We start from the raw sequence: 140,162 nt of genomic DNA on the forward strand, positions 1-140,162 counted from the left end.
CTTTATCTTACCTTATACGGATATCTTTATCTTAACTTATATAGATATCTTTATCTTAGCTTATGCGGATATTATAATATTAATTATATCTATTAAATATAAGGTAGAGACTTAATTCCTAAATACATACGTAATAGTAGAGAGGTAAAAGCTACTATTTTATTACTCTAAACCCGTAATAACAGTCAACCCGCAGTAACAGCCAACCGGCATCTACTTAAATTCTATATTAAGTAACCCGGCGTTATATATAAGTGCTATAATACTACGCCTTATAAACGTAAGCTTATCCTTTATCTTACTTAAAGAATCTTTAAGCTTACTTAACTGGCGATCTATAGCCCAAACATCTTTCGCTATCTTAGTTACTTATTTACAAACTATATTAACACGTACGGAAATAGTAATTACCGAATATACCCTAACATTTTCCGTGCTAGTGGGAGCGGTAGTAGTACCAGAAGTAACACCAGGCGTACTAGGAATTAGTAAAAGAGTAGGAGAAGCGGCGGCGGAACGGGTGCCCCTATAGCTACGCATATTACTATAAGTAAAAGTCTTAGGGGAAGGAGAGGTCTCCGGAGGGGGGATAGTGCGGGTACAAAGCTATGCGGATATTAGTAATATCCGTATTATTAAAATGCAAATATTATACCTTCTTAGTAGGCATTCTAGCTGGACTACTAGTAGAAGCTAATTGCGCATATTTTTTGCACTAAGGTATAACCGGCTCCAGTCTTAGCGAACTATCCTATATGCGTATTACCTTTTCGCACAACCTACTACTTAAGTAATATCTTAAGCACGTACCTCTAAAATATAACCTAGAGTTCTGCTTATAAACGCAACATTTATAGTCTTACTTAATGTATAAAGCGTATAGCGGATTACGCAGCATACTAAAGCTACCCTTAATATTCTAGACGTGGGTATATATCCGCTAGCGAGCTTCCTTTATATTCTCCCAAGCACCAGCTTTTAGGGTATACCATTTATTTACTAACGGCACTTAAATAAAAAGGCGCTTGTTTGTGTTAATATCCAACGTTATAACTTAGGCTATTTACGTACTACGGAGCTTATAAGAGCTGCGGAGATTATAAGAGGATAGAGGAGGGCTTTTAGGAGAGTCAGCGTCATTAAGGTTATTCTCTTTATCATTATCTAAAATCTCCAACATTTCTATTAGGTTACTATAAGAGGTAAATTAGTAGACAAGACACTAAAAGAGTATAGTTAACATATACGATTTAAAGGCTATCTTATACTAAACATTTTACACAGCAATCCTATTAGTCTACCTCTTAAGAGAAGTAGAAGCATAATAAGGATTAAACTTTTTAAAAGTAGCAGGCAACAAAGAAACAAGCGGCTTAAAAGTAGGCGGCGAAGAGGTAAGCGGTAAAAAGGTAGGCGGCAAAGAGGCAGGCAGTAAAGAGGTAGGCAGATTTCTAGCGGATTTTATAATAACCTTATTATAGTACTCTGCTAGATCCGACAAAGAGTGCTTTAGTATATATTTCCTAAAATTATATTAGCTATAGGCATAATTTAGTATTAGAAAGCTTACTCTCTAGGTAGAGATTCTAAAGGATTAGTGAAAGAAAAAGCGTCCTTAAAAGCGTCCTTAATTATTTTATCATTAACGTCGCGCGTATTAAGTTCCTCAACTAAATAGCTATTAAACGTATTTAGAGGTATAAAGGAAGGCATTATAGATAGTAGTATGCTAATAAATAGTAGATAAAACAATAATAATAAAGTTTATGGTGCGATGCTGTGAGGTAAAAGGTGCGGAGGTTAATTAAAGGTAAATATCCGCGCTGCAGATTTTATCGAATTAGCTTACTAATAAATAATCACTATTATAGTGACTCACCTTAGTAAATATTAACTACCTCTTATATAACACTTAAACTAAATAGCTAATATAATATAGGTTCTATAGGTTTCAGGAGCTTTAGGTATAAACTTTAATATCTTTCTAAATAAAAATCTAATAGACTATTTAAATGCGCATGCGGAGATTAACACTTAATACTTAAATATTAATTAGAGCTCTACCTAAGTCTTAGTTAAGTCAATAAATAAGTAAAATACTAAGGAATATTAAATACTAACCTGCTAAAGCTGCGTTATATCTAAAACCAAGGGCGGAGATTAAGCACTAGGCTATAGGTTCTAAGCTACGCTTAGTTTAAAAAGCAGAGATTAAATATTAGACTGTAAATTCTAAGCTACACCTAATTTAAAAGGCGGGGATTAAGCATTAGCACGCGAATTCTAAACTACGCCTAGTTTAAAGGGCGGAGATTAAGCATTAGCTTGCAAACCCTAAGCCTTAGAGTTTCCTAGGAGCGGAGATCTAGTATCACAACTCAAATCCTAAGCCTTAGGATTTTCTAGGAGCGGAGGTCTAATACTGCGTTACAAATTCTAAATTTCCGGATTTCCTACTACCTAGGAACTAGTGCTACGCCGCGGATATTAAACTTTAAAATTTTTCGTAATCGGAGATCTAATGCTATATTGCGAATATTAAACCTTAGGCTTGTCTAAAAGTTAAGACTTAGTAGTGCACTATAAGCTCTAACACTTAGGCTGCCCTAAGGATTTAAATTTAATACTACGCTATAAGCTTTAATATCTAGATTACTCTAAGGGCTAAGACCTAATACTGCGCTATAAGCTCTAATATCCGGCGTTTTGGCCGCGGCCTATTTACACTTATATTACCACTAATATTAGCAAATAGACATCTCTACGTCTTTTTTAAGGTCATACTACTAGCTAGTACAGTTCTAAAGGGGAGGATTAGCTAAAGAGACTGGCTTAGAGTTATATTAGCACTAGCTATATAAGTAGAGGTAGTACTTCTTACTTAAGCAAAGCGGCGGTAAGTGCTAGATTTACCTCTAGTTAATTCTACCCGCTAAAAGGGAGCTAACTCTATAGTGGTTAATATATTAGCCTATAAGTCTGCGCGTTAAAATAAGCTTCCTAACTATACTAATAAGCTACTAGGCGAAGCATGTGGTTATTAAGCACTAGTATACGGTTGGTTAAACAAACTATTTAAAAGCCACTATAAGCGATAAGCCTAGGTTAATAGATAAGCTACCAAACCACTATACTAACCCTATAGATATCCGTCCACACCCGCTATATAAGCTAATTCCCTTCTAGTATCCTACTACTAAGTTGCTATAGAGGGTGCCGTAATACGGCAGTTTGCCATTGCCGTTAACACTAAATTACTATAGATTGCTGCCGATAACGGACTATTACCAGCAGGATTATTAACAAGGCCACGTTAATTCGCAATAACCGCACGCGGAGATCGCTGCGGAAATTAAACACCACGCTATAAACTAGCGCCACCTATATTCGAGCTAATAATACTATTAAACCTCTGCTGCGAAGCTTAAGGGCTATACCACGGACTAATACCTAGGTTATTCTAAGATATAAACTAAGGTAGTAGAAAATTATAAGGATTATACAGAGCTATATTAAGAAGCTGTTAGGAATAATAAAGGCGCTATAGGGAGTTATTAGGATGCTAAAGGTTAAGTTAAGGGTTCTGCGGATATATACTAGACGATTTTTAAGCAGGTAGCCGTGTATCTAGAGTATACGGATATTAAATATCTAGCTATTAAGATGACTGCGATAGAGTAATATATATAGTCTAGAACCAGTTCGCCTATAAGTCTTAGGTTAATGCAAGCTAAGTTCTTTAAGACTTAGTTATATCCGTTTACGAGCTAGATACTAATAATAGCTATAAGGGCGGTAATACTTTGGTTTGCAACGGTTAATTAAGGCCAGCACTCTTTATAGTTAATGCACTAATAGGTCCCCATTAACCCACTAATAGTAAAGGCGTCTATAATAAGCTTCTAGATACAGTAACACGTCTACTAGATTGCGACGCAGCCTATAAGACGCTAGTACTAGAGTATTGCGTTTCTTCTTTATAAATAAAGCGGATAAGCGCGTCTACTTTATCTCCTAGGAAGCTGTAATCCCATTCGGGTAATATCCGCTTAAGGCCCTTATAAGTTAGTGGAGGTTGGATACAAAGCATGTGGATTTAATCGTCGGATATAATATAACTGGAAATTAGACTCTAAACTATATCCTAGTATATCGTATTAAGCCATCCTTTAATCCACTTCTTAATACTTATAAATAGATCCTTTAAGTACTTGCTCTTCGCAATATTCCTAGTATATAGTGCGACAATATTATACTCCTTATAAGCCTGCAATAAATTATCGCAATTAGAGTAATAGCGTGAACCTCTAAATAACGGACTCGTCTCCTTATACGGCTTAAGTAGAATATTGCGTAGACATCTAGTAGCTTTATTCGCGAGCTTGTATAATATATCTGGAAGTACCGCTCGTTTCTCTATATTAGTCTTCACCCTCTTCTATTTTTCTATATACTCAATTAGTAGGGCTAATAATGTTATATTCTTATTAAGTATTTAATCCTTCTCCTCCCAAGTAGATACCTGCGAGATAATATTACTATTAATTATAACGAATAAAGCCAGATCGCTGGCGAAATCCGCTACCCTATCCTCCTATATTACCATCCTAGCAGTAATAAAGTCACGGCCGAGTCGGGTAGACAGAGGGGCTATAGGTTTTTAAGACTTTCGCTTTAGCAGTGCAATATCTATAAGAGCGCCCTTATACTAGTCTTTAATAAGGATAATTGCATATCCGGTAATACTATTACGTTAAACAGCCCGTCTAAATCACTACAGTATTATGTTTAGGCTTTTGTTGGAATAATAACCGTATATAATAGAACGGATAATATCTAAAATATCCGCACTATAGGCTAGGGCATCCAACGTAATAAGAATGCGGGTAGGTAAGTCTTCTATATAGAAATTTCGATACTCCCTACTCTTATTATATTCGGATAATATCGCATAATAACTCCGCACTACTATTTTAGCCTACTTTATAGTATAGCCCTTAGTTATAAGCCATAAACAAATCATATTTAAACACCTATAGATATAATTTTTAGCATAAAGAAAGATAATTATCTTAGGAATTAATTCGGGGCTTAGAACCTTTTATCCCTTTAGCTATACAGTGCCTCCTGCTAGATTTTAGATCTGCCCAACTAGTTAATAAATAGAGGTAGCGGGTATTTAACTGGAAGATGCGGATATCCTACTAGGCGCTACAGGCGTTTGGCTGGATAATGCGGATATTTTACTAGACCCTACGGATATTTGGCCAAGGGTCGCGGATATATAATCCTCCTCTACTACCGCCTCCTTAAATGCCTCTTTAATAACAAAGAATAGTGCCTTATAATTATTCTTATCCCTCTTCTTAATATAGCCCCTAATAATGGATAGGTCAGGCCGATTAATATTTATTCATTTAAAATCCGTTATACTCTAATAAAACCCCACCAGCTTTATTACCTTCGCATACGTCTCCTTATTAAGTGTTACAGTATATATAAACCACGGCACTATTAGACTAAGCAGTGATTAAACCTTAAAGAGCTGTACATAATAGGGCCGGAAGCTCTTACCCTAGTTAGCAACTAGGTAACACTTATTAATTATAACTAAGAAAATATGCGAGCGAAAAGCAGGCTAAGTAAGGATATAGTGAAACCGTTTACTTAATAGCAACTCTAGCGATACTAGAATATACGTAAACTAACCCGCCTTAATATATTTTAGGATATCCGCATACACTTTTATCACCTCCACACATATAAATACGGGATTTGCTCCTAGGATAGCCCATATCTTTAACAGCTGCTCCTCTCCAATTATATTTAAAGGCAACACAATAATAGCAACAGAAGCTTAAATTAGTAATGGAATTGCCTATATTATTATACTCTTACCCTATAATGTCTTCGCCGCTAGAAACAAGTCCCTCCGCCCATATATTACCCGTCTTAACACCTTAATTTAACTAGGTCGTCCGCTATACGGATATAGAAGCTTAATAGCTCTATCTATCGCGCTTAACTATTCGTCTTTACTTGCCTTCCGTAAGGCCAAAAGCTCGTCTTATATGTCCCATAACCGCCTCTCTACTAGGGACGTAAGATCCTCCCGTATACGATTATCTAGCTTTTATAAGCTCTGCGAGACCTACTAGCGTTCCCGTTCAACTATAGGCTTCCGACCCTAACGTCTAGTGGGTTTCTTCAGAGCCATAGTAGGTTTTTTATGCGGATATAACGCCTAGCAGTAATAAAGGCACTCCGGGCCAAGGGAGGATATTTTTAAGGAAGGACCCAACTACAGCACCTACTAAGTATTGTAATGGCTTTAAGTAGTAGATATCTACATATCTATATAGTTTTATCAATATTAGCAGACTATTTAATAAGATAAATATATTCTTAGGTTTTTAATAACGCGTTTTTTAACTTTAACGAAATTAATATTAGGACTAAGCAATAGTCGTATTATAAAATTCATACCATTTAGAAGCCCTAAATCTTAAAAATAATATATAAACTTTTGGTAATAACAACGCGTTATATAAATAAATAAATTAGATATCCGCAATCTCCGTTTTACGGATTTTGTTTAAAATTTTAACAAAACTCACCAAACCCTCTCAGACGTGATTTTGCAATTCGGAAGACGGCGTAGGTTATTCCAACGCTAGCTAAAAAATCACGTCTGAGCTCGCTGAGGTAAGTACCAGACGACAACAACATAAGATGATTAATCTGTTATGTAAGCAGCTTATAATTGGTTGATCGTCTGGGACCGAGATAACGACTACGGTTCGTTACTCTGTTCGCGTCCTTCGACACCATCCTATGATTAATTCCACTAACTCATTGGTTTACAACCAACCCCTTTATTTACCACACCTATGTCGACGATGGAACGCCCTACGAAACGACTTCGGATGGCCATGCCAGACGACCGCGAAGGCATGTCTGAGCTTGAGCGCGACCGCCGATATAATGATCTTCGGCTCAAAGGTACATTTGAAGATATTTTCATGAAGTACGCGAAAGATTTCACTGATGTGGGGGACGAGATTGATCTTGAAACTGGCGAGATCGTCGTAAACAATGGCCATATCTCGCGGATGCGCGACGAGCAAGATATTGGGGATAGGGATGCTGGTCGGATGCTGAGGGTATTCACGGAGGACATGGTCAAGAACTTCAGCGATGGTGATGCCGACGAACTGGCAGATGAGGTCGGCCACTCAGACGGTACTATTACAAATGTATGTCCATAACTTTTCCTGTGATTTATGGTTATCTAACGCTGGTTAATATGTTTGTATATTTGTGCTCACATAGCCATAGGATACCAGTGAATTCGAGGCTTGTGAAGGTGATGTCGTCATTGGAAACATCACTAAAACCAATGTTAATGGCGACCTTAATATTATCGAGGACACTCATAAGTCACATGTCGGAACAAACATCAACTTGAATGAAATGAACGGGGGGCAACTGCGCCTGACTGACCCCACAAACAAACGTCTAGGAAGAAGACCTGATGCTGCTACTTTTGAAGCCTTAGGCCAAAGTATTGCATTGCAGATTGCACGGTTCATGGGTCAATGGCGTGAAGATGCATTTATCACCGATTCTGAATGGTCAGCCCCTCAATTGCCAGTTCGAACGCCTACCCGGCGCTTTTTACCCGAATCACGATCCGTCCCATTGGCACGTTCGCCGTATTCCCCGCCTGGGAGCATTTGGGCTCTACCAGAAGCGTCCACATCATTTCGGCCTGCACATCCGGCCGCTAGACAACTTCTCATGGATCATGGCGCGTCTTCAGCGATTACAGAAACCCCTCAGAAAGATAGCCGCGGCGTGGATGACAATTATGGTGACAACATATCAGAAAGCAACGCCGATGACGCCGATGCATCTAGTGAACAAATATTGCCGAGCCACCTGGATAGATCTCACCACACTTACCCCGCTAATACATCCGCTAAAAGGGTGGGAAGTGGTCGGAAGTCTCGGTTTACGTTTTCTGAGGCAGACGACAATCTTCTAATCAAGCTGAAAGAAGAACACCAATACACCTGGGCAACGATTTGTTCAAATTGGCCAGACATCCCTCCTTATACAGTCCAGTTTCATTACCATAAGCATTTGAAGAATAGAACCCGGCAAACACTAGAGTCTACTCATGACGATGTCAACATAGAGGAAAATCAATCGCACTACGAACCAAGCATTTCAAGAGAAAAATCGAATACACCTAAGTTTAGCTCTCCCAATCTTCACCATCAACGCTCGGAATTTAGTTTAACATCAAAGACTACGAGCTCTCCAATAAAAGCAGGATGTATTTTACCAACGAATAAGAGTAATCGAAGAGCAATCGGGACGTCTCAAATGAGCATCACTCCGCACTCAGCTGAACGGCCGAAAGCACGAAATCCCACTGCTTCCGTGGAAACTCCGGACATAAGAGAAAATAGTGCCGTACCGGAAATTCCGGACACATCAGAAACCAGACCCCTGCCCAAAATCATAGAGCTAATCGAACCTGGCTCTTTAACAAATGTTCAGAAGACAACAAAAGTAGGCCCTGTACCCAACTTTCGGAAGACAAAGGAGCCAAGTCCTTCACATGAGAGTGTGAAGACTGTGAATTCTGATCAAGAAAGCTTGCACTCTACGAAGTTCTTGAGTATAAGCGAGGTTATAGTCTCTCAAGCTCCCACACATCGAAACCGACGAACTTTAGGTCGCAAAAAAACAAACGGCGTGTTGAAGAATGGGTTACTCCGACATGAAACGACACTTCCGCCCCAGACACAATGCACACTGAGTAAACTTACACAAAAACGCAAGTTTCAAACAGATGAATCAGATTCCGGCGATGAACTAGCGCTCTGATGCTCTACGGGAGAATCGCTCACGGCTCAAGACACAATAGCTGGTAGCTATTTATTGCCCTCTCGCCCTTTTTGCCAAGCAATAAAACACATGAGATTCATAAAATCCCGTTCTAGCTTCAATCAGAAAGATCAACAAAGTCATTCAACTTTTAGATTCATATCAATTACTGTCGCTTTTTGATACTGTTGTGAAACGTGCGAGAATATATACATAAAAGTAGAAGCTTTTTAGATCGTGTCCCATAACGCGAAAATTTACAAAGGCTTTCCACCAATAAACGCACTCCAAGGGCGCACTTCGCTCGGGATTCCTTCTTTACGAGGTAATTTCTCACTCATACATTGAGCAAACAGCACCGCAGTCTGAAATTCAGTTAGAAAGATTCAATATGAACTATTCCTTTGACTTACCTTAGGCTCCATAAATAGGGGTACTCCGAAATCAACGGCGTTCCTCCGCATCACGTAATCCTCGTCAACTAGTGAGGAAGCCCTTGCTTTGGCTAGGTTGAAGACGCCGCGGATGTCATACTTTTTGAAAACCTCGCGCAACGCTCTCTTGTCTTCCTTAGGAAACTCTATAACTTCCACCTCCACACTCCCATCTTGGGATGCATCTTCTAAATATTTCTTGACTTCCTTGTTCGCGGCGTACATCCTATAGCCAAGTGGATTTAGGTAATCCACGATTTTGACTAATTCATTCCTTGAAGTATCGCCGCCAAAGAGAAGCCCCTCACCCGGCTGCGGAAGGCGGAAATTCATTGTTGACTGCATTGATGTCCAGTATGCTTCTACTAGGTCCTTGCCGAAACAAGCCATCTCTCCAGTACTCGCCATCTCCACGCCAAGGTAGGGGTCCGCCCCCGCGAGACGGGTCCACGAGAACTGCGGTACTTTCGTTGCAAGGTAGTCCCTTTTGACTGACATGAGATCAACTGGCTCTGGTACCTCTCTACCAACAAGGGCTTTGGTAGCAACGTCGATGAAGTTGGTTCCTAGAACCTTGCTGACAAAAGGGAAGGATCTTGAAGCGCGGAGATTGCACTCGATAACCTTCAGCTTTGGTTCTCCACCTTCAGGATCATCTACTTTGATAATTTGCATATTAAAAGGACCCGTTATGTTCCATGCGTTGGCGACCTTCTTGGCAATTTCCTTCACCCTCCCAATTGTTTGCTTGTCGAGATTTACGGGCGGCAGTACTAACGTCGCATCTCCAGAATGGACACCAGCGTTTTCAACGTGCTCGCTGACAGCGTGGACAAGCAGATTTCCGCAAGACGCCACAGCGTCTACATCGATTTCCTGGGCGCCTTCAATGTATTTCGTGATGACAACCGGATGGTCTGGTGAAACGTCACTCGCTGCGAGTAGCTTATCTTTGAGTTCGCTCTCTGTATATATAACGGTCATAGCAGCTCCAGATAGAACGTAGCTTGGTCGAACCAGTACAGGATATCCGACGGATCGAGCAAACTTCTCTGCTTCTTCAACAGATGTTAATTCTTTCCAAGCCGGTTGATCGACACCAATCGAGTCAAGGATCTGGGAGAATTTATGGCGGTCTTCAGCTTTGTCGATGTCGTTAGGATCTGTGCCAAGTACTTTTGCTTTGCCGGACTCCTGGAGCTTCAATGCAATGTTTTGGGGGAGCTGGCCCCCCACAGAAACAACCACCCCACTGGCAGACTCCAGTTCGTATATGTCCATAACTCTCTCATAGCTCAACTCTTCAAAGTAGAGTTTATCGGCCACGTCGAAATCAGTTGAGTACGTTTCTGGATTATAGTTGATCATCACAGTCTTTTTGCCGAGTTTATTTAATGAAAGCGTGGCGTTAACTGCACACCAGTCAAATTCCACCGAGCTACCTATACGGTAGACGCCACTTCCAAGGACAACAACTCCATGATCGTCAAACTTCACGTCGTGTGAAGAAGCGTTGTACGTCGTGTAGAGATAATTAGTGTCAGCTGGGAATTCTGCAGCTAGAGTGTCGATCTTCTTGACCCATGGCCTAATGCCAAAGCTCTTTCTCCGTGCCCGTACCTCGTCTTCAGTACTGTTCACTGCTTTTGCAATCTGCTTGTCGGAGAATCCTAACTTTTTGGCCTTCATAATTATTTCCTTCTTTAGTCCATACAGACTACCAATATCCTCGAGCTCGTGTGTACAGTCGACGATGTTTTGCAGCTTGTATAGGAACCACTTGTCGATCTTTGTTAAATCGTGTACTTTATCCACTGAATAACCTTCGTGCATCATAGCTTGGCCAATAGCGAGCCAGCGTCTATCTGTCGGGTTCTTCAGTGCGTCATCCAGGTCTTCAAATTTGCCACCTTGAAAGCCTAGAAACTTCGGATCAACTTGTCGACAGGCTTTTTGAAAAGATTCTTCAAACGTCCGACCAATCGCCATTACTTCACCGACAGACTTCATAGAGCTCCCAATGTCTCTCTTGACATTTTGGAACTTACCCAAGTCCCATCGAGGTATCTTAGTGACAATGTAATCTAAACTGGGCTCGAAGTTTGCCGTTGTAGTCTTCGTGACAGCGTTTGGAAGCTCAGGGAGAGTATGCCCAAGTCCAATCTTTGCGGCCGTATACGCAAGGGGGTAGCCAGTGGCTTTTGAAGCAAGCGCCGAAGACCTAGATAATCGAGCATTGACTTCGATCACCCTGTAGTCCAAACCGTCAGGTTGAAGAGCATACTGAACGTTACACTCGCCCACAACTCCTAAATGACGAACGATCTTAATTGAGGCCGAGCGAAGCATATGGTACTCCTCGTCGCTGAATGTTTGACTTGGGGATACAACAATGCTATCACCCGTGTGAACCCCAAGGGGATCGAAGTTTTCCATATTGCAGACCGTAACGCAATTGTCACTTGCATCCCGCACAACTTCATATTCAGCCTCCTTCCATCCCTTCAGCGATTTCTCAACCAATATCTGAGGCGAAAGAGTTAGGGACCTTGCAGACAAATCCCTGAGCTCATCTGGATTGTTTGCAAAACCTGATCCTAACCCACCCAAGGCATACGCAGCTCGGACGATAATTGGATAACCAATTTTGTCTGCAGCGTCGAGAGCTTCATCCACTGTGCCAACAGCAATGGATTTGGCGATAGGAATGTTGATTTCATCTAATGCCTTTGCAAATAGGTCACGGTCCTCACTTGTCTCCAAGGTTTTGATGCTTGTGCCCAGAACTTTTACGCCGTATTTCTCGAAAATGCCCTTTTTATTCATGTTCACTCCGAGATTGAGAGCGGTCTGACCACCAAAGCTGAGGAATATTCCATCAGGGCGCTCCTTCTGGATCACGTATTCCACATACTCGGGCGTGACGGGAAGATAGTATATTTCGTCTGCAAGAACGTGGGAAGTTTGGATGGTAGCAATGTTTGGGTTAACGAGAACCGATCGCACGCCCGCCTCTTTTAAGGCTTTAAGAGCTTGTGATCCTAGTGCGGGGCAAAAACACAGAAGTAAGCTTATAAATAATACACTGGGGAAAGGTAGCAGAACGGTAAATTACCAGAATAATCAAATTCTCCTGCTTGGCCGATGCTAAGACCTCCGCTCCCGATGACAAGCACCTTTGTCACATCAACTAGATTTCGTCCGCCTAGAATATGACCACTGTTCAAGTAGGCTTGAGCGTTTGGAGCCTCTTGACTCGCAATTCTGGAGGCAGCGACTTTCGAGAAAGTTCGTAGCTGACGATATGTTGTTGACTTATGCCCGTTCCGTACTGTGAGTAGCGGAAGTGAGGCACAGGTAGTAAGAGCGCGCGAGGGCGTCGAAGCAGCAGGAAAGCGGCATTGGCGAAGCAGGGCCGGCGTGCGGCGTGCCAGACGCCCGCAAGCGGCCATTGCAGATGTTTTACAGTAGAGTTTCAGGGCTTCAGAGCTTGTAGAGCTCAATTCAGCCTCGACAGTGTTGAGAAAGTTTGTCTGTAGAGGTCGACAGGCTTGTAGAAAATGTTAAGAATCGTGGACAGGTTAGCAGAGTGCAATTGAGGCGCTGGGGCCCAATTTGAAGCTTTGCACTTCTGTCGCGGGGCTTTATGAAGCTGGAGGAAATTTCTGCCGTGAGACTGCTTGCGACCGCACAGCTCGCTTCTGAGCGGTGATACGCTCTGAGTGCTTGGCACCACACGACAAAAGCCTTGCAGTTGAGCGTTGCAATTGAGGGGCACAAGCGAACGGGGAGCTGAGCGAGGGAGGGCGCCTGGGTGTTTAGGTGCCTAGTAGCAGAGCAGGCCGCGAGGAAATAGTTATCAGAGCAGAGGAGAGGCAAGGGCGAGACGTCGGGGCTTTGACGAGCCTTTGTGGGGAAGAAGGCAGAGCGCCCGGTCATCGGACATGATCTTCGAAATTTTTTTTGCATTTTGCATGGAATATTGCATCACTCACAACCTAGCCGGATTGGCAGTCTCTGCTTCTGCTCAGTTTCTGCTCAGTCACAAGGGCTCCCCAATTTGTCTGAGCTCTCCTAACCCACTGCCATCACCCTGCACGAGTCTTTTGCTCCTGTGGCCCATTTACCAAACCCTCCTACCGCTCCTGCTTCCACTACATATGTCTAATTTGCTTGCACAGTTTCACTGCTGCCTGCGTCAACGAGCCTTCTTCTTGCCCTCAGTTTCTAGACCCGTAGCAGCCATCCGCGTTTTATATTCCCTTGGGCTCTCAAGTTCCCTGCCCTTTTCTCCCCGTAACCGTGCCCATAGCGATGGTTGTGACCACATACCAACTCTATCGCTCTTAGCCTTCCTCTCAACTTGTCGATACCGCTTCTCAAAACCCCCGAATTCAGATCCGGTCTTAGCTTCATAAACTGTTGCCAATCCTTTCTTAAGCATTTCTAGACCCACATCCCGCTTGAACAGCCGTTTTCGGACGAAAACTATGGCTACAACGCGGTCATACTGGTCCCGTCTGTAGATGTAGGCACGCACACGGCGATGGAGGATATAATTGGAGAGCCATTTGTAGGCTTCCGCTGAAAATGGCTGTGCCGGGCGCCCAAAATGTGCTAATTCGGGTGCATCGACGCCAGCAATTCGAATATGAATCTGAGACACCATCTATTAGTGCCTGTTCAAATGAAGAACAATTTCCAGCCTTGATTTCTTTCCGAGCAGTGACCTACAGTTTTAGCAGCAAGATCTTCCTTCTTACTCGGTACTATCTTCCATGGTAACCAACCCCATCCCGCCAACCTTCCGCCTGGAGTATGAAATAACCGAAAATTATCTGCGTCACCAACACTCGTTACCTTTCCGAAAAGGCTTCGCCGTCGGAAAAGATCCGGTTTGATATGGTTGACACTCGGTATGCGTCGTAGGTAGGATTTGTAGACGCGGATGAGGGCGAGGGTGGCAACAGTAAGTAACAGCGACGGGACAACGGTACGTGCTTCGGCGTACTCCGACCAACCGGTCGCATCTAGGTTGTCAGACCATGGGAAGAGACGAGAATTTTCGTCGATGTCTTCCTTTTGAGACTCTTTTGTTGACCAAGGCCATCGCATCGTTAACGCTGCGTTGTGTGTTGTCGCTTTACCTCATCTGAGCAGGCCGAACGGGTACACCCGCCAGATCGAGCAGTCAAAGGAAAATCAAATGTGGCGTACACAAAATTATCGCCACCAGTATCCACTGAAGACAATAAAAATGAAGGACAAATCAGCTCGGCTACTCTATTTTCTGACATAATACTGAGGTGCTGAGAAGACCTTGTTTAACTTCATAGTCACAATCTCATTCGTCAGCAAACACCGCATGGGCTTAGCTGGAACTGAAGTACATATTTCTTCCTGGTTGCCTGGTACTTCCACTCTATCCGCTCCCTTGTAACACAAAACTGGAGGGTCTGTCATGCGTATCACTCCAAACCCGACTTCTCTCGCGAGTTTGTCAAGCGCACATCTAGATCGAGCCCCGCTCAAGTCTGCACCTTAAATGTACGGCCACTGGCAGTTTTCCGTTCTTTCTCATCACCCTCTGGTCTTGCTCTTCGCAGAACTATTCACATTGTTAGCTTCTACTTATATTGAGAAAGGGATTTCAGGACCTTGCAGGAAATCAGCTGTTCGCCTTCTCATCCTGGAGTGGATGTAGGCCTGCCATATTTTACGTTAGCAATAATTTTATATCACACTTAGAAATAACCCTCTGACCTTTGATGCTTTGATATGATAATGGAAGTAGTCCCGGAAAGTCTGAATATGAGATATGACCTCGTCTCGCTGCTGTCTTGTCAAATGTCGCGGAAATAATACTGAAAACGTTAGTACAGCTGCGCATAATATGGGTTGAATAGGCAAACCGAAGGTGATGTAACCAATCTCGCCAGCCCCGGAAGCGGAAAGGCCGGGAACATTTTGGAGCTCGAGTGGAGGGTCGTTACGAAAAAGTACTTGGGGGGCATTCTGAATAGCTCTCCTGCGAGCGTCCACAAATTCCTGTAAAAGCAGACAATCAGAGAAATACCACTAACGTTAACGTTTCCTAGAATGTAATGAAATACCTGGAGGAAAACTTTACCAAATATCCTGTCCGTCTCTTCCCGAAACACGGTGCTGAAGATCACCGTGACTCTATCATGACTAGCTTTGATGTATATGGCCTCTTCCTCCCGGTAATGTATGGCACGGACTTCGCCGCCCTCTCGAACTCCTTGAGGAGCCTGTTCGGAAGTGAATTTGGATGCTTGCTCCTGTAATTCAGTAAACTCGTCAAATGCTTGTTCAAATGGCGCTGCCATGGCGTTACGCTTGAGTAGGGAGATACGGCGGATTAAGTCATCTCGTGCGCCTGGAGGCACAGTAAGTAAGCAGTCGTATTACGCTTAGGTGAACGCACCAACCTTGATCTTCTGGGAGGTTTTCAAGGTCTACTTGAACAGAGAAATCGAAGCCTTGCTCCGCAGGTACTATATAAGGACCATACTCGCGTTCAAGCACTCCTCGAGCGCCATATTTGACCAATTCCTGATAACATTTGACTGATATGGAGACGAGTATCTTGGTCTTTGATTCCGGGGTAGAAATATGAAATGTCACACCGTCAAAGTCGGATACCACTTGATCAATTGATACGGGTGATGCTCTGTGCAACAGTTAGCTATTGAGGTTAGACTCAAGCAGGCAGCGGGGTAAAACATGCCCCGAAAAGCGGTCTCTCAGCAAAGACTCTATGAGCACGTTTTGGTAATCGAGGAGGAGCATGGCTAGGTCTCTAAGAGGAGATGTGGCTAGAGGGATTTGTGATGTGGCAGAAAAAGTAGAAGGGGAGCGCACAACGATATGCAGGACAATGCCCGCGGGTACTTCCAGGGTTCATCGAAGCAAGTTCGGTCAGACGCTGTGGCGTCCGTGGCTTGTACGTGGCTTGCCCGTGGGGTTCTTTACTCGACAAGGAAAAAAAAGTTTCGAGACACGGCCAACCTGCATCTCTACAGCCTGGCCATACAACCCACCCTATGAGCAGTCTCCTAAGGGCAAAATAACGACGCTCAAGTATACTCAGCCCGTCTGTTTGAGTTACACCTCTAAAAATTCAGAGAAGCTCGCTTGAAGTCTTTGAAAGCAAAAAATGGTCAAGTCCTACAGGTGATTCACGTATAATGATCATGGCCTAGAGCTAGCACTAACCTCGGTAGCAAGTATGAGCAATCACAAACATTCGCTGTTGTAAACTCAGCCTCTTCAAACCTAGTCTGGGCAACTAACGGCTTTATCCCAAACGCCTCAAAGCGCCCTTCAGGTGCCGGTCACGCCTATGTTGGCGCTAACGAAGAGGTCCTCTGTTGGGACGTAAAAAAAGGCGAGCTTCTGAGCAGGTGGCGCGATGCTGCTTGTAATGCTGAAGTTACTTCCGTTACTCGTAGCGGAGCAGATCCAGATATCTTTGCCGTTGGGTGGGTAACGCTTCAAACTGAACAGTACTAGGAGATACAACGCTTACCATGACATGTGCCGATCTAGTTATGGCGATGGCAGCATTCGAATTTGGGACTCCCAAATAGCAACCGTAATAATCAGCTTCAATGGTCACAGGTCCGCTATCACGACCTTGACCTTTAATGCCTCGGGCGTGCTTTTGGCAAGTGGTTCAAGAGACACGAACATCATCTTATGGGACTTGGTAGCTGAAATCGGCTTGTTTAAGCTTCGGGGACACAAGGCACAGATTACCGCTCTTCATTTCATAAATCTAGATAAAGTGGAAGGCGCCGAGACTCACGGTTCGAATACCATCCCTAAGGGCACAACTACCGACCAAGTCTATCTTATTTCCACGAGCAAAGATGCACTAATTAAGATATGGGATGTTACAGCGCAACATTGCATTGAAACTCACGTGGCACAAACGAACGGCGAATGCTGGGCCTTAGGGGTCTCCCCTGATGGGAGCGGATGCATCACTGCTGGAAATGACGGTGAACTGAGAGTCTGGTCCATCGATATCCGGGGCTTGCGGGAATCTGCGTCCCAAATAGGAGATGTCATCGAGCGCCGTTACTTGCGCGAACAAGGAACTCTATACCGCCGAGGCAAGGACAAGACTACTGATGTTATCTTCCACGATCGAGCAGATTATATCGCTGTCCACGGCTCAGAAAAGGCCATAGAAATATGGCGAATCCGAAGTGAAGGGGAGATTCAGAAAACTTTAACGCGGAAGCGCAAGAGAAGGAGAGAGAAAGCTGTCACTGCGACTAGAATCAAAGATGTGAACGCGGAGATACAGACTGACGACGTCGATGAGAAGAAAGGCCTAGGGGATGCAGAAGTTAGTGATGTGTTTGTGCCTTACGTGACTGTGCGTACTGGTGGGAAGGTAAGGGCAATGATGTGGGCATACATCAAAGGCCACAAGACGTTGCAACTGCTGGCAACTACCGGCAACAATATGATTGAGGTTTATGACATTCCTTACAAAGAGAAAGCGAAGATGGCCGAGATCGAAGAACCGCCAGAATATAACAAAGTATATTCTGTTGACCTACCAGGCCATAGAACAGATATCCGCGCCCTTGCCCTCAGCTCAGACGACCGGATGTTAGCATCTGTGTCTAGCGGGAGTCTCAAAGTCTGGAACGTTCGAACTCAAAGTTGCCTACGGACACTGGAGTGTGGTTATGCACTTTGCTGCTCCTTTCTACCTGGTGATAAAGTAGCTATTGTCGGTACCAAGGACGGCGAGATAGAGATATTCGATATTGCTTCATCTACACTGATTGACCGAATCAAAGCTCACGATGGCTCGATATGGACCCTGAATGTTCATCCCGACGGGCGCTCCGTAGCGACTGGGAGTGCCGACAAGTCTGTAAAATTTTGGAATTTCGAGATCGTACACGAAGATATCCCAGGCACGAAACGCACTACTCCACGCCTCAAGCTTGTTCACTCTCGAACTCTCAAAGTCGATGACGATGTTTTGAGCGTGTGCTTCTCTCCCGATTCCCGCCTGCTGGCCGTTTCAACTCTGGACAACACAGTCAAAGTGTTCTTTGTAGACTCTCTCAAACTATTCCTCAACCTATACGGGCACAAATTACCAGTACTCAATATGTCAGTATCATCCGATAGCTCTCTCATTGCAACATGCAGCGCGGATAAGAACATCCGCCTATGGGGCCTCGATTTCGGCGATTGCCACAAGGCGTTCTTTGCCCACAGCGATAGTATTATGCAAGTCTCATTCATACCACACCCGGTGTCAAAAGACGAAAGTCATCTGTTTTTCAGTGCTTCTAAGGACTGCACCATCAAAAGTTGGGATGGCGACAAGTTTGAGCAGATTCAAAAGCTTCAAGGTCACCATGGAGAAATATGGGCCATGGCAGTAAGCCGAATGGGCGATTTTATCGTGACTGCCTCTCATGACAAAAGTATCAGGATATGGTCGCAAACCGACGAGCCAATATTTTTAGAGGAAGAACGGGAGAGGGAACTGGAGGAATTATATGAATCGACCTTAACAACATCAATAGAAACTGGAATGGACCAACCGGAAGGGGAGCAGGATGAAGTCGTCGCGGCGTCTAAACAAACTATGTTGACTTTGACAGGGGGTGAAAGGATCACAGAGGCCTTGGAGCTAAGCATGGCAGACTTGGATCTCGTAAGAGCCTGGAGGTTGCAGAAGTCAATCGCACCAAATATAGCGCCACCTCAGCGAGAACCCCTCTTCATTGCACTTGGGAATATCAGTGCCGAGCGGCATGTGCTTAACACTCTGTCCAAAATCCCCGCAGCCCAGCTGCACGACACCCTCTTAGTGCTACCATTCTCAGCCTTGCCGGCTCTATTCACTTTTATCGCCATTTGGGTGCGCAACCGGTGGCATGTATCTCTAGCATGCCGGGTGTTGTTTTTCATGCTCAAAACACATCAGAAACAGATTGTAGCGAGCCGTGAACTCAAAAGCTTGCTGGAAACTATGCGAGTAGACCTAAGAGACACATTGGGAGGATTAAAGGACATCCTTGGCTTTAATCACGCTGCTCTTAGATTCCTGCATGACCAAGTTAGGGAGAATGGAACCACAAGGCTCGAAGAAGTGGAAATAGAAGAGGCAAAAGGGAAAAGGAAAAGAGTGTTCGTAGATGTTGCTTAAAGAAATATGATAGAAGGTTTTGGGTTTCATACCTATGAAGGGAACGTAGTCGAATTGTTCATATGGATTTTCTAATTGCCTATCTCAGCAGGCATGAGTAGTCCCACAAGTTATGCTACGTCACGGAGGTGAGAGTCATGTGGGATAATTGTAAGTAGTAATGTAAACCCAAAACTTTGGGCGAGGAACCAGGCTAAGGTAGCCGTCAAGGGGTCGAACCAAAGCATATTGCGCGGCTGGAATGTAGGACCAAATGCAGAAGTAACAGAAAACTGTAGAAAAACCGGCAGTATGATCCATGGAGTGACGATTGGCAAACTATTTTCAACTCCTCCCCGATTTGAAACGCCAGCGCCATCGCTGCACCACCCCAACACCACAGAAACCATAACCTAAAATAAGCTGACAAATGTCATGCAGCCAAGTGTGACATTAACACATCTTATTCAAGAAAATTTCCATCGGTTGCCACAATTGGTGCACTCGCAAAACGTCGTCATCGGCTCATCAGCACTCCTCGTTTGCGCTTGACTGTAGCTGACCTTCTTCTGGTGACACTTTCCGCAGGTCAAACTCGCGCTGATGCTCTTCTCCACTTGTGCTACCATAGCTTGATTCATATTCTCTTTCTCTAGTCGCGCATCCTCGGCTCGGCGCTCAGCCGACTTCAATTCTTCATGAGTCATTATGACAAACCTCTTGGGAGTGATTTCGCCAGAAAGGACTCGCCGCCGCAGTTTTGGGTTTGATTTGTTTTTTAGATTTTGGTACAAGGAACGCATTTTCGTTTTGTACTGGTCGGAGGTTTCGGACTGGTAGGTATTGTATGCGGCGAGCTCAACATCTCGAGCAATGCGAAGCACATCACCAGGAACTGTGCAGAAGCCACATTTAGCAGGTTAAAATCAAGCAGGGCCACGCCTATTTAATTGGGGGTCTTACGCTCTTCTGACATGTGCGCCAAACCGTTGTACATGAGCTTCACGCAGTTATCTCGAACGTCATTTTCAGTGACTTTCCAATTCACCTTATCGGTCTTGTCGTTGCGGCTTTCTGGCGGAACGTTATGCTTTGCCTTAGGCTTTAAAGGTGCCGGGGATGGGGCAGCAGCTGGCGCTGGCGATGCGGTGCCGTTAGAAGTCTTCGGTGTAGACGTTCCTGCGCCTGCCTTCCTAACGTCAGACCTCCACTTTATTACCAGCTCGTTTGCCTGGCTGGCGACTGCGGGGTCTTTGTGCTGGCGCAGCTTGTTCACTGTAACTCCAATGCGGGTCGAACGTAGCAAATCCTCTGTAGCACGCACTCCCTTGCGAAGCTCACTCAACAAGCCCTGAAGAACAGTGGAAGGCTCGCCGCCAGCGTAGGCCTTGGTAATGGCCTTGCCGCGAAGCTCAACCTCTTTGGCATCCATGGAAATATAGATTAGGGAAATGTAGGGAATTCAGAGAGAGATTGCAACGTAGAGAGCTGCACGATGATTGGTGAGCGTCACAAGCGGCGAGAGTTGTTGGGATCGAAAAGTATGGTGATTTTGATAATGAATGCGGTTGTGATAGAGTTGGTGTTGACTTGTCACGGAAGGCGGTGGCAGAATTGGCGCAGATCGTTGCATAGTTCGAGGCTCTGGAACAACCTCCACCACAGACGCATCCCCGACTTCCGTCAGCAGTCAGCACATACCAACACCCGACGCATTCCTGCTTCCGCATAAATGTCTGAGAATGCGCCTCCCGTAGGAAATGCGCCGAATGCTAGTCAAGATGCCTCGCGCGGCATGCCCTACTACGAGAAGCTTCGTCGCGACCTTCGAGAGACGCTCCAGAAGAAACGCTTATTAGACCAAAACATGGTTTGTGTACCATATGTCCAAATGGTCGGGGACCATGCGCTGATGTTCCAGGCTGGTCTCGAAGAGGCCATCTACAAAGTCGAGACTTCGTACTTAGAGGAGACAACCGCAGGGAATATTATAAAGGGTTTTGATAACTACATAAAGGGCTCAACGGGCACTGCTGCAACAGGAGGTTCTGGCCCAGGGACTTCGACACGTCGTAAAGCCGCTATCAGTGATGCCGATAGAATCTTCAGCAGGAGTTCGGCAAGTTTTATGCAGGTATGTCCCCAGTTTGCGCTCATCACATGTTCTTCTGGCTGCCTCTCTTGAAAACGCGCTAAAAGTGTTCCTTAATTTTTTTAATTCTTTTTGACAGGATTCCCCCACTCCAAATTCCACACAAACAACTCCGTCCCATGCACCTACACCAACTTCATCCTTCCCTAGCGCCCGCGAGAGCAGTCACCCGACACCCAGCAGCAGCACGACCAGCAAAGCTGTAGCAAGTAAAAAGAAGAAAGCTGCGGATAGGGAGGACGATGAAACTGATGGCAAGCCAGCAAAACGGGGAAAGATTACCTATGGCAGAGACTGAAATAGAATGCTTGTGCTTTTCTATTTCTGTTGAGATCCATGAACATTCCCTTCAACGCGTAAAGGAGCAGGCTCGATGAGTAGCCCCATAAGGAATATTGATACATTCTAAATACCCTGTATTAACAAGATAACGAGAACATGCATCCTATCGGCGGAGCTTGCGGCCACTCTTAGTTGGGTTGATCTCAAAGTTAACTCAGTCTGGTTTCCAGACAACAGTGGCCTGCTTTTGCAGGTTTGGACGTTCACGAGAATTGGCCAAGAGTTTATTACTGTATCCTGGTAATGTTTAGGGTTGCGGTTCCTTGCACAAACTTTACAACTTTCGTGGACCTAGAACAATCCTGCATATCATTTAGAATCTAGAAGCCCAAAAGCTCTGGGAATATAAGGAATCGTATGCGAGGCTTCAACAGAAGTATACTATACAGGAAATTAGTTGTGGAATGATAGTTATCCTAGGCAAACTCCGAAAAAATTTCAGAGGGAGAAATTGAGTGTATATTCGTCATCCACGTACTGGGTGCGATATGATTAAATATTTGTTCGTTCAGAAAGATAACCATACCCACTGTAAATCTAACCGTGAGGTAGATATTGTCATACGGGAATGCAGGTGTATGGCGGTGTGTGGACTCCATAAGGTGGAGTCGTCACGAAGAACAAATCTACAAGGGGGTGACATGAATGGGTCAGACGCCCCCGCTAGTACAGTACACAAAATAACCTGGTCCCGCTATGTCACTTTGGACTCGCTTGTTTCTTGACCTGTACTAGCAGGGGGGGCGTCTGGCGCATTGATGTTACCCCCTTGTATATACAAACGAGGCTATCACGTGATCGCAGGAAGCTCCTGTGAATGTCCGCCTACCTCCCCTACCAACAGATGTAATAGTCAGCAAGTAATCAAAAAGGTATTTCGTTATTGCAAACCCACCGGTGTGATCCCAGCAAGCTCATCCCCTGTTTTTTAACTAGCTACTCCAGCACATGCGGGTACGCACAGCTCACGCTTACTGCGCCGCTGTCAAACCTATCAGCGGCGAGCAAGGAGCGGAGAGGGAGTGAACTGCCCCTTTTCCGGAAGCAAAGAGCCACAACTTTAGATAGCTTCGCTCTGCCCTTTCCTCCAAGACCTCTCCTAGTGTTGGTCGGGTTAACAAGCCGCTCACCACTTTTCGCAGGCCGAACCGAAGCCGACTGGGCGCTGGGCGCTCCAATGTAACGTAAGGTAACGTTACACTGCCCCCTGCCCCCTGCCCCCCCTGCTCAGCGGATGAAGAGTAAATAAGAGCGGCGATCAGGGTCTGCGCTAGACAGGGCTTGCAGAGTGTGATGGCGTCGGTGGCTTTTTCTTTGGCTTATTGGCATTCCTTAGCTACGGTGCTTGTTGGCACCGTGGACACGACTTCACCTGAGACCTTCCATAGCCCATTACAGTCTCATGACGACGATGATGATATTGCACCAAAATGGGGCCGCATGCTGTGCTATACGTGATATGGACTCTATTTTTCCCAAAACGAATTCCAAGAACCTGTCCTCTATTTGTCAAACGAGTGACAGCTAATCTCCCCTCCCCTCACGCCTAATGCCTTTATGGCCTTGGTATCTAAAAAATCCGCCCCAAGCCAGCCTATTGTACAAAATGTGTGCACTCTCGCAAAAATACGATTAGGGCGCCAAAGAGAGTCTAAAACATTAAAAGGGTATAATGAATGAGCGTGCCCGGACCGATCAGCCGAAATTTGGCTGGTAACGTATGAGAAGACAACGCAACATCAGATGTTGGTACACGTAGAAAATATGAGAAAACGATAGCAGACCAACTCAAACGCCTTTTCCCACCCCAACTCCTTTCACCTCTAGTCGTAAGGTTATTGTGCCCAATAACCGAGGTAAGGGGTTGGGTAGCGACCGACATTAAGTCAAAAAGGCTCAGACGTGTTATTTTCGTCAATACCCATTCTAGCAAACCCAAGACAAACAGACCAGACTTGCGATACAACGGAAACGCAGAGGATATCTCAAAGCGAAATGGTAAGCATCGGAAATTTCCGGAACATCGGAACGGGTCTGCGATCTCAAATACAGATAGAAGTAGAACGGACGTATAGATTGCACAATTTCAATGTCGATTACGTATCTTCCGGGGAGGGGTGGTCATGATCGCGTTCGCCTTTATGCACTTTTCGATGTCTCCTCAGATTAGAAACTACTGAAAAGTGACGGCCGCAACCTTCTACCTCACAGGCAAACGCTAAAGAAAAATCGTCAGCTAAAAATATCAGCTTAGTCTCAAATGATTTTACTTACGCTTTTCACCAGTATGACTATACATATGCGTCTGCAGCGAACTAGGACGAGTGAACCGTTTGTCACAGATTTTGCACTTATGCTTCTTCTGCGAGCTAGACGAGACTTTTGAGCTGAACTGTCCCATCATCGACTGTGGTGCTGGCGGTAGGTTGGTCCCAATCAGGGCTGATGGGCGGGGAAGAGTCCGCGAGGTCATGGGCTCCACAGACTCGGATGCGGAACTATAATCGGTAACAGAAGAGTCGGCCACGGAGCTATTATAGTAGGACGGATAGGTGCTGGCTGAGGAGATAGATGAATGCGCAGAGTGGGTTGATGGGAAGCCGTAAGAATCGGAAGAGCTTCTGCTGGATCCCTGATTGCCATAGATATTCCTGGGAGTGATGTCCTGGCTCATCGCAACCATTCCTCTGCTTGCATCGAGAGCGTCACTGAAGCTGTTACGTTGCGACTGTTGTGAATTCATTCTGCTGAAGTCAACTAATGAACTCTGACGCTGCCTTTGAGATTCGGCTGGGTTTTCTAGGAATGCAGCGGAGGATACTGACGGGTGTGAAGAGCGTCGGGCTGTGTCTTGCTGGTATGCGTACGGGCTTCTGGTACTATTTGAGTAATCCATAGAATACTGTGGCGCCGACGTTGGAGCGTAGTTGTTTGTGTTTGGAGAGGCGGACGAAGAATATCCACTTGGATAGGTCCTCGACGGGTTGAGTAGATCTTGGGAAGCGCCAAGTAAGTTCTGTGACTCGTATGCTCCGTCTGAGAGACTAATACCTGATCCTAGGGGCGGCGCCGTGACAGGGAGGCCATGATACGGTATTGACAGACTGGTAGGCCTGGCGATGTGCTGCTGGCCGGCGTGGTCGAATTTGTCGAGTCCCGAAGCATTCGATGCCAGAGAAGTAGGATACAGTTGGGATGACGGGGCCGCAGGCGCCGAGACCCAGGGATTGGTAAAATGCGGCGCGGGATAACGCAGATGGTCGTAGCCCATGGTGTTCAGCTGGGGCTGCTGCCTGTTGTCGACTGCCATGGCCATTGCGAAAGACAAAGATTGAAGCTGAAGATAGAGAACACAAAGGTATCGTGAGAGACGTGAGAAACGTGAGAAGAGTGAGAAGCGCAAGTCTGATGGAGGATCTGAAGCTGAAACAGGGTCCAGGAAACGTGGGGACAGACGATCACTGGCACACAGTCGTGGGATCTGCGAACCTTTTGAACTTCTCGAAAACCTGTGCTGGGAACTCTCGTGCTGGCAGGTTACCAAATGCGAGCAGCGATGTACACGTAGGGAAGGACGATCGCTGGGCGATTCCGAGCAGTTTGAGCCGTGGCAATGAGCGAGCTGGGATTAAGTTTTATCGAAAAGATGACGGAGTAGCAGCGGTACCAAGCCAGTCGAGCGCTGCAACGGGCAACGGCGAGTGTGGAGAAGGCGCAGGCACGAAGAGCGTATTTCACCACCCACGTAGTGGTCTCAAGGGGCTGACGGCGAGGATGCGGCCAAGGACAAAAGCAAGTGATAGGAACGGACTTGGATTGAAGCAGCGAAGATTGTCAGACTGAGGGATACTAGTAGCGCAACGGCTTGGAGTTGATGAAGCATTTAGAGGTAGAAGGTGCTGATCAGTAGACCCTAGATGGGGGGCTGCCTGTAGATAAATTCGGCTCGCTGTGTGATGATGGAGGTGGTGTCCAGCCCGGAAGCTTTACGTCGTTGCGGCCATCATAGGCGGCCCAAGCGAGAAATGGGAGCAGATGGCTCGACGGCCTCAAAAGCCACTTGGGGGACTTGGGCTATCGCTGGCAGCAACCCTGGCTGCAGGAGGACGCCCGACCAGGATTAGGGCTGACCTTTTGTGTGGGGAGGAGGGCAGCAGAAAGGGCTTGCAATGGCTTGCCATGGCTGCCATGGCTGCCACCAGGTGCCATTAGAGCCAGAGGTGTCATTGGAGCCAGAGGTGCCATTGGAGCCAGAGGAGCCATTAGATCCCTCAGAGCCACCAGTTACTACCCCACTCCCACCCCCCAGAGCCCCTAGGGCCCCATCAAGTGCCGTGGCGGACAACAAAGAAACCCGGTTCGTCATATCAATCAGCTGGCCAACCGGGCCCCCGCTGCCTGCCCGCCGCCCGAAAGGAGGAGCCCACACCCGCTGCACCAAAGGGCAAATCAGCGCCAAGGGGTAGATGCTGGCGTCTCCTTTGCAGCATAGCGCTATCTCAAGATGCCTCTTTTGGGACGACATTCCTTGGCTAGCTTTCCGCAAAACTGCAAGTGCAGTGCCGCCAGAAATGCCAGCTAGCCTTTCTTGGTCGACAGAGGGGTGCTAGGCCGCCTCTTCTTAATTCTCCGCGCTGGTCAGATCAGAGGTCAGGGTACCAGGACAGTCTCCCGCGGAATGCCCTTTTCTCATCGGCGATGTAGGAACGCCCGCCGCGGCAGCAACTACCACAGCAGCACCAGCAGCACCGGCACCAGCGCCGGGACCCAGCACCAGCATCCGTCCCCCACCGCCCACTGTGAGTCTTCGCATCTCGCATCTCGCATCTCGCATTTGGCGGTTCACGCAGAGTAGATGAGCGGCGACCGTTGGCCGACGGTGGGAGCGCGCGTACGAGTCGGCGGGTAGCAAGAACCTATTTCACCGTCCGCCTCATCGCCCATTGCGTGTTGCTGCGGTGCGCACTTGCCAGGTGCATTTTCTTACTCTGCGACCTGGATGTCTGGGACATGACCGCTCAGAACAGCAGCAAATCCCGCGCCTTGATCGGGCGCATCGAACATCACGGCAGCCCAAATCTAATTAGCCCCCCTGATGGTCCCGCCAGCCTTCGTTTGGCGCACTCGGCAGCGTTTGATCGCCGTGCTTCGTGCCCCATGCAGGAATTCCTCTTTCTCAACGAAATTACCATCGTTCGTCGCACTGGTCACGAGCTGGCAAAAACGACTGTAATCTCAGCGTTGCAAGGGTGGCGCGTAACAATGGCCTTCTGGAATAACCCCCCTTCACACCCAATCGTCTGTCGCTGCGCCAACTGGGACGCAAGAACCCTTCAGAGAACCCTTCATGTCCTTTGCCTCGTCGAGAAGGTGGGCTGCCCTCGTACTGTACCTGCTTTCCAAACCGTTCCTGTGGCCTGTTGGTCTGTTAGCCTGTTTGCCTGTTAGCCTGTTGGTTTTTGCGGCCCGCCCTTGAACTCCGCCCTGGGCGGTGTGTGGTTAGCAAGTCCCGCCGGCCAATGGCATGCCTTGGCTCGACGAACAAGCAGGATTCCGTACTCTCCCCGAGGCGTAATTGCGCTGGTTATCTCTGCGTTTGCCCATGGCGGTCGCTGGGAGGGCAGCACGAGAAACGCGACGGCATCCGACGACGACGACTGGCATCGTGCGCGCCGTGTCCGTAGTCCGCACGAAAGCGGCCAGTCAGTGGAAGCATCTTGTCCCCAGATTGCTGACGAGCTTTAGCTCTGCAGCCTTAGGGCTCGAGATGATGGTGCCAAGCCGGCTCATGCTGACTCGGCGATATCGCTGCAACGGGACAGGTGCGATGCGGGTGCTCGAACCTGGGCGAATCACGGCCGCGAGCTGCAGGCGGTGTCCAGCGGTGAGAGGCGCAGAGTCGCCTTAGGGTACAAAGGGTACATTTGAGGGACGCCGGTTCGGAGGACGCTCTCCCGGCACACTACACCCTGAAAAACCAATGGCGTCATCCTGCATATTCTCAAATCCGGGAGAACGGTGCGCTCGTCAATCTTGTCTTTTGAGCTGTCAAGTGCGGCACGAACGCCCAAGCAGCAGCGCTGTCTGCCAATGCCTGCTGAATGCCTGCCAGCTACCTGCCAATGCTTGCCAAATACCCTGACAATGCCATCCAATGCCATCCAGTGCCCTGCAATGCCCTGCGGCCTTTTGACGGCTCGCAGGGAAGCTGCGCCAAGCACGGAGTCGGCTGGCCTGCCCGATGGGGGCCTCTACGGGCTCCATTTCGTCATTTCACGGAGTTGGCCTCCTCTTTTTGACGCAGGGCAGCTTTCGAGGGCCTGTCAGGCTGGCAGGCGCGCAAGCTCGCAGGCCGGCAGTACATGTATGTCAGTGTGTCGGGCTCGCATATTGCCACCGCCTCTCAGAACACCACCAATACACCATCACGGCTATCGCAGGCTGAGAGCCCTGCCAATGGCCGGGTTTTGTGCGATGTGCGAGCGTTCTGCCTGCTACTCGGCGGTCATTCCTGAGCCTTGGCCGGCACCCATTTTTGAGCCTTGGCCGGCACCTATGGCGTCAACGCGGTCGTTTTTAAGTCTTCCTTAGCGTGATCAAGCGTGCGACTAAGGCGGCGTCGTAAGCCCTGCGATGAAAAAATGTGGCCGCTTGAGACGGGATGGCTGCGTCCAACCAGGGCTTATTCTGAGCCTAGGGAAGCCACTCGCATTTGCTGTGGACCCTGCGTCCCGCCCGCGGAGGTGCAGATGAAGGTACGTAGTCGAACCATTGCTTTTTGCGCCCTCGCACTATTTTGCGCCCACACCTTGACAACCGCCTCTGCAAGCCTGAGCAAGGCGGGGGAGGGAGGGAGAGCGATAAGCTCCGCTGGACCCTTATTCCCGAGTCATTAGCGCCGCTGCACGGGAGACGCTCCGACTGTGCACCTGTGTCTCCTCTACCTCTGCCTTTGCCTCTCAACCACCTGCGCCTGTGGCTCACGTTGACTGGCCGCGAATGTCATGTGAGCGGCCTATCCCGAGGCAGCAGCACACCCGGGCACCGGGTTTCCTGCCAGGCATCAAGCAATCAATCAATAATCAGTCACTCACTTAGTTGCCGAGCCTATAGCCGGCCATGTTTCGGTACACGAGCCCGCATTGTTCCCGAGATAATTGCTTCCCCTCTTCTTCTGTCGCCCCCTGGTTGGCCTCCCCCTCCGCTTGGCACCCTTCGTCACCGCAATTTACCTTTCGATTTTTCTGCATAGGTGCCAACTGCAAAGCCTGCCGTCATGTGATAGATCTGCAGCTATCGAGTGTGAATACCACCACCGTAAGTCGTGTCTCTATTGCACCGCCGCATGGGCATTCCCATCAATATTTTCTATGTGATGTTGCATTTACGGCGCTCCCCCACGTGTTGCATGGGATGCTACCTGGTACTTAGGTACTGTCCGCACGACCCGCTTTTGGGCCTAGACATTGGATTTTTGCCGCTTTAGGAACACTCCTGTCCGCTTTCGTAAAAATAACAGACTAGGAATTACTCGACATCTCCTTGGCCGATCGATCCCCAATAGTGTCCTGCACTATCATCACGACATTGTGAATATTGTCGACTGTCTCCACGAAATTAGGATTAATACTCGCTGTGTCTCTCTTCCCCGCTCGCACTATTTGCTCTTCCTATGTTACATTATTGAGTATTTTCATGGTTGCCTCGTCGTATTTAGTCCAAGCAAAGTCTACAAGCACATACAACACAAACAGCCAAGCAAAAATTTGAATTCCTGCATCTAGGTTGCGTTGCATGCACCGAAAATCAGCACTCCTTCTTCCATTCCTGTTTGATACATCCACTCCATGCTACCTGTCGCCCGAAACGCCTTACCCGCCCTATAAGCCACCTGAATTGTGAGCCTCCCCACCACAAGGCCAGAAATTCCTAGCATCACATCATATCGTTGTACTCATGGCCTTCAATCTAGACCCGTTCATCGATCATGTTCATTGTTTTTGGCGTGATTATTCTCTCACTATCGTATGCTCTTTTGTTTTTCATTGAGGGTCGTGACAAGAATAATCTCTTCTTAATTTTACTTTCGCTCCTAAAGTGAGCGATAGGGTTATGACGGTCGGCACGGTTTTGACGGTTTGGAACATCAAAACTACACACAGACGAAATTGGTCACAACTATACCAACCGTCATAACCCTATCGCTCACATTACTTCGAGATTAATTTGCGACATCAGAACCCATCTCAGGCTCTCTGGCCTTTCTCTCTTGGTAAAGATTTGCTCGGCCACGAGTTTGCTGATGTTGCCCCACGTAAGGGCATGCGTTGGCACTACTTGCCTCTCAGCAAGCTCTACGCTCTCGCGACATCCAGCTCGACGAGCTTGCATGTTTTCACCCGACCAAACCAACATATCATTACGAAAGCTAGACGTTTTCCTTTCCGCTTTAATCCGTCGCAGAATACCGTCACCGTCACCTTCAGACGATTGTAGTAACGCCGCGATTCTTTCAAACCCGACTTGACCGAGCTGAATGGTAAACGACTAGGGACGGGAAATTGATGAGGATTCCTTCGGCGCCGCTGTTTCAGGATAGATAGGCAATGGGTTAGAGTATTGTGTATGATGGGTCTTAGGGAAGATCGTGCCGTGATGCTTCCTCGACGACAAAGATTCGGCTTGCAGATCATCTTTTTGAGCGAACTCCCGTTTAGGTTTGCCTTCAATGGCACATTTGACCAGCATCTTCTCCAACAATTCTCCTCTGGCTGGCTTGGTAAGGTATTCTATCCCGGCTCTTTGGCAATTTTGTCGGTGTCCCTGAATTGCGGACGCGGTCATTGCGACAATGGGAGTATTTCGTATCCACGCCAAGTTTTCGAACCGCTCATGAGTCCTAATCGTACGCGTTGCGTGGTAGCCGTTTCATCACAGACATCTAGACGTCCATTAGGATTATATCAGGTCGTGAATGCTCAGTAGAAGGCTCCTCGAGTAGATAATCCAAAGACTCTTGCCCGTTCCACACCGCGCCTGCGGAGAAATGGAGTTTGCCGACATTTTTGAGTGCGATTTGCTTGTTTATTGCACTAGAACTTGTGCCTAGCATATGTTAGCTTCCCAAGGTAGCATGTCACGTGCACAAGTGCTTGGACGAACTTTCCTCCGGTGACCAGCGCCCAAGGGTTCCCGCGTTTGGAGCGGTGCAGCATTGACATAACAGCCTTTTCTCAAGCCGCCACCGAACTACAACATAACCCGGACGTGGCACTTCAACAATATGGCGGTAAGCCTTCTAGTCTTCTCGAGCGTGCAGGCGTGACTGATGACTTTTCTCCCCCAGCCCAGAGAAACCATAATCATAGATCCACCATCCTACTCATCTTCGGGCTACGGCGCCATCGAAGTACACCATCATCATCACGTAGCGCCTGAGTGCAGGAGTGCAAGGCGCACATCTCCATGCTGTAGAGCAACACTCCTTGCCTTCCTTTTCCTCTTCTTTATCGGCTGCTTTGGTGTGTTGGGTTTTGTGGCTTGGAACTTCTACAATTTATCTGAGTGCGAGAAGAAGCGTATGCCGTGGGAACCGCCATGCAAGGACTGGCTAGGCCGTGATAGCCATCAATAGAAGTTCACTTTCTACTTTGTTATAGAGTAATGGCGCTTCGGGACCTGGCAAACATGATTATATTATATTACTAAGGAAGCCTTAGATTAGTAGGCTGGTGTACAATGAATAACGTGTTTTACCACTCAACGCCGCACCCCGCTTTCTGTGGCTTTTTATTAACTTGGAAATTAATTCTTTTAAAAGGCCTGCTTTACAGTAAGTATTTTAGCCTCTTTTTAAAATAATCGAGCGTTTGGTGTTGATGTTATAATTACTTTTATACGAACACTTGGTGGGGCGGCGTTGAGTGGTAAAACATAAATATAGGATAATACTCTAATACTCTCCGCGCATAGTAAACAAATTTATACCTCGATATATTTACCTATATAGTACTCTCTCTAAAAAAAGTATCCCTTCGCCTGGTAAAATATATCCTACGGTTATTATTAATAGGATTAAGGCTTCATAATTAAATCCAGGACTCCATGAAATCGACCTCTGCACCTCCACGCGGTGGAGCCCGGGAACCTGACAGTTATCTATCGATATCCCATCAGGACTGCCGCAGTAGACTGCCAGATCAAACGCAAACATGCGTACGGCTGCGCAGCGCCGGCGCTGCGGCGTGGTGGCGTGAAGAATTTTCACCCAAAGCTATACCCTTTGCTTATCCGTCTTCTACAATGAGAACATGGAATTTTCTCAATCGGCTTCTGACAAGGTTAGGTGATGTTCTGGGATCGCCCGTTTTGTGGTCGGGATGTGTTCTGGAACACCTCCGAGCATTCACCTCCCTGTTACTCTTATGTAGAGGGGGAGTAAGAGGTGGATTGACACAACCATCAGAGTTGCCGTGTGAAACTGACACATCTGGCTACAGCTGTACGGGAATTGGTGCAGGGTTAATCATGAAGGAACCGTCGTCTTAGTATTAGGCCTTGTGAAAGGGTATCCAGAAAGATACCTCAGTTCCTTGCCCAAGACCAATACCGCCACACATAAACTGAACCAACTATCACGTAGCTAGTCCTACTTACACTATATCACGGTATGAAACTATTTGAATCACGTTCCTACTAATTGTTAACCCCAGTCCAGTGCTGCCGAATCGGCGTGCCGTAGACGAGTCCGCTTAAAAGGTTTAAACAACCTCTTGCGTACCTCCTCCTCGATCCCAATTCCGGTGTCTTCGACAACGAATTGTATAGTGTTGAACGGACGATCAGGAATGAGAACTCTGTCTATTAAAGAGGGCTCTAGAAGCTCTTTATATACATTAGGTAGGTCTAGACAACTGAGTCAAAATAGGTAAGAGAAATAGGTAATGAGACATTCGGTGAGACATTTAGTCATAAGTTGAGAGACAACTAAGACATAGTTCGATCTAGGTCTTCAGACGGTAGTACGATGGTGGTAAGGGAACTCGATTCAGGTCGACATATAGTAACGGTTTCACCAGGTGCCTCAAGCCTCACGTAACCTTCTGAGGTGAATTTGATGCTGTTAGTTAAAATGTTAGTCAAAATCTGTCGCTGTCGACCAGGATCGCCTATGACTCTTAGATGTTGGCCTATTCCCTGCTCTATGTCGCTTTGATATGTAATGTTCTTCCTCTGGGCAGCAAAAGACATCACTTTTGGACGTCGCAAATGAAAACTGAAAGGCCGAACTGAACTTTTTCAGCGTCAAGCCTTCCGGATTCAACCTCGGAAATATCGAGAATATCATTAATGATCGTGAGAAGGCCATTCGCCGATAATTTGGATGTTCTCGGTGCAGTCTCGCTGCCCTTCGTTGAGATCGGTGTCGAGAAGCAGTTCGCTCATGCCAATGACACTAGCAATTGGCGTACGGATCTCGTGGGACATCTGTATAAGGTTAATAAAAGATATTGAAAAGCTGGTTGGCACCCACGTTATCTAGGAATTGGCTCTTCAGCCGACTGGCTTCTTTCGCAGCAACAGCATTGCTGCATTAGCCAGCAGTCTTGGATTCTCTTTCTCCTGATTCTTAAGTTCCTGATCACGCTCACGCAGCTATTAGCAACCGTGCCAGCCGGCACTTTCATTTCCTCTGAGCACCATGCATGCCTGTAACATGCATGCTCACACCTATAACTTCATCAACAAATGATTGTTTGGGAAACCGAAATACCACGACAAACCAAACTTTCACAAAAGACGAAACGGACTAAGCAGGCATCTTCAAGGATTCCGACAGCATTCTGCTTTTCTACGTAGTAGCGGATCGCGCGGATACACAGCTGTAAAAATGCACAGGAGAATCTGCGCTTAGAAGATAGATGAATATATTCACCGTATCCCTCGCTTACTTCAACATATTGCCTCATACCATTGTCGGCTGTTGACTGGCCCTTGAGTTTGGGCACTCCGGTGTCTTTGGTCATTTTGATGGCGCTAGACTTTAACCAGGTAGGTTTGAATGGGGCTTCTAGAGACTTGTGATTTCTTTTGGGAAAGTACGCGGATCCGGGCTCATAACCTGTTGGAGCTTCACGGCAGCATTATCGCAGGACTCGTTTTTTATTCTGAGTGAGAACTATTTAAGCTACATGTACTGCATCGCGAGTATCCTTCTGGAAGGTGCTGGCACCTTCTTTTTGATGGCGATTATTGCTAATTGTCATGTACTTGTACCTTGGTTACGGCAGTGGCTGGTCTTCATGTTGTAGTTCCTTGAGGCAACAAGATTGTATTTCCCCCAACATGTAAAACTGATCACACTATACGCACATCAACCCTTTCTCTCGATACATAGTTTGCATGGATCATACCAACCCCGATTCTTTCGTACTCATCTCCCATAATTCTCGGCTTGACGACCAGTATGTAATACTCTCCACGCCTCCTTCCAACAACAACATACCGGTGGAAATGAATATCTGCGCCACCCTCCACATCATATTGTAACGATCCTATTTTAGTTCCCTCGGAGTCTAAGATGGCACATTGTGTCGCCTTCTGTTTCATTCTACAATCCCAAAACCGACCTACTTCAGTAACCAATGCATTTTTTCGCATTTCATCAAATCGGAGGTGTTTTATCCATCCAGCCGTAAAGAAAGGAATGTCCACGAACTTCAATCCTCCATTATATGCCATCCATGACCACGACAGCACATCCTGAATTTTGTAATCAATCCGCTCCATTTTTTCCTTACCAGGGGACTGCCATAGGAGGGTTTGGTGAAGGAAGCGCTCAAAAATACCATATCTTTTTTCACATTTTAAGGTCCTCGCAATACGGGCTTCCAACGCAGATATTGCAACAACTTTGTCAGTCTTGTAAGTAAGGTCACGCTTTGAATAGTGCTCAAAAAGAAAGTGAATGAAGTCGACAGTACGTCGATAACCTGATTGAAGGAGACGGTCCGGAAATTCGGGATCCAGGAGAAAATACCGCTTATACCCTAAGCTGGGACTTGAGATATTTAAGTTAGAAAATAAATAACCCTACAAAAATCTTGACCTAGGCCTCACCTTTCCAGCCTAGTAAGGTTTTCACAGTGCACGCCTTCACCACATTCCCAATATGTCTGGTTCTTGCTGAGGTGGATAGTCCGGCGTGATAAGACTCGTTCTTGTAATACCCATCCGCGCGTTTTAAGCACAGCATTCTCCACATCATTATCAAAATCCTCCACATCTTCGCAGACATATAGCATTCTGCCAGGGCCATCTTGAACCTGGATAAACCGACTCTCTGAATGCCGTTCAAGAAATCCTCCAGAAGAATTAGTAGCTGAAGTTGCAGCCATTGTGCAGTAAGCCGAAGCGAAGACGTCTTCCATGCGCGGGACTTCGGGTTCCCAATCTTTCTTGTCTTTATCTTGAAGTATGCAGAGTGAGTCAATCCAGAGGAATTGCACACCAAGATTTTGGGTTACTCGGACGGCATCCTGTAAAGTTTTCGGTAACTCCTTGATACTAAAACTTTTCAGTCGGTGGTGAAGGTTTTGTGAATTTGTGCAAAATCTGTTCTCGGCTCCTGACTCAAGGTTTCCCCAACAGTAGGAGAGAGCAATGTAGCGTCTATCGGATGAGGCATCCAATTCTGCCGAACAAAGAAGAACCAAAATGTCTGGATTTGGATCTCCAACGTAGATGACCCTCGTTGGTAATGTTGTGTTGGTCCCTTCCTTACACTTGCTGCAATTATGGGACTGGTCACACCGACCCAACCACGCGCCGAGTAATTCGAAATATGATGAACTTGCCATTTGAGGTAATACCGGTAATCCAGGCTGAATATTGTCGCTGTCGTCATCATCGTCGTTATCGCGATTATCATCTGAAGCTCCTAGACCAGAACATAACCTAAGGATGCGAAGTCTGTCCTTTATCTGCAAGGCTGATCCTCTCCTGACAATATCGATTTCCTCTTGATCACTTTTGTAGCATTATCCAATCTTGTGAAGTAGAAGTTCGCACAGCTGATAATCGGTTGCATTACTGCGTAATTCAGGAAGACTGACTCGGTCACCGAAGTGCAACATATCTTCATATGCGACACAACACTGGCAGGAGACAAGCTGCTCCGATGCTTCGTTCCAAGTCGAGGTTTTAAACAAATTCTTAACAAAATCGTTGTCAAAGGTATACTTCCATTCGTCAATTAGCAAATCATCATGTCCAAGAAGAGTTCTAAAATCGTCGAAATCAGAAAATCCAATTCCAAAAGGAGACGAGCGATGAATAAAATATGGTTGGTGATGGTCACCAGTCCTTAACACTACATAGACCCACTAACACGAAATTCAGTAAATCCAGACGAAGTCTATAGCGACGAATAAGATATAGTTAGTAGCAGTTGCACATCCTTAGCATTATGTAGGCCCACTAACCCTAACTTCGGAAAGATATTCCTTTTCAAAGTCATTGTCTTCCCAGAAGTCCTGTCTTGTCGGAATAGACACGCGATTTCCTTGGTATGTCTCAGGAGCTTCTGTTTGTCGCTTTCTTTTTCGGTCCAGCGGATCGGTCGGCATTTTGTATAAAGTCGTACATAAGCTAAATATGTTTCAGGATTTGAGACCACTTGACGTTTGGAAAGAATGGTAATCTAGAACTACGGCGGACGACGTCGCACATCTGGTCCTGGCGGCGCGGTGGTTATACTGTATCTGCGGGTATGCCTAATAATCTATGCGCAGAGAGAGTGGAGGATTGACTAAAAAGCTGCTAGGAAACCAATGTGGGGTTGAGAAGAGCCTTAGTCATTGCTACATAGTTGCTTATGTGGGTGAAGGAGGAGCGAGGGAAAGTGTATGCTTTTTTGACATAGCCATTACTAAGTCCATCCATGTAGGTCATTCAGGCCCATGTAGAAGCGTAATTTATGTTTACGCAGGGTTCCACACATCTGGACGTGTTGGATGCGTTTCTCAATAGAGAGCAGAGGTTTTGAGCGTAAGGCCGATTTCAGGGAAAGCGCCTGATCACGTGATGCAGCCTGGAGACCGTGGAAGCAAGCTGGCCCTTTTGGCCTTCACTTTCGTATCTTAATAACATAACCTTCGCTCGACCGTCTACGACTCGCAATACCTCATACAACCGTCATTACGCCATATCCCTCTCATCATGGTTTTCTTCGGTCTCGGTGGTCTCGTCTATGGTAATTCTATCTCATTGTTCGTCTTAATTTCAGCTAACAATCATTCCTCTAGTGTCTGTCCTCCTCGTAAATGCTATTGCCATACTTTCTGAAGATCGCTTCCTCGCCAGAAGTAAGACCGCTCTTACTCGTGCTCTGGTTGTCGAGTAGCTCGCTAATTTGTTCGCTCTATAGTCGGGTGGACGAATTCCTCTGATCCAGGTTTTGGAGGCGTGCAGGATAACGGTAGTGTCAAGGCCAAAATGGTCAATCTGGTGGCCTCGGTACGAACCTTGATGAGGAGTAAGTCGCTTTGGCCCGCTCGCTGTTGCTCTTATAGGCTGTATTGTGCTAACCGACGTATACTGCTGCAGTTCCCTTAATTGCAATAAACACCCTCATTATATTCTACGAATTGATCCTAGGATGACACATCTTTATGATTCAAGCAAATACTATCCTTGAATCCATGCACAATACCCGACGCAGGGCCAGTATACGATTTCTAAGCTCATGTCGGGAATATGGATATTTGAGGAGAAATTGTGAGAGAGTGGTCAGTCACTTTAATATATTCGGTTTGATGAATGATGGTCATGTTCTGCATAACGAGCAGGATACCATCGGAGTGGGCCAGAGTGGATACAATGGTTAAACACAGTGCACTTAGCAGTTGAGGAAAAGCAGCAGTCCCAACTACCTCAGTTGCAGACCTGCTCTACCACCTCTGCACGCGTGTGAAGTTTGACCTAGACTTGGTTGGGGATCTTTCAAAGCTGATAGTACAAGCTTGGAGACGGAGAAGATAAGTTGCACTTGACAAACACGTACTCAGTAATGCAGAATGATTTGTAGACACCATTATTAAAAACTTTCCGGGAGGAATGCCAAAGCGTTATGTATTTTGAAACAGCGTGGCAAAGTTCTAAGTGATTCGTCAGAAGACAAACCTCCCAAGGAGCGCGCAGACATAAGTGATAACTGCTCCAGCACCACTTTAGAGCTTTGGCGCCAATGACCTACTAAAATCGGATTTCCTTCCTTTCTCAAATAGAGAATGCCTTTTGAAGGAATTTAGATTAAACATATATCACCAGGACAATATACAATGTAGGATGATTTGCCTCACACCCCCTTCAGAGCCTGTTAAAGATGTTGAAAGAGGTTCTAGTGTAGCATGCTAGACTTCTTTCGGCCCAAACTGAACCGATTCTTGCCTTTCTCTGGTTTGTCAGATGTGTTCAATGGTGCCGTGTTATTACTATCAGCTTCGATGGAGGGTGTCACTGTCGGATTTTGGATATTCGTTGCATCCTTTAGCTCTTGCTCGTGCTTCTCCTTTGCTGGCCAGAACTTCGGCTTGTGTCTTAGACTCATGTTGCTGTGCCTGAAACGGTTGAGGCCCCCACTCATGATCCCGTGTCCGTTCTCCCTGTCCTTCCCACCAGCATTCTCATCCCCTGAGTTGCCCATACGTTTATCCTCCTCGGCTTTCGTCGTCTTGCTCAAGGCAAGCGCTGCTTTGAGGTCATCCTCTTGTTTCTTGTAATCCTCGCGACGTTTAGTCTCCATTTCTTTGCGCTTTTGCTTCGCTTGCTTCTCCAGTTCCTTCTCTGCTGCCTTCTTCTCCTTCTCCTCCTTTGCTCGTTCTTTCTTTGACTGTAAATTGCTCTTCTTCGAGTTCAGGGTTGGAAGACTCGGAGATGTTATATTGTTTTCAAGTGGACGATGTTCCGGAAAATGCGGTAATAGAGGTACCGTCGCAGCATGGTCGAGGTTGACAAACTGCTCGATGTCTTCCGTTACTGGCGCGTTGGCTTGGTAGAGGGGGTGTTGCCCATTGTGTATATTTCCGTTCTGCTTTGTCACCACTCCTAGAGCTTCCTTTTCGCTTTCAAACGCCCTCTTCGCTGCTGCCAACCCTTCTGCTTCTTGCTCTTTCTGCATGGCTTCTAGCGTTGTTTCCTGATAGAAGAGCACATAGGCACAGGCGAGAACGTTCTCCCCGCCAAAGAAATTGCGTACGTAGCTTTTGTCAACTGGCTCGACCATTTCATCGTCAAATAATAGCCACCCTCGATCCTGAGTTTTAATAATGGATACGTAATGCCCATGATAAGGCCCGCCACCAATATGAACAACAACAGCATAAAGCTCGTATAGCCGATCTGGATCTTCCGCATCGTCTGTAGTATTAAACAGTCGAAGATAATATGGATATACCACTCGATGGAAAAGCTTTTGCAATCGCTGTAAATCCTCTGTGTACTTGAATCTCTTCAAGTGCAGAGCGAGTATCCGTGGTAGCCTTTTGATTTTCATCCTCTTCTCAGCCTCCTGTAGCCCCCCGCATTTGTCGCAATGAAACTTGTTCCGCTCACAAAGCATCTCTTCTTCAGAAAACTTTCGAAGGCAGGAAGTGACAGAGGAGTGTTGCTCGAGGTCGACAGACAGATCAAGAAAGGCTTCATCTCGCTGGGAAGTGTTTTCACAGGTCAAACATCGTGTTTCTGATGTGAGGGTGCCTTCAAAAAGCTCGTGAACCCAGCCGGTATTGGTCGCAGAGGCGTTGGGCGCAACAGTGGCGGAAACCACAGAAGAAAGAGCATTGTTTAAGCCTGCATCCGACCTACTATTTAAACCTTCCGATTTTGAACCTAGCTGCTTGGAAAACTGCTCAACATTCTCGACCACCTCGTTGAGCAGCAGATTTAAAAATTCATGCGCATCTTGATGCATAGCTGTGCGAAACATCTCATTCTCTCTCCGAAGTATTTCAAGGAATTTGTTCGGGCTTACTACGCCAATGCGAGACCGGTGGGCGATGACGGCTTCGAAGATGTCCTTCAACGAAGTGAATAAAGACTCCGCCATGCCGTAGCTGTGGGAGTTTTCATAGTCCATATTTAAGACTGGCCCCGCAGCCAGTGCCAGCTTCTTCTTATATTCCGGAGAGTCCTTATTATCCTCTGGCCTGGTTCCAGGCGAGTTGGTAGTACCACCGGGAGTTGTTACTGGTTTGCGGGGCGAAGGCTGGTTCGGACTCGAGATCGAAGTCCTTGCTTTTAATGGAGACATGGCTGCGCTCTGGCCATTCGCATCCAAGGCCAGATCGGTATTTATTCGTGGCAAGGATGTTGATAATATGTTGAGTGTTTCTTGAGGTGACCGTGCTGGGAAGTTGATGACCTGTTCCCGGAAGGGTACAGAATAGTAGAGACATTGTATTATGGAATTGCAGTAACTAATAGATACTATTAGTTCCTTGTAACAGCTGAATTGTCATAGTGTCTGTACCAAGTGCTTCCAAACTACGGACCACTCTTAGTTAGCCATCACGTGCGCTCTTGTTAGTTAAAAAGAGAGACATACGTTCTCAAACCCAAAGAACTTGTCGCTCCCATCTGCTCTTATCGGCCCTGCATCCGCCAGCAGCTTTTCAAGAGGAGTGGGCAACGGCGCGTGGGGATCCTTCTTGGTTGGAGTGTTGCCGGAAGCTGGGCTTGATGGACCCTGAGTAAATCGCCGGATTAGCTATTGCATGATGTAGTTTGCGGAGTAAGGCACAACTGCCACTGACTGTGTTGGGTTTGAATCTCCCAAAGAAGGAGGACATGTTGCTGTTGAGCGACTTGCGAATACCAAAGTGTGGACGGCGGAGACGTCTGAGAGCAATAGTAGGCTACCCAGATGAAGCCGGCGAGATTGGGAAAGCGACGGTGTGCGCTGGGCCACTCCCCGAGAATTGCGACTTGGTATGGCAGAACATGGAGGTGAGGTTAGATGGAGGAGTCGCAGAGGATGCAGAGGCTTGCTAATAATACAGCGGTTGCGGCGCAGACCTTACCGAGAGGACGGCGTGGCTAACAGCTGGAAGGGCAGGTCATGCAGAGCAACCCAAAGCTGGATGACGGGCATCGCGCTTGACCACAAACACGCCAACCACACGTGCGTCCAACTACCGCTGCCATGGTCCGCTAGCCCACTCAGCCGTAATGCGGGTTTGTTTGGGTGAGTTCCTGGATTTGGGGAGCTTCGGCGGTTTCTTGGGCGGGCTTGTGTGATGCCCCACAGAATGCCGACCCGCTGATCTCAGAGCATAAAGACCAGCGCCTTAAAGACTAGCGACTTAGGGACTAGCAGCGCCTTTGGCTGCCCCGGACGAAGGCAGCTGGACTAGATGGATTTAATGGCTAAATGCAGCCGCCGTTCGGGCATACCCAGATCAGGTCAATTTAGGCCGAGCGCCCGCATCAAGTTCAACGATTTCTCCCGAACGGAGCATCGCTCAACTGGTAATAGTGCCATCTTGTGACCGTAAGGTGCGCGCTGGACACGTTGGGCATGGTGAACATGCTCTACGCTGGGAACCATGTTGCCTAAATTCTCTGGCAATTCGACAGCCGCCGAAGAGCGACTACCACCTTCTGGAACGAAGACAAACTGCTGCACCCTTACATGTAAATCGCCCAGAGAGCTTACCTCGCCAGAAATGCAGACAAATACGCAATACAGTACCCCACTCCATGTTTGACCACACAAATAGATATCTCTATGCTAGTGTACAGCCGCCAACGCCGGCCCAAACACCGACAGGATCACGATGTTATTTTCCGCATTCTTCTCCCGCCTCCGTACTCAATGGCCGTTCTGCCAGTGAACATTCCGCCATTGCTTCCTGGCGGGGGTTTGTTTTGAATGTACTCTTGTCTGATCCTCGCGGCCTCACGGTCCCAGTTTGCAACCCTCTCTTTGAACTCAGCCGTACTAGCAGCTGTCATCTCCCTGGCATTCTGCGTTTGAGTGAGATATGGTTCCTTGATTTCAGCGCTTGCATTCCGCCACATCTGGCCTAGCGCTGTTCGGATCTCTGTTTTCGACGCTCTTGCATTGAGATCACCAGTTGCTCTTTTGCGGGCCTTGTCGCATTCCGCTTTGCATGTATGCCAAAAATCTTTAGTATATAAGAGGAACGGGTTGACACCGGCTCGGCCAGGCTTGATGGGACGTTCACCAATCTCAGTAAGGATTGCTCCGATGACCGAAGCCTCGTAATCTTCATTTCGGACTTGTCGAACGTTTCTTGCTTGTTGCTGAACCATATCATCTTCAAGCTTATGCTTACCGCCAGAGCCTGAAGGTGTAAGTATTGGTTCCGATTTCATTTTTCGCTCCACAAGAGGGTGGGGCACTTTGATGGGCCCAATTATTGAATCCACCACTTCCGAAGCAGCGCGAAGGCCGGAAAGATAGGCACCGTGGACTGTGGCAGGATGTGTTCCGCAAGTAGCCTCGCCAGCAAAGTGAAGTGGACCGTGTGGTTGGGCCATGACATCGTAGTCACCGGGCTGAGTGAGTGGTCCAATGTATGAGTAACTTCCACGAGCAAAGGGGTCTTTCTTCCACCTGGTAATGATTGTCTCTGAAGGGAGGGGAATAGTAGTGGGAGCAAACATCTTTGCCAGTCTGCCGGTCACTTCCTGTATGAGGGTATCATCGTCACTCAGTTCTGTTTGGGAAGCAGCGTTGCCTGCCATGAGAGCGACCAGCATTGGGCGCCCACTGGTCTTGATGCAATTCCAGAATAAATAGAAGCGGCCTCTTCGAGACGTATAATCTTTCTGATCGAGACTTTCGCTCAGTTCTGCTTCGTTGAGTAGGCCAAACATGTCTCGGTGTGTCTCCCAGAAAGGTGTTTCATAAACGAGAACAATCTGATGTACAAGTCAACGCTGTGAGGATTTTGAATGCTCCTAGTTCAAACTTACCTTGTTCAGAAGGCCAAAGCCGAGCCGCTCGATGGCTCCAATCTTCCAGGCTGGCAAAGGAGGATCAAAGGTGATAGATCCTTCTTTTAAGACTCCCAGAGGTGTTGTGATGACTAGCCTGTCGGCTTCAAATACTTCGCCATTTTTACATTGTATACCGACAGGTTTTGTATGATCTTCGCTGCCTAAATTGTAGCGGACGGATTCAACTACGCAGTTGAACCGCACATCTAGCTTCGTAGGACATTGCCAAAGTCCCCGTGGGATTTGCTGATAGCCGCCAATGATCTCCGAATGTTCTCCTTCAAACTCGTTTCCAATGTCCTGATCCCAACCACTAAGACTGAGTTGATTCACAGTAGTTGCATTAGCATACTCGAGATTTGCGTGATGCCAGTTCAGTAGGCGCATGTCCCTCGGCGTTAGGTTGAGAATATCCTGATACTGTCTGATAGCCTCGTCCATCGTCTCCCCTAGTGTTGGATGGTCAGAAGCTAACGCAATTGGGTCTAAATCGAGTGACTGTGTTTCTGTAGTGTTTGTTTTGAGCTCCCAGCCCATTGCCTTCGCTGCCTCTGCGGCCGACATATTGGAGTTTAGGCCAGAGGTGAGAAGATATGCTCGACCCGCCAGCTTTTCTACTCCAGAGGATGGTTTGTCCTCCGTGGCGGTCTTAATGTTGATGCCAATCGCCATTATCGGCGCACCGGAATCTTCGAGAGTAGATATCATTGCTCCTCCCTCGCCACTAGGATCTCGTCCAAATCCTATCAAACCTCGATCACCTTCAACGGTTCGGAGTGGCATAGGTTTATTTCGATATACGCTGGCCCGCTCGAGGATATCATTATACAGCTTCTCAACGAGTATGTCCCGGCTCTTCTCCACAATTTCACCATCATGGTCATAGAGTACTGTGTTGTCTCTTAGAGCGTGATATGGTATGGCAAGCTGCCCGCGAATGATTGCGTTCATAGGATTACCATGCTCAAAGCCAGTTACGATTTGAGCACCCATTTCTGCCGTGCACCGTAATCCATATGGGAGAGTGCCATCAGCCTGGTTTCGCAATGGATGGGAATACACTCGCCCTCCAACACGGCTTCGCCCTTCCAGTACAATAAGTTTCGGCGGTCTCTCTCCTTCGTTCGTCCATCTATCACCAAATTGGGCGAAAAGCCCTTCCAGCTGTCTAGCACAACCAAGTCCTGACATTCCTGCCCCAATAATAACGACCGTGCGTCGTTTACCTCCCTTTGCCTTCATGCGAGGAATCGATCCCGCAGTACTTGAAACCTCGACGCATCCAAAATTGACATAGCCGTTCCTCATTAACCAATAATAGGCAACTTTGGCCATGTTGAAGAACCTAGTTTCTTTTGCACATCCTACAGCTTCTTCCACTGTAACGCTCACCAGGGGATTCCTCGTCCACAGTCGTAGGATTGCGTTGCGAATGTTTAGGTATATTGTGATTTGGGAGTAGGATATATGCTCTCTCAGAAGTTTGTATTCTCCAGGATGCAAAGCAAAAGGATTAAGTCTGGAGCTGTAAGCGGCTAGGATACCTTGACGCGCGAATTCCTCAGGCGCAAGAGAAGATGGTATCGATGATCTTGCTCGAAACTCCAGTACCTTTTTTTTTGTCGGGCTGTTATGTGACGTACGTGTATTATTAAATGATGATTCCTGTGATTGAGACAACTCTGGAGTGGTGGATAAATGTGGTCCATAAAGGACGAGTCGAGGCGATTTTTTGGACGAAGAAAGAGGGCTTCCTACGCCGTCCAGCTGGGGATTAGGCTTGATAGGTGAGTTAATCTTGTTCAAACAACCTATTACTGGAGCAGAATTGCCCCTTGGCTGTTCGGAAGCTGGGCTGCTTCCATTGAATTTCACCTGCCGATTTGCTTCCGTCCTCATGTTAAGACCTTCATGATGATAAGTGCGCCTTCCATTAGGGTGAGATTGTGAAGATGGTGTGTGGCTGTATTGGAAGCCATTGGTATACCCATTTGATGTGGAGGTAGAACCGTCGCCTTCATCTTTGCTACTTATGTGACTGCCTCCCATCTCGGAAACATCGTTGAGATCACCATATTGCACAGATGATGGCCCTGATTCGTTGTACTGCTCGTATACGAGATGATCGAAGCTCGAGAAAGGGATGACATTAGCACTAGCCGCCTTCAAGCCGAGCATCGAATCCGCATTTTCGGTTGGCAAGGGTATCGAGAGTAGGTCATGGTGGGCGGAAGTGAATATAAAGGAGTGGTCGTCGAGAGCATCGGTGTCAGCCGCAGTATCAGCTGAATCGATAGTGAACATGGCGTTCTCCCAGGGAAAGCATCGACCCGCACAAGACGGCAAGGGCCCGCAATGAATCAAATGAAGCGATATGGCGGCATCTCAAAGCCAGAGGGGAATCATGCAGGATGAAAGGGACACGGAATTATTTCATTCTCTGGGGGGTTATAGTTGTGGTTTTGCCCAACCGCCCCTCAAGCTTTTTAGATGGCCGTCTAGGTTTGAAGCGAGCTAGGCCATGCAGCTCATGACCTCCGTGTTATCCCCATTTTGCCGTCCAAGCAGTGCTGCTGCCGACACAGCAAGACTCCTGCTGAGCCGCGCAATTACGGCTCTACCGCTTATGGCAAAATAATTCCTGAGAAATATGACAGCCTCGCAGCAGCCCGCGTGAGCTGGCATGGCGACGGACTGGAAGCATCCACTTCCTATCCAGTTAACAAGCAGATGGTGCAGCAAGCTGTTTTCGCCGCTCTAATGGCTGTACGTCTACACTATCCCCTTGCAGTCTTGTTCGTTCTCCCTGTTCGTTCCCAGTCATCGTAGCTTTCAACATCCATCAGACTCCGAATGCATCTGTTGACGGGTTCGGCGTGATCTCGATAACTAATAGTGCGACATAGCCCCATCGCATAAACCAACATGATACCGAGTACTAGACTGAACGGTTGGCTCTGGACGGTTGCGCTTTTCAATGCTGGCGAGCTTGGTCTCTTCTCTGCCTCAGGCAAAGAGTGGATGCCTGCTCTCGATGGCACGGTCAACATCAGCGCTCATCTCACAACTTCTGAGCTATCGCCACTGAGGCAAATCACAATATCTCAATGGTGATGAATACCTAGCTACAATGCGAAGTTATTGCCAAGCACCTACCGGCTGTCTACCTACAAATGAATAGTCGAAGTATGTCAACCCCAGAGTCTGTTCGGTTGTGCACACCTGGACTACTTAGGACAACGATGGAAGAGTAGTGAAGGTTCGAAAACGAAGCTGACGATGGTGGACTATAGAGATATTACTAGGATTATGGTTAGAAGAAAACATGAAACCCCAAGGGCACCGAAGGAGTATTAGAATAGCAATAGAATCCGAGCCCCGAAAGCCAGACACTTAGTGCGTACAAAACGAGTATTTGCGGGTGTGAAGGAGAAGATTAATGCAACTCATGTAGAGCATTCTAAGATTTGAAGTTTGTACAAGCGTTCGGCTTTAGGAAACTTTTACTTGACCAATGAAAGCTAGAGGGACGCCTGTTGTCAGCATGAAGTAGAAAGAATTGACTCGCGGGCTGGTCCAGTCCTTAACACCTAAATCGCAAAGCCAGCTCTTCTTGTTTCTAAGTGTGAAAATCCGATCTTCGAGGTTTTTTAATGTCTGCAATTGTTGTATTTACCCAAATTTCTCTCCTAACGAGCGCCCGCAGCAGCTTTGGCGCTCTGTCAAACGTCGCAAACCCTGGTTGCGTGGCGCATCAGGGATGTCTTTCTTATTACCAAACCTGCATTTATATTTAACGCAGTTACTAAACTCTTGAAGCAGTTCTCTTTGACTGCAGTATGGCACAAGTCCGCAAATATGCAAACCTACCTGACCTTGTAAGTGTCCAATATTTGGTCCGCTGCAGCTCGTGTCTTAATTTCTTTAGGATTCTGCACCAGACATCTACGAAACCCCCGACCTGATTGAAGATAGCTCCACCATACCAGTAAGCCAATCAACCGGCATCTTTGGAGACTAATCCGTCCTGAAATATCCAGGCATCCACTGCTGCTCATTCTGCATCTCCTTCATCCTATAGCGACTCCTCCGATGAAGACCATACCGGCATAAACCGCCGGCGTCTCCAACCGGACCAAGCACGTTCCCGGTTTCTCCCAGCGCGCGTCGACGCGCGCGATGTCGACTTTTCTGATCGCATAAGCCATCAGCGGCGATCATACCGAACGTCTTCCCGTCATCAGCGCCAGAATGTTAGCGTCAGCGGTAATGAGCTTGGAGACCTAAGTGACGAGGAAAATGAGAGTTTTGAGAGTAAACTTGCACGACTGCGGAGAGAAGTGGAGGAGGTGAAACATGAATTCGAGAAGAGGCAGGCAGGAAATAGCAACGCGTCTGGGGAAGATGGGTCGGAGTCGGTGGAAGATCCAGCGGGGGGTATATCGGATCTGAGCGATTTACTAGATGCAGTATATATGCATGGACAAGGCGGAGTGACCGAAGCAGAAACACAGCTTGCGAGGACCATCGGCAAGTTTTCAAAGGCCTCGAAAGTGTCGCCAGGCTTGGAGTCGCGTTCGGGAACGCAGGGTGAGGTTGAAGGATTCGCTTCAATGCAATCTACACAAGGGCCTCGAATTCAGCCCAGCCAGGTGCTAGCAAAGGCAGCGGAGTTTGATTCGCGTCTTTCAATCCTGGAGAAGTATCTTGGTCTTAGTGGATCGACAATGCCTGACCTAGCAGATCAGCCACCGAAACCGATACTACACACCCTTGGCAACCTTGAGCAGATATTATCCACTGTCTCTGCTGCAACAATTTCTTCTCTAGACGCCGCTAGCCAAAGTGTGCATAAGCTCCTTCAGGAAGCAGAGCGCCTAGATGAGCTACGAAGATCGGCTCACGCTTCAGGCGAATCAAGCCTAGCCGGGAACCAGCCAAATATGAGGGACTCTATGGCATTGACTGGTGATGGCAAGAGCTTAGAAGAGGCCGAAAGGATGTCCAAGATCAATGCTCTCTATGGGACGCTGCCCACAATTGACTCTTTATCACCCACACTTCCCCTCATACTGGACCGGTTACGCACTCTTCGATTAATTCATAGCAGCGCTGGTGCTGCGAGCTCAACGTTAGAGGAGGTTGAAAAGCGACAGGCGGAACAAGAATCTGAGATCAAACAATGGCGGGAGGCGCTAGAGAAAATAGAGGAAAAGATACAAGAAGGGGAAGGCAGCATGCTAAACAACGTGAAGGTAGTAGGCGACTGGGTTAAAGATTTGGAGGCGCGTATCTCCAAATTTGCGTGATACTTATACTTCTCTGTAATATCCGTTTAGGGCAGCAGCCATAGCGGGCGTTATATCTGCCTAGACCCCACGAGTATTTAGAGTATAAGAAAACCGCAAGGAAATCATATGCTCTTCAAGATACTAATAATATCCCTAAAAAGTCTTCTAAATAAATGTGATTCCTTTAGTAGTCAAAGTGATTGATATCGTATGTATTATTGGTGATGCACTCATATTGACGACCAACTAGCGTACTTACGTTACAGCTGTTTCATGTTTAAATACAAAGGTTATTGATATACACATTCCCCCAAGGGAGTATATTAACACAAAGCATGTATTTACACAGTTATTAAGACAGATGCATTTTTATACCAATTGAGAAGGGGATTCTCCCCATTTCGTGTCTGAGTGTCTTCCACATACGCCCATCTTTTTAAGAAGTCCTCATGAGTGAGTACGCGCGTCAGTTTCCCCGTTATAGCACGATACATATCCTCCATAACTCCAAAATCGGTCGGGAATAAAACGTCGAAGAATCCCTGCTGAACCTGAAGGATCAACTGGTTAGCAAAAAAAACGACCAGTCTGAAACCGATACTACGTACCAGAGGAGTAGTGACAGGAACTGTTTGTCGCTGATACCTAGTTTGTACAACAGGCGCGTTGATACCACGAACAGTATCAGGTAAGCTGTGGAAGTCACTCGTGACAAGCTTGTGCGCCGGAAAATAGTTGTAGAGAATGTCAAAGAATTGCATCAAACGCGTTGGTATGTACTCTGGCATGGTCATGTTGGCAGAAAACGGAACCAGGTAGCGAACGCTTCGTAATATTCGTGACTCTCGCAAGGGATGACTGAAGGGAAAGGTGCATGCTGCATCTCGAACTCGAAGGAATCGAGCAGCAAGAGGGTCCAGATTTCTTGAATAGAATTCATAAAAGTCGCCTTGAGAATCGATTAGAACGTTGGCTTGCAAAGCTTCCTCGGTAAGCGAATCGTATCGGAGAGCATCATGGGCGAAATTATCAAAAACTTCAAGGGCAAGAAAGAAACATGGCGAAGATACGTAAGTATCCCAGTCAAAGATGGACCGATTGATTATCTCGACTTTGTCGGTATGACCACGTGCGTAGGCTGAATGTCTGAGCCCTTGAGCCTGCAAGGCGGCGAGGGAGGAAGATATTTCTATCACTTTAAACTTGGTCCGTTCGTAGACTTCGGGGTGAGTATCGCGTATATAATCCAAGATATTAAGCATTAGAGTCCCGTTTCCGGCGCCCATCTCATAAATATTCAAATCATGGTACGGATATGAGGACAATTTGTAGTTGGTGACAAGGTAGCGTGCAATGGCTTCCCCGTAAAACGGCCGGAAGAGCTCTGTGGGCGTATGCCAGAGTTGGCGTGTATCGTTCGGTTCCTTCCCGTCAAGGGCATCCTCGAAGGTAGTGTAGCGCTCTGCTAGCAGCTTGTGAAACTCGCGCTCGCTTGACATGGCATTGAAGTTGAAGGGCTCCCCAGGGGAGAAAATGACGACTTGTTTGGAGAAATAGCCGTAATGCGGGTTGTAAAGGCTATCTGCGGATGTTTTGAGTAAATTCCTATATATGGGCAGAAAGCCATGGAAAAAACGAACCTTCAATGAAGTCTCGGAGAAGCATCTTGACCCTCTTCGGCCGCTCTCCCCTCGACTTCAATGTTCCAGCCGTTACCATTGGGTATCGTCGGAATTCGTCTGATTTGTCCAGCGGAAATAAATCTGTTCTTTGCTGCCATCGGCTGTCCTGCTCTTTATTTATTTTACCGGAGCGAGAGGCTAGAGTGCGGCAATGCGGGCGTGAAGTACGACCATCTAGTATGGACGGAGTTAGTCTTCCTCTGGCGAGGCAACGGGATGCTCTATGAGAGAAGAGTTGGCGGAAAAGCTGGGTGATAATAGGTGAGTCCATGGATACCCAAGAGGAGCGGGTATGGATGTGAGGTTGGGGAGCAAGGACTCGCTCGCCATCATACTGATGGAGGAGACTGAAGCGAATGGTGCGAAGTTCTCGTCTGCAGAGCACATACAGCCCATGAACTCCAACCACAAGCCAAGCACCGATACGCCCATTACCACCACTTTCACCCACAGGAATGGACAGTCGGCTGCGGCTTTACGTTGCTGGAGCTTTTATGCTAGGCGTTGCTTTAACTCTTGGATATAAAGACGTCTATCCCGACCTTGAGCGGCGATTTCAGCAGGGACGCATGAGAGCATCTACGTATGTGGAATCAAAGGTAGCTTTAAGTCTCAATCAAGAGGTCGTTCTCAAGGACAATTCCCAGGACCTTACTTCAAGCCTCCCTGATGGCGAAATTCGGGAAGGCATTGAAGGATGTATAGGTAATACACCGCTTCTCAAAATTAAATCTCTTTCACAGGCTACTGGGTGTGAGATACTTGCCAAAGCAGAGGTATTGTGTACCAATATATCCTACCATCTCCGACTTGTGTTCTTAGCTTACACAAAGGTTAGTTCCTGAACGCCGCCGGAAATAGTCCGAAAGATAGGGTAGCGCTCAATGTAATACGGATGGTGAATATCCCTGCCACATTTAAAGAATCAAGTACATTAACCTTTCTCTGTAGGCGGAGGAAGAAGGACTCTTAAAACCGCATTCAGGGGACATGATCTATGAAGGCACCGTGGGAAGCACAGGTAATCAGTAGCGTTCATATGTTCGATTTCGTTCTACAGACATGGTGAAAATAATCCTTCAAGCATTCACCCCTGGCTTACATTTTTACAGGAATATCACTAGCTGCTATTTGCAGAGCAAGAGGCTACCTTGCACACATGTAAGTCAACCCCAGGGAGGATTTATGGCCCTAAAAAAGTGTAGGGTATCACTAGTACAAACCACTCATATGGGCGGCTAGATGCATGCCAGACGACCAAGCGACAGAAAAGTCCGATCTTCTTCTCAAGCTTGGAGCAGAAGTCGAACGAGTGCGACCAGCATCAATTGTTGATCAGAACCAATTCGTCAACATGGCTCGGAATAGAGCTGCAGAGCACACTGCAGACCCCAACCGCCGAGGCCGAGGTATCTTCGCGGATCAGTTTGAGACAGAGGCCAATTGGCAAGCTCATTTCTCCGGTACCGGGCCGGAAATCTACAACCAGACTCGTGGACGTCTTGATGCGTTCGTGACCGGTGCTGGAACGGGAGGGACCATATCTGGTGTAGCTCTATTCTTGAAACCAAGGCTACCAGAACTCAAGGTCGTTCTAGCAGATCCGCAGGGTAGTGGCTTGTACAATCGCGTCAAGTTTGGTGTCATGTTTGACCCGAAAGAAAAGGAAGGGACGAGAAGAAGGCATCAAGTCGATACCATCGTGGAAGGTGTTGGCATCAACCGGGTAACAAATAATTTTGAAGCTGGAAGGGAACTAGTAGATGATGCTATCAGAGTGACTGATGAACAGGCGATGGCGATGGCGAGATGGCTTGTTGAAAAGGATGGCATATTCATCGGCAGCAGTAGTGCTGTGAACTGTAAGTTCGAACAGCTTGGTTTGCATCTTTTCCAAATCCAAATGTACTGAACTTTGCATAGGCGTTGCCGCGACTAAGGTGGCTCAGCAACTGGGGCCCGGCCACCGAGTAGTTACAATTCTATGCGATAGGTAAGTCCCTTAAATTATATCTCAGCTCAGTATGGCTCACTTCAGCATTAGTGGCGCTAGACACCTCAGCAAATTTTGGGCGCGGACTGGAGCAATATCAGGGAAGGAAGACATCACCTTGGAAGATGTACTCAACTCATGAAATTACTTCTCGGCTCTGTTCTGCTCTGCTTTCTGGTTTACATATTTTTTTGTAACACCACCCTGCTAATTTTTCGGATCTACCAAATCGTTGTCGGACGCTTTGTTTACAGCGATTGTTGCGGTTTTTCCAACAAAGAAATACACTCCTGAGACAACGGAGACCCAAAACTCCGTTTCATTGTTAGCAATAGAACATCAAAGAACGATTGGAAATATAATTGCAACAAAGCCACTGTTTTCCGTAAATGGTTATTTATTTCCTCTTGTCTCTGCAATCTATACCACGAAATCCCAGCGTTCTCAATCCGTTATAAAGCTATATATCTCTCGATCATCTACAGGAGAGTAAATCAGATACACAAGTACGCACCGCCTCCGTAAGGGTTTTTCGTTCCATCAAGCATTCCAGCAATAATTGAGTAGCCTGGTACCACTGTAGTTTGAGAATTCACCCACCACGACATACACTTGGCTCCTAACCCCATGACCCATGGCTCCATTCAACCGTAACCCAGCACTAGCGTCAAAGATCGCAACACTCCGTCTCAAAATTGCCCCTATCATCTGCGTGGTCTCTGGCGAACCTCATCCGGCCTATCCAAACACGATGCTGGAGTTCTGGCTGCTCACTGAAGCGCAGCTCGATATGATGGCACACTATTACTCACAATCAACCCCGAGCAAATACACCAACATGTATCCTCGCACTATGGATTGGGATAAGGGCTTCTTATCTGCCTCGAGAGAAGATCAGGCAACAACTGATGGCCGATATCAGCTCAGCACTGCGGATCGCATAGCCATCAAGCGGCGGAAATTTGCCAGGTTCATTGGTATGCGTGGTTGTGAGACTCCGGGATGGGAAACTCAGGCACATATTAGGGCCTTAGAGTATAGGGTTGTGAGAAGCTTGCAAGAAGAGGAGAGGAGTGCGAATCGCGCGAAGTGGGTTTGAAGGCGTGGCGGTTTAAAGCCGCCTGACACAGACACGAATGTATAATGAAAGAAGCCTGAGGCCTCCAATCATGGGGAATCTCTAGACATTGAAGGTAATTATATTAGGCTCCAAGGCTGCTGTAGAGTGGTGTAATATGTCACTGTGTTTCGATGCTCTTGAGGTTTAGCTTGTGGCATTGGCCGATTGTGAGGAACTCAAAAGTCGTGTCATCGGTCGTGTCGTATTGAATAGTAAGGTCATAAAGCAAGTCCTTTACTACCCCCGCACGTCTAACACAATTATCGCCTATGTAATTTACTTATGTCATCTGGTGAGCCGGGCTTGTGGCTGTCGGGCATATGGCTGTGCAAAGACTTAGCAAGAGGGCCGATCTCAGCCCCGCAGCCTTGCGATCTAACTCAACCCTGGCTACTGTACGGAGGACGGCCTAAAAAGATATTTCTCGGTCCTTTTTAGGACGGGCGGTCAGCTCACCGTTTTTTTCGACCCTTTGGGGGCCTAGAGCGCCTTGAGCTTGGCTGCTTAGGGGACAAGCCCCCGCAACTTTGGCGTGTCATCCCCGTTTTGTTGGACTGACCGCCTGTCCCAAAAAGGAAAGAGAAATCTCTTTTTGGGCCGTCCTCCGTAAGCCTCCCATCAACTAACTCACTCTTATAGATTCGCCACCTCACAAGGGTATAGCCTGAGTGGGTCGGCGCCCTCCCTGCTAGCGCCGGCAAGATCCTACTTAAAAGTCTGTACAGGAATTCCCGTTATCGCGTAACAGGCAGCAGCGCGCAACTTGTTAGACGATTATTGGCAAGATATTATGTAACCGACTACGGAGGTCGTTGTCATAAGTTCTTGCACCTTCCTAATTAGGAAATTAAGCGACTGCGCACGCGCAATCACGGGTGCGCAGCTATCAGCCTACCCCACGTAAATTTAGGCACGATCCCGCTACAAATGCGTAATTTTTAGCACTGCTACATAAGCTGTAATACCGGCTGCGTAAATTACAGCACTCATAAATTTTAATAAATTTTAAGTTATAATAACTACTTTAATACGATTAATTATATAATGGTTTTAACTTAGAATTCATATAGAGTTTATAGGATTTTATATAAAAATATAAAAATACTTATTTAATAATATACTAAGAGAGTTAGTAACTTAACTTCCTAATTAGGAAGGTGCAAGAACTTATGACAGCGACCTCCGTACCGAGGCTTGCATCACGTCGTGACTCCATTACCTATTGCCGACTGTAAGCGCAGTCTTCTTGCCACCATTTCATGTATATATACCACTTGATTTCCATAGATTTACAATAAAAAGTCGCTCGTTCAATTCCCACACACTGCAAAGCTTACATACTAGGCTGCCCTACTACGCAATTTGCTCTCCCACCAATCCTTATTATGACTACAACGAGAATCACAACAGACTTGTCCTTTAATGAATTTTGCCTACACGTTCTAGCGTATGTAACTGTTTCCTTATAAGTTTTATTAATACGGTTAAAGCGCGCAGGCTTATCATATACCGGGCAGAGGGGTTCGTTAACACCAGCTCAGCATCGCTACTTAAAGCTGCTTTTCCGCACAGAAACATAACGACACATCTGTCAAATTTCACATACTATAAAAGGCGTCAGAATCTTGCTAATGTCTCGCCGTATCAAATTTTAGTCAAAAAAGAAGATTAGCAGCGTCTACAGCAACGGAAGATACGAGGAGGCGGAAAAGGCTTTTATGCAAGTGACAGAGACTCAAGAAAAGGAGCTTGGAGCGGAGCATCCTTCCACGCTGACCAGCATGGCCAACCTGGCGTCGACGTACAGCAATCAAGGGCGGTGGAAGGAGGCCGAAGAGCTAGAGGTGCAAGTAATAGAGACAAGAAAGAGGGTGCTTAGGGCGGAGCATCCTTCCACGCTGGACAGCATGGCCAGCCTGGCGTCGACGTTTTGGAATCAAGGGCGGTGGAAGGAGGCTAAAGAGCTAAAGGTGCAAGTAATGGAGACAAGAAAGAGGGTACTTAGGGCAGAGCATCCTTCCACGCTGGCCAGCATGGCTAACCTGGCGTCGACGTACAGGAATTAAGGGCGGTGGAAGGAGGCCGAAGAGCTGGAGGTGCAAGTAATGGAGACAAGAAAGAGGGTACTTAGGGCGGAGCATCCTTCCACGCTGGCCAGCATGGCTAACCTGGCGTCGACGTACAGGAATCAAGGGCGGTGGAAGGAGGCTAAAGAGCTAGAGGTGCAAGTAATGGAGACAAGAAAGAGGGTACTTAGGGCAGAGCATCCTTCCACGCTGGCCAGCATGGCTAACCTAGCGTCAACGTACAGGAATTAAGGGCGGTGGAAGGAGGCCGAAGAGCTAGAGGTGCAAGCAACGGAGATAAGAAAGAGGGTGCTTGGGGCGGAGCATCCTTCCACGCTGGACAGCATAGCCAGCCTGGCGTCGACGTACAGGGATCAAGGGCGGTGGAAGGAGGCCGAAGAGCTGGAGGTGCAAGTGATAGAGACGAGTTTAAGGGTGCTTGGGGCGGAGCATCCAGACACGCTGACCAGCATGGCCAACCTGGCGTCGACGTACAGCAATCAAGGGCGGTGGAAGGAGGCCGAAGAGCTGGAGGTACAAGCGATGGAGACGAGTTCAAGGGTACTTGGGGCGGAGCATCTAGACACGCTGACCATTATAGCTAACCTGGCGTTGACGTACAACAATTAAGGGCGGTGGAAGGAGGCCGAAGAGCTTTAAGCTAAAGAACTAGAGATATGCTCGAGGGTGCTTGGGGCAGAGCATCCTTTCACGCTATTCAGCATGGCCAACCTGGCGTCAACATACAGCAATCAAGGGCGGTGGAAGGAGGCCGAAGAGCTACTTGTGCAAGTGATGGAGACGAGTTTAAGGGTACTTGGGGTGGAGCATCCAGACATGCTGACCAGAATGGCCAACCTGGCGTCGACGTACAGGAATCAAGGGCGGTGGAAGGAGGCTGAAGAGCTAGAGGTGCAAGTAATGGAGATAAGAAAGAGGGTACTTAGGGCGGAGCATCCTTCCACGCTGGCCAGCATGGCTAACCTGGCGTCAACGTACAGGAATTAAGGGCGGTAGAAGGAGGCCGAAGAGCTAGAGGTGCAAGCAACGGAGACAAGAAAGAGGGTACTTGGGGCAGAGCATCCAGACACGCTAACTAGTATAGCCAACCTAGCATTAACGTTTTGGAATTAAGGGCGGTAAAAGGAGGCTGAAGAGCTAGAGGTGTAAGTAATAGAGACAAGAAAGAGGGTACTTGGGGCGGAGCATTTAGACACGCTAGCCAGCATGGCTAACCTGGCGTCGACGTTTTAGAATTAAGGGTGGTGGAAGGAGGCCGAAGAGCTAGAGGTGCAAGTGATGGAGATAAGTTCAAGGGTTCTTGGGGCGGAGTATCCTTCCACGCTAACCAGCATAGCCAACCTCGCCTTTATATAGAAGTCCCAAAGTTGCAATAAAGAGGCCATCTTACTAATGAAAAATTGCTTCAAGCGACGAAAAAAGATCCTTAGCCCTCAGCATCCTAACATAGAGAAGTCGCTTAAAACTCTAAATAAGTGGCAGAGGGAGAATATAGAGGCTAGACTTTAAAGCTACTTTATTTAGTAGATTATATAGATACTTTTTTATATCTAAAGTAGCAAGTCTAGACTTTAAAATTAGTACAAATGCAAAACGATTAAGCTGCGTAAGTATGCTTATAAGAAATACCTAACGGTAATTAAAGTGACTTGGCACTATTGTCGCCACCACAAGTAGGGAGGGTGGCCGACCCGCACTAGCTACACCCTTGTGAAGTAGCGAGGGTATAGCTTATAGTAAGGGTCTACAACTTTTAAAAGAGGAGGATATTTATCTTAGACATTCTTTTAATCAAATCCTAGTCTTTTATTTAGCTAGTTCCCGCTATAAGGCGGCCCCTACGGCCCACTAAACGAAGCCCCGGAGCCCCAATAGCTGCTTTGACCCCTAAACGCGTATTAGTAACACTACCTCTAGAACCACTAGTAGCTTTACTAAGACGTATAAAGAAACTAAGCGTAAAGGTGTAAGAGGCCTAGTAGTCGCTAAGGACACAATCTTAAAGATTAGTATAGTTTAAGCAACAGACAACCGCACTATAAACTAAACTATAAGCTATATAGTATATACTGCCCCTATTTCCTATAGTAAGAGCCTCTACCTTACCTAAATGTAAAGGAGGAGGTATTAATTATAACAAAATTTATTAACTTATTAAAAGCCTTAAAGAAACTATAGTATAGTAGAGTAATATCATTATAAACCAGAATAGTATTATTAAGAGTATTAGAAACGACCTAGTAGATATTAAATTGGAATAGTAAAGCCTTAAAAAGTAAAACGCTAAACTCTAAAAGGCCATCTAGTCCTTATAAGCGCAACTAAATACTCCCTTAGCTCCAATATAATTATAGGCGTTAGTAGCGGCCAGTAGAGGCATAGCAGGGGTAGAGGTAACTTAGCCACAAATAATAAACGCTAGGAACTCTAAAGAACCCAATTAGCAGCTAGTGATAGACGTTAGCTAAGTAGGTAAGGAGATAACAGAGAAGATAGCTACTACTAAAGTAGTAAAGTAAACCATTATATAAGGTATAAAGGATATAGACAGGCTTATAGGAGCTATACTTAAGGACTTCCGCGTATAGTAAATAAGAGACAGCGTAAGCATTATTAGATTCTTGGTAGAAAAAGATAAAGAAGCTATGTTTAGGCAGATGACTACCTAATAGCTTAAACCGTATATCTCTAGGGCGAGGCTTGTCGGACCTAAGTAGTATATAGTTAAGGCGGACTAGGTTAAAGTACCTTTAGCGATAAATATTAATAGCGGAAAAGTAAGTAAGTTAGCTATAGAGCGCTTTGGGGTAGAGAATAGTATAGAGGTATATATAATAAGATAGCTCGGACAACTAAGGCCACGCGGCCAGCATATATTAGTAATTATTAAAGTAGCGACAAAGAGGATATAGAGAAGCTGCTCACGTCAAACAATATATTATTTAGGGGAGGTATAATTATTATATTGCCATTTAAGGAATAACGCACCCCTATAGTATACTATAAATATAAAAGGTTTAGATATAGGGCTAGAGACTATATATAACCTAATACGTGCGAAATATATAGGTGGGAAGGCTATTTCTGGTGTAAGATAGTTAATCTACACTGCGTAAACTGTTAGGGTCCTTACTAAGCCTTATACTATAAATGCCTAGTATATAGAAAAGAAATAAATAGGATTTTTATACAATAGCGTTATAAATAGAGAACTTTAGATTCTCTAGGTAAATATAAAGAAGTGTAGAGAAGTGTAGTATACGCTATATAATAACAAAGCGCTAGCGGACTTTTACTTTATTTTAGGCTAGGAGCCTTACTGCTTTCTCTTAAATAGGGAAGTGGTACTAGCTAGCTTAAATCCCTAGTAAATAAGGTTTGTCCTAATAGGCAGGCAGTAGCGGTATCCCCTAGTTAGGTTATATATCTAGGCGTCTAAAGAGCTAGCAGCTATATAGCTATAGGTAGATTTAGCAGATATTACGATAGTAGTGGCGTACGTCGGCTAAAGGAGACTTATAATTATATCGGTATATATTCTAGATAGATATTTAAGGAAAACTAAGAAAGAGAACCTAAAGGAGCTCTCTAGTAGGCTAGAGATAATTAATAGTCTAATTTAGGGTAAACTATTGCGCAACCTATATACTAAGGTGGTAATTATAGGCGACTTTAATCGGCACAATCCGCTATAGGGAGGAAGTTATATTAGTACCATATTAACGCAGGAAGAAAGCGCGCCAATTATTAACTTTATAGCAGACCGGTTACTCTAGAGCCTACTTCTAATAGGAGTACTTATATTTAAGAGCGACGTGGGGCGGATATTAATAATTAACCTTATACTTATAACCTTAGGCCTAGTAAGTAAACTAATAAAGTACGCTATTTAGGAATATAAGTATGGGTTAGACTATAGAGCCATCTACATTAGCTTTTAGGTTAATATAGACACATAGGAGAGCTAGGAGAGGCTGCTTATTAAGAATATAAACTAGGACAAGATTTAAGAAGATATAAAGCGATAGAAAGAGATGGGATTCCCTATAGAAGATATAGACGAAATAGTTAACTACCTTAATAGGTAGGTTAACAAAGCCCTTAAAGTATACTACTAGTGGGCTAAGCTATTACTGTATATAAAAAGATGGTAGAACGAAGACCTTATAATGCTAAGGAAGTTATATATATACTAGAGGAACAGGAATAGTACAATACGGAAACTGTTAAATTATAAGGGGATATTACGTAGCTACGGTTCGTAGATAGTATAATAATTATTATTTTTAATTCTTAATAGGAATAAGGAAAGGGGTAAGGAACCTAGGGTTCCTCACCGCGCTAGGGCCATGTCAATACGTAATGGCAACTTGCCTTATTCCCAACACTAGCAACTCTTCTTTTTATAGTTACTATCTATATATATATAAATAGATAGGATATAATAATACCTAATAGTGTATAATAATACCAGACAGTATATAACAACACTAAATAATATGCGACAATATACGACAATGCGGTAGTTAGTAGGATTTAGCGGATAATATAAAGACATAGGGGCCGCTAAGGCGCTAGTAGTAAGCGAGCCAATAGCAATTTTCCATCCCGGTAATGGAAAATCCTAATTAGCCAGCTTAACGACTAGTGTTAGCAAAACTCCACACTGCTACCCAAATCGATTAGGCGTGGCGCTCTTAGCACAAATCTAACTAATTAAACAACTTTAACCAGTGGTTAAAGTTCTATAAGATCTTAACTTCTCTAAATTTCCCTCTTAACCCAACCTTTAACTCATATATATAGAGTATTTATATTAATAAACGTCTCTAGTACCTTATTTAGGTTTGCCTTTGTTATTATATCTACTAGGTTATCTTAGCTATTAATCTATCGGATCTTAAAGAGTTCTTAACGCTTATAGAACTACTAAAGTGCCATAATATTAATTATAAGGCGTTTTTATTTTGTGGTACTAAGCTTAACTAAACACTTATAAAGGGAATATAAGTCAGTGCACACGATTATAGGGATAGCGGGAAGTTTAAGTTGGTCTATAATTATCTTAAGGGTAGTTCCAATTACAATTGCTATATTAACTCCGCCAACCATTCTATATATCTCTAACGCTAGAACGCTTTAAGTAACGCACTTGCTTTTAGTTAAGCTCTAATAAATAAGATTGCCGTAGATTGTAAAGTTATTCTCTTTAATAGATTTATTCGCGATAATAATCTTATATCTTAGTTAGGAGCTAAAATCTTTATTATTTATAAACAATCTATTAACAAATACGAAGAGCTTAGTGGTAGGAAGATTAATAGGCATATAGAGTAGTCCCCAATTAAGATAGTTTATTTGCTAGGAAAGATATTTATTTAGGGTAAGAATATTATCCTTAGTTGGTTCCTAGTATTAGGCGGCAACGGAGAGATTAAATAAAGCCTTAGGTTAATAGATAAAAGCAATATAAGCTCCGCAAGCGCGTTGCTCTATATATCCTTACTTTAAGGAATTAACGTTAATAACGTTAATCTTCTTACCTTAACCCTTCTAGCATAAAGTAATAGAATCCTTATTTAGGGAGAGGATATATCTATTAAAGAGTAATAGTATTATTAAATTAAGCTTTTCTTTTGGCTTTGCTATAAGATTTACCTTTACTAGCTTATCTTCTTTAAGAGCTGAGAATTAGTCGTCCCCTAAGATAATTATATTATTAGTTTATATACCAACAATTCTAAATAGAGTTCCTATAGTTATAATAAGGAAGCAGGGATTAAATATAAAAGTAGTTATTAAAAGCTTCTCTTTATAGTGCTTACTGTAGGTAGCCCACTAGTAAGTTTCTACCTCTATAATTCTATATAATGGCTTAAGCATAACCATAATCATATCTTTAGGATACTGGTAGCGAATTTACTCTAGAAGGTATGCTAATATTAAGCGCTAAAGGTGCGTTTCTAATTAGGTATAGGCTTAAGTAATATCTTACAAATAAACCGCTATTCTATTCTTTATTAAGAAGGGAGCTAGCGCAATAATAACTTACTAATTAGCTTGTTAAATCGTAGGAGACTGCGTAAAAATTACCTCCTTACTATTATCGTTGTAGCCTTAGATAATAAGTCTTGATTTCTTAAATAGGGCATTAGTAGCTTTACCCTTAATCTCATTAACTATTCTTAACTTAAAGATGCGAACTCTATCGAACTTAGTAGGGTTATACTTCTCGAATTTAAAGATTCCTCTTGTAATAAGACTATCGATCTCCTACTTATTGGATGCTTAGAAAGGAGCTCCTGGAGTTATAATACAACCTTCCTTTTAGAGCTGTTTTGCGAGTTTAAAGTCAGCCTTTTCCTTAGCTGTTATAAAGGCCATTAATAACTTAACTCTATTTTTAATGGCGGCAACAAATTATTCTTTAAAATTAATAAGATGTTGGCGATTTCGTAATCCCTTCGGGCGACCTCTGCCGCGTCGTGGTTATAGCGTATCTACTATAATTATATCGGGATCGTAGTCGCCTTTTAGAGTATATTAATTATAATTTTCTTCTAGGGCATCTTCTAGGGCATCCTATAAAGGCTTAGAATTATTATTTTTATAGTAAGGCTTAATAACAGTTAAATGGAATTAAGTAGGTCCGTAAGGCATCTAAATAGTGCAAGTTTAACCATTAATTATAATAAGTTAGTGTAGGCCTAACTATTCTCCCTTTTTACGCTATACGCGTACCTTAGACTAGAGTGGCAGATTAAGTATAGTTAAGGTGTTTAGGCTATTTCTTATTCCTAGTGCGTTGTTAACCTAGTGTGTGGCGTAGAGACGTCGCACCTTCTTTGTTACCTTATAAATAGCCTTAGCTTATTATATAATAAAGGGAGATAATAGAGAATCGTTAGTTATTTAAGGGTAGGCACTAAAGACTAGTAATGTAGGTACGAGTCTATCCGGGCCAGCGGAATTGTTAATAGCTTTAACAGCTATTTATAAGGTAAGTTCTTCGCTAGCGTCTTTTAGTTTTAAAGAGATAATCTTATATACGCGGCGTAATAGTGCGTGATATTGTTTTACTTTTCCGATACTATTATATGCCTTAATAGGGACTTCCTTAACCTTAATTGCTATTGCCTTTATCTATTATTAAAACTCTATAAATAAGAAGTTCTTTTCTATATCATAAACGATTTAATTAGGGGGTCCTAAATAAATATTAATCTAGCATAACTAAAGGGTCTCCTATGCATTTTTAGCTAATATATCTTTTAAGAAACGCACGGCTTAGAAGGAGGTTAAGAAGTTAATAACTTAGAGCATTAGCTTGCCGCTAAGATATATAACGTTAATAATAATACAGAAGTTAAAGTTATAGTTATCCTTAAGGGTAAACTTAAATTGGCTAGGGGACTTCTGGTTTATTTAGTAGTAATAGTAATACTTTATAAGATACTTAATTGCCTTAACCTTAACTTTATGGCCTACTTACTAAAGAACCCTAAGCAATTAATAAACAGATAGGTGGCTAAAATAACGGTATAGTTAGCGTAATTCCAACTTAGTTAAATGGCTCTAAGTAATACTCTTTTCTAGTTAATAAAGGAGTAACTAGGGGTAACCCTACTTACGTATAACGGGCACCCAATTATCTCCCTAAATAAGTATATTCTTAAGGTTATTAAGCCTAACGCCTAACTTATTTATATCTTTAATGTAAAATAGAAACGGAGTGTTTATAGGAATAATATAAAAACTAATATACTCTAAGGGGGTTTAAACCCTAATTATGCCGAGAGAGATTATAGTACCTTTGCTAAAATGAATTGTATACTAGCCTACCGTTAAATAGTTAATTTAAACAGAGCTATTAAGCTGCTAAAGGGCTCGAACTTAAGGTTCTCCTACTATAGATACTCTTACGGCTTTAGTATCCAGTATAATACTATAGAAGACGTTTACTAAGTATTTATCGTTAAAGGAAAACGCGGAGCTCTCCTTTGGCTCGTTAAAGATATTTAACTTTATAATAGAATGGAGCGTAAATTGGTTATTAAGGATAATAATAGTTTATATACTATTTACCTTACCATACTTAGTAAAGTATTNGTTAGGNAAGTNGNNCTTAATTTCNATATCTATAAGNAGCTNTTTAGTNTTATTAACNTNACCNTTAAGATCTTTTANNCCTTTATATTAAACTAGGAAGCTTTAAAAGTAGGCCACAGTGACTTCGCAATTTTTAACATTTCTTATACTCTAACGGAACTTATTATATGCCTCTTTTCACTTATTAAGGGAGTGTCTAGTTAACTAGCAATTTAGCTTCTTACAAACGTAGTATTTTTTTTAGCGATTACTTTAAAATAAACCTCCATAAGGACCTCTATAATTACCTTATAGTTAACGTTAATTATACCCTCTTCCATATTCCCTACTGCGGCCACTATATATTTAATCAGTCCAGTTATAATTGTATTAGTCGGGAATACTTAATTAGGTAAGATTTTCGGTATAGAACTATTAAGATTCTTATATTTATATCGCAGTACCTATAGCGGAGCGTAGCTTAGTATATACTCCTTTAAACGTATCTATAGGTTTATATAGCGCTAAGTTGCACTTAGGAACGTTATAGCATGCTAAGATAACCTAGTCCCTTAGGCTGTTCTTATTTTAGTAAGTTTTAGTAAGGCTACGTTAGATTTTCTAAAGTTTATTAAAGAGTAGTTAAAGGCACTCTAAACAAGTCTTTATTAGGTTAGAAGCAATAACTCTTTAGAATATAGTCTTCCGCCATTTGGATATATAAAGTTGGCGATTCTTATTAGTCTTAAAGTAGGCTCTAGTGAGCTAAAGCATTGTATTAAAGTTATAGTTTTTACCTATAATATAGTCGTAATAAAATATTGCCGCCCGTCCCTTTAATATAATAGAGAAAGCGTAATAGTACTAGTGGCGTTAAATTTTAACCTTATTATAACAGTTATAAAAGACCTATAGTTTTGCTCTAAGTATGTCGTACAGTTCTCCTCTAAACTTCTTCTCTTTGTCCAAATATACCTTTATTAGATTTATGACTTCTTGTAATAAAGGCTTACCGGTTAGCTAGAGTGGAGAAGGTAAAGGTAGAGCAACTCTAAGTAGGAGAGTACCTCTAGGTAGGAGAGTAGCTTTAAGTAGGGGGTTAGCGTTCTAGGGGTTTTAATATAAATTAAAGTTGCCTTCTAAAGAATATGGGTTATTTTTAGGTTTCTATAGTTAATGTATAATCTTAGCTTCCGTCTATATTAGTTCTTCTATACTAGTAATAACGGCCTAAATATTACTAGCAATTGGGTTACCATTCTTAGTAACGTATACCCTATTTCTATAGAGGAAGTCTTAAAAGTCCTAAACAATATTAACGTTGCCAAGTACCTAGGTATCAGCAGTCCATCCTATAAAATCCTTCCTAAAATACTCCTATAGTTATAAGTCGGCGTAGTATTTATTTTGGTAGAATATAATATAGTATAGGAGAAAGCCGTTAACTTGTTTTACGGTATAAGTTATTATATTAAAGGCGAATTCGTTCTAATCTTCATTAATGAGTTTCGCGTACTTAGCTACCCCTAGTAGTAAGGAGTCTTTTTAGTTATTTAAGGTAGGCGTAGCTATGTTTTTAGAGGGAGGGAAGTATTATTAGTGTAGGGATTGTTATTTGGTACGCGTTCGTAATATATATTTATTATTTAGTACGCGTTTATTATTTAGTACGCGTTTATAACATATATTTGCGGTTATAGGGCTTAGGATTAGTTCTAGCCTTAAATCGCGAAGACTTATAAAGCGTATTATTCTGCGTAATAGACGCAAGAATCTGTAATCTTAGAAAGGCTTAGGACTAGTTCTGGCCTTTAAATCCTTAGATTTATAGAAGAGTTCTATTTAAGGTTTAGGACCAGTTCTAACCTTAAAAAACAGCTTCCTCTAGCATAAGTAGCACTAGTATAGTAGCTCGTCTCTTCTTAGTAAAAACCTAGCTGTTCTATAGTATAACTATAAAGTTAACCACTAATTAGTGTTGGATTATAAGGGGATATCACGTAGCTACGGTTTGTAGATAGTATAATAATTATTATTCTTAATTCTTAATAGGAATGAGGAAAGGGGTAAGGAACCTAGGGTTCCTTACCACGCTAGGGCCATGTCGACACGTAACGGCAACTTGCCTTATTCCCAACAGAAATAAAGAAGGGACGACCCTAAACTATATAATATTGTAGTAAGAGTAAAGAAGCTCTTTTATAGAACTATTCGGCGATATAGGAAGCTCTACTAGGACAAATTCCTCGGTAATAATAACAATATATAAAAAGCGTCGAAATACCTTAATCCGTAGGCTATATCTGCATTTACTAGAATACTGTTAATTAAAAAGGCTAAAGAATAGGGAGAGGTTATTATAGAGAACCATAATATTATAAGAGAACTACTCTAGGTATTTTTTCCGGTCCTACCGCCATATAAATAAGAGGAGGACGCCACGGCTAGCTATAACTAATTGCCGTAGGAGCCCATCGCTAAACACAAGGTTAAAGCAGCTATATTTAGGGCTAGCCTAGACAAGGCTCCTAAAAGGGACGGCCTACCAGCTAGGGTATAGTAAGAGTTATAGCCTATACTAAGCGGTAAGATTACTACTCTTTTTACCAAATCACTTAAGATAGGGAAAGTACTATAGAAATAAAAGGTAGTAAAGATCGTGTCGCTATAAAAGCCGAAGTAGGGGGACTATACGGTAGCAAATAACTATAGGCCGATCTCCTTCCTCCTAACGCTAGGAAAAGCACTTAAATCGCTAGTGGTGGAGAGGATAGTATACCTAGTGGAGGAACATAGCCTACTACTTAAGACATACTTTAGAGCTAGGAAGTAAAGGTTAATAATATATACGCTATTATATCTCTATAAGGACGTATTTAAAGCGTAAAAAGAAAAAAAGACGCTATCTCTAGTATTATTTAATATTAAGGGTGCGTATAATAATATAGCTATAAAGCCGGAAATTAGGAGACTACGGCAGCGTTAAATACCTTTAATAATTATATAATAGGTGTAGGACTTCTATATAAACCGTTAAGCCTATATCCTAGTTAATAGATATATATTAAAGGTACAGGCGCTCCCATAGGTGGGTCTTCCATAGAAATTAGCACTAGCCCTAATACTCTTTCTATTCTTTAACGCGGATTTTATATAAAGTATACCCAGAAATAGCAGCTCTATAGCCTTTATTAACAACTACTCGGTATAGGTTATAGGCCCTATAGCGGAGGAAAACACGCAGATTATCTAAGGCGAGATTATACCAATGCTTAAGAAATAGGAGAGGACTAGTAGAGCTTAATTTAAAGCAAAGAAAACGTTATTTATCCACCTTACTAGATATAAAGAAGTGGGTAGGGATACTACTACGCCGCTCTAATTTAAAGGAAAAGGAATCCCCCTAATACAGGAAGTTAAAATCCTTAGGGTAATTCTTAATAAGGAGCTATAGTTTAAGGCACACCTAATAGATAAGGTAGGCAAGGCCACTAAGATAGCGCTAGCGTTATGTAGATTAAAGGGACTGCAGTTTAAGAGCGTTAAGCAGCTAGCTAAGAGCTTAGTTCTATTAATAGTAGACTATACGTCGCTAATATAGTACCTATTTATAATATAAGAATTAATATAGCTCCTTTAATAGGCGTAGAGGATTATAGTATAAGCTATTATTAGGGGGTTCTATACCGTCGCTTTACTAATAACGGAGGTAGAAGCCGGCTTACTCCCTCTTAAGTAAAGGCTATATAACCAGGCCATCGCGTTCTAGGTGTTAATCTATAAACTAGGCAAATTATACCCTTATTAGATAATTCGAAGACAGAGGCTCTATAGATAATACCGATCGCCGCTCTAGAGGATAGTAAAGATATGCGAGGATGTCTAGGTAAATAGGGTGCTAGAGGTTAAACTATATATATACCTACTGTAGGTAGCTAAGCCTAATATAGTAATATATAAGGACGAAGAGTATACTTAAGCTATTATTAAAGACTATAAGCCAGGGTAGGTTAATATATACGTTAATACATCGGTGCGTAATAGTAGGGCAGGAGTTAGTGTATATACTACGCCATCTAAAGCAATACTCTTAAAAATGGTAGTAAGCTTTAATTAGGCCGACGCTTACCTTATAGAGCTTTTAGTAATTAGTAAAGCAGCTAACTAGCTATAGGACTCCACGTGTACGGCTATTAACTAAGTAGGTTTTCTAATACCTGCTTCTAGTATAAGAATATTCTCCAACTTGTAATTAGCGTTACTATTAGTATAAAGCTAGAGGGCTAGAGCCTACTAGGAAGTAGTTATAGAGATCTTAAAAAAGCTTTAGCTAAACAATGTTACGCTATACTAGATTCTAGGCCATTTAGGGTTTATAGGAAATAAGAAGGCTAATAAGCTTGCTAAAGTAGCAATAAGACTAAAGAGCGAGGAGCTACTATAGAGAGACGGCCTCCTATGGTACCTTATAACGCAAGCCTTAAAAAAAGCCAAAATAATAATAGAACCGCTTTTATTAGGAAGATCTAATACAGGCAAGTTTATAAGGAAGATTAACGCAGCACTCTACCTTAGAAAGGCTATAGGATTATATTAGCAGCTAATTAGCTTAGAAGCTGCTATTCTTACGTAGCTATAGACCGGCAAGTTATTTCTAAAAGAATATCTCCACAAAATTAATACATTAGAGACGGCGTTATATAACTATAGGCTTATAGAATTAATACAGCACTTCCTCTTCTCTTATAGGAGGTAGATATAGTAGAGGTTTAAACTAAAAGAGCAGTATAGAAATTAATTTAGGGATCTATTATATATATTAGGAGGCTACTTATACAGACAAAAAGGAGGTAGAAATATTAACGGCCTAATTAAGCGCTAGAAGCTAAACATTAGTATAGTTAAAGCTATAATTAAATTTACAAAAGAGACTAGACATTTATACTTAAGCGTATAAGATATAGAGAGTATAGAAGCCAACATTAATAAGCAAAAACTCTTAAGAATCCCTCCTCTAATTATCTAACCAAATATACCGCGAGCCTCCTCTACACGTGCCTCTACTAGTACGTCGCCGATTAAGAAGCGCATAACGCTGAAATAGCCCTGCGAACACAAGGCGTCAAAAACTACTTACCTAGGCTCGCCTCTAAACTCTAACTTTCTTCTAATAGTAACACATTACTTTCCTTTATTTTTTCCTTAGTTAAGCATGGTGTTAGGTAATAAATATATAGTTCTCATAGTTGGCTTCTAAACTAGAGCATGCATGTTAATGGCAGGAAGTATTTAGTTAGCGCTCTATAACGGCCCATACCCTAGATAGTGCATGGCCATAATAGAATATACATACATACATACATACGTGAAGTGGCGAGCTGAATTTTCAAAGGAGAACTCTTGAAAGAGGAGGATATTTATCTCAGACATTCTTTTAATCGAATCCTGGTCTTTCGTTTAGCTAGTTCCCGCTGCAAGGCAGCCTACTATAATTATAACTTGATAGAATCACGGGGGAGAGAGTTGAGATGCGTAAACAATCGATTCATTGCGGCACGGGGGGTTTTGCGCCACTCAGGGAGGGACGTTACGTCAGTACGCCTTACGTGGTGAGTGTTTATGGCTCTGCTGCACAAATTCGTGCTGCCACTTCCAGTAGAGAGCTCATCTCGATTAAAGGTTGAGTGAGATGGGACTGTTGTTCTGATTTGCTGTAATAGGTCCAACTTACTCCACTGGAGAAAAACACTCTCACATTTCAGAAAGCTGATGAAGTTTATTCTCATCTTTCAGCACCAAAATCATACTAATAAGTACTACAGCCATCTAAAAACATTCACGGAGGCACACCGAGGACACCAAAACTTCAGTTTATATATAATCCAACGGTGCAGGGCGTAGTATGAGAATCAGGCAATGTGCTTGGCAATGTCACAAGATTGTCATGAAAATTAACCTTACGAAAATTCATTTCATAAGATAGAACACTTCCGAGGAAGACCACAAGGTCCTTCCTTGTCGTGGTCTACCTCCCCTGCAGGTGCTGAGCTATTCTGTGTTGTTCCAGCCGCTTCTGGTGGATTTGTATTTTCCGAAGCATTCTTTGTAACTCCGTTCCCTCCTACAGCTGTCCTTTTCCCGCCATCTAGTCAAGCGAAGCTGACCTTGGATACAGCACCGTAAAAGGCCTTACCCTGCTCCTGAGCGAGCTCCAACTCTTTAGCAGTGGGTTGGCGAGAACCGTCCGCACCCTAATTAAAACAAAACTCAGCAACCGGAATATAGGTGAGGTGTTAAGGACATCTAATCTGCTTACAGAAAAAGTACCAGCACCCCAAGGCGAGCCGCCGCGGACTTCACTCACGTCCGCCAACAAAGCGAAAGTTGTCTTGTAACCAAGTGGCACGTAGATGATGCCGTGGTGAGCTAGAGTGCTCATAGCCGCAATGGCAGTGGATTCTTGGCCCCCGCCAGGCTATATCTCATATTAGGCGCTTGTGATGATGAACGAGTCTTCGATGGGGAGAACATACAGTACCGGTGGACACGAAAACACCCGCATATTTCCCCCAGTACGCTCCCGTCTGCCATTGACGCCCAGTGCTGTCCCAGAAGGCCTTCCACTGTGCTGGGAAATTACCGTAACGAGTGGGGATACCGAACAAGAAGGCGTCGTATTGCTCGAGAGTAGCAGGGTCCTTCAAGACTTCAATCTCCGCTGATTTTGGTGGAGCGTGCATCTTGCCGAGAATTTCTTCAGAAAGTGTCTCAGGGATCCTTTAATGCTAGTGAGTATTTTTCTGGGTTGTACGGAATTCGAAAAGCGGGCACACACTGATAGAGGGTGCAAGAGCCACCTGCGGCCTCAATACCCTTCTTCTCGGCCTCAGCTAGCTTCTGAATATGGCCATACATGGAGTACTGCGCAATTACAAACTATTAGCCATACCACTGAGATGGAAAGTCGGAAAAACAGAGCTGAAAGTTGTATTATATCAACGGTAGCATACGAAGACAATTGCAATCTTGGGAGCCATGTTTAAAAGTAAGGCAGCGTTCGATCGGTCTGAAAGGTTCAATTGAGAAATAGAGGAATTGGGAGATCGGGAAATTGAGCAATAGAGTAGAGAACTGCGGTGTAGGAAGAGTATGAGAATGGAGTGACAACGAAGGGTGAGGGGCAGTTTATATGGCGTCAGCTAGCGATAGAGAAGCATAGACTTCCGACGTGCATCCGAGCCCGGCGGCATGCTTGGCGTCTCAGCAGGGTTGCTTACATCACCCTTACAAATGGAGGGCGCCAGAAATGTCAGCGGGGCTCTTCGTGCTGCGACCGCGCTGTCATTCCGTCCAGTTGTCAGAAAGTATAATCAAATTTGTCAGCCTGATACCCCGCCCTGCCGCCAACATCGCCCGTGACCTGCACACTGTGTGCCTGGCAAGGAAGACCATACTAACCGGATAGGGCAAGCCTTCTGTGTCTGCGGGGGATCGTCCGCCCATCTGCCGTGGCGCACATGGCGGCGCTCACAGCCTTGGCATCTTCACAAGCTTTTGCGACAACGAGCTCTCGAGCTGTCTCGAGCTGTCTCGAGCTTCTACGAACCACTTGAAGAATATAAATAATGTCTGCGCCGCAGCCATTGTATATTGTTAATTGCCAATCCTATCAACAATCTAGTCCTCGTGCAGATATATAGATATATATGTACATGCTCTCCGCTTGCCTGGGCCCGGATATCTCCACCCCCGCCCGAGTGATGCCCCCGACCCATCTTCTTCCCGTTGTGCGCCGACAGCGAAACGTAACAAACCGGACGCGCGGGACGACAAAGCAGCTTCGTGATATCGATGAGAATGATTCACAGCGCTGTAATGTTTAACCCAATTTCGGCGAGAGCACTGCCGACGTCCAGATCGACGTGCAGTGTGTTGGACTGAATCGCAGCTTCATAATATTCAAGATGCTGCCCGTTGCTGACGGACGAGTTGCCAACAATGTCAAGCGGCAACATTCCATTCTTGAACGACGACGTAATCATCCCTATCACCAACGACTGGTTGACGGTCGAGCGCATGGGAACTACATTGTCGCCAGGCCTGAGGACAAGGTCCGGGAGCAACGACTGTCCGATTGGCGTACCCTGAACTGAGAGGTCCAATGTGACATTGCCGAGATCGACAGTTAAAACCGATGGGTTAGGTATTGAAACAGTGCCATTCATGTTGGAGCCGTCTGACGCGTTTGTGGTCAGGATATGGATGCCGGTAATGTTGAAGCCGCTAAGCTTGTTCAAACCTAGAGAAAGAACCTTTAGTAGGTAGTTAAATGCAGGGCAACGAGACCTCGGACCTTTCATTGTTACAACCTTGTTATAATCGACGTTGATTTTTGATAGGCCCTTCTGATGTAGACCGGTCCGCCCGCGGATAGCAATACGAAATTCATCGCTGTTCATGACGACTTTGTTATAATCAATGAATTGATCCATGTTAGTGATATTTAGAGTTTGATCCACGGTAATAGTCGTTTCGTGTTCGACATTAGTTTTCGGGATTTCGACGTATCCAAAGGGTATAATATTTGGCTCAGTGTCCTCTAGAAAGAGAGCGGCTTGGAATGCGTCCAACGTGGGATGAAAGCTGCTACCGCTACGTGCAACGCTGACTAGTTTCAGATGGATTGTCGAAGAAGTAGGGTCGCTGATATCTTGCACTTGGATCTCGAGCGTGGAAGCATTGACATCGTGTTGGGCTTTCTTAGGGATAGCCACGTATATACTGGAATCGGTTAGATGCAGTACTGGCACTTGAGTTGAAGATGGCGGGGCAATGCATCGGAAAGCATTCTTGTGAGTAAATGAGGACGGAGATGTGCTTACATTGGTAGAACTATGACAAGAACAATCACGGCGAGGACCAGGCCATCGCACCACCAGAATTTTCTGCAGTGATTTTTCGCTCTTGGACGTAGGCCGGGTGTGTTTCCAGGAGGGAAAAGGGCAGCGCCGAAACCTCTTTTCTTTGGAAAGCTCGACTCGTTTACTGAGCTAGAGGGCGCGAGTTGGTCGGTCGTCTCCTTCACTGTAGGTTCATCTTTCTCCATAGCGAGCAGAATTGGGAGTTGAGAAGGGACAAACAAACTGGAATGGCAGTGAAAGCAAACCACAAACTATCGGTGCTCCAGTATTGTTAAAGCATGTGGAAGCACAGGCGGGGAGGCAAACGAATTAAGAATATGGAGCAATGGACGTGAAGCACATGCTAGCGGGAGCGGACAGGAAATACGACGAAAGACTAGTTGGACCTTAGACTGGCAGGCCGGACGCTGGCAGATTGAGTGGCAATCCTGATTGTTTGCATTATAGCCAATCAGCGCCCAGCAAGAGAAGCTTAAAGAGGAAGTTGCCCGAGATGATGTCTTGCGCGCGACCGGGGCAACTTTGCGACAAAGGAGCCAGAAGCGTATGCTCGAGCCTCCACGACGAAACCGATGAAAGCAGCCACGCAGGAGTTCATGTAATTGATGCTGATTGTTGTTGTGACTGATTGGATCTGGATGCATTGACTTGCCTCCCTACTTGCCTCCTTGCTTGTCTGCTCTGCATTCGCTTGCACCCATTCATTGGAAATCTGGCGCGCCACCGCATGCCTACCCAACATTTCTCATCCACAAGACGAACTGCGCAAAATAATTCTGTTGCCACAAAGGAACCAAGATCCATGTCAGAGCAGAGCGTCGCCCGAAACGTTGCTGCTAGCGTCATGGCTCGGCGGTTGCGGCGCGGCACAATCGCATGAAATTTAGCCAAGTGTGGGGGAGTCGATCAAGATCAAGACAGGGAGGGCAAGGTCTGGCCTTGTTCCTGAGCGCTGAGCCCGACATGCCTGCTATTTTCTCAGCTCTACATGTTAATATGCCTCACGCAGTGAGTGTTCATGCCCCCGCCGTAAGAACCCGAGCTGCTACCTCCGGAAGTGAGCTCATTTCAGGCCTTACAATTGAGTACTTTAGTGAGATGAAGCCACTCTTTCAATTTATTGTGCTAGGACTGGCCTGGAATGAAGCTGGGACTCCTCTTGCGCGCTTGTACTGTGAAGCAAAGATTCCAATCTTCGAGAGGGCTGACGAGGTTTGTTATCATCTTTTAACATCAGAGCCATACCAATAGGTGTAATGGCTCATCTCCGTACTCCTCGCTGATGACGAGCGCATAATCGATATTTGCGTACTCAAGCTTATCCTCCACCATCGGATGAGCATCCTTCTGGTTTGGTAGTTGGAACAAAAACATGTTAGTTGGCACACATCGGCACTCTACATACACGTATTGGCGTCGGAACGCAACGCTCACATGAAATGGGTGCTTGCGTCGCTTGAGGAAGCTCTGAGCTGGATATATATAGCGAGCAGACTCACTGTGGTTCTCGTCGAGCCCAAGAAAGCTCTCAACGGCTTTTCATCGCTGTGGTGCTTTGCCGGGGAAAAGGTCTGCTGCTTTCGATCAGGAGTTTGTTTTTTTAGTCGTATGCAGAACGTACTCCCTCGGTGCCAGGTCATCAGGGAAGTTTCCCTTCCGCGGCTAAACTTCGGACAGCTACCTTGGTCTAGCGTCGGTTCTACACTGAGACTATCCGAGACTTTTAATTCACAACACGCCCCCTCCTGATTTAAATAATACCCCATCGGAGCTAATGGATAGTAGCGAAGATGTCGACGACTACATGTCCATGGTGATAATGGAGCCTACAAAACCCGAGAAGGAGACATCTATTCAGCGACAGGCCCGGAAGCGGCGTGAGGCAGGTGAATCCCTAATGCTGTTTCTGTGTTCTCTATTATCTTACTAATATATATTCTGTAGGCTGAACTTAGAGCTCGTGTGAAATCGAAGGCCGAGAAGGAAGCAGACGAAGCGGCTGCAAGAGAGACCGCCCTGGCGACGTCGTTGGACATTTCCAACAAAGGTTTTAAGATGATGGCAAAATTTGGTTTCAAGCAAGGCGACACTTTAGGGGCGTCCAAAGATGGGCGTGCTGAGCCTATCAATATAGTCATGAAGGAAGACAAGGGTGGTATTGGACTCGACGCCGAGAAAAAGAGGAAATTTCGAGAGGAGATTGAGCATGAAGCTAAACGGGTCAAAGCAGAAGAGGGCGAATACAGGGAACGAATGAGATCGGAAAGAGAAGAGAGAAGAAAGGAAGGCCAATTGATCAATGCTCAAAAAGTTGCCGAGAGATTGGATACTGAGGTAAAGGAGAATGGAATTCTTGCAGAGAAGTCAGATCAACTACCAGACCGCCAAGGGAAATGTTGGACATCTAGGGGATCTACAGAAACCCTGAAGAGCATGAACGTCTTGTGGCGCGGTCTATTGCGGCGTAGACTGGAGAAGGAAAGAGAGGGGAGAATGCGTTATGACCTAGCCCAGAGCCGCTCACGACTCCCAACCTATACTGACCCCGATGAAGACGAAGACGATAGGCGGGCATTCGGCAGGGAGGAAAAGTGGAACATACTTGAGGAGGAGTTGGAAGAAGAGGACCCGCAGTTGGAAGAGTTTAATGCATTGCCTGTCACCGAACGACTTGAGAGGTTGGTACTCTACCTACGCGATACACATCACTACTGCTTCTGGTGTAAGTACCAGTATCATGATGCAAGTATGGACGGATGCCCTGGAACTACAGAGGACGAACATGATTAAGAAATACGATTTACACACTACTTCCGGACATTGAATATCACGGACATGCCATTACGGTTTACCGGGCGCTGTAGGAAGGTAATAGCTTGCGATATGGTATGCGAAAGCCGAACTGCCCGTGCTAGCCGCTCCGTGTTCTCTGCATGATCTATCTTGTATTGTTGACGGGTACACCGTGCCTATGTCCGGACTTGTCTGTTTGGAGCTAGAGGTATCGCATGTTTTGGATCAGTAAAATGCCACATGGTCGACTGAATCTCTAATTCACGGGCGTGCCTCTGCGGTAGATTAAATGCATAGCCCGCCCGACGAGCTATCGCAATGAAGGTTCCAGCGACCCAATGGTATGCAGTTGCTTTGTAGGTTCTCTTTGAATACCTAGCTGGATTCAGTTCGAATGACTCATTGATAGTGTATTTGCGCTTAGAGAAGGCAAACCCATTAAGAGCATTTATGTGATTGTGCACTACGCTGCTTTGGTTTGGCAAAAGTAATGTTTTGCTGATCAAGGGATCTATGCTCAAACCTCCTTCCCCAGGCAGACAACGTCAGACGGTTTGCCACAGCTTGAGCCTGTCCTAGCCAAACCCCCTAGAAAAATAGCCTCAGAATTTTGAAATTAAAGTTAAACAGACTTAGCAATCTAAGTTAATTAATTATTAGCATATACAATCATTCCAATATTATTAATACCCAGGTACTTTTTAATAAATAGTTTATATCCCTTAACACGTCAAGGTCCTCAGAGTAAGTGGTCCGTGCGGAATACCGTTTTTAAAAAAACAACGCGTATATCTATATAGAATTCAATCGTCACACCGCCACCATGCTTTCCAATCGTGCTAGAATTAATGTAGATCTTGTTCAGAAGACCTAATATAACCTTCCCCCAAATAAAATGGCGAAAAGAGCCCCCCAAACCCTAACCGTTCCGAATTCGAACCTCTATTAATAATTAGGCTATCCCACCCCCCGACAGATGCCGCTAGCTCTAACGTTAATATATACAACCCTTTCGAGTTATTCAGACCGTTCTTTACGGATAAGATTATGGATAAGCTTATAGAGTGGACAAATAAGCACACGGAGCTCTATCCGCTAGATAAGGAAGCAGAACACCTACGCGCATGGCAGCCAACATGCAGACAGGAGCTCTACGCGTACTTCGGAGTGCTTATTCATATAGGAATTACTATAGAGCCGGCCATCAAAGACTACTGAAAGGATTTAAACACACATAGCAGCCTCATATTCCTGAGTACAGCCACCAAATTTAGCTGATCTGATTGGTTGACCCTTATCGATGACCTGAGGACCCGAATTGATGTGTTAAGGGATAAAGAATGACAGGCTACTGAGTAGGCTGGTGGAAATGATACATATGATGCTCTATGAGGAAGAATCTAAGGGGCTCAGTGGCCTGAGAAGGTATCTACAAGATGGCCCACGCGCCGTCACGTGACCTATCACGTGACACGCCGCTGAACTCAAAGAGGCTGCCCAAGTACCCCTACCAACGAAGAATAACGTGCTTAAAAAGGAAAGCCTGCATGAACATAAAAAATGAATAGTGGCATAGTCCCGACGGGGCTCGAACCCGTGACATCCGCATTACCAGATGGTGGTCATATAAGTCTGACGAATTATATAAGAACGGCGCGCTACCACTGCGCCACGGGACTTAGAAACCCAAAGGGATTTCTCGAATTGATTTTCGAAAAACTTTCTACGACCTTCCCAAATTTTGATAAATATAGACGATGACTATGCACAACCCAAAACAGAATATGAAGAGGAGTTGGGAGAGCAACTTTCTGTGTAGGGTACCTGACGCTTGCCATTTATAGTAAGGTTGGGTCTTGATTGCATTGCAGTGTGATTGTGCCCGGGCGGCTCTGGCGGAGAGCGGGAGAAGCCGCTTCAACGTCACTTGGCCACGGCAGGGCTAGCTAGGGACCTACAATATAGCTGCATTCCTTGTCCGTCAAATATAACCACTACTCACATCCGTTTCTTCTACCTATCATAAAGCATTTAGTTTGCACGCAGCTAGTGGCTGCACTTCAGGTATGAATCCCTCGGGGCCGATTGCGACCAGGAAGGTTCCAAGTCGCTTCATCCAGTGCTTTCCTCGGCCAGTTTCTTTTCATTTTGCACATCTCTTTGTTAGGATTATTTACTTTGCTTGAACTTCCTTGAATTACGCGCTATCATAATTTACAAAAAAAAGGCTTATTCCTCGCATAGATCTCGTGCTTCAACGATGACAGTTCGGGCGACAAAGTTCACGCCGGAGGTCCTCCTCAGTGTTCCAAGGCGGTCCGCAGGTGTACCCAATACAGACGGATCTCGAGTCTTATACACCACCTCCACTTACTCCTTTGCAGAGCACTCAAAGACCTCCGAAATCCGGGTGCTTGATGTTGCTACTCAGAGATCCACTCTCATAACTGACTCGGATGGAGCGAGTGAACCCAATTGGCTCGGCGATGACCATGTTCTTATTTTGACGCCTGGTGACAAAGGTTCCACAAAGGTCAAAGTTGGACAAGTCGAAAACTTCAAGAAAAGGTCAGTCATGCCAAACCGCTCGTTATATATCCCTTCGACTTAGTTGCGACTCGAAAATTCCTACGTTACCACATATCACTGAACCGAGCCTCGCAATTTGTCCCGTATTGATTAGTTTAACCTGTGTAATTGAGTCATCTGTTTTCCTAAACATTGGCTTAGACCCCTCAGGCTGAGAAAATTATAGCAGCTACACAGCTGGCATAATCGATGCACCTGCGAGCAACGTAAAACTTCATTTGCTAGAGGAAAATAAATTCGCATTGGCAATAACCGCGCAGGCCAACCCAGACGGTGATTTGTATAACCCTGAAACCGCGCCGAAGCCACACTCTTCGGCTAAATTGTACAAGTCCCTATTCGTTCGGCACTGGGATACTTATATAACACCAAATCGAAGTGCCATATGGCTGGGAATGATCTCAAGACCCTCGCCAAGAACTCACAGCTACGCTCAATATAGCCTTTCACCACTAGTAAATGCGCTGAAGGGAACTGCTTTGGAATCTCCTGTTCCGCCTTTTGGCGGTAGTGACCACTTTGATATCAGCTCCAGTGGATTGATATTCGTCGCGAAAGACCCTGACTTGAATCCGGCCACACATACCAAAGTCAATGTTTATTTGATTCCAACAACAAGTTTCTTAGATTCAGCTCTTCCGAGCCCTAAGAAAATAGATATTTTCGGATTTGAAGGTGCAAGTACTGCGCCGGTCTTCTCTCCCGATGGCAAGCAAGCAGCTTTCTTGTCCATGCGGCAAGACGGATATGAATCGGATAAGAACCAGCTATTCGTTGTTCCCGACATTCGCCGGCCATCATGGGTTATACACGCCTTTGCTTCGGAAGATAGAAAAGGAAAGTGGGACCGCAGCCCACAAACGATAGCGTGGAGCCGTGATGGCAAACAACTGTATCTGTTGGCAGAAGACAAAGGCAGAGTTTGCCTTTTCTCAGTGCCATTGGTGGACTTGATCAAGGCATCACTTCCACAGCTCATATTTAACAGTGGTACCATAACCGGTGAGAAATATTCTTGATTGATACTTCTTCCAAATTTAAATTTGACTTGTCATTAGATGTTCGGCCTTTGGTAACTGGAGATGTATTTATGTCCTCAACGAGCTTGGTTGACAACAGCACCTATCACTTGATTGATCGCTCCCAGCGCCACAACATCATTTCCTCCAATTCACGTGATGGATCTATGTTTGGACTATCCCGAAAGCAAGTCGCAGAGATCAGCTGGCCAGGGGCGGCGAAGAACACGCAAGTGCATGCTTGGGTTGTCAAGCCATCTACATTCAACGAAACGGAAAAATATCCTTTAGCCTACCTCATCCATGGCGGGCCTCAAGGGTCATGGACCGATGGCTGGAGCACCCGATGGAACCCAGCAGTCTTTGCCGAGCAAGGCTATGTAGTCATTTGCCCCAATCCCACCGGGAGTACTGGCTACGGTCAGGATTTTACAGACGCCATTCAGAACCAATGGGGTGGGCTGCCTTACCAAGATATTTCCCAAGGTTTTGATTGGATCCAGGAGAATCTTCCATACGTAGACACGGGTCGGGCCGTAGCGCTCGGCGCGTCTTATGGTATGTAAAGCTATCGCCTGAAACGCTAGTCTATTAATACGAAAACAGGTGGATATATGATAAATTGGGTCCAGGGCCAGCCCTTGGGTCGTAAGTTTAAGGCTCTCGTAACGCATGATGGTGTCTTCAGCATGGCTGGGCAGATGGCGAGCGAGGAGCTGTATTTCCCTTTTCATGAATTCAACGGGGCGCTCTGGAACAACCGAGAGGATTGGCTTAAATGGGACCCCTCGGCGTATACACATAACTGGGCAACACCTCATTTGGTCATCCACAGTGAGCTGGACTACCGGTTAACTTTGGCCGAAGGCTTGGCGGCGTTCAACACCCTCCAGGGACGAGGAGTTGAAAGCCAGTTCCTCACGTTTCCCGACGAAAACCACTGGGTCTTGAAACCAGAAAATTCTCTAACTTGGCATAGGGTTGTGCTGAACTGGATCAATAGTCATGTTGGACTACCGCTCTGTTCTGAAAGTAGCTAGAGAGAGTAACATAGAAGGGAGGCAATGGCTACTGATGTTTGAGAATTGAGGACATTATGCTTTAGGGTCCTGTAGATTTGGCGAAATAGAAATGTCGTGTTTCATCAACTATGGGGATGAAAAGAAATGTAAACGTAAATCGGGTATTTCGTGACATGAGCCGCCAGGGCCTCTTCCCATCCTAAGATAAATAGAGTTTGAAGAGTCTATCGAGAAGTGCGCCGTGGGTTGGAAGAACATTCTATGGACAACGCCACGAGCGGTGGACTAGATCCTGCTACGCCAACCAAGAAGCGCCTTGCCATTTCGAGGAAGAAGCCCCAGGGAGCTAGACATAATACTCACCAGCACGGCATGCTATTCCAGTATCGCAAGAATACACCATTATTTGACGGTTGAGATTTTAAATTATTTAAAGATGCGCACTAAAATGGAAATCTATAGGATTTTCGTCGTGCTGACCGGAGGATGCGACCCAACCGAATTCCCGGAGACAAACCTTTGAATGCTCAAACAAGCAAGAGTGCTCTCCCTCCCCGACTCCTCACGCGCCTTTTCGCTAAATGCAGTGCACAGATAACCGAAGCATTCCTGTCAAACGCATGATTTCAAGTGGCCTTGGAATGACTTATGCCGAGATAGAGAGCCAATTTTTTCTAACCCCATCAAGGAATTCTCCTTCATCAATGCGCTCAAATAACCCTTCTTCATCTTTGCCATACAGTCCAGTTGTACCATAAGGCCCCTTTTGGGACAGTGTGCGCGAAGCAGGCCATGCACCTTCCGAAGCTAGTTCAGCAAGCTGGAAGTCACCATGGACAGAGCTTATGCGCGGCTCGAAGATGAAGTCGGCAAAGAATAGTTCGACGGATAAACCCTTGGGCACATAAGATCTTGCCCGAGCTGACACGAGCCGACGAGCTTGCTGAAGCAATTGTTGGAGCGTCTCCTGAGCGCCAATGCTCGATCGGCCGTCTTTATGGCCGCAAAGCCGTGCTGCCCGGACTTGACAGTCTCCTTCCCAACGGACATTCTCATTAGCAAAGAGAGCAGAGCACATGGAAGGAACAGACAAGGACACCGTTTCCAACCGTGGGCAACCGGTGAGAACTGTGCATATATGCTCGCTGTCGGGGAGAGAGCCGGGATGGGGATGCCAGAACCCATCATTAGATCGAGGAGAGTGCTCTAGAACTCTCAGCGTTGATCGAGAAGACTTGACGATGGACATAACACCTTGAATCAACAACGGTTAGCCCCAATAGTCCAATAACTTGGATAAAGTGTGTCACGCGAAACCTACCGTCTATTGAGATTGTCGAATGGCAAGTCAGGTGGAATTCTTCGAGCCTCGTGGCTGTACGTGAAATGGCTTGAAGATCCTGGTCATTGATCGGCATGAACGTGGAGTCACCGAATATTTTCAACTTGCGAAGTCGGCTGAAGTCTACGCAGCCGGACGCTAGTGGGTGCATATCGACCTGATTCTTCGGATCCTTTACTTGTGCAGCCGTGAGATCTACAGCGAGCAACTCCAGCGACTGGAGCGGAGCCCCATTGCAGAGGAGCAGTTGCCCCCATTCTTTTGCGCCAAGGTGTCGCAGAGTTGTCCAGGGCAAGCTGACAGACGTTAGGTTTGCACAGCTACGCAGAACACGAAAAATCTGCTGGTCCGTCTCAGAGACGTAGAAGCCATTGAACCACATACGACGAATCTTAGATGCCACTGCAGGATAATCGGAGAGCAGCTTGACTGTGCGGTTCAGAGAGCAGAAAGGGTCTCGATAGACAGCTATGCCCGAAGGGTTCTCAATCAGTTCGTAGATGTCGTACTTCTCTAAGGTACGAGTTAGCAGGGGATTCATCTTGGGTGTCAGCAAGTAGCAGCTTTTAGTGGGAGGGTGAATGCGCACCTCGTTTCTGGGACAGCTCAGCCCAACGCTCAGAGCCTCTCCAGCGTCGGATGTAGACATCCTTCAGGGCATAGTTGAGAGCCCACTCGTGCCATGTCCAACAGACTAGGCGGATCGAGGCAGTAGCATCCCACTTCAGCATGTCCGGGGGAACAGGCCCTCTGACGTACCGCTGGAGAGGAGCTTTCTGGAGCGGGAGGGGAGCCTGGGAGAGGCCAAAGGTAAAAGTGGCTCCATTGCGCTCGTTGAGCTTAGTGGCAGCTTCAAGGATTTGGGAGAGGACTTCGTAGGGGAAGTTGTTGATGTGCATTGAAGTTTTTATCTAGGACAGGGTGTGGCGACGTATATGAGAAGGCTTGGGATGAAGTAGTGATATGTAATGGTTAGAGGGTAGTGGGTAACGTGTAATGTGTAATTGGTACGCTATTGCGTAAAGAGTAATGATGATGTTGGAATGTGGAGAAGGGAGATAAACTTTGAGGAAGCAGCGGGCAGACATTATATCTTCACCCAGAGGCAAGCGCGGAGATTCCGCAGTGAATCTCGGCGGACATGGCAAAGCGTAGCGACTTAGTCAAGGACAGCACCGGATGGCGAGATGGCGAGATGACGAGATGGCGAGCTGGGTTGGTAGCTGGATGGGTAGCTGGGTAGCTGGGTAGTAGCAGCAGGCTAGGCGTGCGCGGCCGATTGGCGGAGGGCGGGCCGCAGAGGTCATTCTGGCAGGGTGAATGACTGTTTAGAGGGAAGAAATTGCGAGATCGCTGTGATGAATTGGGTGCATTGGCCCTGCGTAGCGCGCTGGTTTCTCTGGGTCATAGAAATCCCAAAAATCGAAAACCTCGCCAGCTGGGCAGATGCGGCTTCATGTCATGCTCCCTTAGCGAAACCCGTTTCCTAGATCCCGTGCCTGTTCCATGACTGGTTCTCGCGCCTACCCGGCCACTCCCAGCGCCCTCCCCAGTGCCCCTTCCCCAGCGCCTTCCCCAGCGCCCTCCTCCGCCTCAGCCCAGCCCCTGGTGAGCGCACGCCCTGGTGCTGCAGGCTGCCGGGAGCCCCGTCTGGAGGCAAACCGGCGCACCGACTCCATCTTGCTCAGCATCGCGAAACCTAACCTGATCACATGCAGTGCAGCGTCTGGCACGCTGCTTGCTATTACTTCATGGATTCCTTCTTCGCTCCTTTACGCTCCACCAAAAGCAATCTATTACCCCCAGGAAACTGCCCCTCCCGACCGCTGGGCTACCCCAGCGACGTCAGACGTCGTGGCTCACCGTGTGCAGTCCTCTTAATCCACCCGCCCTGCATCGTCCGTCGTCTCGCCCTCACCATCGAACCCGATTTTGGCCGTGCTCGAGGTGGAGAAGGTCGCTGGTTTGCGTACAAGTCTGCTACGGCGTCTCCTCAGCGCATTGCTTCACCGCTTCGAGCTTGCTCGACAGCGCACCGAGTAAGTCATGGCCCCGTTGATAGGGAAAACATACTGTAGATGGTATAACACCTTCTCTGCAGAGCCGGTTTTCCATGTACAAGGGTATGGACAAAGCGAAGCTTCTCATACATCCTATGCCAAGAGGCTAGCAATACGCCCCCCTTGTAGTCTGGACTAAAGCACCGCTGCTCATGCGTGTTTTTACAGATCAAACGGAGCGTTAGACCCTCAGTAGCACAGACGCTAACTGCGAGGCTGGCGGACTCTCGATACCTACTAGAGCGGTTTTTCGAGAAAATGACGCGTAAGGTTAGTATACCGATTAGTAAGGGGACGCCGTCAATTGAGGTTATACAAGGGTTCCTTACTACAGTACCATACCTAATTCATCCAATATTAAGTCTCTCATCGTCTTGTCGCTCGAATCCAACGCGTTTGGTAGTATAAATAACTAATATCAATAGGTGCTTGATAGTACTTTAAGTTAACCACGAGGGTTTTATCTGAGTGAGAGAATATGTCTCTTTAAATATAATTCTAACTCTATGTGAAACCTCCGTGAAGTTCCAAACTTAGTTGAATTAGCTCTTTAGTTGTTTGATCCACGGATCCACCAACTTGAGCCTACTAGTTTGCTTGCTAGTGAAGCCCTAAACTTAGTTAGATTAATCTCTCAGTCGTTTAATCTATTGATCTAAACCTACTAGTTCGCTTACTAGAGAAGTGAGGCCTAACTACTTAGGCCCCCAATATTACTATTGTCTTTAGTAGTATACTACTCCATATCCTGCAGTTCTTTAGCTTATTCTTTTCCTACTCTAACTCCTTGATCCTGGTTAAGTTGTTTCTAACTCTAGCCTTGCCCCGTTTTTAATAAGCTTGTTGCACTAGACATACTTTTATTTATTGTAAGGTGCAGGCTCTACGCCACCACCCGGAGGTAACACGTCACCTGACATTTATTATATTATAACACTACCCTCTTCTCTTTTAAGGTTCAGCCTAAAATTTACTCCGTTACAGCTAGCATTAGATAAAAGTCTACCCCACCTATATAAGTTTTATCGGTTATTAGCTTTATTTAAACTTCATTTAATATACCTTTTTAGATTTCTACTACTTATTACCTAATAAACTTGATCCAGAGCTTAGCCGAGACTGAGCGAACTTCACGAATTTACGCCCTATTTGTATTGCAATATGTTTACCCCTGCCGATATCGCAAATATCGCTCTTTTAGTTTGTAGAGGACTCCACACGCATCTAATGCATCTAATTTGGAGCCTCGAGCGAGCTGTATTGGCGGAGGAGTAGCAGTTACAAGCTTCTGCATCTGGAACCGTAGAGCTCTGCGGAACGAAGCTCAGGGGGAGACGTGCACGGAGCTCTACCAAAGCCTCTGCAAGAGCTCTGCCCAAGCAGTGAATGGAGCACGCAGTGCGTAGGGGGGGATCCAAGGGGGTCTCCCCCTTAAACCTCTGCTCGAAGCCTTGTACGGAGCTCTAAAGCTCTACTAACACGCAGCACTAATAACTAGGAAGTTTCACAATCGTCTCTACGAACGGCTCTACAATCGCTTATACAATCGTCTCTACAAACGTCTGCACGAACATCTGCACAAACGCCTGCACAAAACTCTATACAAATTTGTTTACAAGGCCTTTAAGAACAAGCCTAAACATAAGCTCTACATAGAGAAGCTCTGTACAAAGCTGTCAACCCAAATCGGACTTGCTTACTATTTTCAGCTGCTTACTCTCGTATATCTCACCGCTCAGCTGCTTACCCTCATAAGTCTTACCACCTGTCTCTGTTGCATACACCTATCTCACGTATATATAGAGGCCCTAGAGCCACATTTAATAGACAGAGTTCTCATTCCTGATCGTCCGTTTAACAAAAGCTCTGCACGACGCTTTGCTCAAAGCTCTACTTGAAGCTCTACACGAAACTCCGCTTAAATCTTAGCACGGAGCTCTATCAAACCTCTACTTAAACCTCTGCACGACGCTTTACTCAAACTTCTATCGAACCTCTATATAGAGCTCTATCAAACCTCTACACGGAACTCCACTAAAGCTCTTGTCGACCGTAAAAATCAGGTCAGAAAAGGAGGACTCGTGTGTAGATTGACCAACGAAGAAAAGAGACTATATACATAAGGTGGGTGAGTCATAGGCACCCCTAGCAGTGATCGGCAACAGGTCGACAACTTTATAGAAGCTCTACTAAAGCTCTACTAACACGTAACACTAATATACCAGGAAGTCTCTATAATAATTTTTATAAATATCTCTATATTAATAAAGGTTTAATATCTTAAAGCCCTCCGGTGCTAGCTTACTAGGCAATTTAATTGTAGCCGTAGGTTATCTAGTAAACCTCACCATTATCTCATTAAAGCTGTCGATCGGTTGACCAAAAGATAAAAAGAATAATGACTCCATCCCATTGCAAGAGGAGCTCTAGAGCCTCACTATCCCTTGTAACGGTGACGTCCTAGAATCAAAAGTATGTGTATGGTGACAGCTTTGATCATATTGATTCTATTAGCTAGCTCTTATCGACAACCGTAGGACGAATTCTACCGTTGCAAAGGATATACACTAGGTAGGTGGCAAAGGCTGACGTCGATACTGACGTCGATTTGAAACTGTCACCTCATTGCCACTTGATCGACATTGCCATTCAGTCGGTAATGGGTAATGGAAAGGTAATGGAAAGGTAATGGAAACGGTATGAGGTCACAAGGTGATAGGAAACTGGAATAGGAACAGGGTAATCACCAAAATCCGACCTGGATCGACAAAAGCTGACTGTTACGGCACTGGCAGAAGATGGCAGACTGCAGGCAGTTATGGTCACGTGACTGGAGGATCGTATAAAACTTCGAGCGGCGCCGCTATTCTTCTCCTTCCCTTTCTCTAGCTTTGGATCCTCGTTAATAGACAATCTAATCGTACGGGCTTGCATGCGTTCTTCCCGCTGTGCTCGTGCCTCGATTAACTGAATCGCTAACACTCACTATAGATCAAGGTATGACGTACTTCCTAAACGCCTCGCCCAAGGGAGTCGTTAACGGCTTAACTTTCTCAAAAACCTGACGTTTGACACCCTCCAGTGGAGATTGTGAGGTATAGAAGAAGCGCTTAAGTTGATCCTATCGTTTTTAAGCAAATAATAAGCTGATTAAATGTTTGGGATCTATTGGCCAAAGGTCTCGCACCTAAAGGTGCCTACCTCTACAGGTAGTCCTAGTCGCCTACCTATTTAGCAATTTTAATTGTTACCAGTACCGCCTCCCTTAGCGATTGGTTATCTACCTCCTTTTATATAGAGCTTAAGTATAAGTACGGTTATAAATCTTCCACCTATATATAGTAGCCAACTTAATACGCAGCTTAACTATAGTACCCCATATATTATAACAGGCTACTTATTTTCCCGGACAGGATCCGTATAGTAACTCTTTGTTACGGCACCGTAACGCGTAACCTGGACAGGGAGCCTAGTTAGGGGTTTGGCTAAGGACTTGGCGTTATAACGCGTATATGTTACGTCTTTACCTCCTGTATATACCTCTCCTCTTCTTCTTAGCTTAGTATCTTCGTAATATAGCATTCTACAAGCTTCGGTTTAGAGGCATTTGTACGAGCCGTAATATTATACTAAGCTCACCCTATTCTGCCTGGGAAGGCCTTAATAATATCCCACCCTAAAAGAAACTTCGTCTGCAATAACGCGTTAACGTGCTATACTTAGACACTAAAACAACTCTATACTGCCTGGGAAGGCCTTTGTAATATCCTACTCTATTAGCTAGATAGGACTAGACCTATACCCCTAGAATTAAAACCAAAGCGTATAATACTAACGAACCTTAGGAAGCTAATAATAGTACCTAAAGTAAGCTTATCTAAAAGAGCTGCCCTAACCTAAGAAGAACATAAGATTTAATTAGGATCCGAAATTAAAGATAATAATAATATTATAGACGTATATAAATAGATTTGTGCCCTAATGGCTAATTAGGAAGCCGATTATTTCTAAGCTTAAAGTATATAAAAGACTTTATAAGAGATTCTGGATAGCCTTACGGCCCTATAAAGTAGCTTAGCTCCCCCTTTTAGAAGTCCTAGTCGTTTTATCTACTTAACTAAATATAATACACTAGAGAGTACGGATACGATAATAAAGCAATTAAAGTTTATTAAGCTCCTTAACCCCTAACCACTATCTAATAGGATAGACCCTACCTTTAAGAATTAGAGGATTTAAGTACGAGGAAAGCTCCGCGTTAACTATAACCATTTCCTTTCTAAAGAAGCTAAAATACTTTACCTCTTTAGTTGAACTATAGGGGACGCCTAACGGCACCTTTAAGCTAAGTTTAAGGATAATTCCCCTATCCAATTTACATCTGTTAATAAGATACTATAGTACCTAGCTACTATTTATGTTAACCTAAATAAAGTATAGGATGCCTAGTATAACTATAATCGCCTAATAATAAAACTAAACTAACCCTTTACTAAATTCTAGACTTAATTCCTATACCTTATAGGAGAAGGCTAAGTCCCCCTTAAAAATTACTAATTGGACCTATACGATAAACTGATAATTAGGCTATAAGAGAAGATTATAGTAACCTTAGACGACCTGCCAAACTATAAAAGACTCGTGGCTTATTATTTATTATTAGATTTAGAACTAAAGCAAATTAACGCCCACCTTAATTGGTAAAAGCGACTCTAAAACCCATTAACTATACCTATAGGAGCTAGAGTAGGAAGATAAGCTACTGCGGTCCCTGCTCTAAAAGCGGTTACTACTACGTATCCATAAGCCTCGCCTAACCCACTGCGTCCTACGCCCTTAACTAGTAATCGCCGTAATATCTTAATTGACCCTGCTACGGTTATATGCTATAACTGCGATAAGGATAGTTACTTTACCTTATCTTGCCTAGAGCTAAAGGATATAGGCGATATTAAGAAGATAGAGGAAGGAGAGATATCCGATAAGTTGGGAAAAGAAGAACCCTAGGGAAAGACTCCCCCCTAGTGTACCCTATTAATCTTAAAAAGATTAATCTAAGTTAGTTAATAGGTGGAAAACACTTTATAATTCTATATATAGTATCTTAAAATAGATATAGTGTTAATATAACCGCCTTTATTAATACTAGAGCAAATAGCTTTACCTTTATAAATACTGCCTATATAAATAATGTTGCTAAGTTTCTAAATATAAAAGCCACTAGACTAGAAAAGCCTGTCTAAGTAAAAGGATATAACAGTTAGGCCGGTAAGCCAGTTACCTATATCTTAAAGTTGTATATCGCTCTTAATAGACAATACTAGTATAGTATCCCCTTTTGCATTCTAGACCTAGGGTCCTATAATATAATCCTTAGCTAAAAATAGATATCCTATTTTGATATTTAGCTAAATATATAATAAAGATAATTTATCTAGCCAGAGGATAAACTGAAATTACCTTTTTTTATTAGGGAAATCTAAACTAACCGTAACACTAGCCGTAAGGGCTAACCCTACTTACTAGTAGGATGTTAGGGACCGCGACCTAGCCTTTACCTAAGAAGATGCCCGTCGCGAGGCTAGAAGGAACTCTTTTATACTAATAAAGATACTCCCCTAGAGCGCTATAGTTGACGAAGACTCTATATACGGTAGTGGGATAAATAGCGATATAGACAATGTCTAAATTACGTAGATTTAACCAATATAGAAGAGAACATACTAATAGGATATAAGAGATAACCTCTAAAAGATGCAATAAGAGCTAAAAAGAGTAATAATAACGCCTTTACCCCGGAAGCCCCTAAGGTCCTATATACCCCTATTATTATACAACCCCCCCATAGTAAATATCGCGGCAATTAGCGCTATAGCATTCCATTTTAATATATATAGAAGGGATAATAAGGTTTTTATAACTAGCTTGTATAAAATTAACCAGATTATTAATAAGAGGAAAGAAAAGCTAGCTAAGGAAACTGATAAGGAACTAGTTAAATGCCTCTTCCCTATTATTTATGCGGGATATAAGAATGCATTCTTAAAAGCGGCTTTAAACAAGTTACCTCCTTACTAGATATACAATTATAAGATTTAATTAGAAGCTAATAACTCGCTAAGATATAGCCCTTTATACTAATAATTAACGGATAAGCTAAAAGTAATAAAGTAGTACTTAATTAAGAATCTTAATAAAGGGTTTATTAAGCTAAGCTAAGCCCCTTTTAATTCCCCTATCCTATTTATAAAAAAGCCTAATAAAGGCCTTTATTTCTGTATTGACTATTAAAAGCTAAACGATATTACTTAAAAGAATTAGTATCCTATTCCTTTAATTAATAAAACTCTTATACATTTAAGCTAGGTAAAGATCTTTACTAAACTTAATATCCGCCAAGCTTTCTACTAAATTAGAATAAACCCTGCATCTAAAGATTTAATAATATTCCGTACCTATTATAGGTCCTATAAATATAAAGTCCTTTTTTTAAATTAATAAATAGGCCAGCTATATACTAAAGGTATATAAATAATGTCCTTTTTAACTATCTTAATAAATTCTGTATAGTATACCTAGACGACATCCTTATATACTTAGACAATAAACTTAAGTATAAAGTTTATGTAAAGAAGGTCCTAGAGAGACTACGGAACGTAGGCTTATAAGTTAATATTAAGAAATATAAATTTAGAGTAAAACATATAAAGTACCTTAGGTTTATTATTACTATAAAAGGAATTAAAGTTAATCCTAAAAAGGTTAAAGTAATTTATAACTGGAAACCCCTTTATACCGTAAAAGGGATCTAGTCCTTTTTTAGTTTTTATAACTTCTACCTATAACGGAACCTTATAGCAAGTACTATAATAGGCTCGTTAATAGGCTAGGTATATAGGTAATATAAATTAAAGTTAATAACGTAATAATAACTAGTGGAGTGGTTGCCTAATAGATTAACTCTAATTGTATTCTAAGAATTACTATAAGGAAGGAACTATCTAGGTAGGGACTAAGGGTCCTTAAATATACAACCATACTCCTATAAAATCCTCCTTATATATAATATACGTATTATACGTATTATATATACGTTCCTTTTATATACTATATATACTACGTACAACGTTATATAACCTTAGCTACTATTTCTTATTATATAGTTTTACTGACTCTATCCTAGACCGTGCCTAAATTAACTAACTAGCTTCTTTTAACTCCTCTCTAAGTAGTTATAACATTATACTTAAAGCGTCCGTAATACTATCTCCCTCCTCTTTATCTTTATTCTTAAAGATCTTAAACATCTTTAAGTTGTTTATTAGAGGTATAATATCTATCTAATTAATTAAGTTAATATTATTACTTATTATGCCTAAAGCTCTCTCTTCTTCGCAAGCGCAACGTCGTGCCCGTACTATTGCTGTGATATTATCTCTTAGTAAGATTATACCGTCTCTATATTCTCGCTGTTTAAAAAAGGGGTTAGTTTACGTTACGTTAGCGAACCTATCTTTATAATAACTATCCTCTTACTTAAAGTGCACTAAAGCGAATATTTGTTCGTCCTGTAATGTTCGCTCTATCTCTAATACTAAATATACGCGTCCTATTACTCTTAATAGTCGTCTAGTTCCCTAATTAATTTATCTTAAGGTCTTATGTTTAATCTGCTGCTATATAGCTATATAGTAAACTGTCTTAGGCTCTTGCTAAGCTAGAATATTTTTATAACGTAGAGTAAAAGGCTCTTAAAGCCTGTATTGGGGCGTCTACTTAGTTACTCCGTCTTAAGAAGGTATATAAGAAGGTTTATTTTAAGGAGTGGAAACTTATAGAATAAGGTCTATAGGAACTTAGTAATAAAAGAACGGACTTTTTTCTAGCTAAGAAGGAAATAGATCTAAGTAGTTTAGCAACTGCTCTTTTTAGGTCCCCCTTAGGTAACTTATTTTTTAGTAATCCTTCTTTATTAATACTGCTTAACCTAATTTCTTTTAATACTTCTATACCTTTCCTATAGCGTTTTTTAAATTCTCTAGTAGCTCCTAGGTAGTCTCGTTATAGCTTATCTACTTTACTTCGTACTATATTTTATTATTAATGTCCTTATAACTTACGATCTTTAAAACTTGCCACTTATCTTCTTCTTACCCTTTATATATGTCTACCTTATAAACCAGTGGCTTAATATTCCTATATACCGGTTTTAGCATCGCGATATACTATATAGGGTAGATTTTTATTTTAGCTGGTAGGTTTAACTTAAATATAACTAGTAAAATCCTCTATTTAATTTTAAAAGGTCCTAGTCTAACGTGGTCTAACTTTTTACTTAGTTGTTAACTCTTAAAATTTTTATATAGTAGCTATACTTTATTTCCCTCCTTAAGATCTAGTCCCTTAGATCTCTTAGCATTATAGTACTTTTTTATTCTCTACTATACTACTTTTACTATTTCTATAAGGTTTATATAAAGATTTATTAGTATCTTTATCCTTTCTTTAGCTATACTACTTATTTTCTTTACTTATTATGGTAATAATAATATTCTTAGCTCGTATCCGTAATTTGTCTTAAATAGTAATATGCCTATCCCTTTTTATAGTGTTATATTATATATAAACTATATAACTAGTAATAATAATACCTAATTATTCTGTGTGTAGTTAATATAGTGTTTTAGATACTGCTCTAGTATCTAATTTAACCTTTCCGTTTAACCGTCTGTCTGCGGATAATATACGGTAAAAGTTGCTACCCTAACCCCTTATTCCGCTAAAAATACCTCCTAAAATACTAATATAAATCTTAGATATCTATTTAATATAATTTTACTTAGTACTCTGTATCTTGTAAATACTTCTTTAATATAAATTCTAGTAATATCTTCTGCTAATATTTCTTCTATATATGCTATAAAGTATCCCTACTTTATAAGCTTATCTATTATTACTAAGATTATATTATAATCTTATCCGGTAATAAGATCTTTTAACTTTAGCAACTTAATAATAAAGTCCTATAATATAACCTCCTATAGTCTCTCTAGTGTTTTAATAGGTTGTAGCCCTCTATATAGCTTATACCTTATTAGTTTATTTCTTTAGTAATCTAAACATTCCTTTATAACTTTTCGCGCTAAGCTTTAGATTTTATTAATAATATACTCTTCTTAGAGTCTTAACACTAAGCCCGTGGCTCTATTATGTCCCTAAGTTATTCCCTTATAGAAATCTTCTATAAAGTGTTCTGCTATACTTTTTAGGATATACTTTACTTCTTGATTTTCGTATATATCCATTTATAGATCTTTTAGCTATTTCTCTAGAATTTTTTATACCTAAAAGCTTTCTAGTAACTCATAAATTCTTTCTAGTTTTTCTTAAGTTACTATAATTTTTAGATAATTATATCTAATTAATCTATCTGTGTCTTTTTGCAGTAAAGCCCCTAATAGCTTTTTAACTTAGAGTATCTGCTTATATATTATCTGTACCCTTAATATACTAAATCTTAAAATAGTATTCTATAAGCATCTCTGCCTATCTAACCTATCTTTAATTAAGTTCCTTTATTATTAGGAATCCTATTAGGTTCTTATAATCTATCTTAACTATAAATAGTTTTTCTATACCTTATAAGAATGCTTTTTATTTCTTTAATACTGTAACTATACCTAATAACTCCTTATTATAGATATTATAGTTTAACTCTAGTAGTGCTATCTTCTAACTATAGTATGCCACTAGGTGCTATCTGTCTTAATATTTTTATATAAAGTATACCCCTAGTATATAGTCTAATGCGTTTATTTCTACAACCGTTTCTAGTCCTAGTTAATAGATTTTAAGAACTGGTTCTTAGGTAAATAACTCTTTAACTTTCTTAAACGATTCTTATTATTCCTCTTCCTATACCTATAGTTCTTCTTTTTTTATTAGTCGCGTAAATAGTTTAATATCCTTTAACTATTGCGCTATAAACCTTCTATAGTAATTATAAAACCCTAGGAACGATCTTAGCTACATAACGTTCTCTAGTTTTTACCAATTTACTATAGCCTCAATCTTCTTTAGATCTATACTAAGTTAGCCTAGTTTAATAATAAATTTAACAAAATTAGTCTTCCTAGTAAAGAACTTATATTTTTTAATTACTACTAGCATTTATTCTTTTTATAGTCTCTTTAAGACCTATTTAACGTATTCCCTGTATTCTTTCTTAGTTATTAAGTAGATAATAATAATATTAAGATATACTATAATAAATTAATTTAAGTGTTCTTCTAATATATTGTTAATACGCTTCTAGAACGTTGCTAGTGCGTTTATAAGCCTAAATTACATAATTAATGGTTTATATAGTCCTTCCTTTAACCTAAAGGCTGCTTTTTATTTATTGCCTTCCTTAATCCTAATCTAATAGTATGCCTATCTTAGATCTACCTTTATAAAGATTTATACATTACCTATTCTATCTTAGATTTCGCTAATTAAGGGTAAAGAATACCTATCCTTCCTAGTAATGCTGTTTAACTATTAATAGTCGATGCATAGCCTTAGTTTACCATTTTTCTTTAGTACGAATAGTACTGGATAACCCGCTAATAACTATAATGGTCTAATATATCCCTTTTATAAGTTTTCTTAGATAAACTCTTTTAATACTCTACCCTTTTCCTTAGTAAGCTTATAGATTGGAAAAAACCTTAGACTTATTTCTAGTTCTAATTCTATCTTATAGTCCTATACTATATACTTTAATAGCTTTTTACTTTCTAGTGACTATAGTTTCTTGCTATACTTATAATATCTCTTTAGTATATAACCTAATCCTTTTTCTATTTTCTTATAGGTCGCTCCTACTTAGTATTATACTAACTTAGCTTATTATCGCATCTTATATTATTAAGTATCCTTAATATTAACCTGACCTATAATCTAATTAATCTTTAGATTATATTCCTATAACTAAGGCATTCCTAATACTGCCTTATTATTCCCTAATGGTAATATATTAAAAGACATCTCAATTTATCTTCCTTTAATAGTTAACTAAATAGGTCCTATTTTAAGATTAATAATGCCTCCTCTATAGGCTATTAGATCTCCTAAAATTATTACTAATAAATAAGGGTGTTCCTTCTTCCTGTATAGTAACCCTATTCTTTTAACTGCTATTAGTAAAATATAGTTCCTTATTACCCTACTATCTATTAATACTTTAAGCTATTAATCTTACCATTTAATTTATAAATTTAGGTGTTATCCTTAAATTTCTTTAAGGGTTTAAGGCTCTATTACTAGTTCCCTCTAGTTTTATAGGCCTCTACTTTTCCTAATTATTAGCTACTTAATCCTATTTATACTTAGTCTACTTTTAGCTAATACTTAGTTCGCTTTTTATCTTTAATATAATATAGATACGTTTTCTCTAGGCATTCCCACCACTATTATTTATTTAGGCATTTTTCCGTAAGGAATCTTCCTAGCTAAAGTATTAAGTCCCTTTAGCTTTATACTTTTACTAGGTGCTAACTATATATATACTTAGCGTTTCTATATTTTATCTTATCTAGTGCCTAATATATTCTTATTAGGTACTTCTAGTACTTATCTTTTAGTGCTCTATATATATTATACGCATTATCTATATATACGATCTATACTAACATATAATATGCTTAGTATCTTAGGTTAACTCTCGGCTTATCTTTATCCTTAAGTTTAAACCTTTCTTATATTAATCTAAACATTGCGGCTTTATTTACAGGTACTAAAATTTACCTTTTACTTCTCTAGTCCTCTAATTACTCCTTTAGATCCTTTAATATTATAATTAAGGCTCCTTTAATATAACTTATAGCCTTTTCCGTAATTAGGTAGTCTTGGATAACTTTTTTATCTAACTATATATAGAAATCTTCCCACTTATTATTATGTCGTTGTCTATACCACTTTTAGTATAGCTTTTTAAGTATATACGGCTTATCCGTAAGGAAGTATCTTCTTATTACTATATTATAACAGCCTTTAGTATATTGTTCTTCGAACCTAGTTAGAATCCTTAAATCCTCTTCTTATTCTAGTTTAGTAAGCTATTTAGCTCTTAGTATGCCTGCTCTAGGCCTATTAGTAATTCTTTATATAGGTGCTCTGTCCCTTATATAACCTAGTATACTAAATCTCTTATCTAGTTTCTAATTTTGCCATAAGGTAATTCTTACTCTAAATTCCTCTATAGTTTCTTTCTTTTTACGTCTTACGAGTAGATCCTTAAAGTCTTCTTACTTCTTAATCTTATCAATAGTCCTTATTTATGTCTTAAAGTCTTAGTTTTATAGGATTTTTAATCTTAAGCTTTACTCCTACCTTAGTCTAACTAGGCTTAGGTATTCTTATCTTATTTTAAGAGTTTTAAATCTTACTTATCTCTTCTTAAGAATCTTATGCCTATAGGAAACTCTATCCTAAGCTTATTTATATATTTTTAAACTAAGCTATTGCCCTACTCTATTGGTTTCTATCCATTATAGGTCCTTAGGTATACCTTATCTTATCTTAAAAATCTTAGTTATCTCTTATTTTATCTTAAGAATTTTAAGCCTTAGGCTTTTTGCCTTTATTAAGTAATAAATTAGCACTAGTAGTTATCTACTTACTTAATCTCTGTAAGATACTCTCCCTTTTATCTTATAAAGCGATAGATACTATATCTAACGGTATTATAATACCCATTACTAAACCTTACTTTATAGCGGTCTTAGTCTCTACTTTTAATATAACTTCTCTAAGGTTTACACACTTCTAGTAAGCTACTCTTATTACCTTATTGTCTGTAAATATTTCGCCTATGTTAAACTTATCGTCTTTAATATCTAATCTGCGTAATAGTTCGTTGGTTCCCTTATATTCTAAGGATTTTAGCTTCTATAGCTAATAGCTTACGCTATACTTAGCGTCTTTATAAATTTAGTATGCGTTATTATAACAAAACGTAAAACTTTTAATTAAATACTCTTTTGTTTCTTGTAGTATACTATTATCCCTCTATATATATATATTTTCTACTAGTTAGGTTCCCTTTATTATATAGTAACTCTAACTATCTTTATAATCCCTTATAAAGTAACCTTATTTTCCACAATTTATATAAGCTCTGTTTTTAAACTATTAACTTTACTATAGAGTCCGCATAAACGTCTTCTACTACTAAGATCCCTAGTTTAGCCTCTACTCCTTAGTCCTATAATTACTAGATCTTTAACCTTTAAGTTTCTATAGTTTCTTACTTTATCTCTTATAGGCTTCTTTAGTACCGCTTAGGTCCATTAACTCTACGCCATACTATAGTTTCTAACTTAGCTTTAGTTGTTGCGTATTCTACGCCTTATATAACTATAAAACTCTATCCTAACCTCTCTTAGCCTATTCCCTTTAGTAAATCCGATTATTAATTTTAATTGCTTAATCTATTAATTCCTGTAAGGTATCCGCATCTTCTATTAGGATAATTACGTCCTAGACTTTAGCCTTAAGTCTTTATTTATACTATGCTATAAGCGCCTTATTATTCCACTTAACTTATATAGTTAACGTCTGGAACTATATTATATACTTAATTGCTAAGGTTCGCTGCGTAATGTCTTAGAGTTTTCTTTCCGCTATAGTTACTGCCTCTAGGTCTCTAAATATTTATATAAGTCGCTCTATAAACCCTTTTTAATTTAAGAATATAAACCATACCTCCTAATTAGTAGTTATTATTTTATTTACCTATATTTCCGTAAGGTAAGGCTTAAACCACTTAAGTACCCTTCCTAATAGGAATAGTCCCGCATATGCTATTTAATCCATAGGTATTAGTAGCTTTGCCCCTTCTTATATAACTTTAAAGTGCATTTGCGTAAGAAATCCCTTAAGCTTTACTCTTTCTCTTAAGAATCTCTTAATTAATAGTAACTTAATTTTTACTACTCCTATTTTATTAACCCTTTCTTTTAGCGCCGTATTATTAGTTATTAACTAGTTAACTATCTCTTATAATTATCTAACCGTTATAGGTTGCTGTAAGTTAGTATCTGCTATACTAGTGTCACCCCCTAACCTTAAAGTAGTTGCCGCCGTTAATAGCGTTGTGGTGGCAGCTTTTAGTAGCATATTATTTAACTTTCTATATTTAATACTATAACTAGATAGTAATTATATAACGGAACCTTATAGTAAGTACTACGATAGGCTTGTTAATAGGCTAGGTGTATAGGTAATATAAATTAAAGTTAATAACGTAATAATAACTAGTGGAGTAGTTGCCTAATAGATTAACTCTAATTATATTCTGAGAATTACTATAAGGAAGGAACTATCTAGGTAGGGATTAAGGGTCCTTAAATATATAACTGTACTCCTATAAAATCCTCCTTATATATAATATACGTATTATACGTATTATATATACGTTTCTTTTATACACTGTATATACTGCGTATAACGTTATATAACCTTAGCTACTATTCCTTATTATATAGTTCTACCGGCTCCATCCTAAACCGTGCCTAAATTAACTAACTAGCTTCTTCTAACTCCTCTCTAAGTAGTTGTAATATCGTACTTAAAGCGTCCGTAATACTACCGCTAGTTTACTATAACTATAGAGTTATAGCTAAGCCTCTTATACGACTTACCTAAAAAGATACGCCCTTTATCTTTAATAGTAACTATATAAAAGCCTTTAAAGAGTTAAAAAAGCGGCTTATTTCTTCTTTAATCCTTTATTACTATAACCTAGACCTTAAATTAATGTTAAAAACGGACGCTTCTAACAGAGTTATAGCGGGAATCCTATTATAGCTATATTAGGACGGCGAATAGTACCCTATTACCTTTTTCTTAAAAATAATAAACCTAGCTAAGTGTAACTATAAAATACACAATAAAGAAATGCTAGCTATTATTTAATTACTATTCTAATAGCGCGTGGAGCTTAAAGGTATAAACTCCTGGATTAAGATATATACAGATTATAAGGCCCTAGAGTACTTTATAACTATAAAGCAGTTTACTAAATAGTAAGCCTAGTAGGCCAAAGTACTCTCCTAATTCTTCTTTACGATTATATATTGTTCTAGTAAGTAAGACTCTAAGGCTAATACTTTAACTTAAAGAGAATAAAATATAGGACCCTAGGACGAGCTAAAGACCTAGTACTAGATACGCGCGCTTTTCTATCCCAAATAGCTCAACCTATAGATTTTTAAGGAGCTAGACTCCTAGTAAAACGAGCTAGCACTAATAGAGGAGTCCTTAGACAAACTAATAGGGCTAATTAACCGCCTCCTAACTATAAACCGTACGGCTAATACCCTAAAGGCCCTCCGCAATTAAGCTATAAGAGGAGACCCCAATTTTAAAATAGAGGAAGGATTGCTCCTATATTAAGAGCGGCTTATAGTCCCTAACGTTAATAATCTATAGACTAAACTAATTCGCGAAGCCTATTGCTAAGTCTTTATAGTATACCCTAGCAAGAACAAGACCCGTAAAATTATTAGTGGCCGCTACTACTGGCCTAGAATAGCTATAGATATTAATTAATATATACAGAACTGCAACAACTACTAAAGAGCTATAATCCTATAAGATAAGACCCTAGGACTATTAAAACCGCTCCTAATACTAGAGCGCCCTTAGTAATATATCTTTATAAACTTCTACGAACTACCTATAGACCATAATGGATATAATATAGTTATAATCCTAGTCGACCGCTTTAGTAAGCGCCTATTTTTAATCCCCTATATAAGGGGGCAAGGTGCTTTAAGGCAGCTTTAAAGGAAATAAGATTCTATTAAGAGCTAAGTTATATAGACCTTATAAGTAATAAGACGTTCGGACCAGGAATAGAACAGGTTTAGGTCGACGTGGTTAAGATATAGGGGTAGCCGTGGTACGTGCACGTGCTTCGAGAGGCTTTAATAGAATTCTACTATCGTCAAGTGTTTTACTGAGACGTCCTTACTGTAACGGGATAGTCCCGTTACACCCTGCCATAAGAATATTAATGCTAAAGAGGCGGCCCGGCTATATATCTACTACATTTACTAAATTTACGGACCGCTAGATACTATTATATCTAATTATAGGCCGCAGTTTATATTAGCCTTTTAGAATGAGTTTACCTAGATCCTAGGCATTAAGCTAAAGCTCTTTATAGCGTATTACCCTTAGACAGTTAAATAGAGATTATAAATTAGTATTTAGACTAGAGACTCCAGCCCTTTATTAACTACTTTTAGAATAACTAGTCTAAACTGCTCCCCCTAATAGACTATACCTAAGCGACCCTACCCTATAACTCCACAGGGTTTGCCCCTATTTAGCTAGAAATGGGCTACTTACCCTATATAAGCTTTAACTGGAAAAGACTGAAAGAACCCTAGACTATACGTGAGAAACTATCCTATAGTAAGGCCCAGCAGTATACTAAACGCTTAAAAGAGGCCTAGACGGTAGCCTATAAGAACTTAGAAAAAGCCTAAAGGTTAATAGAATAGTAAGCAAATAAACACCGCTAGAAACCTAACTTTACCCCTAGTAATAGGGTCTAGGTTATAATAAAAAATTAAAGGACTAAGCGGCCTAGCCGTAAGCTAGACTACTAAATAGTAGGACTATATAAGGTCCTAAAGAAGGTAGGCAACTTATATAAGGTAAAGCTCCTAAATTTAATTAGAGTTTACCCTATTTTCTTACTAGATAAATTACGGAAAGCTATAAGTAACCTATTACCCAGGTAGAAGAACGAGCCTCCCCTACTAATTTAAGTTAGTAGTGACAATAAATAGGAAGTTAAGGAAATACTAGCATATAAGCTAGTGTAAGGAGCGCTAAAATACCGTATTTAATAGAAGGGCTATAACTTAAACCTAACTTAGTACCCCGCTTAGAACTTTATAGGCTGCCTCTAAAAGCTTAAAGAGTTTTATAATTAATATACTAACTTACCTAAACCCCTAAAGTACCTAAATAAGTAGATAGAATATTAATATAATAAAGATAATAAGTTACCAGAAAAGTATAGAAATAAAAACGCCCTAAGTGTTAGGTAAAACCTAAGTAAATAGTTATATAGCCGTAAAGTACGGGCGACCCTAGGGCAACCTAGGGGTAACTCACCCGTAAGGTACGTGCTCTATACATACCTAGGGAAAACCCTTCCTACCTCGCACATAAACTCCTCCTTTTCCCTTAAGGATTTGTCTCTGTCTATATAATATACCTATTGTTCTATTATTAGACTCCCTATCTATATCCTTACCTTATATTTAAATCCTTACTAATCCCCTTAGGAGGATAGCCGGTTTAATTTTTCTATAATACCTCCGAAAAGAAAACCAACGCCTATACCTAATAGTAATACGCTAGCGATATAACTGCAGAACGCCTTAGGATCTAGTGCAGACGAAACTACTAAAAGTATACTAACAGCATCTAAGCCATTTTCTAAATCTTAAAACGATTAGATATCTACAAACGCTAAAGACTAGTTTAACTTATACACCTAGGCTTAATAGGAGCTTAGTAAGGTTACTAGCGTCCTACCTAATACCGCTAATATAAAGGAGTTAGATAAGCTGGCTAAGAAAATAGCCAACTTATAGAGTATTATTAATTCGATAAAGCTCTTCTGTTGCCTCTCTAGTAAAGAGTATAAGTTACGTAGTAAACGCATACGCCAAACAAATCTTAACGCCCTAGTTAAGAAGTTACTACCTAATATTAGCGGTACTACTTAATAGCATTTTAACCGGTGGATCGCCGCAGTTAAGAACTAATTCGAGGTTAATAACGCTGACTATAACTATAAGCGACGCACGCGCTGGGCCATTAAAGGTCTTATAAAAGAGAAGATAATCGCCNAACTAGTTTATNGCCGGTTAGGCACTAAGGATAAGGGTCCTTTACTATAGGACGAATTTAAGACTATGGTCTAAGACCAGATCAGAAACCCTATAGTAAGACGCTTTAATAACGCTATAATATACTATACGGCTATTATAAAGGAGAACTAGAGGTTAACGTCTTCCTAGCCTATATACGTAGCTTAGAGGACCTCTTCTTATATACCCCTTTTATTAATCCCAAACAATAGGTAGACTTTTAGTTCTTATATCTCCCAGCCTACCTATAAGTAGAGCTCTTCCGCCAGAACTTCGCCTAACGGGTAAGAACTACTAAAAACCTCTTTAACGAAATCCGTTATATAGAGTAATTGCTTAATACTATAAAGCTTATAGAAGATCGCGTAAGTAGCAGCGGCAAATTATTGCGTATAAAGCGCGGTCGCAGTATAGGCTTTATAGAGTTAGGCTTAGGGAACAGAACCTAAAAAGGGCGACGCTTTTCTAAGCAACCTCCTAGGGAGACCACTTAAAAGCTAGATAGCTTAGGGGACCCCCTAGACGCTAGTGCTACGCAGGCGAGTTAAAGGACCGTAGGCGGCTACTGTAAGGAATACTAGAAGCAGGCTAATAAAGAGAAGTTAGCTTAGGCTTTAGAAAACCTAAAGCCCTAGTAGCGCATCTCTCTTAACTGCAACTAGGGCCTAATATAGAGGGAGAGAAGAAATATATTATGGTATATGTTGTAATAAATACGCCTTAGGGCAAAGTCCGCCTATGTGCTTTATATAATAATAGGTGCTAAATTAACCTTATTAATTAAGATATTGTCCGTAGGTTTAACCTGCCTATACGCTACGCATTACGTTTACGTAAACCTATTGCACGTTTTCTTAATAGTAACTAGATAATAATCTAGAGTACCTATAATCTAACAGTTATCACTAGCGACTCCTAGGGTACCTTTTGCACTATTAGCCTATAGACCTTTTAGGGCGGCTTATTTAATGGTTATAATATAGTTTTTAGATGGGATTGGCTCGCGGAAGTAGATCTATTAATTAGCTTCGGTTCTAGTACTTTAGACCCTAAATACCTCTAAATAGTTACCCTTAACGCTCTCCTAGTAGATATTAAGACTAGTAAAATAGTCTATTTACTATAGCTAGAAGACTCTTTCTCTACGCTGGTTATAAATATAATAGAGGACCTGTTGTTACTAGTAGCGAGTACCTATGCAGACCCTCCGGACGTAGAGATACCAGTTATAAATATAGTAGAGAACCTACCGTCACTAGCAGCGAGTACCTATAAAGACCCTCCGGTGCCGGCGCAGATCACCTATATATAAGGGAGAGGTAATTAAAACCCTAAAACTATTAAGTATACTATAGCAGAGCTATATACACTCTTAGTACGAGTATACCTATAAAACGCATATTAGCTACACCCTTCTCTCTACTAGCTCCTGGAAGTATACTACTATATAATAGTCGCCTTAACCTCTATAGCCCCCGGCCTACTAGATATATATAAGGAGGAAATTAATGTCTTCTTTAATAAGCTAGCAAGTATACTACTGTAGAACTTTAAGTACGACCATGCGATTAACTTAAAAGAAGGCAAAACGCCACTATAAATGCCCCTTTATAACCTCTTATAAAAAGAGTTGCAGATCTTATAAGAGTACCTAGACAGTATTCTTAAAAAGGGCTAGATTAGGCCCAGTAAGTCGCCTACTAGAGCGCCTATCCTCTTTATACTAAAAGTAGACAGTATAATACGGCTATATGTCGACTATAAACGCCTAAATAAGATTACAATTAAAAATCAGTACCCCCTACCGCTGGTTAGCGAACTCTTTAATAGGCTTAGCTATATAAGGATATTTATAAAGCTAGATCTTCGTAATACATACTATAGGATTTGTATTAAAAAGGGAAATAAATAGAAGACCGTATTTAAAATATACTACGGTCACTTTAAGTACCTAGTAATGTCCTTTAATCTTACTAACGCCCCTATGACTTTTTAGAGCTATATTTATAAAGCTCTAGGAACCCTAGTAGATACTATCTACGTAGTTTACCTAGATAATATTTTTATCTACTTAAATAATAAGGACAAGTACGTTAAGCACGTTAAGTAGGTACTACGACAGCTCCGCGCTTGGGGCCTATACGCCAAACTATTAAAATGTATTTTTTATATTAAGAACGTTAAGTTCCTAGGCTTTATTATTACCCCTAGGGGTATTATAATAGACCCTAACCGCGTAAAAGTTATTAAGGAATGGCTTAAGCCTAAGTCCTATAAGGACATCTAGGTCTTCCTTAGCTTTACTAACTTCTATAAGCGATTTATCTGGAACTACTTAGATACTATATACCCCCTACACGTATATCTTATATAGGCACATCGCGACCTAACGTTAGATGGGGAGAAGAAGAAGAAGCGTAAGTTAAAAGGGCCTACTAAGTAGTATTAACCCTGGTCCTAGCCTAATAACGCGCAATAGGCGTTTTATAAGCTACGCGCTGCGTTTATATAGGCTCCTCTACTTCGCTACTTTAACCCTAACCTACCCCTAATAGTAATTACTAACGCTTCTAATTATACCTATAGCGGTATACTTCTGCAGCCTTTAGGGTAAGAAGATTAACTCCACTAGTACCTAATCGCCTATTATAGTTAAAAGCTTATTAGCCTAAAAGTATGGTATAATACGCATAACAAAGAACTACTCGCTATAGTACAATGCTTTAAAATGTAGCGCCATTACCTTAAATATGCCGCGTATATAACGCGCATACTCTATAATTATAATAATCTTAGGTACTTTATAACCGCTAAAAGCTTATCTACTTGCTAGGCCTGGTACGCTAAGGAACTAGCTAAGTTTGATTTTGAGATTAAATATAAGCTAGGTAAGATAAATCCTGCTAATATACTATCCTAGCGCCCGGATTATACTAAAGGCTTTAAAGATAGTAGTAAGAGGATAATCCTTAATACCATACTGCCTATATTATAGCAAAAGTTGCGGATTATAGGCCTTATAGGCGGCCTTAGTGCTACTATACTATACTAGTAAGTAGCATGCGTGTAGTATACGAGCGACCCTTGCAAACTTGGCGCTAGCGGACTAAAGCGTTCTGCTATTCTTTTTAAGACCACTTTAACCGGCCTAATAGCGCTTAACCCTAGGGAAGACCCCTTGGCCTAGGTTATAGTCCCCTATAATAACCTAGTAAGTCACCTATATATTATATGTTACTTTACTAGCACTAACTTTACGCAGAGTCTCGTGCCACGGCAAGAGGTAGTAGTAGCTACTTTAGCTAAAACGGCGTTTACGGAACACCCCCCTAAGTCACTAGTTAATTTTATTCGTGGAGTATAAAAAAAGGACGCCTTTACACGCTCTATATGTAATTAGTTAACCTAGGAATAAGTTCCTACTAGTAATAAGGACTATACCCTTAATAATTAAGGACTCCTAAGGTAAAACAATAAGGTCTAGGTGCCGAATTATATACTATTATAATAGGAGATCCTTAAGCAGAATTATAACGATCCTATAGGCGGCCACTATAGTTTTAACCGTATCTTTAAGGTAATCGCGTAGAAGTATGCTTAGAATAGCCTTACCTAGGACCTCCGCAAATACTTAGATAATTATAATACCTACTAACGCTCCAAATCGCGCCGCTATAAACCCTATAGTAAGCTATAGCCTCTCTAGGCCCCCACCCGAGCCTAGCGGCATTATTTACTTAACTTTATTACGGATCTTTTAGAGTCTAAGACTCCTAATAGCGTAGAGTATAACTCCGTCCTTATTTTTATAGACCATTTTATAAAGCTAGTGCGCTACTATCTAGTGTATAAAATAATTAATGCTATATAACTCGCAGAACTCTTATTTAAAGTCTTTATATAAATAGGGCCTTTAGATAATATTGTCTTTAATAGGGGTAGTATATTTATAAGCGAGTACTAGAGCACTATCCCTTACACAAATAAACACGCCCTATAAAATGCAGCCCGTGCGCACCAATTAATAGGGTGCATATATAGGCGGTAAGTCGTTCTGCCGTATCACCAAACTAAAACTCTTAAAAGTTTTAATATTTTGCGCACGGGCCACAGAATATAGCACCCTATCCGTGCAAGGGATATACTACTATCTCCGCGTTTAACGTAAACTTAGCACTATATTCTACCCGTAGATAGATAGTTAGACGGAGTATTAGAACTAGGAGCTTAAGGTATACCTATATATATTTACAAACTAGGAATAGTCTAATTAGGCCTCCCTACTTAAAGAAGTAGCCTTTACCTATAACTCTAAGGTCTATACTATAATAAAGCATTCTCCTATTAAGCTCGCCTATGGCTAGCTACCAAACGTCCTAAACGGAGTCCTATAGCGTCTAAGACGCCTAGTAAAGTAAGGAGGGGTCTAAGTTAACAAATATCCAACTTATAGAGACGCATCTATAACGCCTGCGCCTTATATATAAGGCAGTGGCGGCGTCAATAATGTACGCCTAAAAGCTTTAGGCAAAATACTATAATCGTTACCACCTAGCCAAACACTTCGCCGTTAGTAAAAGAGTCCTACTCTCCTCCAAGAACATCCGCATAAAACGTCCCTATAAAAAGCTTAACTATAAGTTTATAGGACTATTTTAAATCTTAGAGCGTGTAGGGTAGCAAGCATATAAGCTAGAGCTTCTACCTACTATAGCACGACTCTACTTAGTCTTCTATATCTCCCTACTAGAGCCTTATAAGTCACGCCCTATAACGGCGCTATCGCACGTTACCTGCTAAATTCTGCCATATTCTGCCGACCTGCGATTAGCCCGCCTAAAGCTAGCGCCTTAGCGGCTTACCCTATATATTTGTTTACATCGGTCCTAGTAACCCCTTTTCCTTCTCTTTAGCTTAGTATCTTCGTAATACAGCATTCGTTTAAGCTTCGGTTTAGAGGCATTTATTTAAGCCGTGATATTATACTAAGCTCTCCCTACCTTGCCTAGGAAGGCCTTAATAATATCCTACCCTAAAGAAACTTCGTCTGCAACAACGTATTAACGCGCTATACTTAGACACTAAAACAACTCTATATTGCCTGGGAAGGCCTAAATAATATCCTACCTTATAAGCTAAATAGGACTGGACCTGTACCCCCAGAATTAAAACTAAAGTGTATAATACTGACGAACCTTAGGAAGCTAACAATGGCACCTAAAGTAAGCTTATCTAAGAGAGCTGCCTCTACCTGAGAGGAACCTAAGATCTAATTAGGATTAGAAATTGAAGACAATAATAATATTATAGACATACGCGAGCAGATTCGCGCCCTTATAGCTAGCCAGAAAGCCGATTATCTTAAAGCGAGAAATATATAAGAGACCCTATAAGAGATCCTAGAAAGCCTTACGGCCCTATAAAATAGCCCAGCTTCCCCTTCTTAAAGCCCTAGCTAATCTATTCACTCTACTAAATATAATATACTAGGGAGTACGGATATAATAACGAAGTAATTAAAGTCTATTAAGCTCCCTAACCCCCTACTACTGTCTAACGGGATAGACCCTACCTTTAAGAATTAGAGGATTTAAGTACAAGAAAAGCTCTGTGTTAACTACAACTATTTCCTTTCTAAAGAAGCTAAAATGCTCTACCTCTTTAGTTGAACTACTGGGGACGCCTAATAGCACCTTTAAGCTAAGTTTAAGGACGACTCCCCTATCTAATTTATATTTGTTAACGAGATAATATAGTACCTAGCGGCTATTTACGTTAACCTGAACAAAGTACGGGATGCCTATTATAACTATAATTACCTAATAATAAAACCGAACTAACCCTTTACTAAATTCTAGACTTAATTCCTATACCTTATAGGAGAAGGCTAGGTTCCCCTTAAGAACTACTAATTAGACCTATATAATAAGCTAATAATCCAGCTATAAGAAAAGATCGCTATAACCTTAAATAACCTACTAACCTATAAAAGACTTGCAGCTTATTACCTATTATTAGACTTAGAACTAAAGCGGATTAACGCCCGCCCTAATTAGTAAAAGCGACTCCGTAATAATTAGAACTCGCCAGCTATACTTATAGAAGCTAGAGTAGGAAGACAAGTTATAACTACTCTTATACTAAAGGCGGTTATAACTACACACCGGTAAGCCTTACCCGACTAGCTACGTACCAAGCTATTAACTAGTATTTACCGTAATACTTTAATTAACCCTGCCTTGGCTATATACTTTAACTGCAATAAGTAAGGTTACTTTGCCTTATTCTACCCGGAGCTAAAGGATATAGGCGATATTAAGGAGATAGAGGAAGGAGAAACGTCCGATAAGTTAGGAAAAGAAAAACCCTAGGGAAAGACTCCCCCCTAGGGTACCCTATCGATCTCGAAGAGATTAATCTTAGTTAGTTAATAGGTGAAAAGTATTTCACGGTTTTATATATAGTATCTTAAAATAGATATAGAGTTAATATAACCGCCCTTATTAACACTAGAGCAAATGGCTTCGCCTTTATAAATACTGCCTATATAAATAATGTTGCTAAGTTTCTAAATGCAGAAGCTATCTAACTAGAGAAGCCTATTTAGGTAAAGGGCTATAACGGCTAAGCCAGTCGGCCTATTACCTACGTCTTAAAGTTACATATCGCTCTTAACGGACAACGCTAATATAGTATCCCCTTTTGCATCCTAGACCTAGGGTCCTCTAATATAATCCTTAGACGAAAATAGATATCCTATTTTAATATTTAGTTAAACGTATAAAAAAATGGTTTGTCTAGCTAGAGGATAGACTAAGGTTGCCCTCCTTTATTAGGGAGATCCGAACTAACCGTAAGATACTAGCCGTAAGGGCTAATCCTACCTACCAGTAGGATATCCGGGCCCGTAACCTAGCCTTTACCTAAGAGGACGCCCGCCGCGAAGCTAGAAAGAACTTTATACTAATAAAGATACTCTCCTAAAGCGCTATATTTAAAGAGGACTCTATATATAGAAGTGGGACAGATAATGACGTAGATAATATCCAAATCGTATAGATTTAACCGTTATGGAAAAGAATATATTAATAGGATATAAGGGATAACCTCTAAAAGATATAATAGGAGCTAAAAGGAGTAATAATAACGCTAGTACCCTAGAAGTCCCTAAAGTNANATACGCCCCTATTNTTAGNTAACCCCCCTACNATAGANATNGCCGNAATTAGCGCTNTAGNNTTCTACTTTAATATATACCGGAAGGACAATAAGGTCTTTATAATAAGCCTATATAAGATTAACCGAATTATTAATAATAGAGAGGAAAGGCTANATNAGGAAACCGANNAGGAACTAGTTAAACGCCTCCTTTCTACNATTTATATAGGCTATAAGGATATATTCTTAAAGGCGGCCTTAAATAAGTTACCCCCCTACCAGATATACGATTATAAGATTTAATTAGAGGCCAATAACTCGCTAGGCTATAGCCCCCTCTACTATTAATTAACGGATAAGCTAAAAGTAATAAAGTAGTACTTAATTAATAACCTGGATAAAGGGTTTATCGAGCCAAGTTAAGCCCCTTTTACTTCCCCTATCCTATTCGTAAAAAAGCCTAATAGAGGCCTTTGTTTTTATATTGACTATTAAAAGCTAAACACTATTACTTAAAAGGACCGGTATTCTATTCCTTTAATTAACGAGACCCTTATATGTCTAAGCTAGGTAAAGATCTTTACCAAACTTAATATCCGCTAAGCTTTCTACTAAATTAGGATAGACCCTATATCCAAAGATTTAACAACGTTCCGTACCCGCTATAGTTCCTATAAATATAAAGTTCTTCCTTTTAGACTAATAAACGGACCGGCTATGTATTAAAGGTATATAAATAACGTTCTTTTTAATTACCTTAACGAATTCTGCATAGTATACCTAGACGACATTTTTATATACTTGGACGATAAACTTAAGTATTAAGTTTATGTTAAGAAGGTCCTAGAGAGACTATGGAACGCGGGCTTATAAGTTAATATTAAGAAATGCGAGTTTGGGGTAAAACGTATAAAATACCTCGGGTTTATTATAACTATAGAAGGAATTAAGGTTAACCCTAAGAAGGTAAAGGTAATCCGTAACTAGAAGCCCCCTTATATAGTAAAAGGAATCTAGTTCTTCCTTAGTTTTTATAATTTCTACTACTAGTTTATCTATAACTACGGAATTATGGTAAAACCTCTTGTATAACTAACTAGAAAGGATACACCTTTTGTCTTTAATAATAGCTATATAGAGGGCTTTAAAGAGGTAAAAAATCGGCTTATCTCTTCCCTAATCCTTTATTACTATAACCCAGACCTTAATTTAATGCTAGAAATAAACGCCTCTAATGGGGTTGTAGTAGGAATCCTATTATAGTTATATCTAGACGGCGAATAGTACCCCGTAGCTTTCTTCTTAAAGATAATAGACCCGGCTAAGTGTAACTATAAAGTACACGATAAAGAAATACTAGCTATTATTTAATTACTTTCCTAATAGTGCGTAGAGCTTAAAGGTATGAACTCCCGGATTAAGATATATATAGATTATAAAGCCCTAGAGTACTTTATAACTATAAAGCAGCTTATAGGGCGATAAGCCTAGTAGGCCGAAATACTCTTCTAATTCTTCTTTACGATTATATATTATTCTAGCAAGTAAAACTCTAAGGCTAATGCCCTAACCTAAAGAGAATAAGATGTAGGACCCTAGGATAAGCTAAAGACCTAATATTAGACGCGCGCCTTCTTCTATCCAGAATAGCTTAACCCGCGGATTCTTAAAAAGCTAAACTTCTAGTAAAACAAGTTAGCACTAATAGAGGAGTCCTTAGATAAGCTAATAGGGCTAATTAACCGCCTCCTAACTGCAAACCATACGGCTAATACCTTAAGGGCCCTCCGCGAATAAGCTGTAAAAGAAAACCCCAATTTTAAAACATAGGAAGGATTGCTCCTATACTAGGAGCAGCTTATAGTCCCTAATATTAACAATCTATAGACCAAACTAATCCGCAAAGCTTATTACTAAGTCTTTATAGCATACCCTAGCAAGAATAAGACCCGTAAAATTATTAACTACCGCTACTATTAGCTAAGAATAGTTATGGATATTAATTAATATATACGGAACTGCAAAGACTGCTAAAGAGCTATAATCCTACAGGATAAGACCCTAGGACTACTTAAGCCACTTCTAATACTAGAGCGCCCTTAGTAGTATATCTCTATAGACTTCTATAAACTACCTAAGGACCGTAACGGATATAATATAGTTATAGTTATAGTTAACCGCTTTAGTAAACGCCCGTTCTTAATTCCATATTATAAGAATATTAATGCTAAAGAGGTAGCCTGGCTATATATCTATTATATCTACTAAATCTACGGACTATTAGATACTATTATATCCAATTATAAGCTATAGTTTATATTAGCCTTCTAGAATAAGTTTACCTAGATCTTAGGTATTAAGCTAAAGCTTTCTATGACTTATTACCCCCAGACAAACGGTTAGATAGAGATTATAAATTAGTACCTGGACTAGAGGCTTAGGCCCTTTATTAACTATTTTTAGGATAACTAGTTTAAACTACTACCCTTAATAGACTACGCGCAAGTAACCCTACCCTATAACTCCATAGGGTTTACCCCAATTTAGCTAGAAATAGGATACTTACCCTATATAAGCTTTAACTAGAAAAGGCTAGAAGAACCCTAAACTGTATAAGAGAAGCTATCCTATACTAAGGCCTAATAGTACGCCAAATAATTGGAGGAGGCCTAAATAGTAGCCTATAAGAACCTAAAAAAAGCTTAAAGGTTAATAAAATAGTAGGCAAACAAACACCGTTAAGAGCCCAATTTTGCCCCTAGTAATATAGTCTGGGTTATAATAAGGAATTAGAGGACTAAACGACCTAGCCGTAAGCTAGACTACTAGATAGTAGGACCATATAAGGTTCTTAAGAAAATAGGCAACTTATATAAGATAAAGCTCCCAGACTTAATTAGGGTTTACTTTATCTTCTTATTAAATAAGTTACGGAAAGCTATAAACGACCTATTACCTAGATAAAAGAATAAGCCTCCCCTACTAGTTTAAGTAAACGGTGATAATAAATAGGAGGTTAACGAAATACTGGCCTATAAGATAGTATAAGGAGCGCTAAAATACCATATCTAATAAAAGGGCTACAATTCTAACCTAACCTAGTACCCTACGTGGAACTTTATAGGCTGCCCCTAGAAGCTTAAAGAATTTTATAACTAATACCCTAATGCGCCTGGACCCCTAAAGTACCTAGACGAATAGATGGAATGCTAGTATAATAAAGATAATAAGTTACCGGAAGAATATAGGGATAAAAACGCCCTAAAGCCCTAATATAGCTGTCTGCCAAATTCTGCTATATTCTGCCGTTTTCTACCAGTACCGTAAAATTTCAGATATCTAGGAACTTTAACCGCCGGTTAAAGTTGTTTAATTAGTTAGATCCGTGCCAAGACTTTTAGCGGCTACTCTTTCTAGCCTAGTGCTTCTACTTAGCCTATAATCGCCCTTTATACTTAGTTAGGACGGACTTATATCCCCTTTATCTCCTTATCTTATATTTTTATAATCCTACGTTTATAAGCCTAGTGCTACCCTATTTTTTTTAACTAAGCCTAAGGGCAGGCTTTCTTTTAAAGAGGGGGGTAATGTAACGGCGCTATTACACGTTACCTACCAAATTCTACCATATTCTACCAACCTGCGATTAGCCCGCCTAAAGCTAGCGCCTTAGCGGCTTACCCTATATATTTATTTACATCGGTCCTAGCAACCCCTTTTCCTTCTCTTTAGCTTAGTATCTTTGTAATACAGCATTTGTTCAAGCTTCGGTTCAAAGGCATTTATTTAAGCCATAACACGCCCTAGGTTTTAACCCCTAGTAGTAAAAAAGCTTAAGAAAGGCAGCTAGGAAGTAGAAGTAATTATCGCTTACTAAGATCGTGCTAGACAACTATAGTACCTTATTAAATAGCTAGGATGGCTAAATAAGTACAATAAATAGAAATATAAGACAGAACTTAAGAATTATTAACAACTGCTGGATAAGTACTATAAGTGGGACACCCTAGCCTTATAGCTAAAGCGCAGGCGAAAAGTAAGCGCCGCTATTAAAATATAACCTACATTAAAGCGGAATAAACGACGTCTAAAGGGATTAAAGAATAAGTAACAATTGCTATAACTCGCAGGCGAGGCCATGGCGTATACTAACAACGAAGCTTAATTTAGAAAGCACCCTTCCTAAACCTAGTCCGTTACTCTATACTAGCTAAGCAGATTATTTATATATTAGAGAATAGGCCCGTCTATAACTAGGGTCTATTTAACTAGGGTTTACAACCTACTAGTAACCTACTAGTGGTAACCTATACTAACAACTTATACACTATTCCACGTATATACTACACAGATAACGTATAAGGCTAAAGTATAGGTCAGCGGTAGGTCTAATGGGTATATAGCCTCACCGTCCTAATCTGGCTATATATAAATAACCTATAACCTACCCGCGAAGTATATACGGCGCTACGCCGGTATAGCGTAAGGCTAAAGTAGGGTTAGCGGTGGATTTAATAGGTATATAGCCTTACCGTCCACGAATCTAACTATATATAAATAACCTATAACCTACCCGCGAGGTACCAGCGACTTACCTATATAAGCGAGCTTTAGAATATTTCTAGTCTACTAAATTTAGGCGACGGTATTAAGCTTTATTAGCCCTACCTATTAAATAGACCAATTAGGATTTTCTATACCGGGCATATAAAATCGCTACTAGCTTAGTTAAATGCGGGGGAGTCTTAGCGAGGCAAATCTAACTAATTAGATAACTTTAACCGCCAGTTAAAGTTCCTTAATATCTTCGCGCCGCGCATATATACTACCCGTCTCTCTATACACAAAATTAAGACGCTCTTTCCCCTCTAAATTTTTTCCTTACTAAGGTTTTTTATGGGGTTTTATTAAGGCTTAAGTATATAAAGGATCGGGGACGACCCTTTTTAAAGGGGGGGGCATTATTAGGTAAAACCTAAGTAGATAATTATATAGCTGGAAGGTATGGGCGACCCTAGGGTAACCTAGGGGTAACTTACCCGTAAGGCACGTGCTCTATACATGCCTAGGGAAAACCCTTCCTACCTTGCATACAGACTCCTCCTTTTCCCTTAAGGATTTGTCTCTGTCTATATAATATACCTATTGTTCTATTATTAGACTCTCTATCTATATCCTTACCTTATACTAAGGCCTAAGGAATAAAGCCTACTATAATATATAGCCACCTAGATTTACGCGTTATGTAAGGCCTTTAGATGTCTAGGAACTTTAACCGCTAGTTAAAGTTTTCTAATTAGCTAGATCCTTACTAAGAGTTTTAGCGGCTACCCTTTCCACTCTAGCGCTTTTACGTAACCTATAGTTGCCTTATATACTTAGTCCAAACGCACTTATATCTCCTTTTCTTTAGTTTTACTTTGTTTCTAATAAAGCCTAAAGGTAGGCTTTCTTTTAAAGGAGGGGGGTAATATTATAGCACTATAACGCATAACCTGGATAGGGAGCCTAGTTAGGGGTTTAGCTAAGGACTTAGCGTTATAGCGCGTATATATTACATCTTTACCTCCTATATATACCTCTCCTCTTTTCCTTAGCTTAGTATCTTTATAATATAGCATTTTACAAGCTTTGGTTTAGAGGCATTTATATAAGCCGTGACACTCTTAGCAGTAGCTTTACTCTCCAAATCTTTTACTAGGTTTAATTCTGCTAGTATAAAATTAGTGACTTAGAGCTTGTTTTTAGTGTTATAGATTTTAATCTTAGGGCCGTATACCAATTGCATTATAATTAAGCTATGCTTAAGTTATAATCTACACTTACATCGTAAGTCTTAGCGTGGTGTTATATATAAAAATATTTAATTATAAGGTTTGGAAGGGGTTATAATTTAATTAAATTGTAGGTATTATAATATAAAGTCTCCACGGCGTAGTGGTATAGTAAGTTCTATAATTACTTTAATTTAATTTGGAGCTAGCTAATATAATTATACCACTTTTCCCAAAGTTCTTAAGTGGCCTATTAAGCCACAATGCAAATATATAGATTTAATATAACTTAGGGCGTTAAAAATAAGATACGAATAATAGGATTAATTTAAAGCCTTACTAATACGTGATTTAATAGAAAAAAACCTTTTTTTAATGTTTTTAATACGCTACTAATAGGAACTAAACCTACGACCTTATACTGCCTAATTAGGCCAAGGGCCTTAGTGGTAATATAGTAAGGCTTATAGGGCTCTACGGTAATATAACGAGGCTTATAAGGCTCTGTAGCGATATAACAAGACTTAGCGCTAAGTATTAAAAGAAATTAAGGCTGCTTAGTTACTATAAGAGAGCTATAGTACTTAAGGTAATATTAAACTTTAGAAGTATTAATTATTTAAGGTATCTCTATTACTATAGTAGTCTCTATAGTAATAAAGACACCTTAAATAATATTACGGAACCCCACCGCAGGGGCCTCTATAGGAGAGCTCTATGCTCTTGCGTACACCTTATATATAGCTTATATTAGCTACGCGTAGGTATATTACCTCCTTACGCCCTCGACCCTTATAATTAATTGCGTAATATCTTATAAACTCCTCAAATATATACACTCTATAGCCACTACCCACGTCCTATAACATTACGTTGCGCCTTTTTACTACTAACGCTTAGCCTATAACTAATTCTACGTCTTTATAATACTGCAGGCGCTACTAAAAGCAACGTGTTTATAAATTACCTTACTTTATACTTCTAAGGAACCCATAATAGTAAGATAATATTCCTTATTAGCTACTATATTAAACCTAAAGAATAATCTAATACCTATACTTAACCTACAACGCTAATTAATCCTAGGAGAATTTAATTTATTAGCCTTAGCCTTAACCCCTAAGGAGATAGACACTAATAATATTTTATCTTTTATTAACTATATAACTACGGATAAGTAAATAAAAGGGCTACTACCTATTAAAATCAAAATATAAAACGCCGAGATATTTATAAAAATAGTAGCATAAGAACCTAATAAATATTATTACCTTTTATAGAACTACTACCTAAAGCTTATATAAGCTAAAATGCGTACTATTTAAGATTATAATATTATCTAAGACCTATAAGCTTATAAGGCGCTCGCCGATAATATATATTAAAAAACTAAAAATAACCTCCGCGTATCTAAATGCAACGTCTAATAGTTAAAGAAGGCTAATATTATACTAATTGCTACAGTTACTAAAAAAGAAGGCATAATTAAATACCTATAATCTTAGCTTAACGAGTATATTTATAATAACGCTAGATACCTTTTTACTATATATAACGCCACTTAAGTCTCTTTACGCCCCTAGTAACTTTACCTACTTAACGCTTAATAAAGGGTTAGCGCTAAGCAGCTTTACCTAATAGGAACCCCTACTAAAGCAGTAATAATAAAAGCTATAATAATTGGACCTAAGCTACTACTATAGGGTCTAATATATACTACCCTAATCCTTTAATCTTTTAGGGAGACCGCAAGAAATATAGCTACTAGAAGATATAAATCCGTAAAAAGCTAACTTAGAGTACCTACCTTTTTCCTACAGAAAATACTAAGATTGGTTATATTATTAGGTAAATAAAAGGTATACTATTTAATAGACTCTTCGCCTAATGGGAGACTAGTAGCCCCTAAAAGTGGCAGTCCTATTAAGAAGTCCTTAATAATCTTAACCTAATATACCGCGACTATAACCTACTAGCCACCAACTAAGTGCTCTAAAGATAAGCCCTACTAAATTATTTAACGAGTTTTATATTAAATTCTAGAAATATACCAAAGCCTTTACCTAAGACGATACTAAAGACCAGAAAGATCTCCTTAAAAAAGTTACTTATTACCTTAGTTACGCAGCCGCTAGCTATAACTATAATAATATTTATAATATAGTAGCAGCTCTATAGAAGATTAAATAACAACTAAACTAAATTACTATTACTAACCCTTACCTAAAGACCTCCTTATAGAAGCCCTCCGGACCTACTAAACCTATATATACTAAGCTACTAACGCCTACTACCTTAAATACTACTAGAGCTAATATTAACCTCTTTATATTAACCTTTCCGTAAAAACTCCTAAATAGAGAGCGCGAGCTACTCTGGAAACTAGGACGCTGCTATAAATACTATTAAGAAAGCTATTACTGCGATAACCTAAACTGCCTAATAGCTAGGTTTAGTAGCTGTCGCTTAATACCTAACCTAATACCCTAAACGCTAAATATATTACTATATACTACTACCATATAAAATAAAAACGTAGTAATAGCGGTAGAGTTAGATATAAAAGTAGAAAACGCTAAGTCCTAGCTTTAAGTTGTGGGTTAAAACGCCCTAATAATAGAGGGATCTATATATCGGCTTACTTAATAGATAACTTAGTAAAGATAAATAGACAGAAATAGATAGTTTTGCCTATAATAGGAACTACTGCTAAAAAATAATATAAAAGCCGTTTTATAATTAATTGCGGAGCTATTAATAAATTTATAGATATCTAATTTATGCGTACTTATAACCTACCTACCTTACCCCTTACTAAAGCCCGCGCCCTATAACTCGCTAATAGTAGTTATTGTTACGGCACTTGGCAGATCTCCGCACCGGTAAGTTGCCACAGATTACCGCATATTGCGGTCACGTGACGCGAAGATCTTATAAAACATCGAACGGCGCTGCTCTTCTTCTCCTTTCCTTTCCCTAGCTTTAGATTCTCGTTTATAGACAATCTAATCGTACAGGCTTGCGCGTCCCCTTTGCCGTGCCCATGCCTCGATTAACTGAGTCACTAACATTATCTAAAGCTCACTCTACTCTTTCTTCTTAAGAAGGAACTTAAATATATCTATAAGACTACAAACAGAATAAGAACATAGAATAGGACCCTAAGGATATTACTAGGACCACAAGGACAGGACCTAAAAGAAAAGAACAGAACCCTAAGGAAAGGACCCATAAGACACGCACAGACTAGAACCCCTAAAGAAATTACCCGGAATTACCTAATACTTCTACCACTATGCCACGAAATATAGTAGCAGGTAAAGCAGCTGTAGGACCCTTAAATACTTTAGATAAGGAAATAATTAACGTTTTAACCCCCTAGGCGGAGCTTATGGCTGCTAATACCGAAATTAAACAACTGCGAGAGCTGCTTAAAGCTAGAGATACCCCTATATCTAATAATAAGTTATTATTAGACAACTAAAGACTTACTATAGTCCTTTAGGCCCTATCTTAGTACCTTAGTAGATTTACTAAGGCCTATATAGCACCAATGCGGTCGGTAAAGGTTGCGGACCCCCTATTACTTACGGACGGAACTAACCCTATATTTAATAATTGGAAGCTTTAATTACGGGATAAGCTTAAAGTTAATATAGACTACTTCCCTAANGCCNNAGCCAGAATGGCCTATNTNTTNNGCNGTACTAGNNGAGANNCCTAGACGTATTTACGCCCGCGATATACTAAAGACTTAGTAGACCCCTTTATCTTTAAAGAAGAAATAATTAAATACTTATCTTCTATTTATAAAGACCCTTTTAAAGTATAAAACGCCCGCCTTAGCTATAAAAGCCTAAATATAAAAACAACGGAGACCTTTTTAGCCTTCTAAACCCGCTTTCTATACCTAGCTAAATAGGCCTAGATCCCCTAGGAAGACCTATTGCCAGACCTCTTTAATAAGCTTACCCTGGACCTACAGTGGGCTATATTACTAGCTTATACTACGGCATAGACGTTAAAGGAACTTATAGACTATTGCCTAGCTATTAACTAAGGCCTCCGTTAAATTAAGGCACGCGCTAATCGGCTAAAAACTAGAAACCTTGCAACCTAGGCCGTAAATACTGCGAGTACGGCCCGTAGTGCCCTGGCATGATTAGCAACTCCTATAGTTAACCCGGCAGCTAGCCGCGCAGCTACCCCTGCTGCGGGCCCGGTGTACACACGGCCTATATATAGCGACCCCCGTATATAGGCCCTTAGCGATTAAGGAGCTTGCTTCTCGTGCGGTTAAATAGGCTACCCTATAAGGAACTACCTAATAAAGGTAAAGATAAATGAGGTCTTATTAATTTAGGAGGATAGTGCGGAGCTGGAAAAAGAGGAACCTTAGAGAAAGACTCCTTTCTAGGGTTAAAAGGGATTAATATGTTACATATTAATCTAGGTTGGCTAGTTAGTAGAAAAAGCTACACTATCCTTTATACTTTATTTTGTAATAGATATTAAGTTTTAACCTCTGCTTTAGCTAACTTAGGAGCAAATGCCTTTACCTTAATTAATATAAACTGCGCTGTAAAACTGGCTAACTTTTTAAATATACCCCTTAAAGAACTGCCTAAACTAATCCCTATTCGCGGTTATAACGGACGGATAGGGCCACCTATTATAACTATCCTGTGGATCTACCTCTACGTTAACGGACGAAGGTAGTATAATATCCCCTTCCTTATTACGGACCTTAGAAGCCATAATATAATTTTAGGGAGAAAATAGCTAGCCTATTTAGGCTTATAGCTTAACGTATGGAATAAGCAGCTTATCTAGCCCAAAACTATACCCCCAACGCCTTCCTTTATAAAAGAGATTAGTATTACAATAGAAAACCTTATACGGCTGTAGATAAACACCGTTTATTAGGCCGATGCGACGCATAGGGACTAGGCTTTTAAGAAGGATATATAGCTTAATCCGCAACGGATCTATATACTACGCCGCCCCCAGACTGCCTATATTACACCACCCGCACTAAAGACTTAGGAAGTTGGTAGTGGCCTAGCTAAGTCCCTAATAGAGAACTTAGGCCCTACGTAGCTATAAAGGAAGACTAGGGATATTGGACGATATACTAAACTAATAGACCGGAAGGACAACTTATGGAAAATAGAATATGAGCTAAGGAAGACTATAAACCCTATACCGTAAAATACGGCCTAACGAATATCCGTAAAGAAACCCGCGGACCTCCCACTAGTTAATATCTGCTATATTAGCGCTATAGGATTCTACCAGAACCTGGTTTAGCCTAATACCGTTGCCTTTATAACTAGCTTATATAAAATTAATTAAATAATTAAAGAGAAAGAAGCCCTAGCCTAAGAGAAAGGCGAGCTTATGGATAAGGAGCTAGTAGAACAGAAACTGCCCCGTTAATACTAGAAATTTAAAAATACTTTCTCCAAAGCAGTATCTAATGTACTCCCGCCTTACCGACCGTACGACTATAAGATTGAAATTGAGCCAGATAAGGTGGTTACCCTTAGCTATAGCCCCCTCCGACAGTAATCTATTGCCAAATTATAGGCCATAAAGCAGTATCTTATTAATAACCTGGATAAGGGCTTTATTAAGCCTAGTTAAGCCCCTTTTAACTTACGTATTCTCTTTGCTAAAAAGCTAAATAGAGGACTTCGTTTCTGTATCGACTACTATAAGCTTAATAATTTGACCCTTAAAGACCGCTACCTACTGCCTTTACTTAATGAGACTTTGGCCTAAATAAGTAGAGCTAAGATCTTTATAAAGCTTAATATCCGCTAGGCTTTTTACCAAATTAGGATGGACCCTAAATTAGAAAACCTTACTACGTTTCGGACCCGTTACGGAACGTATAAATATAAAGTACTGCCTTTTAGACTAACTAACGGACTGGCCATATACCAACGATATATAAATAATGTACTATTTAACTACCTCGATGACTTCTATACCGTATACCTGGATAATATTATAATCTACTCTGAAAATAAACTAGAATATAAAGAGTATATCTATAAAGTCCTATAACGGCTTTAGGAAGCTAGCCTCTAAGCCAATATTAAGAAGTTAAAATTTAGTATTAAGTGTATAAAGTACCTAGGGTTTATTATTAGTATAAATGGGATTAAGGCAGACCTAGAAAAGACGGCCGTAATTAACTAATGGGTACCCCTAAGGACCGTAAAGGGGGTATAATCATTTTTAGGGTTCTGTAACTTCTACCAACGCTTTATTAGGAACTATAGCAGGATTACCTGGCCACTAAGCCTACTTACCTACAAGAACCGGCCCTTTTACTTTAACACTGTATATAGGCAGGCCTTTAATAAGCTTAAGAAACGACTGGTCTCTGCTCCTTTACTCGCCCACTTTAACCCAGAATGGCCTTTAATGCTAGAAACTAATGCCTTAGATAGTGTTATAGCTGGCGTTTACTCCCAAAAGTAGACAGACGGAGAATGGTACCCTGTTGCTTACTATTTAAAGACTATAGTAGATGCTAAGCTGAACTACCCAATTTACGATAAAGAAATGCTAGCTATTATCTCTAGCTTTTAGCACTAGCGAGCCTAACTAAAAGGCACCCCTGAGTCTATCTAGGTAGTTTTCGATTATAAGGCCTTAGAATATTTTATAACAACAAAGGCCCTTACGGCCCGACAGGCGCGCTAGGCGGATACCCTATCTTAGTTTAACTTCCTAATTATATATAGGCCAGACGCCACTAACCGTGCGGACGCTCTTATAAGGCGTAAACAGGATATAAATAACTAGACAGCTGTAAAGATCTTATTATAGACCTAAGCGCTACTATAACTAGAGCACCTTAACCCCTAAATATGAGCAGAACTAAATACAGACTCTTTAAATGCCGAGATATGCCCGGTTAACTCTATAGAACTAGACCTTATTAATAAACTACTATAGGCAAACCGTACGGCCCCTTCTCTATAGGAGTACCGCAAAAAGGCAAAGAACGTTTCTAGCCTATAGTCCCTTAAAAGTAGACTGCTTAAGCACCGCGAATAGCTAGTAGTAGTAGAGGAACAGAACTTACGGACTTGGCTTATTGCCGAAGCACATGCCTAGGTCTCTACGGCCTACCCTAAAAAATAAGACCCGTAGGATTATTGGCGACCGCTACTACTAGCCTAGAATAATTATAGATATTAACCGCTATATACAGAACTGCAATAACTACTATAGGTCTATAATTCCATAAGATAAGACCCTAGGACTATTAAAACCCCTCCTAATACCCGACCGCCCCTAGTAATATATCTCTATAGACTTTTATAAGCTACCTTTAGACCATAACGGATATGATATAGTTATAATCCTAGTTAACCGCTTCGGCAAGCGCCCATTCTTAATTCCCTATTATAAGAATATTAATGCTAAAGAGGCGGCCCAACTGTATATCTACTACGTCTACTAAATTTACGGACTACTAGATACTATTATATCTAACCATAGGCCGTAGTTTATATTAGCCTTTTAGAATAAGTTTACCTGGATCCTAGGTATTAAGCTAAAGCTTTCTATAGTATATTACCCCTAGATAAACGGTTAAACGGAGATTATAAATTAATACTTAGACCAGAGACTCTAGCCTTTTATTAACTACTTTTAGGATAACTAGGCCAAACTATTGCCCTTAATGGACTACGCCTAAGCGACCCTACCCCACGACTCTACCGGATTTGCCCCTATTTAACTAGAAATAGGTTACCTCCCCTATATAAGCTTTAACTGGGAAAGACTAGAAGGGCCCCAGACCGTACGCGAAAAACTATTTTATAAGGAAGCCTAGTAGTACGCTAAGCGCTTAGAAGAAGCCTAGAAAGTAACCCATATAAACCTAAAAAAGGCCTAAATATTAATAAAACAGCAGGCGAATAAGTATAGGCGCAAGCCTGACTTTACTGTAGGCGATATAGTTTAGATTATAATAAAGAACTAGAAGACAGAACGGCCTAGCCGTAAGCTAGACTATAAGATGGTAGAACCGTATAAGATTTTTAATAAAGTAGGCAACTTATACAAGGTTAAGCTCCCAGACTTAATTAAAGTTTACCCTATCTTCTTACCGGATAAGCTACGGAAAGCTATAAATAACCTACTACCCGGATAAAAGAATAAACCTCCCCTACTAATTTAAGTTAATAGCAATAATAAATAGGAAATTAAAGAAATACTAGCCTGTAAACTTGTAAAGGGAACGTTAAAGTATTATATTAGTTGGAAAGGATATAACCTAGACCCCACTTAGTACCCTATATAGAACTTTATAGGTAGTCCCTATAAGCTTTAAGAGTTCTACAGCCGTTACCTTAATAAACCCGGACCGTTAAAGTACCTAGACGAGTGGATAGAATACTAGTATAATAAAGATAATAAGCTACTAGAAGAACATAAGGACAAAAACGCCCCAGAAATTTCTTAGTTATGTAAGGTCTTAAGATATCCAGGAACTTTAACCGGCGGTTAAAGTTATCTAATTAGTTAGATTCTCTTACCAAGACTTTTAGCAACAGAGCCTAAGGGCAGGCTTTTTTAGAGGGGGGGGTAATGTTACGGCACTTGGCAGATCTTCACACCGGCAAGTTGCTATAGATTGCCGTATATTGCGGTTACGTAACACAAAGATCTTATAAAACATCGAATGGCGCTGCTCTTCTTCTCCTTTCCTTTCCCTAGCTTTAGATTCTCGTTTATAGACAATCTAATCGTACAGGCTTGCGCGTCCCCTTTGCCGTGCCTATGCCTCAATTAACTAAGTCGCTAATAGTTATACTATATAGAAGATTACCTATATAGCATAACTCTATCTAGATATAAATAGGTACTAGGAAGAACTTTAGGCCTATATTATACCACTTATTAACTACCCTATTATTATTAAAATTAACTAGCTTAAATAATATAACCCCACTATTAACTAAAAGAAGAGAAAAGTAACCTTTAACTTTAAATATTGTAGAAAGACTTGCCTAGGACATAGCCTAGCCGCCTTTATTTACTCCCTAGAATATTAACTATAAGGGTACTTTTAGTTCCTTACTCGGCTACATCCTAGGAGCTCTTAGGGGCTACTAAGGCTAGCCTTCGGCTAGGCCTTAGCCACCCCTTATAAGCTCCTCGGGCTTGCAGCCTCCTTCCTCCCCTATTAGTTCGTCTCCGTACGAGGCTATCACCTACTCTTTACCATATCGTCCTCTTCCATCGACTCCCTATGTGACTCATGCTTGGCTTGCCTGCTCCCTACCGTATACCCTAGCAATACTGCCTTACATTAACCTAAAGAACCCCTTATTACCTTACCTATAACCAACTACTACTATATAAGTGCCCCGGCCTTCTACCGTATAGTACGTAAAAAAGGCTAGACCGTTACTGTAGCCTTTTAACTATAACTATATAAGCTTAATAAAGAATAGAACTACGTCCTCTATAGTAATAGGATAGATATAGTCGACCTTTTAGAAGACGACGCCCCTATAGAACTCTATAGACTTTTACCTTTAGACTTTAAGAAGGTTATAAAGCTTAAAAAAGGACTTACTAATAAAGAACTCCGCAAGCTCCTNNNTAAGAGGTANTATNACTTTACTAANNTATNCTTATAAAAGNGCGTANATATACTCCCCCNATATTAACCTAATAACTATACCATTAATATTAAATAAGGAAAAACGCTACCTTATAAAAGACCCTACTTAATATTAAAAAATAAACTTCTAGTTATAAAAAAGTATATTAATAAGCACCTTAATAAAGGATTTATTCGTTCTAGTATATTACTAATAGCCGCCCCTATTCTTCTCGCTAAAAAGCTAAAAGAAGATATCTAATTTTGCGTTAACTATAGAGGACTTAACACTATTATAATTAAAAACTAATACCCAGTACCGCTTATACGTAAGACCCTTAAGCGGCTTAGTTAAGCTAAAATCTATATTAAGCTTAATATTATCGCCGCCTTTAACCATCTTTAAATATAGGAAGGTAATAAATAGAAAACCGCATTCGCATTACGCTTTGGCTAATTTAAATATACTATTATACCCTTTAGCGTATATAACGGCCCAGGCACCATCTAAAGCTATATTAATAATTCCTTATAGGACTATTCTAATAACTTCTACTCTACGTACCTAGACGATATACTTATTTATAATAATAACCCTTCTAAGAATACTAAACACGTTTAAAAGGTCCTATAGCGCCTTAGGGACGTAAGACTTTATATTAATTTAAAAAAGTATAAATTCTTAGTTATAAAAGTAAAATACCTTAAACTAATTATTACTATTAAAGGTATCCGTATAGACCCTAAGAAGGTACGTATAATTACTAAATAGTAAGCCCCTAACTATATTAAGGACGTATAAGCCTTCCTTAGTTTTGCTAACTTCTATTAGAAATTTATATACAACTTCTTAAGCGTAGTAGTATTACTTATAGTAATAATGCGAACAAAGGGCCTTTCTATAAAAGGAAGAAAAACGCACCTACGCTTTACCTAGACGCCTATATTGGCAAAATATAGTACCCTACCAATGGCCTTAATGGCTGGTGGTTGACGCAATTGGCGCCGTTGAGGGCATTTGGCAACTCGACCGACTAGCCTATGTCGTGTTTTTTTGACACGCAGCCTGCGCGCAGCCTGCGCGCAACCTGCCAGCAATCTGCGCATTTGGCAACCATAATTATATTTACCTCTTTTATACTAATAGCATATTTTAAATAGGTCAACAATAATCATACACCCCCTAAATGATACGCGTACACCCCCAAATTAATATACATACACCCCCTACCCAAACAGCTTAGGTCCTTCCACTTCAAGTTAGAATATCACGTGTATTTGACTTGTTTACACCCAAATTATAAAAATTAAAGAGTTAAAATACAACACCTGTAATATATTTAAGATCTAAGTTAATTGGCGGGGGTAGACTACAGAGTGCTCTGCGAGGCGCTATAAGAACCAGATGGGTGCTACTGCCTCTACCTGGCGTCTGTAGATTGCCTCTACGGCACGCCCGCGACTGCGTCCGGCCCGCGCCCGGGTAGTGCAGCCAGTGTTTCGCTCGAATGCCGAGAGCTCCCGCTAAGTAGGGTTATTAATGCGATTTATAGAGCCACTTGGGCGACCGCGATGACGCTTTACAATTGCAGGCTCTTGGAGGGCAAATGCGAAGTATTGATTTAAGTGTGGGCGCGTAGTGTTGCTTTCGCGATTTGGGTGTAAACAAGTCAAACACACGTGATATTCTAACTTGAAGTGGAAGGATCTAAGCTATTTAGGTAGGGGGTGTATGCATATCAATTGGGGGGTATACGCGTATCATTTAGGGGGTGTATAATTATTGTTAACCTTTAAATAAACAAAAGCTACTTTAAAGATATTTATAAGGCTAGCAAAATAAATAATATTATTTTAGATAATTTAATATAATATAGCGATGGTTCTCTTCTACCTATCTACCTATTGACTTACCTACCTACCTACCTGCATTGCCTACCTATCTGCATCGCCTACCTGTTTGCATCTGCCTCTGCCTACCTGTCTATATCTGCCTACCTGTCTGTATCTACTTGCCTATCTGCATCTACTTACCTATCTACATCTGCCTACCCGTTAGCATCTCCCTGTTTGCGCCTACCTGTCTATGCTACCTTAATTCGATCGATCGATCGAATCGTTTATAGTGTTCGCTGGCTAGTCGTTGTCGTCTGGTTCTGGCGACGGTTGTCTGGCTCTAGCGACGGTCGTCTGTCTCTAGTGACAGTCGTCTAGCTCTGGCGACGGTCGTCTGTCTCTAGCGACAGTCGTCTAGCTCTGGCGACGGTCGTCTGTCTCTAGCGACAGTCGTCTAGCTCTGGCGACGGTCGTCTGGCTCTAGCGACGGTCGTCTATCTCTGGCGACAGTCGTCTAGCGACGGCGACGGTCCTCTGCTGGCTGCCGTTCTAGTGCCTCCCTAGGTAGGGAGGATATAAGGAAGGAAGGAAGAAAGGGTAAAAAATAAGGCGGCTATATAGGCAGAGACATGTGTAGAGGCTATCGGGAATATAGCGGGGACCCAATGCAGAGCTTCGTGTACGGAGGACGGCCCAGAAAGAAATTTCCCCTTCCTATTTGGGAAAAGCGCGGTTTTAGTGCCAAGACCCCACCAAAATATACCAAAATTTTGACTTTGAGCTTTATAAAAGCAACTCTATACTAACTTTTTCATAGAATCTGTTGGCCGCTGACGTAGCTCTACTACAGAGGTGCGACGGGTGCTGCTCGACATCGGTATCAGTCCAGTTTCAACCTATATTATTACTCTCTAGGGACCCCTGTAGGGGGTCAATTCTCTTATATATATTAGGGCTCTTAGAGCCACCTTTAAATAAGGGAGATTACTTATACATTTCTGTGTCTCTTCCTATTAGCTAGCTTAAGTTATTTGTCGTAATACCTGCCTAGCTAAAAGTTATAAGCCCGGTAACCTTTTAAGCACTAGGGAGATCTTAGTGGCCAGACGACTACTACTAAGCCTCTTTAAGTATAGTTCGTTATAAAATATCGCGTGCTTTACGCGTAAGCGCGTCTCTTTATATAACCTTAAAATAAAAGCCAATATAGCAACTAAGGACTCTATAAACCCTCTTTTACTAACCTAGAAAGACTAGCCTATATAGTTTTAATTTATCCGCTAAGAAGCAAGTTTTATAAAAATCTGGGACTATATTAACCCAGATAAGACAGAGAACGAAATTAAAGAAAACAATAAGCTAGCCATACCTTCGATAGCAGCAGCTCCTATAGCACCTGCAGCAGCACCTACAGCAGCACCTGCAGATCCTATAGCACTAGCAGCGGATCCTACAGCTCCTACAGCACTAGCAGCGGCTCCTACAGCTCTAGCAGCAACTCCATCATCTACTAGAACAGCTATACCTAAGTTATTAAGTTAAGGATAATAAACTTAGCAATCTCTAGAGATATAGAGAATGCTCTTTAAGCTCTATAAGCTATAATAACAAGACTACCTAAAGCGGGAAGAGAAGCTCCACACATTTGCAGCACTCTTACATACTACCATAGGCACCAACTTTTTGGGGTATCTTAAAAACCTTACTATACCATATTCGATTATAAGACAGCTAAGGAAGGTAGCAAAGCCATTTTAAGCTACGTTGTAGCAAATGGTATTAGACAATCTTAAGAAACGGAAATAAGGGCCTAAACGCCAGACACTAGAGTTATAGCTTTAGCTTTATATTACTATTATACAGAACGGTGAAGAGCTAGAGGAAGGGTTAATAGAGGTAATAGAGAGCAGCGTTATATAAGCCTTTATCTAGGACTATAAAGAGATCTATCTAGCTTTATATTATACCTTTATTTAAAAGGTAGTAAAGAGGTCAGAGAAGCTTGAAATGGCGATAATAATTAAGGAATTTAACCTCCTCTACAAGCATCCGAATACTAGACGTAACGCCCATGCTACACTCTTAGGGCAGCTAGCTGCAGATACTACAACATCTACCACCCTAGTACCCTCTTAATCGCCTAAGACAAAGTATTTTGCTTATGGTTTACCCTATAAGTTAAGGAATTGTAAGCAACTGTTTTAGTCTTTTTAAGGTATAAACTTTATACCAAATGACGAGTATTTAAGGAAGTGTTAAGAATGGCTCAAGGTCCTGACTAATAAGCAGTATTATAATAAAAGGGTTAAGCAGATCGAGAAGGAAGGTCCTAGGTTAAGGACGTCTCCTTTAGCTTTATCTACTGCTAAAAGGATTAAGGATCTGGACAGGCCCCGAGCTACAGCGGCTGCTATAATAATATTAACATCATTAATATTATCGCAGGATTATCTAGATCTGTCTTTAATTAATACCTAGGGGTACGACACTATAGTAGACACCCACTTCTGCAACAATATTAGGTATTTCCGTAACCTTAAGCCATGTATATCCACAGTAACAGCTAGAGATTCTAGGGCAGAAATCTATGGATACGGTGATATTAACTTAGCCATTAAGGTGGGCAAACAACGCCTAACTTAGTATTTGATATTGAGGAACGTTACGTACGCTTTATACTTTTATACTAATCTAATATCCGCAGTAAAGCTCCATAAGGTTAGAGTAATTATTAATTAATTTACGAACCATCTACGCTATAAAGATGATGGAAGCCTATTTACCAATATTACGGAATACGGAGGTCTCTACCTTATTAATGCTATTACTACCTTACCACCTACTCCTACCGCCTACGCTATATCTACTAGGTTCTTTAAGACCTTAGTATATAACAAAGTATGGCATTAACGCTTACTACACTATAATATAGAGTTAGTGGATTATCTGCCGACTGCGGCAAACGGGGTTAAAGTGGTTAAGACGGATAGAGGAAGAACTCTATATGGTGTACCACTTTATAAACCATATGTTTTTGGAAAAATAACCTAGCAGACGTCTTATAGAATATTAGTAAAAGGAACCTACCCTTTTAAATATATACACTTTAATGTTATTATAGAAGAAGATAGGTTTAATAGAGACACGTATATAGCTTACTTTTGGTATAACTATATAAAGTACTATCATGCTTTTCCTATTAAGAACCATAAGCAAGAGATACTACTTCCACTCTTTAAATCGATGATAGCATTTGCAAAGAAATTTAATGCTTAAGGTATCCGCATTTGGTATATGGATAAGGAGTAAGGTATAGGCGCTAGGGTAAAGAACCTTATCCAGCTTAACGGAGGTGTTATTAAGCAATCAACGCTATATACCCTAGCTTAAAATGGACCTGTAGAGAGGTTAGGGAGAGCTATTTCTAAATAAGCAAGGACTGCTGTCATTAAAGCAAAGTTACCCGTAGATCTGTGGCCCGAGTTCGTGCTCCTTATAGTATTCCTACTCAATCAAACTCCTATTAAGTCCATCAACTAAAAGACCCCATTTAAGATACTGTATAAACGGAAGCCATAGCTAGCAGGGCTTTATATAGCTGGATCTTTAACCTACGTCCTTATTAAACACGGTATTCCTAGAAAGGCAAAGTTTAAGCCATAAGCCTAAATAGGTTATCTCGTCGGTATAGAAGCGTCAAATATCTATAGGATATGGATACCAACCACCAACCGCATTATCCGATCTCGTGATATACGAATTAATAAGTTAAAAAGATATCAATCTCCCAAAACACCAGAATACCTTATTATCTCATAGGCTTAAAAGGATCGTTTTTAGCAAACCCAGGACCTATTAGATAATCTTTAAGATGGCAGTAAGGACTGGATAGAGAACTTTAACGAAGAACTGGATATAAGACTACCGCATTTAGCAAATATTAACATTACTCCTATATTAAAAAGCATTTAGATCTCAACAGAAGAACTCTATTAGCTACCTACCCCAAAGCTAACTCTAGAACCGTCTGTACTATCAGCGTCTTTGGCGCCTTAGCAATTACCATCTACTACAGCATCTACGCCATAGACACTATCTACTACTTAGTCATCTTCTAAAGTCACCGAATAACCGTTTATAGATCCTACACCTTATTCTAAACCTCAGACGACAGCAGGCTTATTGTTAGGGGGTAAGAGACGTTCTAGCCGTAAAAAGCGGTCTACAGTAAAGAAGAAAGATATGCCAAATTAGGATCTACAACAACGAGCCTTTACGGTTTAAATTAATAACGGTGATATCATTAATCCAGATACAATACTATTGGCTTACACTTTCTATACTGCTGCTACAAAGACATACAGACATTAAAACGAGTTTCCACCACTACCAAAGTTATAGAAAGAGATGCTTAATTATAGGTACGCTACGGAGTTCAAAGCAGCTGCTTATACTAAGATAAAGGCCTTAACCGGAAAGCAGACCTAGGACGAGGTACAACTAATCAAGAAGGTTAATTAACTTCCTACTATATAGGTCTTTACCTATAAGGAAGATTTAAACGGCTTTATCACGAGATTTAAGGCTCGTCTGGTCGTCCGCGGAGACCTTTAAGTAGCCTTACAAGAGGAGGTTAAAGCTATTACGGTAGCCTATCGGACCTTCTGTCTGCTTTACGCTCTTATCACTAGCTTTAACCTAGATGTCATACAGATTAACACTATTAACGCCTTTGTCAATGCCCTAGTTAATAATAAGGTCTACCTTATTCCCCCTAAGGGTATAGACCTACCGCCTAAATTCTCTCTCCGTCTAAAAAAGGCAATATACGGACTACGGAAATCTCCTAAATTGTAGTTCTTAGAAATGTCTACTACTTTACGGAGTATAGGTTTAAAAGCTGTACCTAATAAGCCATATCTCTATGTATACCCTACCGAACCTATCTTTATATTCTTCTATATTAACAATATCCTAATTATAGGACACCTGAGCTATTGACAGCAGATATAGGACATCCTAAAGTAGCTATAAGATCGATTTAAGATCCGCTAAATACCTTAATTTACGTCATTCCTAAACACCCGTATTATGCGAGATCAATAAAAGGGAAAGCTCTGGCTCTATTTAGATTAGTATCTTAAGAAGCTAGTCTCAATATACCATCTAGAGTATCTAAAGCTATTAGCTATACCACTATCGGGCCAGGAATTAATACTATATAAGGGAGAAGCTACGCCGAATTAGACGAAAGGATATTAACGCCGTATAGGTTCTGCAACATATCCTACATCTACTACACAACTAGACGTTGCCTTTTTAGTTAGTAGGCTGGCTGAGTTTCTATAAAATCTGTTACTAGCTTACCTTACGGAGATTAACAGATTGCTTACCTATCTCTATAATACCAGATACCTCGCTCTTAAGTTCTCTACTATTACGCTATATAAGATAAACTAGGTTCTGAAAGCTACTTCTAATGCTAGCTTTGCTAACGATGCTCTAACACGTCGGAGCTTATAGGGCTTCTTAATAAGCTTATTCAATAGGCCTATAGTATAGCAGGTAACTAGATAAAAGGTAGTTATAAAGTCTACTACGGAGGTAGAACTCCTAGCTCTCTTACATATTAGTGGGGAGGTCGAGCATATAGTGCGGATATTTAAAGCCATTAGATTCGATCCAGAACAGGACATTATTATTAATTATAACAATCAGCAGTTAGTACGGATCGTAACGAAAGAGACCCCTACGGTATCTATAAAACTTTAATACGTAGATATCTATTAGTTCTGGCTTCGCCAGGAAGTCTAAAACGGAAGCTTCGTTATATAATAGGTACTAATAAACGAGATAGCTGTAGATGGACTAACTAAGGCTCTATTAAAGCAAAATCATCAAAAATTTGTTAATGTGTTAGGGCTCCGCGATATCAGATATCTGGTTAATTAACGCTCAGCGGAGCTTACCACTAGCTCGTCTATCCCGACTACCTAATCCAGTAATCCAGCTCTAACGCGGTGCGCCAGATCTAAGGGGGTGTATTGGCCGCTAACGTAGCTCTACTACAGAGGTGCGACGGGTGCTGCTCGATATCGGTATTAGTCTAGTTTCAACCTGTATCATCACTCTCTAGGGACCCCTGTAGGAGGTTAATTCTCTTATATATATTAGGGCTCTTAGAGCCACCTTTGAATAAGGGAGATCACTCATACATTTCTATGTCTCTTCCTATCAGCCAGCTTAAGTCATTTGTCGTAATACCTGCCTGGCTAAAAGAATCTCCTTACTTAATCGCTTATAATATCCTCTATATACCTTCTACTGTTTTCCCTACTGTTTTTAAGCCCAAAATGCCTTACTACGGCCTTGCAATGAGGGCGCAGGCCATAGTAATAAAGGCTTTGGGTACACCCCTAAAACTAATTACTTAAGTTACTGGGATTAGCGGTAGGCACATTAGTAACCTAGTAAAAAAGGTAGTAGAGAATAGCTAGAATGCAAATTAGGTTCTCCTTAATAACTACCTTAAGGATAAGCCCCGCATAGGGCGTACTAAAAAGATTACCCCAGATATTAAGCAGAGAGTCGTTAACGCCGTTATATACGACCGTTACGGGCGTAAAAAAAGCAGTAAAAAAAATCTCACGCGAAATAGGTATCTCTGCGGCGTCCGTTTAAATTATACTTAAAAAGTACGGCTTCCATAAAATAAAGCTAATAAGGAAGCCTGGATTAACTATAGCTATAAAGAACAAACGATATAGATTTACACTGGCTTATTATTATTAGACGTTAGAAGATTAGAAGGCTATAATTTAGTTAAATAAGACGAGTATCGTTTTAGGCCACCATTAAGGGGGCTATTAAGTATGGCGACAATTAAATAAGGCCTGTGTACGTAGCTGCGTATAAGAGCGGTAAAAGGGGTACTCCGAGTTTATGTTTTAGGGTTGCTTTATATACAACTTTAAAGGCCCTTACTATATTTAGAAGCCCTAAATAAAGAAGAAATTTAACGAATTAAAAGCTATTATTAAGATCTAGAATTAAGCTCTAGAGCCAGAGGCATACGAGGCCTAGAAGAAGAATTAAGCTATTAAAAGGAGCCTATATAAACTACGCTATAAGAGGCAAATAGGCGGCGCTCCTGCTAAATAGAAGTTTACGGCGTCGTATAGAGCTTTAACTTAATTAGATAGAGGTGGAATTAACTAGTGGCGATATTTAACGAATATTTTAATACTAAAGCTTCTTCCATTTGCCTATAGTCTTATATGCTTAAATTCTAATACAATTATATAGGAAGATAAGGCTACTGCTTATATTGCAAAGATTTACTAAACCTACTTTAATGCTTGCGAGATTTAGTGTCTTCTTTAGCTAGGTAATTCGCCTAATCTAAATATAATTAAGCCCTGCTAGGGCTACCTAAAACGGATTACTACAAAAAGAGGCCTACTTACCTCCCGCGCAGCTATAGAGAAGGCTTAGCTTAGAGCTTAGCAAGATCTTAAGTAGTGGCGAATTTAGCAGTAGATTAAGAGGATATCTTACTATATTGAGAAGATTATAGAACTTAAAGGAGGTAATAATTATAGAGAGGGAGTAGATAAAAAGCAGCGAAGCTAGAAGTAGCTCCGTAAGGAAGCCAATTGTAAGCTCTCTACGATTGCTAAGGTGCCTAAAATAGGCTACGAGATATTATACAATTACTATAGTCTACCTGACGCCTATCTATAATTTTTCCTACCTACGTAAAGCCGTAAGGAAATTGAGGAGATTACTGAGGAAGAGTGGCAAAAATTAGCTAATTTGGTTGTTCTAAATCGACGTTAAAATACTTAAGGCTCTGGCTTAATTGTAGATCGACAGCTCTATAACCAGAGACCCTAAAGAAATGATTGTAATTAGGTAATTAAACGGGTAAAGAGCCAGGTAGAGAGCTAAGAACAATAGAGGCAATTAAGGCCTTAAAACCCTCGAAAGCCTGTAGAATATAAGGTGCGGTGGAACGAGGTCAATTAGGTAAATGCTAGACACTAAAATACTACGTTTTGGAAGCTATATAGACAATATACTAGTATCAAAAGCTTTAATCAAGCTGATTGAGTTGATTTTGGTGGGGTCTTGGCACTAAAACCGCGCTTTTCCTAAATAGGAAGGGGAAATTTCTTTCTGGGCCGTCCTCCGTAGAGCCTCCGTACGTAGAGCTTCGCGCAAAGCCTTATATAGAGCCTCTGTACGTAGAGCTTCGTGTAGAGCTTCGTATAGAGCTTCGTGCAGAGCTTCGTATAGAGCTTCGTGTAGAGCTTTATGTAGAGCTTTGTGTAGAGCTTTATATAGAGCTTCGTATAGAGCTTTATGTAAAGCCTTATGTAAAGCCTTGTATAAAGCCTTGTGTAGAGCCTCTAAGTAATAAGACTATATAAGATTATATAAGATTGCGTAATTGGCATATAACTTTACCTTAATTGCATGTCAAGGAATATGCAGTTAGCTTTTAAAGTTATTAAATAGGTTAACTGCGTGTTAAGGAATATATAGTTAGCTTTTAAAGTTATTAAGTAGGTTAACTACGTGTTATTTAACTTTTAAATATATTAAGTTAGTTAATTGCGTGTTAAGTTAGTTAAATTACGTGTTAAGTTAGTTAATTACGTGTTAAGTTAGTTAATTACGTATTAAGTTAGTTAAATTACGTATTAAGTTAGTTAAATTACGTATTAAGTTGGTTAATTGCGTGTTAAGTTAGTTAATTGCGTGTCAAGTTAGTCAATTGCGTGTTAAGTTAGTCAATTGCGTGTCAAGTTAGTTAAATTGCATGTTAATTACGCGAAACGCGCTATACAAAGTCTACTTAAATCTTATCCTACCAATATTTCCCCGATGTAAATATAAAAAGGCGTTCTAAGACCTTAAAAATACCTTTACTAAAGTACCTATCCTAGCTTACTTTATACTAGGATAATAACTTTATCTTAAAACTAACTCCTTAAACTATATTAACGTAGGCGTCCTTTTCTAGATAGGTAATAACGGTCGTCTTTACCTAGTTATATTCTACTTATCTAAGCTTATACTATAAAAGTATAACTATAAGATCTATAATAAAGAACTCCTTATAATTATATAAGCGTTTAAAGAATTTTAACTAGAACTTTCCTTAGTAGAGCCTAACTAGCTAACTAAAGTCCTTACAGACCATCGTAACCTTAAGTACTTTATAACTATAAAGTAGCTAAACTAATACTAAGTATATTAGAACGAGTTCCTATTTAGTTTTAATTTTAAAATTATATATAGACTAGGAGTATAAGGTACTAAACCTAATTTATCTCGGTCCTAGACGATTAACCAATTATAGGCTGCTTATATAATAGATTAATTATCTTATATTGTTGTCGTCTAGTACACGGTTTGGAAATTTGTTAGTCCCTTACGCCGATTTATATGTAATTCTTATACAAACTCGCGCGCTATACTAAATGTTTTAGCTATTAATTAATAACGAACTAACGCCTTTATAAATAATCGGCTAACGTTATGTTTTAGAACTTTATAGGGCGATTCTAATGCTACTAAAATTATTACGAACGGCCTGGTGGTTACTACTATATTTCGCCTTAAATAAGCAAATCTCCCCTTTAAAGCTCTGCTTAAAACTCTATTACTATTAATTAATAACAAACTAACGCCTTTATAGATAATCGGCCAATGTTATATTTTAGAGCTTTATAAGGCGATTCTAATGCTGCCAAAATTATTATAAACGGCGTTATGGTTACTGCTATATTTTGCCTTAAATATTACTACTAAAATAGTAAATATTTAGCCAGAGCTATTAACTATTACTAATCCTTAATATTTAACCTCCTATATTAATATTTATAGTAGATAAATACCTAAATAGCTAATGTATTGTATCTAGACTAACTCTGGGCCTTATTACCTGCTTTATTGCTCTTCCGCTGCCTGCATAAACGCCTACATGAAAGCCTACACGAAAGCCTGCACGAAAGCCTGCACGAAGCCTGCACGAAGCCTGTATGATGTCTGTACGAACGCCTGCACGAATACAAACTCTATATAAAGCTCTGCACGAGGCTCTGCACGAGGCTCTACTTAAAGCTCCGGTCGAAGCTCTAGTCGAAGCTCTGGTCGAAGCTCTGGTCGAAGCTCTGGTCGAAGCTCTGGTCGAAGCTCTGGTCGAAGCTCTGGCCGAAGCTCTGCTTGAGGCTCTGGTCGAGGCTCTGGTCAAGGCTCTGGTCAAGGCTCTGGTCGAGGCTCCGCTCGAAGCTCTGGTCGAGGCTCCGCTCGAAGCTCTGCTTGAAGCTTTATACGAGGCTCTGCTTAAAGCTCTGCACAAAGCTCTGCTTAAAGCTCTGTACAAGGCTTTGCTCGAAGCTCTACTCAAAACCTTATATAGAGCTTTAAAGCTCTACTAATACAGCACTAATATACTACGAAGGTTCTATAATTAGCTATATAACCACCTATATAATTATTATTATTAATTCTATTTATTGCCTAATTTAGTCCCCTTTTAGGTCTATATAGGAAAAAGCCCTATAAGGGGAAAATCCTAAGTATTTCCTTTTAGCTAGTTCTATTTGTTCCGCCTTTACCTAGCTAGTATATCTTTATATCTTCTAGTCTACCTTATATACTATACTTCCTAGGTATATTAGAAAATCTAAAAGGAGTAGTAAAAGGGTCTAGAAATTCGCTAGTAAGCCGCCTATAGCTAGGCGGGGGTATTTAGTCCTTAAGGGGCTAGAATAGGGCGTATTATTTAGTGTCCTCCTATTAGATCTTATATGCTATTTAAAACTACTAAAGAATTCCTTAGCCTATAAGCTATTTTACTACTATTTATAAGCCCCTACTTATAGAGAGTATCTAAGTAATATTATTTATGCCTACGCTAGTAAGTAGCTAGTCCCTTACTAAGCGGTAGCTGTAAAATAGTAGTATATAATATACTAACTAAATAGGCCACCGGTATATATATTAAGGTAACTAAAAAGTAGTTTATATAGGCCTAATAGGGATCTAAATTAGACGTTAAGTAATAAATAAATAATATTATATATTAAGGTAAGATATTTAGAATATAGATATTAGCTATATATTTAGACCTAGGACCTTTATCTATAGTAGAAAAACGGCTATAGATTTTACCCTCGTTAGTCCTTTATATAAGAAAAGAGTTAGTATTAACTATAGGGTATTGTTTNTATCAANTTAATAATATAAGTAAGTTATATCNAGGGGCACGAAATACGTATAGTATCGTATACTCTTTTAGATGGTGGTAACTTTTTCTTTTAATTATATATAAATAGGAGGAATTTAAGGGGTTTCCTAAGCTTACTTAGCTTATGTGATTACGTCCATAAATTCTTATACGAACTTATTTAGATAGGTATTCTATATAGCTGCGTCTTATATTTTTACTACCTCCTTCTATTATTACTTTTATTTAAGATTTACCTATCTTATAATTAGTATAGTAAATCTCTATCTATATTAGTAACCTCCTATCCTCTATTGCCATTATAGTACTCTATTAGTATAACGCTAGGTCTTTATCTAATAAGATAATTATTTCCTTATTTTCTTTTCTCTCTATTATTTATAGGTAAAGGGCTTCCTAGCTAGTATATTTAGGCATATTACCTCTTTAAGGGGCTATCGCTTCTTATATATATTTTAGTATTTAGTATATATTTTCTTCTACTAGGTAGCCTTATACTATAACTGCTCTCTATATAGTAGTTAAGTTAATATATAAGTCTAGTAGTAGAACTACTACTTCGCGTTCTAGTATAGCGCGTAGTATTCTTCTATAGGCCCCTATAGTTCTATATAGGCACTAGTTTTATAGCTTAGCTANTAGNGCTANTAAGCTTTTTACTAGTACCTTACCGCCTAGTCCTAAGCCCTAGATTTAGGAGCCGTATAGCATTATTAGCCTTACTACTACTATATATAGTAGGCGTATATATTTAAAATAGGGTCCTTATATTAAGGTAGTTATTTATAATACTGCTAAAAGTACTACTCCTCCCTTATAAGTAGTCTATATAATATATTTACTCTAGTTTAACCTAAAGTCTACCTAAACCCCTAGGACCTTAAGGGTAGCTTCTAGTTTTACTTTATAGCCTTAGATATTTACTATTAAGGCTAGGTTACTACTTACCCTTCTTTCCTTATAAAGTAGATAAGCTAGTAATTATCTTAGACTATATACCTGTACAGATAACGCTTAATATCGCTATATTAGCGTAACAAACCTGCTAAAGATACGTTACTAAGAAATTTAACTTAAAAAAGTATACCTAGGAAGTTACTAATAGGCTAGTAGCTATACCTTAGGTATTACTAGAGAATATCTAAAGGATTATAAATAACTACTTAAAAGAATACTACCTAAAGGCCTAGCCTAGAAAATTACGCCTACTGTAAATAGTTACTAGAAACGGGCCTAACTACTTATAGGCGTAAAAAGGCAAGGTAATAGTATAGCGTAATAAATAAAAGCCTCTACTAAAGGAGCTATAAGGCCCTAAAGAATAGGCCTAAGAAGATATATAAAAGGAGGGTAGAAATAGCTAGCGCTAATTTCTAAAAGAATTACCTTAAACCTACATAAACTATATAATAAGGACTCTAGTATATATTAGAGAAAGTATACAAGCTGCTAAGAGACACTAGGGACTTTTACCTATTAACTTTACTAGATAGAATAGAATTAGTATATAAATAAATAATAAGGAAATATAAGATGTATTAGTAGAGGTTCTTTTAGCGCGGGCTAAATAGAGACCTATAGAATATTAGTAGCTAATTTACCCTTACCTTATAATATAAGTTATATATAATAGTAAAAGAAATAAAGGACGCTATATAAAAGCTCCCTACTAGTAAAGCGTTAAGGCTAAATAAGGCAATAAAGCTATAGTAAAAGCGTAGTAATACTATTGCTTAATATTTGTAACTACTACCTTTAGAGAGGCAAACTACCTAAATACTTAAGTAATAACTATAGTCGTCTTATAAAAGGTATAAAACAATACTACTCTATTAGAAAGCTACTAACCCTAAAAAGGCTCTAAAAAATAGTTATAAAACGTTATATAAGAAGCGGCAGAAGTATAAAGCTACTACCGTAGATATAAATAGGCTTAGAAAGAAAAGAATTAACCCTTTTAGCCCTTTTCCTAATTTACCTTTAGTATCTAAGCGGTATAGTAAAGCTTACCTAGGATATATTATATCTATATTAAGCCTAGACTAAGCGGGAATATTTAATAATTATTATATAAGAGACTTCTATAAATCTAAGAAATAAAGGCCCATTAAACTGATAATTAAGTTTATCTAAGCCTTTCTAATAGGGTGTACTATAAAATTATAAATTAAGGGCTATAAAGTGAATTAATACTAATCCTATAGGTATAATATAGGATTACCTATTTCTAATTCTAATTCTTTTTTATATACTAAATACTAAGAGATATATAATTAATAGCTAGAATATAGCTATTAATAGAATATAGGGGCCTATAAAAGAACACTATAGCCGTTAATAGAACGTAAAGTAGTAGTACTGTTACTAGAGCTATATAGAGGGCATCCATAGTATAAGGCCACCTAGTAGAGAAGGAGATATACTAGATAGTAGAGCGTATATAAGAAGCAAGGGCCCTATAAAGAGGTATTACGCCTAAGCTTATAAGTTAAAAAGCCCTCTATTTATAAGTGGTAGAGAGAGAATAGGAAATATAAGAGCTACTATAACACTTACCGCCACGCTAGTAGAGCACTATAATAATAATAGAGGATATGGGGCCACTAGTATAAGTGGAGATCTACTATATATATCGCAAGATAGGTAGATATTAAGTAGAAACGATACTAAAAGAAGGCGGTAAAAGCATAGAGAGGAACTACGTGGAGCACCCTATAAATAATATTAACTTTCTCCCTATATAAAGGACAGATAAAGGCAGAATTTATAGCTGCCTTTCTATTATANATAGAGGTCTTAGAACTAAACGTATATCTAATAAGCATCTATATCCTAAATACTATACTATACTATACATATAAATAGCCTATATAGTTAGTACGCTATATAATACTCTTCTATAACTACTATATAGTAAAAGACTAGCTATTTACTAGGGCGGGCATAAATAATATTACNTAAATACTATTTATAAGTAGGGGCCTATATAAAACAGTATAATAGTTTATAAGTTAAGAAGTCCTCTAGTAGTTTTANATAGNNTATAAGATNTAATAGNAGGACATAGGGGAATACGCCCCTTTTTAGCCCCTTAGGGACTAAACAACCCTACTAAGCTAAAGGCGGCTTATAGGCGACTTACTATACCCTTCNANTACCCCCTAGANCTTCTAAAATACCTTAGAAGTATAGTATAAAAGGTAAATATATTATAAAGGTAAATAGGCTAGGTATAGGTAAAGCGCGTAAGACTAGCTAAAAGGATATACTTAGGTTTTTCCCTTATTAGGGATTTTTCCTATAAATAGAAAGTAGAAGCCTATATAGACCTAGTAAAGGGACTAAATTGGGCAATAAATAGAATAAATAAATAATAATAATAATAGCTAGGATATAATAGTCCTAGAATTTATAGATAATATATACTTAATTATATACGTTAGGAAAAAATTTACCAGCATTTAATTTTACTTTTCTGCCATTTTAGCATTTTCTAGCATTTCTAG

The 140,162-nt window shown here is 41.5% G+C and overlaps 26 protein-coding genes and 1 non-coding gene across 27 annotated transcripts; 14 read left to right on the forward strand and 13 right to left on the reverse strand.

Moving 5' to 3' along the window:
• The first annotated feature begins 6,731 nt into the window (after positions 1-6,731).
• Positions 6,732-7,328, forward strand: K441DRAFT_132170 (uncharacterized protein). Its single transcript, XM_067640083.1, has one exon. It carries the CDS (start codon positions 6,891-6,893, stop codon positions 7,266-7,268), a length of 378 nt encoding a protein of 125 aa, XP_067503139.1. The 5' UTR covers positions 6,732-6,890; the 3' UTR covers positions 7,269-7,328.
• Positions 7,329-9,155: 1,827 nt separating this feature from the next.
• On the reverse strand, positions 9,156-12,784 carry K441DRAFT_563979 (carbamoyl-phosphate synthase; the record flags this gene model as incomplete). Its single annotated transcript, XM_067643628.1, has 3 exons — positions 9,156-9,263; positions 9,312-12,373; positions 12,448-12,784. 3 exons carry the CDS (start codon positions 12,782-12,784, stop codon positions 9,156-9,158), a joined length of 3,507 nt encoding a protein of 1,168 aa, XP_067503140.1.
• A 746-nt stretch (positions 12,785-13,530) lies between these two features.
• K441DRAFT_564337 (P34-Arc-domain-containing protein) lies at positions 13,531-16,145 on the reverse strand (the record flags this gene model as incomplete). Its single annotated transcript, XM_067643646.1, has 10 exons — positions 13,531-13,989; positions 14,067-14,479; positions 14,781-14,820; positions 14,873-14,940; positions 14,990-15,038; positions 15,096-15,196; positions 15,245-15,380; positions 15,446-15,732; positions 15,785-16,026; positions 16,057-16,145. 10 exons carry the CDS (start codon positions 16,143-16,145, stop codon positions 13,531-13,533), a joined length of 1,884 nt encoding a protein of 627 aa, XP_067503141.1.
• Positions 16,146-16,512: 367 nt separating this feature from the next.
• Positions 16,513-19,545, forward strand: K441DRAFT_687573 (WD40 repeat-like protein; the record flags this gene model as incomplete). Its single annotated transcript, XM_067652105.1, has 3 exons — positions 16,513-16,529; positions 16,580-16,837; positions 16,905-19,545. 3 exons carry the CDS (start codon positions 16,513-16,515, stop codon positions 19,543-19,545), a joined length of 2,916 nt encoding a protein of 971 aa, XP_067503142.1.
• A 29-nt stretch (positions 19,546-19,574) lies between these two features.
• Positions 19,575-21,070, reverse strand: K441DRAFT_660977 (transcription elongation factor-like protein s-ii). The gene is made up of 2 exons (XM_067648799.1): positions 20,488-21,070; positions 19,575-20,419 (listed from the first exon to the last, which is right to left on the reverse strand). The coding sequence occupies exons 1-2, from the start codon at positions 20,954-20,956 to the stop codon at positions 19,992-19,994; spliced, it is 897 nt and encodes a 298-aa protein (XP_067503143.1). The 5' UTR covers positions 20,957-21,070; the 3' UTR covers positions 19,575-19,991.
• Positions 21,071-21,256: 186 nt separating this feature from the next.
• Positions 21,257-21,974, forward strand: K441DRAFT_564102 (NuA4-domain-containing protein; the record flags this gene model as incomplete). Its single annotated transcript, XM_067643633.1, has 3 exons — positions 21,257-21,394; positions 21,446-21,658; positions 21,756-21,974. The coding sequence occupies 3 exons, from the start codon at positions 21,257-21,259 to the stop codon at positions 21,972-21,974; spliced, it is 570 nt and encodes a 189-aa protein (XP_067503144.1).
• Positions 21,975-24,114: 2,140 nt separating this feature from the next.
• Positions 24,115-25,334, reverse strand: K441DRAFT_677954 (uncharacterized protein; the record flags this gene model as incomplete). The annotated part of the gene is made up of 2 exons (XM_067651119.1): positions 24,115-24,236; positions 24,293-25,334. The coding sequence occupies 2 exons, from the start codon at positions 25,332-25,334 to the stop codon at positions 24,115-24,117; spliced, it is 1,164 nt and encodes a 387-aa protein (XP_067503145.1).
• A 5,896-nt stretch (positions 25,335-31,230) lies between these two features.
• On the forward strand, positions 31,231-31,962 carry K441DRAFT_660981 (uncharacterized protein). Its single transcript, XM_067648800.1, has 2 exons — positions 31,231-31,307; positions 31,365-31,962. Exons 1-2 carry the CDS (start codon positions 31,302-31,304, stop codon positions 31,650-31,652), a joined length of 294 nt encoding a protein of 97 aa, XP_067503146.1. The 5' UTR covers positions 31,231-31,301; the 3' UTR covers positions 31,653-31,962.
• A 1,402-nt stretch (positions 31,963-33,364) lies between these two features.
• K441DRAFT_677956 (uncharacterized protein) lies at positions 33,365-34,044 on the reverse strand (the record flags this gene model as incomplete). Its single annotated transcript, XM_067651120.1, has 5 exons — positions 33,365-33,505; positions 33,552-33,606; positions 33,747-33,748; positions 33,802-33,900; positions 33,970-34,044. The coding sequence occupies 5 exons, from the start codon at positions 34,042-34,044 to the stop codon at positions 33,365-33,367; spliced, it is 372 nt and encodes a 123-aa protein (XP_067503147.1).
• Positions 34,045-34,375: 331 nt separating this feature from the next.
• On the reverse strand, positions 34,376-35,877 carry K441DRAFT_564022 (HET-domain-containing protein; the record flags this gene model as incomplete). The annotated part of the gene is made up of 2 exons (XM_067643631.1): positions 34,376-35,078; positions 35,138-35,877. 2 exons carry the CDS (start codon positions 35,875-35,877, stop codon positions 34,376-34,378), a joined length of 1,443 nt encoding a protein of 480 aa, XP_067503148.1.
• A 1,360-nt stretch (positions 35,878-37,237) lies between these two features.
• K441DRAFT_564208 (Yos1-like protein) lies at positions 37,238-37,680 on the forward strand (the record flags this gene model as incomplete). Its single annotated transcript, XM_067643640.1, has 4 exons — positions 37,238-37,271; positions 37,324-37,383; positions 37,446-37,553; positions 37,625-37,680. The coding sequence occupies 4 exons, from the start codon at positions 37,238-37,240 to the stop codon at positions 37,678-37,680; spliced, it is 258 nt and encodes an 85-aa protein (XP_067503149.1).
• A 737-nt stretch (positions 37,681-38,417) lies between these two features.
• K441DRAFT_563903 (cysteine proteinase) lies at positions 38,418-40,866 on the reverse strand (the record flags this gene model as incomplete). The annotated part of the gene is made up of 3 exons (XM_067643625.1): positions 38,418-40,504; positions 40,619-40,763; positions 40,831-40,866. The coding sequence occupies 3 exons, from the start codon at positions 40,864-40,866 to the stop codon at positions 38,418-38,420; spliced, it is 2,268 nt and encodes a 755-aa protein (XP_067503150.1).
• A 583-nt stretch (positions 40,867-41,449) lies between these two features.
• On the reverse strand, positions 41,450-45,485 carry K441DRAFT_637631 (uncharacterized protein). Its single transcript, XM_067646515.1, has 2 exons — positions 43,019-45,485; positions 41,450-42,964 (listed from the first exon to the last, which is right to left on the reverse strand). The coding sequence occupies exons 1-2, from the start codon at positions 45,344-45,346 to the stop codon at positions 41,849-41,851; spliced, it is 3,444 nt and encodes a 1,147-aa protein (XP_067503151.1). The 5' UTR covers positions 45,347-45,485; the 3' UTR covers positions 41,450-41,848.
• Positions 45,486-45,616: 131 nt separating this feature from the next.
• K441DRAFT_660986 (uncharacterized protein) lies at positions 45,617-46,392 on the forward strand. Its single transcript, XM_067648801.1, has 2 exons — positions 45,617-46,228; positions 46,336-46,392. The coding sequence occupies exon 1, from the start codon at positions 45,968-45,970 to the stop codon at positions 46,154-46,156; it is 189 nt and encodes a 62-aa protein (XP_067503152.1). The 5' UTR covers positions 45,617-45,967; the 3' UTR covers positions 46,157-46,228; positions 46,336-46,392.
• A 489-nt stretch (positions 46,393-46,881) lies between these two features.
• Positions 46,882-48,351, forward strand: K441DRAFT_687580 (uncharacterized protein; the record flags this gene model as incomplete). The annotated part of the gene is made up of 3 exons (XM_067652106.1): positions 46,882-46,920; positions 46,971-47,030; positions 47,083-48,351. 3 exons carry the CDS (start codon positions 46,882-46,884, stop codon positions 48,349-48,351), a joined length of 1,368 nt encoding a protein of 455 aa, XP_067503153.1.
• A 211-nt stretch (positions 48,352-48,562) lies between these two features.
• On the reverse strand, positions 48,563-50,361 carry K441DRAFT_637636 (DUF185-domain-containing protein). Its single transcript, XM_067646516.1, has 3 exons — positions 49,974-50,361; positions 48,942-49,915; positions 48,563-48,884 (listed from the first exon to the last, which is right to left on the reverse strand). Exons 1-3 carry the CDS (start codon positions 50,284-50,286, stop codon positions 48,675-48,677), a joined length of 1,497 nt encoding a protein of 498 aa, XP_067503154.1. The 5' UTR covers positions 50,287-50,361; the 3' UTR covers positions 48,563-48,674.
• Positions 50,362-50,470: 109 nt separating this feature from the next.
• Positions 50,471-52,150, forward strand: K441DRAFT_564728 (PALP-domain-containing protein; the record flags this gene model as incomplete). The annotated part of the gene is made up of 7 exons (XM_067643666.1): positions 50,471-50,791; positions 50,854-50,913; positions 50,967-51,036; positions 51,128-51,176; positions 51,258-51,877; positions 51,939-52,008; positions 52,060-52,150. The coding sequence occupies 7 exons, from the start codon at positions 50,471-50,473 to the stop codon at positions 52,148-52,150; spliced, it is 1,281 nt and encodes a 426-aa protein (XP_067503155.1).
• A 492-nt stretch (positions 52,151-52,642) lies between these two features.
• On the forward strand, positions 52,643-53,107 carry K441DRAFT_696926 (uncharacterized protein; the record flags this gene model as incomplete). Its single annotated transcript, XM_067652938.1, has 1 exon — positions 52,643-53,107. The coding sequence occupies one exon, from the start codon at positions 52,643-52,645 to the stop codon at positions 53,105-53,107; it is 465 nt and encodes a 154-aa protein (XP_067503156.1).
• A 1,802-nt stretch (positions 53,108-54,909) lies between these two features.
• K441DRAFT_564317 (uncharacterized protein) lies at positions 54,910-55,824 on the forward strand (the record flags this gene model as incomplete). The annotated part of the gene is made up of 2 exons (XM_067643645.1): positions 54,910-55,125; positions 55,501-55,824. The coding sequence occupies 2 exons, from the start codon at positions 54,910-54,912 to the stop codon at positions 55,822-55,824; spliced, it is 540 nt and encodes a 179-aa protein (XP_067503157.1).
• Positions 55,825-69,003: 13,179 nt separating this feature from the next.
• Positions 69,004-70,238, reverse strand: K441DRAFT_660991 (benzoquinone reductase). Its single transcript, XM_067648802.1, has 4 exons — positions 70,139-70,238; positions 69,837-70,080; positions 69,620-69,778; positions 69,004-69,554 (listed from the first exon to the last, which is right to left on the reverse strand). The coding sequence occupies exons 1-4, from the start codon at positions 70,216-70,218 to the stop codon at positions 69,453-69,455; spliced, it is 585 nt and encodes a 194-aa protein (XP_067503158.1). The 5' UTR covers positions 70,219-70,238; the 3' UTR covers positions 69,004-69,452.
• An 817-nt stretch (positions 70,239-71,055) lies between these two features.
• Positions 71,056-72,734, reverse strand: K441DRAFT_660992 (uncharacterized protein). The gene is made up of 3 exons (XM_067648803.1): positions 72,186-72,734; positions 71,657-72,084; positions 71,056-71,602 (listed from the first exon to the last, which is right to left on the reverse strand). The coding sequence occupies exons 1-3, from the start codon at positions 72,407-72,409 to the stop codon at positions 71,166-71,168; spliced, it is 1,089 nt and encodes a 362-aa protein (XP_067503159.1). The 5' UTR covers positions 72,410-72,734; the 3' UTR covers positions 71,056-71,165.
• A 1,264-nt stretch (positions 72,735-73,998) lies between these two features.
• K441DRAFT_564610 (G-patch-domain-containing protein) lies at positions 73,999-75,014 on the forward strand (the record flags this gene model as incomplete). The annotated part of the gene is made up of 2 exons (XM_067643658.1): positions 73,999-74,126; positions 74,180-75,014. The coding sequence occupies 2 exons, from the start codon at positions 73,999-74,001 to the stop codon at positions 75,012-75,014; spliced, it is 963 nt and encodes a 320-aa protein (XP_067503160.1).
• Positions 75,015-76,590: 1,576 nt separating this feature from the next.
• K441DRAFT_t19 lies at positions 76,591-76,696 on the reverse strand. Its single transcript has one exon. It is a non-coding gene; the product is annotated as a tRNA-Ile (tRNA).
• A 250-nt stretch (positions 76,697-76,946) lies between these two features.
• Positions 76,947-79,850, forward strand: K441DRAFT_660994 (dipeptidyl-peptidase 5 precursor). Its single transcript, XM_067648804.1, has 5 exons — positions 76,947-77,081; positions 77,262-77,585; positions 77,773-78,608; positions 78,665-79,183; positions 79,232-79,850. Exons 2-5 carry the CDS (start codon positions 77,278-77,280, stop codon positions 79,663-79,665), a joined length of 2,097 nt encoding a protein of 698 aa, XP_067503161.1. The 5' UTR covers positions 76,947-77,081; positions 77,262-77,277; the 3' UTR covers positions 79,666-79,850.
• Positions 79,851-80,293: 443 nt separating this feature from the next.
• K441DRAFT_687588 (uncharacterized protein) lies at positions 80,294-81,888 on the reverse strand (the record flags this gene model as incomplete). Its single annotated transcript, XM_067652107.1, has 3 exons — positions 80,294-80,901; positions 80,969-81,502; positions 81,579-81,888. 3 exons carry the CDS (start codon positions 81,886-81,888, stop codon positions 80,294-80,296), a joined length of 1,452 nt encoding a protein of 483 aa, XP_067503162.1.
• Positions 81,889-82,634: 746 nt separating this feature from the next.
• Positions 82,635-83,714, forward strand: K441DRAFT_660998 (uncharacterized protein). The gene is made up of 2 exons (XM_067648805.1): positions 82,635-83,028; positions 83,218-83,714. Exons 1-2 carry the CDS (start codon positions 82,741-82,743, stop codon positions 83,455-83,457), a joined length of 528 nt encoding a protein of 175 aa, XP_067503163.1. The 5' UTR covers positions 82,635-82,740; the 3' UTR covers positions 83,458-83,714.
• Positions 83,715-131,905: 48,191 nt separating this feature from the next.
• K441DRAFT_564164 (uncharacterized protein) lies at positions 131,906-132,088 on the forward strand (the record flags this gene model as incomplete). Its single annotated transcript, XM_067643637.1, has 1 exon — positions 131,906-132,088. A coding segment is annotated over one exon (183 nt), but the record flags the coding sequence as incomplete, so codon positions are not given.
• Between the last annotated feature and the right edge of the window lie 8,074 nt (positions 132,089-140,162).

The sequence above is a fragment of the Cenococcum geophilum genome (genome assembly GCF_001692895.1).
Source record: "Cenococcum geophilum 1.58 unplaced genomic scaffold K441scaffold_25, whole genome shotgun sequence".
Lineage (NCBI taxonomy): Eukaryota > Fungi > Ascomycota > Dothideomycetes > Gloniales > Gloniaceae > Cenococcum > Cenococcum geophilum.

Bases quoted from the DNA above. Each gene is read 5' to 3' on its own strand.
- K441DRAFT_132170 (XM_067640083.1), top strand. From the start codon at position 6,891: ATGTCGACGATGGAACGCCCTACGAAACGACTTCGGATGGCCATGCCA.
- K441DRAFT_637636 (XM_067646516.1), bottom strand. From the start codon at position 50,286: ATGGACTCACCTATTATCACCCAGCTTTTCCGCCAACTCTTCTCTCAT. The intron at 49,916-49,973 runs GTTCGTTTTTTC...AAACATCCGCAG, and splicing joins TCTCCGAGACTTCATTGAAG to ATAGCCTTTACAACCCGCAT. The intron at 48,885-48,941 runs GTACGTAGTATC...TTGATCCTTCAG, and splicing joins TTCCTGTCACTACTCCTCTG to GTTCAGCAGGGATTCTTCGA.
- K441DRAFT_660991 (XM_067648802.1), bottom strand. From the start codon at position 70,218: ATGTATGGCCATATTCAGAAGCTAGCTGAGGCCGAGAAGAAGGGTATT. The intron at 70,081-70,138 runs GTGTGTGCCCGC...CTAGCATTAAAG, and splicing joins GGCTCTTGCACCCTCTATCA to GATCCCTGAGACACTTTCTG. The intron at 69,779-69,836 runs GTATGTTCTCCC...TATGAGATATAG, and splicing joins TTTTCGTGTCCACCGGTACT to CCTGGCGGGGGCCAAGAATC.
- K441DRAFT_637631 (XM_067646515.1), bottom strand. From the start codon at position 45,346: ATGTTCACTATCGATTCAGCTGATACTGCGGCTGACACCGATGCTCTC. The intron at 42,965-43,018 runs GTAAGTTTGAAC...CTTGTACATCAG, and splicing joins GCTTTGGCCTTCTGAACAAG to ATTGTTCTCGTTTATGAAAC.
- K441DRAFT_660998 (XM_067648805.1), top strand. From the start codon at position 82,741: ATGGATTCCTTCTTCGCTCCTTTACGCTCCACCAAAAGCAATCTATTA. The intron at 83,029-83,217 runs GTAAGTCATGGC...GTGTTTTTACAG, and splicing joins CTTGCTCGACAGCGCACCGA to ATCAAACGGAGCGTTAGACC.
- K441DRAFT_660994 (XM_067648804.1), top strand. From the start codon at position 77,278: ATGACAGTTCGGGCGACAAAGTTCACGCCGGAGGTCCTCCTCAGTGTT. The intron at 77,586-77,772 runs GTCAGTCATGCC...AGAAAATTATAG, and splicing joins GTCGAAAACTTCAAGAAAAG to CAGCTACACAGCTGGCATAA. The intron at 79,184-79,231 runs GTATGTAAAGCT...ATACGAAAACAG, and splicing joins AGCGCTCGGCGCGTCTTATG to GTGGATATATGATAAATTGG.
- K441DRAFT_660986 (XM_067648801.1), top strand. From the start codon at position 45,968: ATGATACCGAGTACTAGACTGAACGGTTGGCTCTGGACGGTTGCGCTT.
- K441DRAFT_660992 (XM_067648803.1), bottom strand. From the start codon at position 72,409: ATGGAGAAAGATGAACCTACAGTGAAGGAGACGACCGACCAACTCGCG. The intron at 72,085-72,185 runs GTAAGCACATCT...AACCGATTCCAG, and splicing joins CTTGTCATAGTTCTACCAAT to TATATACGTGGCTATCCCTA. The intron at 71,603-71,656 runs GTCCGAGGTCTC...TTCTTTCTCTAG, and splicing joins CAAGGTTGTAACAATGAAAG to GTTTGAACAAGCTTAGCGGC.
- K441DRAFT_660977 (XM_067648799.1), bottom strand. From the start codon at position 20,956: ATGGATGCCAAAGAGGTTGAGCTTCGCGGCAAGGCCATTACCAAGGCC. The intron at 20,420-20,487 runs GTAAGACCCCCA...GCTTCTGCACAG, and splicing joins GGCGCACATGTCAGAAGAGC to TTCCTGGTGATGTGCTTCGC.